The sequence below is a fragment of the Poecilia formosa genome, unplaced genomic scaffold (assembly GCF_000485575.1).
Source record: "Poecilia formosa unplaced genomic scaffold, Poecilia_formosa-5.1.2 Scaffold31, whole genome shotgun sequence".
Lineage (NCBI taxonomy): Eukaryota > Metazoa > Chordata > Actinopteri > Cyprinodontiformes > Poeciliidae > Poecilia > Poecilia formosa.
The window spans coordinates 2,139,107-2,282,210 of record NW_006799970.1 but is presented as its reverse complement, the minus strand read 5'-3'; the positions used below and the strand labels follow the sequence as shown (position 1 = coordinate 2,282,210).

The following is a 143,104-nucleotide window of genomic DNA, read 5'->3' as shown; positions in this document are numbered from 1 at the left end:
CGATTAATGATGCCAGGACAGCTAGACATACCCGATCCATGAGTCAGACAACTGGAAAATATTTATGCCTCCATATGAGGAGTAGGTAGCAGTAAAGAGAAGGAAATGTGCATAACCCTAATGACCTGCATCAACATCCTGCATCGCCTTCATGCGAGGAAAATGGACCAGAGGCAACATAACTGAGGCAATCTGTTTTCTTCAATAAAAACATTTGCATTAAGTGGAGACTTTGAAATAACTTAATGAAGAGCTGAGACACACAGACACACACACACAGAGAGAGAAAGAGAGAGAGAGACAGACAGACGCGGAGAGTCTGGTGCCTGTGAGTAAATCCCACCTCCTTCCTTTTTTCACTGTCTGTACTAATTAAAACCAACTTCACTGGACTTCTCACAGCAAATGAATGTGAATGTAACATTTTTTTTTATGTAGATGCTATTTATTTAATCTTTTTTCAATTACAACATCAATTGTTTTTCTGTTTAGATTATAATAATAATAATAATAATAATAATAATAATAATAATAATAATAAATAGGTGCATAGACCCAGTTTTCACATCCTCATTCTTCAGAATAGTAATACATTTGCATAAGTTTTTTCCTCAACAAATGATCTCCAGCACAGAGCAGACTGGTTTTATCTGGTGTGCTAGTTGTGTCCATAAAGAAAAAAAACAACAACTTTAATGTCAACAATAGCAGATGAAATGCAACAACTCTTATCAAACCTGACCTGAATGCTCATAAGGCAGCAGGCACTATTATTGTTAAACCTTTTCTTTAAAAAAAAAAAAAATCTGAATTAGCATTAAGATCTTCAGCAGATTGAGATACAGTAGTTCTACCCGATCCGACCAAACTGGACCTCCTTCACTTCCCACGTGCATCAGTCAGTCTTGACCTTTTTGCGGTTCACTGCGGTTCCTCCGCTGAATCGTTTCTGGTAAATAATGACCTGTGCAGACCGGGAACAACCCACCAGAGCTGCAGTTTCGTGGACGCTCAGACCCAGGTCTCTGTTAAAATCAATCAAATTCTTGTTGCTTTTTTCCACCTTCTGACACATTCGTTTCGAGAACAAAATGTTTACCTGCTGCCTCGAGCATCTCATATTCTAAGATGGACAAACAGAGAGAGATAATTGCCTAACTGCTTGATTAATGTACTTTTGATGAATCCAGTGGATTTTGATGGAAGGTGAAATAGTTAAACTTCTTTGGTTCAATTAGTTCTGTTTTCTGAAACACCTTTCCTTGATCCCAGCGGTGATGGGAACGGTTCAACCTGCTCATATTTCTGCAGTGATGTTCGTTTAGCATTTTATCCTTTTCTCACTTTTCTTAGCTTTTTTTTCTCTGTTTCACAAAATAGATACGATCGAGGAAAGTACATTCGCTGCTGTGGCATTCATGCCTACAACATTTCGGACCCACTAAAGAAGTGCTGCAAAGGAACTCTGCACAACTTGACGACTGGGGAAGAAAACGACCTGGAGTGCTGTGGATCCGAGCTGCTGAACGCAACGGTATGGTTCATTTACTCGATCAGAGTCATAAATCTGGAAAACACAAGCGTGTTATCCGCCTCCTCTGAGAAAACCTCTTAAATGTTGCCCAGAACCAGGAAGTTTGCTGCACCAGTGAAGAACAGTCCTTGTTCTACCCAGCAAAGGATGGATTTCGGTGCTGCGGTCACCACTACTACGACTCCGCTCTGTGGTCATGCTGCGCGGGGAAGCTCAGTCCAGTACACCATCAGACCACTCATACGAGACCCAACCCGAAAGGTACTGCGCTCTGCTGAGAACACGGAGCCTGAGAAAGACAGTTCATTTTGGAGTAAATTTAGAGATAAAATCTTTTTTTTTTTTTTTTTTTTTTTTTTGCAGAGTCCAAACTTCAACTGGTGAACAATCTGAACAAAACACAACTTTGCAATGAAGGTAAGGCAAAAGGCAACGCTAAAATGTGTCTTTACTGCCCTGATCATTAAGGGCATTGATTCAACATGTTGCTGGAAACATGGTGAGGTGATCATTTCACAGAATCATTAGAAACTCCTTTGAGATTAGATCTTTGGGGTTTCACAACATCCCAAGGTCATTGGAGTAGAATGAACCCACTGTTTTCTTTGAGGACACTGGGTCCACTGTGCCATTGTCCTCAATGGGTACAATGAAGTCATTGTAGCTGGACCATTACACCATGTCTTAAACATGGTGTAATAAGGTTATTCCCCCCTCACCATTACGTAGCCAGTCTTCTACACCAAATGACCTTCTGGATGTCTTGGTTGCAGATTAGCCTGTTTGACACCAGCAATGACATCACGCTCAAAATCACTTAAATGTATTCATTCTTCACTTTAAACTTCACCACAGCTAAATACATAATGTACTGAGTTGCTGCTATGTGATTGGCTGACTGCCTAATTGTGCTTGCTGGCAGCTGTACTTAACAATGTGGGCCCTAAGTGTGTTCTTAAGTTCAGGTTTGTAAGTTTTCCGTGCATGTGTGTGTGTGTCTCTGTGTGTAGTGTTCATCGGGGTTGTGGAGAGCGTGTCTCGGAGCAGCACCGTGTTCAGCAACGTGCTGAAAATCACGGGGAAGGAGGCCACAGTGGAATCAGATGTCTTCGTCCTGGAAACACCAGATCAGTGCAAGTTCTTCAAACTGACTGCCGGGAAGACCTACTTCTTCAACCGCGCCGACGTCTTCGCCGATTTCAACCACGAGTCCGTCCTGCAGTCGCTGCATTTCATTCTGTCCAAATGTTCTCAGTAGGTCACCACTGGCTGGTCCGGTCCTACGCATTTATCCAACACCTTATAGCTCTGACTTTTACTCTTAAGCTCATATTGCCATGTCAGAAAGTAAGTTTACTTTAACAGACTCACCGCAGAGTGCCTCTTTAGATTAATTACCATAGTCTGACAAAGGCTACAGTAGAACAAGTGAGGGTCGATCCAAAACAGCATTACGGTTTGGAGACAAAGAAGCTAGCTTAAACAGAGTAGGCATTCTGAGGGAACATTAAAATCTTGTTTTTATAAGCTGCCAGCTAATGTGTTTATATGGTGAAATATGGTTTTCCATATTAAATATATGCTATTTTACAGGGAGGGTGGGGGGCTGATGCACTGATTGGATTTGTACTGCACTGTTGTCCATTGAATGTTTAAATATTTAAAAGATTTCTTTTAACTCACTCAGTAAAGCTAAAGATATTTTTAATAAATTATGTCAAGGGTGGTGATTCTGGCCCAGGGCTGTCTTATTATTTCAGTCATCCGAAGAAAAACTGACTCACGTCAGTTTGCACCAAGTAATTTTATTGTTACTTTGGAAGCATCTCAAACAAATGTGACCGTCAGGGGAAGAGATGGTAGTGCCTTAAATGTGTTTCACTATTTAATTTCTTTCTGCTGCATCAATGTGAACAAGCAGCCAAAGCTGAAACAAAGAGAAGCTCAGTGTTTGTCTACTTTTATCATTATTAACGGGTTAACATTAGTTTTTGTGTTGCATGTTAACAAAACTAAATGTACTGTTGGTGCTTTTCATTTTGTAATAAATGCTAAATAATAAACACTTCATATCAACGCTGTTGTTCCATCCATCAGTCTAAACCTGTTCATCTGTGCAGAGACTTATATCCAGCAGTAATGGGTTGACAGGACCCTTGTTTTTTTACTTTCAATGTTTCTCTCATCAAAATAATGAAAGACTTGGACAACACAAGCATTCATCAATCGGTCACTTCTATTCAAAACATTCTAGTCTGGCACATAAAAAGTTTATGTTTAGCATTTTATTCCGTCTAGCAGGTGAGAAGCAGCAGTGAAGCTACATTTTATAGCATGAGTATAAAATCTATCAGGAATTTCACAGCGCCCTCTGGGGAGGTTGGGTTTGCCGATGCCAGACATGTCCGGCCTCAAACATGCCGCAGAGACAGCTTCTCTCGCGCAGTAACAACCTCCATCTTTAGCTGCACTGGCATCCGTTTTGAAAAGCCAGAAGGGTGATCGTGGCCGGAGATATCGGAGAGGAGTTTCATCGTGTCTGTGACCGATCTACCGGGGCCAGCTGGTCAAGCTCGACCCTTCCTTGTGCTGGTTGATTTAGCCGGAAGGACCACGAGGAGCTACGACCATGTAACTACTGCTCCTCTGCTGCCCACTGACACCCCAGTTTCATGACCAAGGACTCTCGCCGGACCCACCAGGGTTAGTGACGCCTTGTGTTCCCAGTCCCCCAGGAGCGGTACTTCATGGCGGCTTATCCCCTGCTGACCTTATGAGAGTCATAGCTACACCCACGTGACCAGATCTGCAAAAAGTTGGTGACCTCTCCGTGCTTTAGCATCCGCTGACCCCACTCTGACCCCACTCTGTCAGTGCACATGGCCTACCGCTTCATAGCTGAGTAGCTTTCGTTCCCAAACACTTCAGTTTTCTTATACAGCTGACAGTTGACTGTGGAATTGAAATGTGAAATTTCATGACTGGATTTGTTGCACATCCTGTCACAGCTGCACCCTGAAATTCACTGAGCTCCTGAGAGCGACTCATACTTCCACAAATATTTGTAAAAGGAGTCTGCATGTCTAGGTGCTTCATTTTATACACCTAGGGCCATGCAAGTGATTGCAACACCTGATTTCAATAATTTGGATGAGTGAGCAAATACGTTTGGCAAATCAGTACTTGCAGAGTCAGGTTACATCACAGCTAAACGTCTTCTGCAGCATCTCTCTTAGAAACTGACATTTCCACCCCATTATTTGTTGCAAAATGGCTCATATTGGACGGAGAGCGTCTCCAAAGAGCAGTTTTCAGGTCTTGCCACAGACTCTCAGCTGGATTTCGGCTTGGACTTTAAGCGGCAACTACATATACAAACAAAACCCTTCAAGGTGGGCCCTGAAAGATAAACTTTACCAGATCTGAAAGGACAGACACAGATATTCATAGGACTTGTGAAATTGTGAAGCGAAGTTATGAGCCAAAGGCTCAGGAAAGTGTTTGCTTCAATGTTAAATCTCCAGTTTAAATCTGAATGTGAGTCAGAAAACATCCTGTGTTATGGGAGCACTCGACTTTCATTAACGTCTTGCCCTTGGCTGGCTTTCTGTCTGGTTGTCACTGCCAGCTTCCTCTAACAAACGTCCATACAAAAGCAGGCTGCAGGATATCTCCCAGACTTTGCAGCGTTCTCATCAGTATCTCATGTGTGATATTCCATTAGATTGGTTTCCTGCTCTCCGTCTAACCGTCTCCCTCACGTCCTTTCCTTTCAGACCTCCACTGCTTCCCTGTGTTGAACATTTTCCCTGTGAGTGTTTGTGTCTGAAGTGCGGCTGTGGGTGAATTTTATGTGTAGTCTGCTTGTCGCTTGACCAATTCACAAATGACGCTCTGTGAGTCAAGCCTGAACAAATAACTGCTGTAGAGCAGACAAACCATCCTTCATTAATAATGTCAAGGTGGGTTCAGTTTACATGATTACTTCTCCTCAGATTTAATGTTTGCTATGTTTGGAGATTCCTAAAGGGATGAACAGAAACACTTTAAAAATCTTTTCATGTCCGTTTCTGCTGTTGAGGCATAATTTATTTATAAACATAACTTATTGCCATGTTGAGATTGTTCTAAGCTAACTATGCTACACGGTTAAGTCCAAAATCATTCATATTCCTGGCAGTTTTAGATCTAAAGTAATCTTTAAAGTTTGCTGGTGTTTCGTCCAACAGGAAGTGTTACTAATGTTTTGGAGTGAATGTTTTCGGAGGCTCATATTTCACAGCTTAACTTTATGTTTCTTTCTGCACGGAGCTTGAATGTTCTCCCTGTGCACGCCTGGGTTCTCTCCGTTCGCTGCCAATCCGAGTTACAGTCGAGTCGAATTCAAACACAGACTTCAAGAGGACACTACAGTCGTTCACTGCAAATCTATGCACTCGATCCACTGCAGAATAATTGCATCCAATGTAAACCCAAAGTAACACTCCAAGCAGGATCAGGTCTTAGACATTTAAGACTAACAGCGAAATGGGATGTTTTTATGCTGGACATACAAACACAAACAGAATGGAAATAGTTAGTACCCCCTCACATACTGGAAGGGAAAAAAACACAAACCAAAACCTGGGTGGACTAAGAAAAAGAGAAAAACAACTTTAAAAGACAGCAGGAAGCCGTGATAGTGCTGTTAAAAACAATACGCAAAAATGACTAAATGCTTATAATAAACACTTCAATCAAATCAATCTAAAATCACTGCATACCTGCGCTGCATAAAGCCAGCACTCAAGATCAAGGCTGAAGGATCTGGTGTAGCCCTACCCGACAAATATAACAAAAAACAATATTATAAAAACAAAAACATGCAATTCAGTCTAGTTAAAAAGTATGACTCCTGCCTGCAGCGTCAAATAGCCACATGCCCAGGCAACACCACCACCATCTGGAACGCCACTGATACTGTGGACCTGTATAGAAGGCCCCACATTAACACATGATAAATGAATAGCAGTTTCCCTCTAGACCTACCACAGTCGCCAAACAATGGAACGCGTGGGCCCAACACACACACACACACACACATGACCACAACCCTGCTAGTTTCATTTTTATGAAAAAGCTTTGGCCATAAGTAGTGTGTGACACCTTGTAGTGCCACCTGATGCAACAGGAACGATGGTGCCAAAGCAGTTCGCTGGTTCGATTCCCGCTCCACCTGCCTCTGTCATTGTGTCCTTGGGCAACACACTTCAGCAGCCTTGCCTGCTGGTGGAGTGTGCCCAGTGGCGCTGGTGCATGACAGCCTCACTTCTGTCAGAATGCTCCAGGGCAGCTGTGGCTACCATCCAGTAGCTCGCCACCATCAGCGTGTGAGTGTGTGCATGAATGGGTGAATGACTGAATGTAGCGTGAAGTGGTTTGGTGTCGTCTGGACTTGATAAGTTCAATCCATTTGAAGTAGTGCTTCACACATGAAGAGGTTCTCTTGACCGTCTTTGTCCGGTGTATTTTTAAAAGTCAGCATCGGTGACGCCAATAGCTTTTATTTTATTAGTAGTAAAGACGACAACTACAATAATGAACGGGTCAGTGATGTTCAAATATCATGTTCTCAAACAGAAAATGATAAGTTGTTGCTCCTGTGTAAAAAGTACTTGTTATTTATTGAGATCAGGGACTAAACTGATTAGTCTTCGTTCCAGACCTGTCACCCATCTATGATGCATCCTTTCACTTTCTATCGAATGGATTAAATGATCAATCGATGGAAAAACAACAGGGTACATCCTGACTGTTATTTTTCTGCTGGTTGGGCTCAAGAAAGCACTTAGAAAACAAACCAGAGTGGACCCCACAGGAACAGCAAAGGAAATTTGATTTGGAATCAGAGGGATTTGTAAATTGAGTGAACACCTCAAGCTCACTTTTATGCTCATAAAGTCAATCGTTTTGGCTTTGCTGGAGGGTTCACTATCCTGCCAAAAGGGTTCAAAGCCATCAGGAAGTATAATTTCTATGAATGCTCTTCCTTAAAGATGCGCATGTTGGTATCCCAAAATGCATTTTGGTGGCACCGGTTTCCCCACATACTGTATGTCTCATGTAGGGACTTGGTCATCCATTTGATGTAAACCTGACTCATCAGAGCAGAACGACTTCCACTGCCCTGTGCTGCAGTTTACCAAATGAGAGCAAATTGAGAAAAATGACTTGTCGCTCCATGGCAAACAATTAAATGCCACATTTCAATACACTAGATCAGATGTGTTGACAGATAATGCCCTGCTCAGTATTTTTTTTTTTTTTCTGATTTAGTTTTCAAGCTAAAATTAAACCAGTTCCATCTGGGATAAAGCTTTACTGCTGTCCTTTCTGTGATCTTAAGCAACCGAGAGGAAGCAGGGAGACAGGGCTTCCTGAACCCTGATTAATTTCTATTGCTGCTATTTCTCTATTTATTGAAGTGAATCATCCCAATATGTAATGGGACGCATGGGAGCTGTGATAAATACATATTTTCCTGAAATAGTCGTTTGGCACTTCCATAATTCTTGTTGACTCCTTTTGTTCTTAGTTGGTGGTGTGGTTTGTTTCCTTCCTCAGGCTTTCTTTTTCCCACAGTCCAAAGTCCTGCCTATTATGGTAGGCTTTATTTAACCTATATGTGTTTTCTAGCCACAAAATGCCACTTTATAGTATAAGCAAGTAACTTCAGTTGTTATAAAAGTGTTGTATATGTCAAATATGATATAAAAGAAATTTGACAATAATTTCAAGCCTTGAAATTCTCTGAACAGAAACAAAACTGAAGTTATCATCTTTGACCTAAAGAGGAACAATCTAGAGTTAATGCACGGATTCAGTTATTACAACAAGAAACCAGCAATCAGGACTGAAACCTGGGTGTAGTGATGGACTCTGACCTGAACCTTCAGAGCCACATAAAGACAGTTACAAGGTTGGCCTTCTATCACCTGAAGAACATTTCCAGTACTAAAGGATCGATGTCCCAACAACGCATGGACGAAACTCATCCATGTCTTTATCTTTTTTACTGCAACAGTGTCTTCACAGGTCTGGCTAAAAAATCAGCTGCTCACGTTCTCATTAAAACCAGGAAGATAGAGCGCATCATGCCAGTTTTAAAGTCCCTACAGTAAAGTCTAATTCAGAGAATAGACTTTAAAATACTGTTGTTAGTTTATAAATCACTTAACACAATGCATTAAAGATCTGCTGTTATTGTATCAACCTTCGACCCCTCAGTTCTTCTGGTTCTCGTTCTGCTCTGCATCCCCAGAACCAGAACCAAACATGGAGAAAGAACTTTCAGCTTCTATGCACCACAAATCTGGAACAAACTTCCAGAAAACTGCAAAACAGCCAAAACACTGAGTTCCTTTAAATCTAGACTAAAAACCCACCTGTGTTTAAGAATGTTGTTTTTTCTTAGACATTTATCTATTTTTAAGAAAAAGCACAGAGTAAGTAGTAGCATTATGTTTCCTTTGTGGCTTAATCTGGAGGAGAAACTGAAGCAAGTATCGAAGCTCAAAGCCAGTGTTAAAACGATTTCATAAAAAAATATTAACTGAATAAAGAAATAAAAGTAATATACCTCAGAGCACTTTAAACACATTGAACTTCCAGTCTCTTCTTTGATATGAGCTTTAGAAGTTACAGATCCCAGAACATTGACGTTGGAACAGGATATGAAATGATAAGAAGGCTGCTGATAAGAAGGGGGAGATATATTCAAAAGATAAACAAAGACGTAAATGCTTAAAGAGTACGTGAAGATGTTTCCCTTCCCCGGAAGGCCACAATCTATAATCCGGTCATTAACAAACTCAAAAAACAAACTCAAGAGGAAGGAGGTGGAAGCGACAATGTTCGCTACAAGCCGGTGCATTTGTTAGTTGACACAAGGGTCAAAGTAAAAATGACAAAGACACAGCAGTTGTGTTAAACAATGAGGTCATAGGAATGTCCTTGATTGGTTTTGATGCAGGATATTCCCTTTCCGAGAAATTAATCATCCTGTATGTTGGCCTGCGACCAGATCGTGTGGTTTTAAGTGTTGGAAAATACAGGCAGAAACTGGCAGAATAAAACAACAAGTCACAGCTGGTACCTGGGTATAATCCTCACATCTAACAAACTTTAAACATTCATGATTACATCACTTTATATTGTAATTCATGATGAGTTTTCTTTAATCCCTTCCTGGACAAGAGCACACAGAAATCAAACTAAGAGTAAATGATAGTCATTCTTCTTTGTGCTACTATTGTTGGGTGCTTAGGTTGCTCCCTTCCTTGTTATCTGACATGTGCTTGGCAGATAACAAGTAAAGTCTCTTTGGGGATTTCCTAATGACTCAAAGAAAACCAGATGAGGAAAGTTTGGCCCCAGGTGACTAACCTATCTCCTCATGCTTTTGAGAAAGTGTTGCTTTTACTTTTTAGTTTATGTCCATACATGCAGAAAGAGTGGAAAACCAAACATCACCAAAATAGTTGGCATCGCTGAGAGCAAGAAAAAAAAAGAAGAATGCTCACTGACTTTGTCGTCAATTTTATTTCCCATTTCATTCCCAAGCAACTCACGAAGGAACATTTCAACAAGCGGGCGGTCGTCGACCACATGTTGACCACATGTCGACCAAACCTGTGGAGGATTTAAAGCCGTGCACCATCATAGCACGAGTGCATTTGGCTCAAGGAAAAGAGAAGATCATACGACTGGCAAGAGAGAGAGAGCTGAATTACTGAGGACCATAGCTGTACATCTTCTCTTATCAAACCACAGAAGCTATGGAGCAACGGAGGGGCTTTAATGAAGCGCTGACAGCATCGTGGAAGACGCATCGAGACCTGAATTTGGAGTCTGGCTTCATGCAGTCCATGTCTTCTGAGTAAATACGCTGTGACTGCAACGACACTCTTGAACTGGTCCATAAAAGTGCTGATGCTAAACTTTTCTACACTTGTTGTGTGTTCGACAAAGCTGATAACACACCCTATCTTTGTAAATGAGTTCTGTGATGGCTTGTTGTGTAAATATAATAAGTGTATTGTAAGACTACATGTGGACAATGAAACACACCTCAAAATGTTAAGACTAGTTGGAAAAATTGGCTGAATTTACATTTTGCACTGTTGGATGTTAAGATGGCAAAAATGCAAAAAAGAAGAAACGGGAACATGATGCTAGTTTTTCCAGGAGCCAAGAGGGAAAACTGCCCCTTTGGGTATCTTTAAGTGATCAAGGCAAGTAAAAAATAATACTGAAAAGAAGCCAAAAGATCAAATCATTATGAGGAAATGCTGAACTTTATCACTGTATCCTAAAACAGGGAAGCTGTTGGGTTTAAATGACTTTATTAAAAGATTGTATTCTTCTTATTAAAAGACTTTATTAAAGTTCTACTCTCGCACATTTGTTACGAGAGTAGAAATAAGTGTATGTGTGCAGTGAATCAGTCATTTTATCATCCATGAAGTAAAAAAAAAAAGACCAGCTACTGTGTGAGCATCAACAAATAGACCATGTTATGACTAAGTCAAGGCTTTCCAGCTGTCTAGCTCTTCATTAGACTTCATTTGGACTCCAAAACCCAATCAGCTGTTAACTTTAAATCAACCTGTTGACTTGACATTAACTGGAGCTGATTCTTATCGTTCAGGATTAAATGACTTATTACAGCATTATTTCATCGGCTTTCATCAGTTTCTCAAAAACTCAGGAGTAATTGCAATAATGGCAAACAGCCAAGGGAAAGAAGGAAAGCAGACAGAAAGTTTTATGTTTTCTGTTCTTTGTGGAGTTTGACTTTTTATGGGAATATGGGAGAAGAAACATAGGAAGGCTGAAGGCTGAATATGAGAGAATGGACAGGAAAAAAACAGCTTGGCTGCTGGATTTGTCACATGTTTCAATACGTCAGTGTTTAGACAGCTGGATGCCAAGTTAGTCAAGTGATGCAATAGTGAGCAATAGAAGCGTTATTCATGCTTGTCCTCATTTTTTTTAAAGGTTTAAAGGAGGAAACATGAGAACAACTGAAAGTGTTTCCTCCTTACTTTGTTGGCTCTTCTACAGCGTATGTAGATACTCTGTAATTATGTTGTAATTTTAAGCTCTGGTGCTTTCATTGCTGCGTCCACAGAAATACGGGGAACTTTTCAATTGCAGCTCGTCATGCACTGGTATAAATTCATTCCAGATAAGATAAAGTTGAGAATGTGGCAGGAGCTGCTGTTATCGCTGACATCTGGGCTAACCAGTCAAATTTTATCCATCTGTTAATTTGATTCCACAAACATTAAAACACTTGGAGCTTCATGGGCTTCTGCACGTAGCATCCAGGCAAAGGGTGTAACTTTTTGTTGAAAGCTGGGGCACTAATCTAACATGATTCAAGATCAAATGAAGTTATTGTCAAACCCTCTCGCATTCCTGGCTCAACGCTCAAACAGGTGGGTTAGGGGTTAGGGTTAGAGTTAGGGGTTAGGGTTAGCAGGTGTCACGGTTGGAAATGATGGAGGAATCGTCCAGTCGGACCGTCAGCTCCCCACAGCTGGAGAACGGATGAACAGCGACCAGACTCCCACAGAGGTCACGCTTTCCTCAGCGTGAGACAGGTTTTCTGTTCCAACAGTAATAAACTCAAACACGGCGTCAGAGCAAAGTTTAAGGCTTTCCCCACAGTTGTCCTTGCCAAAAGAGGAACTCCCGTTTTCTCTGAGCCAGTCAAATTTCGGTCAGCTGGGAAGGACTCCATCCCACACACACTGAAACACTTAGAGCTACATGAGTTTCTGCACGTAGTTTGCAGGCGAGGGTGTAACTTTGTGTTGAAAGTTGGTGGAGAAAAGCAGTATTTAGAGGGTTTGGCAGATGCACCCACATTTTTGCAAATGGAAGGCCTTGTGTTGTGCTTACAAAGGTCAAAACTTAAATGTGAATGCCACACAGTTTTATTCAATAAATCATACGTCCTGATGAGCCTCCGCTGATTAATAGTACAACAACCTTTTAGCATGTGTTAGACATACTTAGAGTCATAAAGATGTTAAAACATAAGTCATCTAATCAATCTATATAATGTCTTTCACTTGGTGATGGAATTACTAAAGATTGAGCTTTTCATTGATGGAATGGGTCTGTATATTTGCTCTATGCTTGCCTACAGTGGAAAACAGTCAAATTTAGTCATATTTTCTGTGAAGAATACAACAATACAGTTGAGTTTCATTGCCTGATTTTATGAAGTGCTCACAAACATCAATAACATGTGCTTCCATAACAATCAAAATTTGATATATTAAAGAATTGGAACAGTCAGAATAAATTACCACTGTGTGACCCAAATGCTTCCTTGTCAGTGCAGACTTTATATTTTTCATGTCATTCTGATTCCACAGCTGTGCCTGGATTGGCCGACATGAACCTGTTGTGTTACTCATAGCAGATGAGACACAATGTGTCTTTAACATAGCAAACACAATTCCTTCACTGTGAAATAATACGATAAGACAAGTACTAGTTCATTTTCATATATTTTCATGTCGATTCTGCAGCTGTCCCTGCTTCCGTACTCTCCAGAAAAGCACATAATGTGCAGGATTCTATTCTTCCCTTACAAGAGCTGAATATTTTTCATTTTAATTTTCATTTCAGAATTTTGTGACTCTCCAAATTTGGTCTGTCTTCTGTTAGTTATCAAAACAGAGCAAGCCGTGCATCACGTTCCTCTGTGTTATATCCTGGAGAAGGTGCAAAACAAAGCTGCTTAATCAGTTTAAAACTCATTTGGACATTTTACATTGCAATAAAAAGGTTCATGGCTATAGCCCGTTCTTTTTTATTCATTCATTTATCTCATCAATCATGTCTAATACGGCAGGATTAAATCAAAGGCAACTGGATCTTTGATCAGTTTTACCCAAAGACATTTCAACACCTGTCCAGGAGTGTTTGTCACTTCTGGACGCTGGCAGGTGAACAACTTGGAGCTGGAAGATGAGATGATGTTTTGTAAGCACAGGGAGGCCTTTATAGTATCACCAGTCCAATATAAGTTACCAACCTGCTTGACCCTCACCTGGCTCATTTGGGTCTGTTTGGAGTGGATTGTGAGCTTAGTGAATCATTATGAGACTGCTAAAGTAATTTCTATGGAATGAGTTTCAAAACAGGGTTATATATGCTTGATAGACTCCAGATATGGCCTGTCTTCTGTTAGTTATCAGAAGAAAGACCAAAGCTGAAACCACATCCTTCCCACTTGGTTAAGTGTTTGTCATCCCCTTTTGACAAATCATCCATCAGTGCTATTTCTGGACATCTTTGTCCAGTACCTTGACAATCTTGTTGCCAAAGGTGTGTTATTTGCTGTTGAGGTGCAAACGTATGGTTTGATATACTCCTGCTTTGCTGGCTCTGTTGTACCATGCATCAGTAGAGTTGCTTGGTTTTGCTGATGTTCATGTCAGTGCAGAAAAACAAAAGAGAAAAAACAAAGTCTCAGTTGTAGCACGCCATCCAGGTCACAGATCTTGGTTGAGTAGATTAAACAGCAAAGCTGCTCAGGTCTGGTTTCCTCCCACTTAAGGAAGTGGTCCAGGACTGGGACACTGTCCTGCAGAACCGGGGTCTGGTCTAGTTAAGGAGAGGATGGAGAAAAAGAAAACTTTGGTTAGTTGTAAGATATGCCTTAGATTATGTTTAATTATGAAACCAAGTAATACACGGGAAATAAGTCAGGAAATGTTCAGCTTTAAATTACTTTATTAAACAATAAATTAGGTTTTAAAAGTCTAACTAATTTGCTAAAAAAAATGTTGTTTTTTTTAATTAAGAAAATTAAATTCTACATTTGGACAGTCTGGAACTTGCTCAAAAGAATTCAGACACTTAAAAAAAAAAACTTTTTTTTAGAAAAAAAAATTCTAATTTCAAAAAATGTAGGACTTTTAAAACTTTTTTGACAGAACTTTATGTAAATGTTTTTTCAAGCTAATTTTCCACTTCTTTGTGAGGATTTGAGTTTTCTGTGTGTTTATTTGAGGTTTCTGTGTTCAGTTCAGTCTCTGTGTCATCCTGTCCACCTCTTGATTGCTCCCAGCTGTGTCTCGTTCCCCTCATTACCCTCTCTGTATTTAAGCCCACCATTCTCTCTTGAAAGTTGTATCTGTGGTCAGTCTCAAGCCAGGTGCTACCAGTGTGAGGCTCCTTGCCTCTGCTCACCTGTGCTGCCTGGATTTGGTTTTTGTTTCATTCATTAAATCATCATACTAACCTGCTGCCTCACCTTTCTGCTTCTGGGTCCAAACTAACAAAACCACAAATCATGACATTCTCAAAAACTTTTTTTCATTAAAAATTCAGATTTTCTCACAAAATTACATGCAAAAAAAATATATATATATATTCTGACGATTTTTGAGGTTTTAGAGCAAATTTTTGATTTCTCAAACTTAACTCTTTTTTTGTTCTCTAAAAAAAAAAATTTTCCACACAGAAGTTTATCATGTCAGTCACAAACTCAGTCATGAGACTGATGTCATCTCCATGTGGTTGGCAAAGGGAAATCCAGTTTGTGGACTTAAAACGACCGTAGGGCTTCTTGGACTTCCTGTGGTCACTGTCTCACTAAACATTTCATTACAGGTAGTCTCTTGAAGCTCTCCACCTGAGCAAGCATGTGGTGACAGTGAAAAGAAAACTAAATTTTAATAGGAAGAAAGCTCCATTAGAAACAGACTCGGAGTGAGCACCTATCTTTCATAGCTAAATGGAGACAAGAAACAGCCAAAGAGGTTTTTCTTATTTCACATCAATGTTGTTTTCCAATAATCAGAATCACTTCCAGATGAACTCCAAACAGAAACAAAGTCAAAGTTAAAGACTTTGTTTATCTTTTCTCTTAATAAAGAAAAGATGTGTTTACAGTTTCTCTTAAACCAGTAAAGTTGCATCAGCAGAGAACCTCTCCCCACTGTAACCAGAAGCGATACCAGAAGGAAACCCACATATTTTGGCTGTTGAAAACATTTTTACAGGGAATTAAACAACTTCTTTTGATTAATGATGGGCTTGGCTCTAGATCAGCCAATGTGGGTCCTCGAGGGCCGGCATCCTGGATGTTTTAGTTCTCTCCCTGGTTTAACGCACCTACATCAAATGATGGCTCACTAGAGGCCTAAGAAGAACATTGACAAGCTGAGAAGGTTGTTTCTACCACCAGGGAGAGAACTAACACATGCAGGATGCCGGCCCTCGAGGACCCACATTGGACACCCCTGCTCTAGATTAACCTTTACATAGAAATATTACTGAAGGCGGAAAACCACTTAAAAGATGCCTTTACTGACATGGTAGAATAGAAGAAAATTGACAACTAGTGCAGTGCTTTGATTTTCTTGAAACTATAAATAATTGTGGGATTTTTGATGCGCTTAATAAATGAGATAAATAAAATAACTTTGAGGGATTTGGATTGTTAATATACAACATAGATTACCCGTTAATTAATACATCTATTGGTGAACAATGCTGTTGTTGAATATGGCTGCGGGGCTGCAGGGTACGAGATCTCAGCTCACTGCTTCCCCCTACTGGACGATTTGTGTATTAAGTGGAAATACTAAGCAATCGATATAAATCTTGTACTGAGCGGTGTGGTGTGGGAAGGAGGATTTATCACTATTGGGTGTACAGCCAAAAAAAAAAAAAAAAACAGCAGTTACTGTACTTCCTCCATTTATCACAAAAACAGCAGCTTTCAAAGAGCCAATGCTTGGAAGTGTTGCCAGCTGTTCCTACACTGGCGACGCTGACATTAAACAGGTGGACTGCTGAATGTTTCTCTGCTACATTCTGCAATCCACACACACACACACACACACACACACACACACACACACATATACTTTCAGACGCTGCCTTCAAATTAGACAATTATCTTAGCCTTCCTGAGAAGAAAAAGAAATGCAAAAAAGTTCTCGCATAAATGTCGACATTAGCGATGAAATATCAAGCAAACATGACATGTAGACACATACACAATTTATGAGACATGTTATTCTTATCTTAATTACAGTCTTTTCAGCAACCAATAAAGTTAATATAAAAGCTCAATTACTGTAAAAGATCTGCTTCTGCGGCAGCCTTTCTCCTTAGTTGCCACAGTGCACACACTTTCATCACAACCAAACCATTTAGCACACTGATGCATACAACAAGCTGCTTACAATTAATCCCACATTTTGGAACCAATAAAGAAACGTTAGAGAACAACCCAGTGTTTCTAAATAATGCATTCTTTTTTTATACGTTGAATTATTTATTTATCAGTCTTCCTGGTTTGTGTGTGTGTTATGGATGTATGATTCTGTGCAGCACAAATGTGTTTTGACCAAACGTCTGGACAAAAAGATGCTGTGACTCGGTGATCTCAAGCAACAGTTATAAATCTTGTAGAGTCGTTTTTCATGATTCTGCAGTCCAACAGTGAAATATTATTGCATTATAGTGTTCCAGTGGGCTGATATCCAGTTTCCTCCTTCCTTCCTGAGTTTAAGTTTCCTTGATGTCATCTCACATCCTCTTTTTTGAGCACTCACTTCAATAACCTTTGATCCTTCTCTTAAGAGCTTCTATGCCAGCAGCTCCTCTTTCCTTTGCGTTGCTGATCCATTAAAACTCGCTTCTCACTTGGTAATCAGCTAACCAACCCACCACTTCTTGAACATTTATACCTGATGTCTGGTCAGGTGTGCATCAGGTGATCTCATCAAGATTTAAGAAAGAAAACCTAAATATTTAGTATGATCAGACTTATCATCACTTTTCTAATCCTCCTGAGAATTATTTCACTTCAACTAGAAAATAATTTTACTGTAATCAATGATCTTCCTCTTGTTCTTTCCTTACTGTTCTCTTTTAGCTTATCTTGGCTGCTGATCAAAAACAAAAATTCAGTAGAACTGAATTGATATTGATATGTCTGGTTGTGGCTCTTCTGCTTCAATACCTCCAAGGCTGCCCTTAGCTGTTGTGTTGCTAGTTATTTTGTTTTACTACTAAATTTCTACTTTCCACTTTCCACCCACTGGGGAAAGGGGGCTTGTGCCAATCTCCAGGGGTTGTTGGGAGAGAGGCAGGGTACTCTGTCAACAGGGTACAGATCCATCAGAGGGCTCACAGGACCAGAAACCATCATTTTTAACAAGTACAGACTTGTTGAAAATGGCTAGGTGAATGTGTAAAGTTCATGCAGAAAGACCCCAGGCTGTGATTTGAACCCATGACCTTCTTGTTGCAAAGCAACTTCTCCAACAGCTCTTGAATTGCTAATGTTTCAATTTTCACAAACTCAATTTAGAGTTTTTAAATGTTTCATGAGTGATAAATCTTCAGATCTGAGGTTTACTTTTCAAATTTGATTAGTTCATTGAATAAACTACAAATGTTGCATAGCACTTTAACTGAAATGCACTGGTTTCAGGTTGAAGAAAAGCTTACCCATTGATGAACTTTGTAAAAGTCTGGAGGATCTCATTATTTATATTTGTAAAGCGTCCAGTAAAGGCTGGGTGGAGGTTGGCACTGACTAATTGGGCATGTAGACAAACGTGAAACTGAGCCAAGGAATTTACTGAGTTAAACAACCACAGGCTAAAGAATACATTTTTAAGTATCCCCATTGGGCCTGGAGTCACAAACTATCCAGCCGGTGAACTTTCTGTTCACACTTTAAATGGTGCCTGCCTGTTCTCGAGTGGCTCACATACCAGAGGCCGTCCTTTCCTGTTTGGTGCCCTGGGCAAACCACCTTGCCGACACCCACCTCTTCCTCCGATGAGGAAGTCATTATAACATGACTTAAAGCTCAAATAAGTGGACTTTACATAATATTGTCCACTTAATTGCTCTTCAAGCTGAGCCTCTGTATGTACGGTTGTTTGCCATGTGTCTCTCTGTTGCATTATGATGGATTAGAGACCAGTCCACACTGCGCCATTGACACCACCGACCCATGATCCTGAAGGATTATGGGACAAAGAGAAAGCACGACATCACCAGGTGACTCCGAACCCATCCAAGCACAGAACAGATACTTAGAACAGATGAAATGTGCCAAAACTTTCTCCAGCTGAACAGAAACAAAACTGAAGGTATCATCTTTGACCTAAAGAGGAATGATCTAGAGTCAACGCACAGCTTCAGCTTTTGCAACAAGAAACCAGTGATCAGACCCAAAATCTGGGTGTAGTGATGGACTCTGACCTGAACCTTTACAGCCACATAAAGACAGTTACAAAGTCAGCCTTCTATCACCTGAAGAACATTTCCCAAGTTGCAATGCATGGATGAAGCTCATCCATGCATTGAACGCTGCTGCTCACCAGGAAGATGGAGCGCATCACCCAGTTTTAAAGTCCTTACACTAAAGTCTATCTCAGAAAATAGACTTTAAAATACTGTTGAGAGCTTAGAAATCACTGAACACAGTCCATTAAAGCAGTGGTCCCCAACCTTTTTACCACCACGGACTGGTCAAGGCTTTGCAATTTTACTGCGGCCCAGGGGGCGGGAGGGTAGTGCAGTAAAAATCCCCCCTGCCACCCACCCCGATTGTCGCTTGGGATACTCGTAACTGATCCTCCTGTACTGTGAGGTGCGTCACGAGTGATCCGGTCGAGATGTGCCACAAAAACGAACCTTTATTTTCATGAAAATTGTAACTCTCTAACGGCAAATCAATGGGAACCCTGAGCTTATTTGTCTGCAATGAGACGGTCCCACCTGGGAGTGATGAGACAATAACACCTGAGGTGTGTTGCTTAAATGCACAGGGTGCTTGGTCTCTACGTGGCGAAGCAGTTTGAAATCTTTGTTGCCTCATTATCAAACAGGTCTCTGCATATTATACAGAGCGGGCTTGGAATGTGGGAATCACCTACCAGGTTAAATCCATTCTCCTGTCTCTTCTCTGGGCCTTCTCCCCTTTGCAAAGAAACTTTCCAAGGCCATCTGTTTCTCACTCATTTTGCTGCTTGTGGGCTCAATGTTGGTGCGCAAGACTAACCGAGAGAATCCAGTTAAATAATTTTCCAAACAAAAGATTTTTCAGAATCAAATAATACATAAAACGGACATATTTAATTATTTCTTGTGCGGCCCGGTACCAATTGGTCCACGTACCGGTCCACGGCCCAGGGGTTGGGGACGACTTCATTAAAGATCTGCTACTGTTGTTGTATCAACAAATGCAAGAGCCCATAGGCAAATTTTCAAAAGCCTTTAATAAAATGTTGAATTCCCCAGGTGTGACCAGATTGGAGAGCTTCAGGTCCTGCTCCAGCATTTTCCAGGTGGAGGGATCAGAAAAGGAGAATGCTTTTTGTTGTTTTTTTTTTTTTTTGGTTTTTTGCCAAGCTCAGAACTACTAGAGGAACACTGAATGTAATAAAGCCCTTAAGAGGGGCCGTTTAGGACAAAATCTATGTTTTGTCTCTCACACACTACGAAAGACTCACGCACACTCAAAAAATACTCAAATTGTGCATACACACTACTAAAATGTCACACACGCCCACAAATTTTCTCCTACACACATACACAAAATCCTAAAATTGCACGTACACACTACTAAAATGTCACACGCACATACACATTTTATCTCACATGCATACACAAAATCCCAAAATTGCACATACACACCAACATGTCGCACACGCACACAAATTTTATCTTTGTCGCACACATACACTGTACTAACATCTCGCACACGCATACACAAAATACTACAATTGCACACATACACTACTAAAATATCACATGCAAACAATTTTTTTGTCTTAGTCACAAGACTAAGATTGCACATATAAACTAATAAAATATAGACTCATTATTTTGTATGTCAGAGACTCAGTTTTGTATGTGTGAGAGGGATTAAATGTTTTGTATATATGGAGACTGTGGTACTTTTTTGCATTAAATGTAACATGACGTGATGCAGTCAGCAGGAGAATGGATTTGTATATCAAAGTGTACCAGTGTGAGAATCTGCAAGTGTTTAAAGAATATGAAGTGCAATTGTGAGTGAGGTCTGTGCTAGTAGTGATGAAGAAACAACTCTTGCTGTGGCTGTTATGTTGGCATCTAGGGTGATGCCAACATATTTTTAAGATGCTACAAAATCCATGGGCACACCTTGTCTGGTAGTGATAGCAGGGAGAAATGCGGTCACTTTATTCCTGTTGGAAAACAAAATGCCCTTTGTCTTACTTGCATCCAGTAGCTGTAATAGTTGAGACTGAAAGCTGTTAAAAGAGGACTGCAAGCATCCAAAGGTAAGAGCAACTGATTTTGGCCAACAGTCAATTACTGAATTGTCGCCATACAATGCAATTTTAAACTTTTTCAAGTCATCTGTGGGATATTTTTCTTGGAACTGAACAAAAGCTATGGGTTTGCCAAGTTTCACTGGTTTAGGAATTCACAAAAATATGCCACATCAATATATTCCTCATTCACTTTTGTGGGTGTAAAACTCCAAGGGATGGTGATCGACACACCCAACCGCACAGACACGAGGCAAAGATATGCACATGAACATGTTTTGATGTGGAAAGAATTTTAAAAATTGTCACAAATAAAAGCTCACATGCTTAGGCAGCTGCTTATGTTTTAATGGAGTTGGAATGGAAAACAAGACAGAGAGCCAGAGTGGCTCCTGGTTCCCAGAGATTGTGGGAAAAGTGGCCCACCAAGGAATGTTTCTCACCACTCCTGTTCGTGTTTTTTCCCATATTTTTCCCCAAACTTGTTGGTTCACACCCAGATTCCTGGTCTGCAGAAACCAATCTACTCCAATGCTGAACTCTACAAAAACATTGATCCATTGATTATCACAAAAAGCAGCTTGATTGTTCATCTTTGTCCTTTTAAGCAGATAGTTTTGTGGGGCTGGTAGAGTTCCTTCCAGAGGTTTATGCCACTCAGAAGCACACGGACCGAAGCGTGTGTGAGGCACTCTTCAGTGAGGATAGCTCGTCTCCATCCTCACTTGTCCTTGTGCAGGCTGTTTTTACAGCAGAGAGCTCCCTTCTCCACAGCAGTAAAAGAGTAGTAGTCCAGCAAAAAGGAAAAACAAGTAACTAAACAACAGGTGAATGCTACATTTCACAAATAACTCATGAAATGAACTTTTAAAGTCTTACCAGATAAACGTTACTGTTTTTGCATAAGCGGTTAGCGTCAATACAGCCTCCCGTTTGATTTTATCCATCATTTGCGGAACGCCCTCGGTAAATGAAAAGGAGGAGCTTCGAGCTTGGGATGAAGCAGCGGAGCATTTTCCTTTTTTTAAAGTGAGATTTCTGTGTCTCCCAGTGGTCATTTTTATAAGTTCTTTCCTCACATAAAAACAAAAGCTGCTCAGATCAATATATATTAAAAAAAATCAACATCAACATGAGCATTTAACATGATGCATGATCCATGGCTTCAGTCTTGTTGGACAGCCATAGCAGATACACGTATTTGGGTAGTACACAGTAGATGAAGCATTTAGACCTAAACAGAAGGTTGGGAAGATCAATAAAGGATAAAAAGGTTACAACTCTGTTAAAAAGCTGTGAAAAGGGTTTAGGGGAGGTTTGTAGGTTTATCAGATGTTCAAATAAAGGGAGAGGCTGTTTGCTACCATGCAATGTAACGTCTGGGTGCCTTAGTTCTACATTGGCCATTCTTGATGTTGTAAATTAGCCATGTTGGAACTTCTTAGAAAATACTGTCAGCAGTCCAGTCTAACAGGATTCAAGGATTTAAACATAGTTTCCCCTAAAATAAAAAAATAAATAAAAAAAGTGGAGATGGTGAGAGCCATCAGAAGATACTCAGGCTATCACAGACATGCCCAGAAGAAATGAAAGTTCAAGTTGCTGATTGTCCATCAAACTAGAGAAGGAGATGGTATTAGACAGCGAGAACACAAGATTGTGTCTCTCTGTTAAGTGACAGGTAATGTATATGTGAGCACATTTATTGGTACATCTTGTGAAAATGTTTTAAAATCCTTAAAAACAGTTTTATTGGAGTAGCATGTGCTTAGGCCAAAAAGTGTGTAAGAGTGGCAGTGTATTTTTGAGATTTCTGTACCTCATACTATCCTGCTCTGGCAAGATAGTCCCAGTTTTTTTTAAACATTCATTACTAGCCTGACTCGAGATAATGGTTAATTTAGTTGAGAAGTCATTTTTTTGTGATAGCCTCACTTATGTGTATGTGTACCTCACTGGTATCATAGGTTTATTTGTCTTTCCTAGAGTGAAGAGTGACAAACAGCATTGCACCTCGTGTTACCTTTATTATGATGAAGTCATGAATTCCTAATTAAAAGGTTCTGGATTTTAATCCAATGTTAGTTTTGCAACTTCAAGGACATATACACAAACACACACACGTGGCTATCTTTGTGGAGACTTTAAATTGACTTCCATTCATTCTACAGCTCAAACCTTACCCCTATCCTAACCCTAACCATTATGTACCTAACCCTATGCCTACCCAAAACTCAGTTCACACCTTAGTCTTAAATCTAACCCCTGACCCAAAAACAGCGTTTCCCCTTGTGGGGATCAGGCTTCGGTCCCCACAAGGGGCAGTGGGTCCCAACAACGTAGTGTCAGGAAAATGATCCCCACAAGGTATTAAACAAACGCACTCACACATGCACACCCATACACACACACACACACATAGATAGATAGATAGATAGATAGATAGATAGATAGATAGATAGATAGATAGATATGTACAGCATATATGGATATCTAAATATCTATATATAGATATAGAGTTAAAGATATAGACAGACATAAAGTAAAACATTATGGATGAGAAAAGGAAGGAAACAGTCTCTGAATAAACCTTAGAAACCTGTGTCTTGTCTTTTACTGCCCTCTGATGGACTGTGAAAATCTCTGCTTGACTGGTAAAAAAAAACAAAGGAGTGCAGTTGTGTAAACAAAGTGTCCCAATTTTGTGACTCCTGAAAACCAGGTTTACATCAAAACAACATTTTTACAATGATGGTTTGGAGACTAGAGCGCTCAACTGGTACTAAAGAAACCTCTTTTCATATTATCTGAATATGTTCAAGCAGAATTTTAAACAAAGGTTGAGTTAGGAAGTCGATGGACCAGTGGTAATTGAGGAAACATCAGTGGCATATATGTGCAGCAACTTGATATGCAGCATAAATTATGGAGCCTATTGCAGCACCAGCTGGGTATTTAAAAAAAATTAACATGAGCTGACAACAGGGATAAAATTCACAAGAGGATGAGTTCAGTGTAATGTTTGCAACAGAAAAAAATGCAAAGAAAATATGCAGAAAACTATATCCCACTTATTCCCAACAAGAGCTTATTGCATCAAAATTGTATAGCTAAACAACCTCCTGCTGTTCCTGATAAGAAAAAGGATTCAAGCTCTCTCCAGATCTACCATCTACCCTCTTAAAGTTGTTGCTAACAATAGAAGAGTTCGTATCTAATCTGACTGAACACATTCTGGCTTAGTCATAAAACTGATGTGATGACACACGTCTAAACAAAACTTACAGCTTTTTCTGCGTATTTAAGCTAAAAAGCAGGGAACACGATGATAAAATGCCCATGCTACTTGTCAAAAGCTCAATTTCACTTGTTTCTTCTGATTTTCACTCACTTTGGATATTATAACACCATCTTCTATCCTTTCTTTTACGGGTTATTCAAACATGACTGTAAATCTGTGTTCCTCATTTCCGGTCCTGAGGGACCGCTGCTGTAATAGGATGTAGCTACTTTTTGCTACTTTAGTGAAATTTTAGTTGTGTCCCTCCTCCAACATACCTGAATCAAATGGCTTGATTCCCTCCTGGATTTGCAATAAAGTTCCTCAGAGTATCGCTAATGACCTCATTATTTGACTTAGGTGTGTTGAAGCAGAGACACATCTAAAGGTTTGAAGAACACTGGCCTTTCAGGGCTGGAATTGAAGACCCACGGTCTAAGCTTTTAGTTGTGTGATGCAAACTAAAAGTTGACTATTTTATTGTTGTTCAGGAAATCAAGATAATAATCCATGTTATGTTGATTTCCTGATCAATACAGTCTCAGTAACTTATTGTATAAGCTCAGTTAAAGCATCTCACTTTAACTAATCTTCATTGTGGTTCTCCTCTGAAACATATACCATTTTAATGCAACATTGGCAAATATGTTATCCTTTAAATTATGTCTTAAAGTTCGTGTTTATATTAACTATTTCAAAATAGTTCATGAAAAGTAAAACTGGACTGAAATATCCTTTCTTGCACAATCATCTCCAAATATTTCAGAGGACAGAGCCAGTCTTTCTTCATATTTTGACCACAAAAACAAAACATTTTGCAATTCATAATATTCTATCTGTTTATTGCTTTTCTTGCACCATAAGGGTACATGCTCTGGATGACATATACTACTTATATTGTTGACTGATAATATTTTACTACACAAGTAAAGTTACAAAAAATCAATAATTTCTTGAAAGCATTTGGTTTTTGTTCTGGGAAAATGTCCCTATGCTAGATTTCTTTTAGTATCTTTGCGCACATTGCTTACCTAGAGTGGCAAAGAGTGTAGTGTGGCTTATTAAGTGTTAAATTATAATTAAGATTTAAAAATAAAAAATCAGTATTAAAAGAATACAGCAGTGGGTTATGTAGTTGTAATTCTGGTCAGTTCTGGAGATGTAGAACACCAGGGGAACAGCGGCGGAAGGATACAATTTTTTGTTTTAAAGGAGCCGAAGCACAACGCCGGCGTCGCTGGATTGAGGTTTCCGGGCAACACTAGAGTGCAGGCTATCCATATTTCCGAGACTGTAGACATTTATATTCCATCTGTTTTGATTGTCTTATCAAGGTGACATTCTCTGCGGTAATTTAAAGTAAGAGTCGCAAATCAAACATTTGTCTCCTTCGCAGAGCTTAAAAACTCAACGGAACAATGGTGAGTATCAAGCTAACACTTAGCATGTTAGCAAGGCTTCGCTGGCGTCTCGATGCTAAGGCTTAAGTGGTCGCTGTTGAATTAATTCGTGTTTTAACGTGAATGTTTCGTTTAAGTATTTGCAAAGACCAAAACTCTACTTGACACATAGTTTGTATCGTAATTTTGCAGGACGGCGGGGAAGCCTAGCAAACATATTTACCTAGTGGCGCTTCCTATTATTGGCAGTTCACTTAAATTTATAATCAGCAGCTCAAGTTAGAGAGCTCCCTTTAATTTTCTGTTATCCACAGTGGAGCGCAGGTTTCAGAAATTGTTACGGAAACGATTTAAAATGCGACACCAAGCAAACATCCAGGTGGTTGTAGTCTGCATGCATAAAGGTTGGCAGCATGTTTATTTTTTTTTAACCCGTCAGTGGGCGTGGTTGCAGCGTCTTTGAGTGGTTTTGCAGTGTAATAATAGTCGAAATCCGTAGACTCGTATTGTTTATTTAACAAGAACGCCTTCGGCGTTCGGGTTAGATGGCATGCTAACAACCATTTTGTCATTTCACGTTAGCTATTAATGCAGCTCTTCCTGCAAAGCGCATCAGCAGGATGGTTTAAATGCAGCTTGACATGCGCAACAAGCAGATGGGGGTTTTATGATATCTGATGACTGCAATTACATAACAATACGCCTTGCAGGTAGTAGCTGACTGCACGCGATTAGCTACAGTTGTGTCCACATTTCAGTCTTCCAGCTATGGCAGCACCACCATGTCACCATTCTTCTCGGTTACGTATTGCGCCACAACGTTGAACCGCATTCTGCTTCTGCTGAATGATCCTCTTTGCCACCCCTCCTCTCGCGTCGCCGCCCCCCCCGCATTGAACCAAAACATGCTTGGTGCAGCAGCCGCAGTGCATCCTCCAAATCGGGAACTAACTAGTTTTGAACGGCCCAGTTAAGGAACACAAATGACTCCCTGCCTCTTTCCCGTCCCTGTGTGTTTCACTGTTGGACTTCTCTCATACTGTTGCCAAGAAAGAAAGAAAAGAAGAAAAAAAACAAAACAACGTGCAACATGTCAATTTTGTGCGCTATCATCCTGTGTCACATACTGGCATATCATGCTACAGTCTTAACCAAACTACAGTTTGTGTTTTCACTATGGGGATTTATACTTGTCGGCTTATAATTTGACAGTTTTACCATCATTTCACAGCTGCTGTGCTGACTACATTTCTTACAGCAAATGTGTGTGTGTGTGTGTGTCTGTATATACACACACACACACACTTCTATTCTCGACAGTGTGGATAGTCTTGCTCTCCTTCGCTTACCCTCCCACCCCCCATTTCATCTAACATGGTGACTCATTGATTTTGATTCGAAGAACACATGGCGTTACCAACACCTCAGGCTCTAGAAATGTTGGCTTTAATCTTTTTTAGTTTTGAAAAAGGACAACAACAAAAAAGAAATCTGCAAAGTTGCGCTATCTACATTTTGGAGGGACAGGCACAAAATGCAAACCATCTATCCGAGTTGAGTTTTGTGCCAACATACAGTTATGAGCCCATCTTCATCACCTAATACAGTTTATTCAGCCTCGCAGACTTCCTCAGGCTGCATAAATATTCAAAGCAGCATTCAAAGCACGGCCAAACGATCCGTCCTTGAGGTTGTTGGGTCTCTGCGGCCTGAACTTAATATTTGCCCGGTAAAGAATATTACAAAGAGATGGTTAGCTGCTGTGATATTCAGTGTGCTACATAGGCGACCCTGTTCGTGTCTCACTAATTATAGCAGGCATGTGTATTTCGGGCTGTGGAGAATTTATACCCGTCCCTCATCACACTTTCTCAGCCTGAAGTGAGCACATCGCCTGACTTAGATAGGCCTCTTCAGAGTTTACAAGCAGGGGAGAATGATGTCTTGGATAAGTGTTAGTTCTGGTGCGAGAATAAGTACAGCACATGGAGAGATTACTTTCACACCGTTTGGAAATGCATTGTCTGACCTTCCAGAGCAGAGTCGCTTTTGCTTTTCAAATCACTTGTTGAAAGATCATTTGTATACAAAAATGCACAAAGTTTCAGATTTGGCAGGGTGGACCTTTAAAAAAAAAAGTAAACTCTTTAAAATATGATAGATTTTGCTGTAGAAAATTTATTTTAGGTTATAAGTAGTGGTTCAGCTGTTGCAGAATAGATCTTTTGCACACTTTGAGCTTTTTTTATTCTATTTTTTACTGAGTGTATAGGTAGGGATATGATCCTTAAAGAGGCATTTTATTCAGTCTTTTTTCTTGTCGTCTTTATCACCTTGTCTAAATTTGTGTCCTTGAACATCTGTGCAAGCAAACGCATTTAATTTGCATTAAATTTGAATCTTGTAACTTGCACGTTCAATACATTCTACACTGAGCAGAAATGTGAAAAGTGCTTCTTTTCTAGTAGGTCTGCCTGTGCTTCACTCCTGTTTTGTGCTTTTGTTTACAGGCTGATCAGCTGACAGAGGAGCAGATTGCTGGTGAGCGCATACCTCAGCCATGTTTGGCCTGCTTTATCTTTAGAAGCACCTTAATTCGTCACTAAATGTGAAAAACCAGCAAAGGTTGCATTTTAGAAATGGGTTCATTCTGTCACTACAAGTATGGTTAAGATCTTGTGAATGTAATAACCAGCGGATGTTGTTCTGAAGATTATGTGGGCGAACCTTTAAGCTTTTGGGTTTTGAAAGACAAAACTTTTTGAGGAAATATATGCTTATTAGAACATTATTTTTACTTTTTACTTTTACAGTTTTTTTTTTCCAATAGTGCATGTTCTGAAGAAGGTCATATTCTATTATTGGCCATGATTAGTAAAGTTTTCAAAAAGTTCTAGTTCTTCTTTGTATTGCATGTCTTTGCAGATGTGTTGTTAATGCTCCACATAGTTTAATTATTGACCATTATTAAGACTTTGTGTTAAATAAAGTCTGAAGCCAACTGGGGGCCACTGTTTCTGTTAATGTGCAGAGTTCAAAGAGGCATTCTCACTGTTTGACAAGGATGGCGACGGTACGATCACCACCAAGGAGCTCGGCACGGTGATGCGCTCTCTGGGACAGAATCCCACCGAAGCTGAACTGCAAGATATGATCAATGAGGTGGATGCTGACGGTAAAGAAACCAAATAAAATTTCTCAACCATATCGGTCCTATAAAACAAAGATCCGTGTGCAGTCATAAGACTCGACACTCGTGTCTGATTTGTCTTTATGTTCTAGACATGAAAGTGTTCAGTAGTCACTGCAGATGTTTGTCCACCCCAGCCTTGAGACAATTCCACGTATTTTATACTATTGCTAATATTAAACAGTTATTTTGTTCTTGGTTGTGATGGTGTTCAGTAACAGTTGCCCTGTTAGCCAAATTAATGCTAACTTGTTTCTCTTTAACATTGTAGGAAATGGAACGATTGACTTTCCCGAGTTCCTGACTATGATGGCCAGAAAAATGAAAGATACAGATAGTGAGGAGGAAATCAGGGAAGCCTTTAGGGTATTTGACAAGGTACAGCATTAAATTAATCAGCAGTCCCAAGCAAAACTGGACAATGTTTTTATCTTGATACTGTAACAACGACAAGAAAAGCACATTCAAAACTATTCCTAATTGGAAAAATGTCTGAGTTTTGTGTTGTCCTAAAATAAGACATTTTACCCAAATTATTCTACATGATGATTTTTTTTTTGTATTGAAGTGTAATTTATTTGTTAAACACATTAAAAAGATATTTGTTTTTAGTCGTAGTTAAACTTTCTAGAGACGTTTTAAGCAAAGATGCAGGAGAAATATTTTAACATCTTGGTTTTAAATTGTCTTTGGGTAAAGTAACTAATAATGAATATTAAACTGGGCTCCGTTTTTACTTTTTTGAACTAGCCTACGGAAACAAAGAAACTAGGAGACCACTGATAAATCATGTTCCTTATTTTTGGATGATCGGTCAGTTCTTGTCCATTGACATTTTCTGCCCCCACAAAGGTCTGAAAAACGGCCACTGTCCTCTTTTGCTCCACTGTGAGACGAATCCACCCACCAGATCACGTCTGCTGTCAACAACGGTCGCCCCGCTGTCACTGGCTATGTCTAGCAACTTCTCAGACCAAAATATTTATGAAAGCAGGTCAACATTTTTCTGGATATCGGTGATCGGCCTGAAAACCTGGTCATTTCCTCGTCTGTCAGGGTTTTGTATTAAACACCGAATTACCAGTTTGTTGGATAATTGATAAAAAGGACTGGTATTTTTCCTAAAATGGAAGTCCTTCACCAGGCTAGTCTATTTTCCCATGGAAGAGCCAAACCACAGAGAAGAAATTATGAATATTACAAGACATCATATGTGTGTCCTACCTTCCCAAAATAAGATTTTGTCTTATTTGCAGGACGGTAACGGCTACATCAGCGCGGCGGAGCTACGGCACGTCATGACCAACCTGGGTGAAAAGCTCACAGACGAGGAAGTGGATGAGATGATCCGCGAGGCTGATATCGATGGTGATGGCCAGGTCAACTATGAGGGTGAGTTGTCTTTACTACCAACCCATAAAATAAAACCCTTTTTTTTTTTAAAGAAATATTTCTAAACATGTATATCTAAAAAAATGTCGCACTGTCTTCTTCCATCCAGAGTTTGTCCAGATGATGACCGCCAAGTGAAGAGAGCGCTGAAATTTCTCTCAATGTTGCTCGTCCCACTAAGATTACCGTCGTCTAAGAAACTTAAAAAGCAGGAACAGTTATCAAATGTCGAACAACCACCCCCTTCAAAAACCACTCGCCTGTAGGAATTTTCTCAATGTGTGCTTCAAAACAACCAAATAATACTTCGAAGGTATCTGTTTAAAAAAAAAAGAAAAGCAAACAAACAAACAAACAAACAAAAAAAAAACACCAACAGAATAATCCCTAAAGAAGTTAAAGGACCAAGCTTTAAGAGGGCCAAAGTCCTCCAACTTCAGACCAAGAATCTGCTGAGTCACCCAGCTGGTGATTAATTTAGAGGAAAGAGCAACACAGAACTGGTAGAAGGATAGAACTTAAGGCTATAATCTGTACAGGGACGTTGGCTTTTTAATTCTTTCCAGATAGTCTTCAACAAGGGAAAACTGTCTTGCACCTGTGTTAACTCTTTAAAAGAAAAAAACACCAAAAAAAACAAACAAAAAAAAACAACCACCATGAATCGAGTACTCTTCTTGCATGCACCCTTTTTGTGGCCGTCTCTTGTGACAACAAGGAGGCTCTGAACCCATCAGAGGTAGTGGTCAGTTTGTGTACACACTGGAGGTATATACATGAACATATAGCTATATATCTGTACAATTTGTCTCACTATTGATTATTGCAAGAGCAGTTAGTTGAGATGTAGGGTGTTTGTGCTCAGCTGGAGGCGAGCGGCTCGGGAGTTCAGGAACGGAAGAAGAACTTGAGACGTAAAGGTTTTCTTTTTTTTTTTTTTCCTGGTGGGATATGATGTTGTGGTGTTTTGAGCCGTAGGCTTTACGCCGCCTGCGGCACAGATCGGAAACAGGCGCGCTCTTTGCTGTTTCAGAATGACTATCGTAGGGGGAAGAAAACGACAAAAAAATAAACACTGTAATAACTGCAGTTGATACATTTGTTCCGCAAATGGATATGAAAAAAAATATATATATATATATTGATGTGATGCTTTTTAAATGTTACGTTAATGTATTGACAACAAACTTTGGTTACGAAATATATCTATATATTAGTGTATCGTAAAGTTTGCATTGCCTATTGTTCTAGTACAAAGATCTGTGACATGTTTCCTCTTCGGATTTAAAATGTGCCATAATACTCTTTAAATGCATCTCAACCTTGCAAGGCTCGTAGTTCATCAGAATATTATAAATCAACCTATAACAATGTAAAACCTTTCCATGCAGTCGCACTTTGGTATCAACCATGTGGATGTTTAAAAAAAAAAAGAAAAAAAAATGTTCTAAAAGAAGCAAAACAAACCAAATGTCACTGTTGCTGCTGCTGCTATAATAATGCGTATGTTTCACTCATTTATTGTATTTGTGTCAACTCTTCAATTTGTAGTCCAGTGAGCAAACTCCAGTCTGCTTGTTGTTCTAATGCACCGAAATTCATATATTGTTCTCACAAATAATCCTTACGGTTGGGCTGCTGTATCTAATTTGGACTGTTGGATGGGGCAGGAAAATGCTTCCGTAGCGAAGACGTGCAGGATTTGGTTTAAAGCGTTTTCAAAGCGGGTGGATTCAGAGCGATTTGGTTAGAATAAATGATTGAAAAGGATTTTTGCGCGGGGCGAGTTTTAAATGCAGCTTTGAGATGCTTTTTGAGACACGTTTGGAATAAAAATGTTTTAATGGACTAAAAGCTGAAGGTATCTCACAAATGTAAAAAATGTGATATATTTTCCATAAACCAATAAATTAAGCTTTACTTCATCCACACGTGTTTGGTAACCTTAATTTAAAATGATTTGCATGGGTTCAATGTACTCTATGCTTATTGACACAATTTTTGAATTGTGCAAAGAGCCTTAAAATAAATCTGGCTCTTATTTCAGCTGAGTAATCGGATCCTTAAAGCTAAAAATGTTTTAAAAGATTGAGGTTTGATTAGGAGTCATAGTCATGTTTAACAAGTCAATTGGCCAACATGAGATGATTAAAGTGATGCAAAACTTGCCGGCACTTGAATTGCCTTGTTGCTGAAAATGTGCTATCTAAATAAAATTCTCTTACCTTGAGATTTCACTATTTTTATTACTTTGTGTGGGCCGTAAAAATAGAATACAAAGTGTCAATTGAACCACAATGGCTTCAGTTCATAAATTTAAATGGGTCTTTAGAGACATGAAAAGGAAGTAGGAAGGGATTAAACTGCACAAAATGACCCTGACAGGAAATTGGCTCCTTGCTTAAATTTGCCCATATTTACAGCTGATGCAATAAATCAAAAACTTGTAATAATTTGAGCTGTTAATGGAGCTGGATGAGGATCAAAGAGGGATGATATAGAAAGTAAAAATGAAAAATTTCCAAAGCTCAAATGTAAGACAAAAAAAAAAAACTTGCACCTTTACCAGGTTGTATAAAGTTGGCCTGTTTGCAGCTCTGAGATGCGTCTCTGGCTGTTCTGTAGCAGAGCTCTAATCCAGACAGCCTCAGACTGGGTCAGGGCAGGCCGGGTCGCTGCAGCCCTTCACTAGAGAAACTCGGGCTCAGGCTATTTTTAGTGGCTCAAGAGATTGCTACGGGAGCGTGTAGTAATCCAGGTCAGCAGGGGTCACGACCTCTCACACACGGTCCTAAGGCTGCTGTGTCGGTGAGCCAATGGCCGGTGGTTTTTATCTGGAGCAGCTGCTTCTGATTGGATGGGAGCCCGCATGCTAATTTAGTGCTTAATCCGATAAGTTGAATGATTTATTAAATTGGATCCAGCCTTGCGAGACAACAGCATTACCAGCAGGTGTGATCATCCGGCTCCAGTAATGGCAGACTGGAGCGAGGAACAATGCCAGCACTAACGACTTAAGCAATCGAAATAAAAGCAAGGCTTTAAATACCTTTGACTGCGACAAGAGTAGAAACGTATACTTGATTTGTAAAAAACAACAAAAAAACCTGCTGCTTTAGGAAAAAAATTAAAGATTTGAACATCCTCTTCTTGGATCCCACTTCATGTTTAATCCCTTCAGATTAAATTCAACATAACCGTAATTTTAACCTTTAGCACTTTCAACAGCACAAAACAACAAAAGTACAAACTCACATATTGGTTTAATTTGTTGTTTTCCGTTCCTCCAGAGGCTGACGGATGTTAAAGCGGACACATTAAAGTTTTTTTTTTCCAGAAAACGTTTTGGGGTTTTATGAGACGTTTTCGAACAAGCCCTCATGTCTGTGGCTAACCGCTGATATTTTTAATGATTTCCCATTGTCTAAGCCCTCTGGGTTTTTCCCCCCTCAGAGACAATATGCCATGACTTTCTGAGAACAAGAACCTCTCTGAATCAACATCAGGAAACTAGCTGCGATCGGGTACCAGCCCTACTTCTGCTGATGACATGATTGTTTTTGAACGGAGCCGACCACAGTTTTCTGGTTTTAAAGTAAAACTGCAGGCACTTGTCATAACAGGGCAACTTTTTATTTTATTTTATTTTTTTAAGTTTGTTCAATTGTTTTCAGTGTGTGACAGATCTGAAACTACAGACTGAGCAGGACACTTTCACTACACAGCCACACTTTCGTAACATGTCAATAACTTTAACATTGTTTTGCAGTTGGTTAGCACTGTTGCCTTGGAGGAAGAAGGGCAAGAGTTTGAATCCCAGCTTTTTCTCCATGATGTCTGCATGTTCTCCACTTGCATGCATGGGTTTGACCCCAGGTACTGCAGCTTCCTCCCACGTCCAAAACTAATTTTTAAATTGCTGTGAGGAGTAAGAGTAGTTCTTTGTCCAGTGTGTCTCTGTCTAAAACTCATCATTAGTGACACGTTTACCTTTTTTTTTCTCCTTCTGTAGAATTACAAAATAGTCTAGATTAATCTTACTCTTAGAATGTAAAATAACTCAAACCATACAGTTTTCAGAAATGGGAGTTATTGTCTCCTACACACTCTAGTTTTTAAACTCTACATGTAAGCATTATGCAGCTTTATTGTGGTCCACTATTGAAGACACTTTCTTTAAAGTGTTTTTGACAGATGACATGAACATCTTTTGCAATTTTAAAGCTAAAAAAAAAAAGTTTGGAGACAATGAGGTATGAACATGCGTCACAGAAAACAGCCAAATACATTAGGATGCTGCAAGTAATATTGCTTTAATTCAGTGATTATACCTCTACCCATCTTAAAACTGCTTTTCCCACTGTTTTATTTTTGCAATTTTATTTTTACTTTCACCTCTAAAGAAGTTTAATTGTTTCTGGAAGACAAACATTTTAAAAATGATAAGCAGTTAACAGGATATGACTGATTTGATGGAAATCAATAACCAAGCACCGACTCATTGATGAGCCGTGAAGGTGATGAAGTGAAGAAATTAGAAATATCACAGGAGGGTTAACACAAGATGGCGCTGTTTTACCGCGTTTAACTGAATTGAAACTTCCCTGCTTCGGTTGAATGCAAAAATAAATGCATTTAAAACAGGAAGTTGATCAGACACCAAAAAGTAAAAATAGTCACACACAGACACAAACAAAACATTTCTAAAGCTTGCAATAATTTATGAAACAGATAAGCACTCGGCTGGATGTGTGTTAGAGACTGAGTGTTTAAATGCGCCGCACCCTCTACACACATTTTTGTGTACATTTGCAATGTAACTTAATCGCCCCCCTTTGTTTTAGAAAAACAAAACAATTTTTCTTCTTATTCCTGCAGAAAGGCTTTGCGTAATAATATGGAAATTACAACATTTAGGGTCAACTCCAAGATCAGATTTTGATTTTAGGAATTACAGGCTTGTTTTTATTAGTCTTACTTCTTTCAAGGGCTTAATGTATAAGTAAAAAAAAAAAAACACTTTTGCTTTCACACTTTTTATCTGTTGAGTTTCCAAATGTAAATTAGAACATCTACTTAAACTCAGAATATTTGGGCTTGAAAAGTAAGTCATGCTTCTCAGTTAGAAACCTACTGATGAAAGACATGCACATGAGATTTTTCTGTCGCGTCGTCTTTCTCCAGTTTTACAGCCAGTCCAGTTCCAGTGTTTTAATGGCAAGTTCTCCCCCTTTCTCCCATCACAGCAGTCGGTTTACGCTCCTCATGGGAGTTGCGAGAGAAGCAGCCGTTCATGTTCTGGAAGGAAACCAGAACATGTGAAGAAAACCCATTCTAGAAGGTTTTCTTCTAGAATACCATCTGCACCATTCAACAGAATGTAGTTCATGCACGACAGAATGACAATATTACAACTAACTATAACAAATACATTTAAAAATTATGATTTGGTTTGTGAGTTTGACAATTGCTTGTAAAAAAAAAAAAAAAATTCTTCTTGTAAAAATTTTCACATCCTTTAAACTGAAGCTGCAACTGAAAACTTTAATGTCTTTCCTTGGGTTTTTTGGTAATAGACCAACACAAAAAAAGTGCATAAATGTTTTGTTGTGTATTTTTCACAAATAAAATTGTGAAGTCTGACATGCGTATGTCTAAACACCCCCCTTTTATTCTGATACTCCTAGAGCAACAACTTGAATTCAGAAATCGCCTAAGAAGTAAAGAGAGACCAGTTGTGTTTAATCTTAGCATAAATCCAGCTGTTCTGTGAGGATTTTATAGATTTGTTAGAGAAAACCAGTTTATGTTGTAGGTCACCAAATTGAAATTAGTTGTAGACTGCTGAGAAAATCGTTACTTACCCTGAAAAGGTTTGTTCTGTGAACTTCAATAAATAAAATAACAGAATTGTTTTGGGAGAAAGATTACCAGAAGGACACTTCTCGGATTACAAACCACAATGCGGTCGTTACAGGTAACAGGGCTGGCGCCAGGGTCATACATGCTGAATTTCCTGAAAACATGATAAAACAGGTTGAACTGATGAAACAAAGCTGTGATTCACAAATCCTCCTGCAGACTGTTCTGATCTATTAAACATTTCCAACAGAATCTTGTCTTTCTTATAAATAACTACTGTGTCAATTTTATTTTCTTTGTCATACCAGACAACAAAATTATTTCTATCATACAGTTTCTTTTAAACTCTTTAGTACAAAGGTACAGCGTACATCACAAACTTCAATCTCAGAATAACAACCATTTGCTATCCTGTAGTGTTACCTCATAAACAATATAAAATTTACATAAACATGATCACATAAAGTCAGAAATATGGCTTGCCAGATTTGACTCGGGTAACGTTTTAAAGTTTTAAATCGTCTAAAGTGCCTTCCAACAACATTCAGAAACGTTTTATCTTCACATCTTACAGTAGCTTAAGCTTACATAAAAACTAATCATCACTTTCTATACCAGTGTAAGGTGCACTTGATTCAGCTAAAAAGCACCGCCGTTTTCCCGATTGGTGCCAAATAGTCTGGTTTTATAACAAACAGCAATAAACCACCAAATAACTCTATATTCTACTACTAAGTTAAGAACCGTGTGCACTTTACTAACCTAAAACTGGAATGAAACAAAGCTGTATTTTACAAATCCTCCTGAAGCCGGATGTCACGTTAAGCTAACAGGTTCTGGAGCGATTACACAGTCTTACACTGCCTCCTACTGGTAGCTTCCTGCTACTACAATGAAAATAATTCCATTACATCCCGAATTCTGATACTCGAGAGATTCTTGAGGTTTAAAAACACCTCATCTACCAATAGAAAAATAAATGAGAGAAAATTAGCCATTATTAATTGTATTTTTGTGCATGTCACAAAGTTGCTTAGACGAGATCTAAAGGCATATGAATATATAGTGACACTTTATTTGACGGGATGTGCATCAGACTGACATGATACTGCCATGATCATGAAGGAGTCTTTATGAATATCTATGACTGTTGTCATGAAGTGTCATTCGGTAAATAATGACACTTTTAATGCAAAGTTGCTCTAAAAATTGCCTTCAAAGTCCATTAAAAGTGGCAACACAGGTGTCGTGTCATGTTTATATCAGTGTCATGTCAGTCTTTTGCACACCCCGTCAAATAAAGTGTTACCAAATATATTTGGGAGGAACCAAAAGAAGAAGAAGAAGAAAAGACAGTCCTCATGTGATTATGTGCATGACACTGGTATCACAGACGTGTGTAAGCAATTAAATGACACTGTTTAAGTCTCAGTTCACCAAAATGAAATTAGTTGGACATTGCTGAGAAAGTTGCTACTTAGCCTGAAGTGGTTTCTTCTCCTAACATCTTGCAATCATTAAAACAATAGAATGCATTTGGTAGAAAGAATGGCCAAAAGGACACTTCTCGTATTACAAATAACAAAAGCCATTCTTATCGTTTTACTTTGCTACATCATCATACATGAATTCAATTTGCATTCAAAGTACTTGAAATGAGGATCTGAAATTATTTTTCCAGTTTCTCTATGTGTGAAATGACAAAACAATTTCGCATTCTGTTCCACTTTCTTATTCTCGATCTTTCAGTATTTTTTTATTTTAATGCTCCAATGTGCCTGTAATTTCCTTTGTCTGGTTTGTGTGCTTGTGCAAAAAAAAACAATCCAGTTTAGCCTTTCAGACGATTTAGATTAGACCACGCAATCCAAAAATACCCCCAAAAATGTTACATTGAACCAGGGTTTAATTAAATATCAGAACTTTTTGCAGCTCTAATGGTTGACAAGGCCTTGGCGTGTGTCATGTTGGGTGAGCCACAAAAATCAGATGATGGGACAACCAGCATTTCCACAGCTCCTTTGGAAATGTAGCCCTTTATCTTTGGAAAAAGCAACTTAGTTATGAGTAAAATATAGTAGAGGAGAAAAGAAAGCTTGAGTTGCTTTTACGAAAACAGAAGCAAAGAAAATCTTCTTAAATATAACAATTAAGACACTGCACTAACGGAGAAAAGAAGAAGAGAGCGCGTCGTGGCCGTCCTCATCATCTCCTCCACCGCAGGAAGTCTGAGTCAGGCGGCCGCGTCTGCCGCCATGACTCAGGACGAATGATGAGTTTCATTTGAATGTTTTCCTTTTAATAAATAAAATCATAATTCGATAAACTGCCTTTTGTATTTCTTCAGATTTTCTTCGTCTGACAATAAGATGTGTTTAAATATCTGAAATGTTTGAGCCAAATAAAATTAAAAGATCCTAAAACAAAACAAAAAAAAGGGAAGACATCTGTAAATGGGAAAATACTTCACTCATGTCTAACATCGTCATGGCAACATGGTTTATAAATGGCATGTTTTGTTTTTTTTCTACACCATTTTCTGCTTCCTGTCTGCAGGTGACACTTCGGAGTATTTCCAGTAGTGGCTTAGTGCAAACATTTGACGTTATCTGTTGCCCACATGCGCCTGCTTTAGTAACTTTATCTGGAATATAAACTTGTAAAACTTGCAACGATACAAACCCTGAGATCCAAACAGATCCCCACATCCAAACTGCTTCCAGTTTCAAAGCAGTATCACCAAACATCATCCCTGAGCTTTGCTCAGACCCTCAAAAACATGGGATGAGCAGGTGAACTTCCTGCACTTCCCACGCTGCTGGAAACGGTCTCTGCTGTATCTTCACAATCTGGTTTCCTCTAATAGCAACAGATCAGACAGAGAACAAGCCACAGACTGACATTTCTCTCCAGGCTCACAGCCATATCCCTTTCATAGTGTGGTTTATGATGTGGTTCCCATATATTTCTGTTTTGGGGGGTCAGCGAAAGTAATATGGGATTCGCTTTAGTTTCTTTGTTTTCCCTTCCTGGAACTCACAGTTCACAGATCGTCGTGCCTATAATGGCTTCAGTATGTTTGAAACGATATGCATCCTTTCTGTTTGTTGTCTGACCACATTTACCGACTAAACATTTTATCGCACGTTCTCACAAAGGTCACTTTCTCAATGCTTCTCAAGCGGCAGGGATGCGCTGTCATTGGCCAACAGTTTTCCCGGCAATATCAACCGCAAAAAAGTTACTACAAGAACTCGCTGGTTAAAATGTTTTATTTTTTTTTTTTTAAACCTTATTTTGGTTGGTTAAAAGCACTATTTTTTTTTATCTTGTATCTCATGGAAATGAGTTAATAACCACCTAGAAGTATAACTTGCACAAATATTAAGTTCAAATACAGTTCTTTGCAGAAATATTGAAATGCCTTGATATTTGTCACACGCCCACAAACTTCAAAATGTTTTTGTTGTTTTTTTGTGGCCGATCAAACACATAAGAAATTGTGATTTTTATTTATTTTTTTCTCTTTTCAACCTCCGACATCGCACGATGAAATCTGGTGAAACCAGCTGCCTTCATCTGATTTTGACCGTCATCATCATCCGTCTTCCTTTGTTTAGTTTAATCTCAGTATGAATCCGCCCATTCTGTGAAGCCCTCTGAGGTCTGTTAGGGAGAGCACTGGCGAACAGACGGCGTCATGAAAACCGAGAAACACGGCAGGCAGACACATCCAAGATAAAGTTGTGGAGAAGTTGAAAGTGGAGGATTAATCAGAGGAGCAGCCAAGAGGCACACAGCAACAGAAGCTGCAAAGATTCACAGCTGGAGTGGATGAACGTGTGGACAACCTAATATTTACTTATATTGACTCTATTGATCTGGGCAAAGTCACGAGAACCCCAGTTTCAAATGTGCAACAATTTCTGAAGAAGAAGAAGAAGAAGAAGCTCTGAGCAGATGAGACCAAATTTTCTTCTTTTTTTTTTTTTGGCCTCCATGCTAAGTGCCATAGTAAACTACCTCTACGCCCCACACTGTGCACACCACTTGTCACGGCAAGTTCTTGATCTCCGACTCCTTTTTCTTATCAATACTGAACTTATATTTGCAACTTGCGACTGAAACGTGATGCTAGTTCAATCTTGTATTTCCATGAAACTCTAAAATGTCTTTTCGAGACTCTTCCCCCAAGAATTAGGCCGCTGTGCGATATGGCTCTCCAAATTTGATCAGAAAGACGTTATTGGTCTCACTCATCATTCACCGAGGCATCTCGGTCGTTTTTTATTTTATTTTTTTTTTTAGTCTCTAATATCGCATTAAGAAGATGCAGAGAAGCCGGTGGTCAGACTTAATAGAAAAATGGATGGAGCTAAATGCAGGAAAGACCTGGAAGGAAACCTTTTAGAAGCTGAGAGTTACTTAAAAGCTGGGTTGCAGGCTCTCCTTCCTGCAGAACCCAAACTTACAACCAGAGCTACAAAGGAATGGTTTGTAATGGTTTTACAGTCATGCTTTGCTTTGTGTTGGTCAACCGTACGAAATCCCACCGCAGCACATTATTGTTCGTGGCTGCTATGTGACAAATGTGAAACATTTCGACGATGAAAAATACTTTTTCACCGAGAGACGACTATTACAGTTCGCTCAATTCTGTAAATACTGTTAGCTGTGTTTGGCATGTTTGTTCTGGCTTTGCTTGCTGGATGTGTCGAGTGTGTGTGTGCGTGTGTGTGTGTGTGAGTGAGAGAGAGAGAGAGAGAGAAAAGGAAGTAGAAAGAGAGAGAAATCTTTTTGTCAGCTGAGGCCTGTTTGGACAAAACGAAAACAAAAGAAGCTTCTGAAAAAAAAACAACTGCATAACTCAGAACAAGAAAAGAAAAAGAAAAAAAAAAACATTTTCAGGATCTATTATGGCTTGAATGACATCAGACGAGGTGAAACAACACAGCTCCGGCTCATTACTGGTAGTTTAGATACCTGCACATTGTCTGCTGGATTCCTCCGGGATTACAAAGGCCTTTCTTGTGTCTTGTGTTGATTTCCACCGCACCATTATTGTGTTTGTGGGTGTGTTTCCACGTGTATGTTCCTGCAGAGGACTTTCCAATGCTGAGATTTGCTATGCTTTATGAATTTTACACCGAATTTCTCAAGTGGGTAAGACGTTTCTGCACTTAGCCATCAATGGACAAGCGTCTACCGTTACCGTCATAAATGCTCTTTGTTTCTCTTTTTATTCCAATAGAAAGTAATTCTGGATCTGTAGTTTTGTTGTTTTTTTATTGTTTGTTTTATTTTTTCTTGCAACTGCACACACTCTAGTCTCAATACTTCTGTTTCCTGACATTGGTTTTATTTATTGGCTGAGCTGATTTCATTAGTTTTCCTGTTCTTGATGTCTTCTAGACAAACAGGTTTTTAGACCGCCTCGTATTCTCATCATTTTGTGTTTTTAGTAAACGCACATTTACTGAAAGATTTAAAATCAGCCAATATAATCATTTAAAGTTGACTCACAAATATTTCCTATGGGAAAATTGCACCATAACAAAATATTTCAATTTTTAGGTCGACTTACAAATGTTCCCCTTGGGAAATTGTAGCATAAAATAAAATATTAAAACTGAAATGAAATAAATAACTTGTGCTTGTTTAAGACGCAGCTTTGGCTACAGCTGAGCTATTTAAGGTCTGTCACTTTTCCAGCCCATTAAATTTTATTTTCTGTCATCCAGTCTTAACAAAAAAAAAACAACAGAAAAACTGTTTTGCCTGGCTAGACGTAAAAACATCAACAAAGAGAGTGGGAGAAAAAAAACACACAAAAAAAGCAATTTTCCAAGAATATTACACATGACTGAAAAGAAATGCATTGTAATTAAATCATTTAGTGTTTAACATTCCTATGCATTATTTGCATTTGATCCTATATACAACCCAGTGGAAACACAAGCAGAAGAAACAACACAGGACGTGCTGGTGGGGGAAACATGCTTATTTGGTTGCATAATAGACAAACTTCTCGGACCACAAGGGCTTTGACCTAGCAAGCAAGCAGTCGTGCAAAACAAACATACATCAAATGCAGACTTTCAGTAAATCCAATTCAATTCTCCACGGATCAATATTCCCCTCAAATTCTCTGCTTCCAATTAAAAACAAAAGACTTGGCGTGTTGCGTAACCCTGGTCCGGACACACAGATGCCACAGCCCAACCGAGTAACTTATGACTTTTAAAGTAATACACGATGCAGAGACTCTTTCCGAAAAATTACCCCCTTTTTGCGTCGTTACATCTTTCCTCCCTCCCCTCCGGTTCTCACTGCTCAGGTTCACAGATGATTTAAGCAACGGATTAAAAGAAGGGGGTTTTGGGGGGGGTGTGGACAGGAGCCCAGTTTGTTCTGACACTAACATAAAAGAGAAAATGATGCACACCAGGCCGAGCGTTTCCATCATGTGACGAGACAGATTAAACTCACGCCGGGTCAGTTTTTCAATCCACTTAAAAGTAACTGTGCGGTTGGTGGCAACTGTATCTAAAAAGCAAGAAATCCGAAAGGCGGAATGGAATCCAAACACCATCCGTCTTGAATGAGATGTTTTATCGGCCTTAGTGTAGTAGGAAAAAAAAAAAAAAGATCAAATGAATCAATACGTTTTTTTTGGATCAAAGACTCCTATGTTTGCTGAAGCCGTTGAAGCTTTTAGCTTATTTACTCAGGTCAAGGTTTGGGAGAAAAAAAGAAAGAAAACCCTGCTTTTTATCTTTTTCACTCATATTATGTTTCACTTTCACAAAAGTACAGAATGTTAGAAAACACCAGGGCCGGTGGGATTTCAGGTTTTGTGGTTGTTAAGTAATTTTCATGCTTTCAGCTGTTCAGTCTTTGCCAAAGGCCAATTCAAACACTGTAGAATATGAAGACATCCATTAAACGTACTTTCCTTACACACCACATTACCATCTCTATATCGATCCATCCTCCTTTTGTTTTTACTCAAAGGCTGATTTACTTTGTAGTACTTTAATCTCTAAAAAATATCTAATTAATAGTTGCCCAGGTTGACAAGTTTTTTTTTTTTCTTCCTGCTTTTCCAATAGTTTTGGTAGAAACATTTTTAATAAGGCTCTTAAACTCAGAGTATGAATTTGGAAGCTTTTTGTTTAAAACATCTTGTTACAAACACACAACATGATTTTGTTTTTGTTTTGTTTTTTTTCCCCAATTAAATCCCTTAAAAATATCAAACGTTTTGACAAAAAAAAAAGTAGTTTACCACCAACATGGTGTTTACCAAAGCATAATTAGCCAAATTTACATCAAATTTACAAAACTTCCGCAATACTTTCCGATGCCACAATGTTTTAGTCAAGATATGATCTGTTCTTCAATGAAGAATGAAAATTTTTAGACATTTCCATAGCTTTGAGCAAGGAACCAGTAAAAAAAAAAAAAGCACAGTTACAAAGGACCTGCCAAATGGACGGGCAGCTGGCCGACTGGTTTGTTGGCTGAAATACTTCTACATCTGTTTCACATTTAGAAAAGCAGATAAAAGCCCACTGGTTCTAGCAAAGTTTATATATATATGAGATATTTTCTCATCCTTTGTTTTTCCCTGCCCTACATATCTAAACCTCAAAAATAATTTATCATATTCCATAACTTAGCCTGTTCAGTGCAGAGTAAGGTCGTTTCCCAGGTTTGTTAAACAGTGCAGTAACTTTGCCATGAATTTCTCTTTGCTGGTGTGGTGATCCTGGGTGCTCGGGTGGTTTTCCTGCTGCTTCTCGCTCCTTCCACCAGGGGCCGCCTGGTGGATGATCTCTGGTGGGCGTGACCAGGGACGCTGGGATCCTCACACCTGTCGGAGATTTTCTCATCTCCGAAGAGGTTTAAGAGTGGAGTCAACCAACACATCGATGCCAGATTGTTAACCAGTAATGGTACTGTAGGCCACCACTAGAGCAGTTTGTGATTCCTCTGAGAACCCTCCAGTGACACCTGTTGTGTTTACTCGTTTCCAGACAACCTCCTCGAGACGTCCTGGGTCACCCCCCGAGGCTTTGAGTTCCTGGCTGCACCTGATCCTCTTACCCCTCGCCGGTTGGTCCGCAGCAGATTGCCCCACCCGAAACGACCCAGGAAATACCAGTATCCACCCCCGCTTACCTACCGCCTGACTGTAAGATCGGTCCCGCTCATTCAGAACCCGGACATCCACAGACCTTTACTCATCACTCATCCTCTCTTCCAGCCCGTTCCTGCTGCCCAGTTCCTTGAACCCTGCTGAAGCTCTATTGTTTTGTTGTTTTTTCATTAAACATCTTTTACTGATACTTGGTTCTCTTGTTTCTGCATGTGGGTCAAAAAGTTACCTCCCATTATGACAGCTGGAGTTTTTCCCTGTTCCTGTTTCTCATAGACATGTCACCTCAGTTTCACCGATGCGGCTTAAAAGCTTTTCACGATGTAAGAGTTTTATACCAGTCGATGTTGACAATTATCGATGTCGATAATTACCGATTAGTTTTTGATTCCAAACTGGTGGTGCGACGTTTCCTGGTTATTTATCTACAGTTTTCACTCCACGCCTTTGTTTGTTTGTAAGCAGTTTCTAGGGACAATGGCCAAACTTGAAACTGCTGCTGTGCAGGTTGCTCAACAGGTTGTTGCTAGGCAACCAAAGAGCGAGCGAGCTAGTTGATACCACAAACCTAGCTTAGCTGGTTGTGAGAGGTTGAGCAGCTAAAGCCTTTTCTTCTGCCTGCGTCTGCGTCTCCCAGAATGCTGTGCGGTTCTGGATAGGAGTTCTGTGAATATTCGTCCCGTCTACTGATGCTGATGACGTTTTTTGGCCACAAAACAAACACCGCTGCCTTTCACGTGTACAAATATTGAATTGTTTTGCTATGCAGCAAGCCTGCCGTACATCACTGTAAAATGTTCAACGTGTCGCAGTCTCCTCTCCTCATTTGGTGTGCTCACAAACAGGCCGACTGCTGTGAGGAGTTTGTGTGCACATGCCAATATTTGTTTTGAGCTTCTGTGTCTGCTGTTTATTTAAAAGTGCCACCTCGGTTTGTTTTAGGGGCGCTGAATCTGTCAGCACTCTGTGTGGCATCCTCATCTGAGAAACCCCTGCAGTAGTTAAAGGTAAATTGGAATAATGCCTGCCAGACAGGGAGAAACAAATAGCGTAACTCTCCAACATAAATCATTCTAACTCTCAATGCGGTTTGAAACGTCGAGAGTTTTTTTTTTTTTTTTGCCCAGTCCCCCTAGTGGCAGCACGTTGCTATTTCACGGCTTTGTCTGTGGAGCAAAAGCAAACAAGGATTAGCTGATTGAATTACATTTGTAGTCAATAATTTGCAAAGTTTCTTTCCTGGTCTGAGATGTTGGAGGGGAGATGTTGGATCAAATGTAAACCAGGTGAGGTAAGACTCATTAAGAACATCTTTTTTTTTTTTTTTTAGTAACTAGAGGAGACACTGTGTGAGGGATTTACCCCTCACACAGGGATTTACCTCCCTAACAGGTGCTGGTTTTTGTACTTCTATATTCTAATTTATCTGGTAAATGTATTTTTTGTTTGTTTGGAGGAAGTAACTGTCTTTATTTAATATTTTGTGTTAATCATTCTCTCTTCTCTTTGAGGTCACCTGGTCATGTGTTGCCATGGAAGCGCACCTTTGAAAAGTTTTAAACATTAGCCCATGAAATTTAGATAAAAATGTATATATTTCAAACATGTTAAAAATGTCAGAACGAATAATATTCATATACAAAAAAAAAAAAAAAAAAAACAACTTTAGGGAGAAGCCAGTGCTTATCACCATGGCCATTTGCATCTAATTTTTGTTCCATGTCCCAATTTCTACACTTTCAAATGTGTGTAGAAAGTGCTATTAAAATTATTCACAGTTTTAAAGCGGCGATGGTGCTATTTATTTTGCAAGCAGTGCCATATTACAGTACAACTGTTCCGTTTTTTTGTGATTAAAAATGATGTGTCAAATGTGACTTTAAAAAGGTTACATGAATTTATATATTTGGTATATTTTTGGTGTTATATTCTCTGTCGGTGTTATTTTTTATTTTATTTTATTGTATTTTTTGGGGGGTCTTTCTATTGATTCATTTTGTTTATGTTAGTGATTATTAAAAAAAAACGCGTACGTGTGCACAGCTTGTTTGTTTACACTTTTTGTGTGTATAATTTGAGAAATTGCGATTTAGTTTGATTGCTGATGGTTTACATTTGCTCTACAAATATTTACACTGGCCAAATTTAAATACACATATCATCATCATCTTCATCGTCATCATCACCATCATCATCATCATCATCATCATCATCGTAACACAGCCGCCGTCCTTGCGGAACTGTTCTTCTGAACATCACCTTCATCTCTGACACACGTGTCGCACAGTGGGAGGGATTTTTGAATCGATCCGAAACAGACTGGGTGGAGCGCCGCAGCACAAACTTAAAGAGGAGGAGGGAAAAAAAGCTTTGAGTCGATCAGTCGTGTTTCTGTGTCCGGAAAGTCCGTGCGGATCAGTCGGCAGAGCTTAAACTCAAAGTCTGCATCGAAGAATTTGCTGTCATTTTTCTCAGAGTAAAAAAAAAGAGAAAAGAAAAAGACGGAACAGCCAGAGCTGCAAAATGAGAAAGTTAGAGGAAGGAAAAAGTTGAAACTTCTTTATACATTTATTATTATTATTATTATTATTATTATTATTATTATTATTATTATTATTATTATTACTATTGTACTGCTGCTTCAGTGAGAGGTAAGTAACTATATCATTCATTGCAAATATGCTTGTGAATCATATTTTGACGTTGTGACAAAGAGCAAGACTTTTCTATTAGCACGATGCCACTTTGTGATATTTTAGGGTTTTCTGCCTGATCTAAAAGCACTTTTATATGTTCTGCAGGACCTGCGTGCAGTGAGGGGCGATGGGGCTGTGAGGGTGTTAACACGAGGCAGCATCGCGCCCTTTACTCCGCACCCTCACTGTTTTGCCAAATGACTGTCTCCAGAAAAAAGGATTTACGCTCGGATTGTTTTCAGTGAACCCTCCTCGTGCTGGGAGACCCCGCTCTGGCGAACATGAACAGCAGCTCAAAGTGCCACGGCCAGCACTCGATTGTTGGCCAAGGCAACAAACCAATAACCATCACTTTCTTTTCGCTCGGAGTGGTGGGAAACCTGCTGGCCCTCTTCATCCTCTTAGTGCATCAGAAGGAGAACCGCTCCCGGTCCTCGGTCTTCTGCATCCTGGTGACCGGCCTGGTCCTCACTGATCTGCTGGGAACCTGCCTCCTCAGCCCGCCGGTGTTCATCTGCTACGCCCACAACATGTCCTTGATCGGCCTCGGCGGGGAGAAGCTGTGCAACCTTTTCGGCTTTGTGGTGAACTTTTTCGGACTGGCGTCCACCCTCATCCTGTGCGCTATGGCCCTGGAGCGCTGTATGGCCATCAGCCACCCGTATTTTTACTCGGTGCACATCCGCCCCACTTTTGCCAAAGTCGCCCTCTTCTTCGTGTACCTCTTCTCCTTGAGTTGCTGCCTCTTGCCGTTCAGCGGGTACGGTAAGTTCCGGCAGTACTGCCCAGGGACGTGGTGCTTCATGGATATGGGGGACGCCCCTGGCACCTGGGAAGAGCGTGGGAAATTGATCCTGGCCTTCTCGCTGTCCTACTCCTCGCTCAATGCGCTGCTGATCTTCGTCGTGTTCGTCTGCAACGGCTCCGTGATAGTCAGCCTGTGCAAGATGCACCGCAGCCACCTGGTGCGCCGTGGCTCCGTGGTGTCGGTGGCCCGGAAGAAAAAGCGGAGCTTGGCCTGGTTCGGACGCGGGGAGGAGGAGATGGACCACGTGGTGATGCTGGCGCTTATCACGATCATCTTTATGGTGTGCTCCCTGCCTCTAACCGTGAGTATATCATGCGCCCCGCTTCCATCCAGGGCCGGGTTTTAGCGGGATGCGGGCCCCTGGGTTAGAGCAGGTTTTGGTCCCCCAATGCAAAAGAGCAAATCGGAGGAGAGAGGGAAAACCTCAACAGTTGTTTTTTTCTTTTCTTTTACTGCTTAGTGGAAAACATGTTATGTATTACGATTGCTATTTTATTTGAACGTCTTCCAGCATCTCTGCTGCAAATGAAAACTCTAAAGGCACATTTCAGCTACGTCTATATTTTATTGTTTTATTTCAGACAATAAAACTTACACTGGCAAAGATTTTAATATTTCTTGCAACGTAATGCCATTGCTATAGATGAACAACCTGTGTTAATCTACTAATGCAGATTAGCTACTGCACATTAGCTGCAGTGGCTAATCTAACACAGAGGTGGTTAATTTAAACACTTGCTGCTCTTTTTGTAGTTTAAATGAACCAAAACACATCGAATCCCACGTCACATCTACATGTTAAGGTTGCCAAAGTCAAATAACTGACCTACTTACCACTCTCTTGCTACTTTTATTATGAATTAAAACTTTTTGCTAACCTTGTTATCTCGTTGTCGTAGTGTTGACAATTAGTAGTGAAGCACTGCGTCCCTTTTTCTTTCATATGTCACATATATGTAGCGCATTATGTTGACAACAGTTAAAGCCAGTGGTGGTCATCGTCGGTGATCTTCCACGCATGGCGTCATTCTGCAATTTGCCTTTATTATAGCAGCTGAGCAACTTATGTGTGAGAAACAAGGTTTCTCTTAGTTATTAAGGCCTGTGAGGAGCAGCAGACCCGTCTTTGAGGACCAGAGGCAGAATCGGTTATTGCTAAAGAAGCTGGTCGTTCACAGAGTCCAGTATCCAAGGATATGAGTGGAAGATAAAAAGCATTGTACGATGATCTGCACCAGCAACACACAGGATTCTCAAGCAAAATGTTTTCAAGAATTCATGGCAGCGGAGTCGTCACTCCCAGACAAACCCTAGACATGGGCTGCAGGTGTTTTACCTGGGCTGGGAAGAAAAAGAACCGATCTGTTGCTCAGTGGGCCCAGGTCTTCTTTTCAAATTAATGCTGAGTTTGTCCCAGAGCAGTCGCTCACAGCTGACGTAGCCCCACGAGGCTAGAGGTCACAGAAATTGCTGGAAATGTCAACTTTTTCTCCAAGGTTGTGTACTGCTGCTTCTAAATATTGGATTCTCTGAAGAAGGATGGCTCTGCTTTTGGAGAACAGACTCCTGGGCTCGTGGATCAGTTTGACTAAATATATAGCGAAATGTAGGAATTTGATAATTGCTCTTCCGTTTTTGCCAGTTATTAATATTCCTAATAATATGTGATAAAATCTAGCTTATTAGGATGGCCTGCTATATTACATGGTTCCAGCTCTCAATAGAAGTCCCACTAACTCACATGGTTCTTTGGGAACATTAACCATCCACCGGTGAATTAAAGCCCACAAATGTCACATCTAAATATAGCACAGGGTTGAGTTACGTCAGAGGAGAGGATGAAGCGCCATTGTTTTCAAAAATTCATTTACACGACAATCTGGCAAATTACGGCACCTCACAGTGATATAAGTTTCTGCGTAAACCTATAAGATTCCATGTTTCATGTATGAAATCTGTTCATTTCACAGATGAAATCTTAGGCCCCTCCAAGCTGCTGCTGGTCCGGGTTTCGAACGTTGAGGCATCATTTGTCACAATTGGAAAACTAGAAAGTTATTTACAGAAAAGTGACACAATAGCTTGTAAATCCCAGAGCTCCACACTGCTGTCAGAACAAGTCAAGGAAATGTTTAATCGTAACATAAAACAAGTGGCTTATGCTTCCTGTTCTTTTGCTCTTGTAAGTGGTAACGTCAGAGCAGGTATGTGTATATATTCCCATCTGTCATTGTCTACTCTCGTTCTTATATCATCACACTTATGTAAAAGAAGCTTTCTTGGGCATGGCAGCTGTTTTGGAATGTGCTTGTAGGCAGAGTTTAAGCCTCTTTAACGGCCGTGTTGTGTTTAGGTGTGTCTGAGACGTGCGAGTTTGTTTTGAGGAGTAAGCCTCACATTTTGCTCCTAGTCTAGGGGAGTGGACCTAACCTGAAAACCCTAGAGGACTGGTCCTGCCTCTCTCCACTGGGGCAGAAGGTTGCCCTCCTTTTTTGTCGGAATCTGAGGTCAAATCAGTTCCGCAAAACATTTGCTAGAAACACTAAATAATGAGCTCAATGCGTGTCACAAAACGCGTGTTTCATTGTAAAACAATGTTTGCTTTTCTTGTCTGGTCTTGGTGATAAAGTGGTTTACGGAAAGCAGTAAAAAAAAGGGTTCTTGTTTTTTGCCATATGCTAGTTTGTGGTCTGTTCCTGGATGCTTGACTCAGCTCTGGTTCATGATAGTATTTGACCTAAATCATTGCCGAAAACCCCAGAGGGGGAAATGAGCCTTGATGACAAAGTTTTCTTCTCATCCGTCTGAGTAAGATTCAGGAAAGCCCAACTTTGGTGCCTGCAAGCATTTTAGTAATGCAGTGAGGCGTTCGAGTCAAAAGAGATTTGGATCTGGAAATGTCCTGAGTGTTTTTGTGCCTGATGTCAATTTGAATTTCAGCAAAAATAAAATACCAAATATCGATATCACACATAACTCTGCCTCCCTGACAATGACAGATATTTTTGTTCCAGAGTGGGGTTAACTTGGTGAAGCTGCAATTATGCATCTGCTCTTATTTTCTGCTCTACCTTTGCTCTCACTTCTATATGTTTCAATTGATCAAACAATAGTCATTTTTGATTCGTTGTTAACTCTTGGGGAGATTCACCGTTTTTTCTTTTTCCCAAATGCTAATATTGGCTCTCGTTGTGGCTTGTTGGAGTAAAAACCAACACTTTCTAAACGTCTAATCCTTCCCAGATGGATTTAGAGCTCTGTTTGAATGACTTTGGATCAAAATCATTTGTTGCCCTTTGAGATCTTTTAACCTGCTTCATGTTCTGTTTGTGCAACTCCTTGAGTCCCCGGGTTAATGAGTAAGTAGGATCCTATTTGCTCACACTTCACACTCAAGTGTTGCATCTATAGCTAAACTTAGCTTTCCTAAAGACTCTGGTTAGTCATTGTTTGCTCAGGATCTAAAGAGGGTAAAAAATGACATAAGTTTGGAAATGATTCTGCATTTCTATAACTTTTTTTTTTTTATTTTCCCCAGTTTGATATTAAAATGTTCTGACAATTATTTTTTAGTATGTATTTGACTTTACAGCCACACCCTTAAATAACTCTGGACTCTATGCTAGAGTGTTTTCTTTAATGAGTCATTGATATTTCAACTCCTTATACAGTTCAGTGTGTTTCCTGTTGTACAGAAAAAAAACAAAGATTGACTTCCTGCTTCATTTCCTGCTTTTTACAGTGATTTTCTGTCACTGTCCTTTGAGTGCAAGTGTTATATGTCATTGATATACCATTGATTTCATTTTTGGCCACTCTGATTTTAACAACACTTTCACTGTTGTTACTTTCCTGTTCTCGTCACGCTCCGATCTTGACCAGGACTCACTTTTAAGAGATTTTAGGTCTGGATCAGCAGCTGCTCTCTGCCCAGTGAAAGGTGTTTGAGCTCAGCAGGCCGGATGGGCCACATAACACAATGCCGTCTCAGTCTGGATGTGAAATCGGATGGTGAAAACAAAAATGCTTAGAGTCTCCGGCGAAAACCTGGATTTGACTAACAAAACAATGTGCAAATCCTTTAGTGCAGATTTGCTTGCTGCTGATAGGTTGTGATTGTTGACAGTCGTCTTTTCCAAACACTGTGACATGACGCGCTTTCCACAAAATCACAGACAGCTTTCAGGACTTGTTGGGGAAGGCAAGTCCTTGTTTCAGGAAATCAAGTGCAGAGTTGCGTTTCCAGCACACGTTTTGTAATGTTTTACATAATTTAGCTCTCTCGTGCCAAGCGTGGACACACGTCTAGAGGTCTCTGTGCCTGTTTGTGCGTGTAAATCATTTCCAGTTGCACTCGTCACTCTGCAAAGCCTGATTCTACACGTACAAGCAACAGTAACCTTTTCCAGACAGACCTGAGCTGGTGATTAACACCCGCTGGTTTGGCTCATAGCGCAACAGATGCTGGAACGGGAAGGGGAGAGAGAAGCAAAATGTCTGATTCAGTCTAGTGGGATGTTTTCACCGTGTTGCTCACACTAAATTTATTACAGCAAGTTTTTGTCTTGACATGTACCGGAAGGCTAAACGCTGCGTCCTTGTGTGTTGCTCTTAGTGAACACAGCAAGAGCAAACCACAAAACCATGAAACGACAGTGTGTTTCCGGCTTATCCTTGCATGTGTAAAGCACGTTCTCCGAGGGCAGATATCGAGCTGTGCCAGCGTTGTCACCATTCTGATGCAGAGCGGTGAAGGAAAAAAAGCAGGGAGAAGAGAGTAAATGGTGTCTTTTTTCACCATAACGTTGGCAGGGAAGAATAATAATGACATGATCAGAGAGAAGATTGATCATATGCAGTTTTTCTATTGGCTCTCTACCGTGAACGGTGTTTTCAGATCTCGTATTTAGACTTCAGGTTTCAGCAGATCCTCGTTTACTTTGTGGAAACTAGGAGACGCCTTGTCGAGCAGTTGGGGAAGATTTATTTCAAAGTCAAACTTCACATCCAGGGACGTTGCGTTCAAGGACGTGGTAAAACGGAGCTGTGGCGATAGTGGTTGGCATAAAGCTGCTGTGTGTCTGAGATCGGTTCAACTTCTCAGGCTTGTCTCCGTATATTACCCACCACCTCTGTTAGATTTATAGCCTATTGTGCCATTACAGTAGTTGGCTCTGCTAAAGTGTCATTGAGCAGTAAAAGTGTGAGGTGATGAATTTTATTACTTCAGAGGATCTGTGAAAAATGCACTTAATTTGTTTGTTCCCAGAAGAAGCCTTTGATTTATTTATTTTTTTGTACTCAAGTCACTGACGTATTTAAAAATGCATTACCAGATATATATGTATGTGTGGTCACCGCTTGTTACATTTTTCAAATGCTTTAATAAAAGTCGATATCGATAAGCAGTAGATCACTGAAGAGGGTCTTTAAAGCAAGATCGCTCTGACCAATTTAGACGTTACAAAGTTCTCAGCTTTTGTGTTTTATATGAAATTAAAGCAAACATCAGAAGTTACAAGCTTGTTGATTAAACAAAAGAAACAAATATTCCCTCTACTTGGTTTCCATTGCTTCCAATAAATGTTACCATGAGAACCATAAATCTCCCATAAATCAGTAATCGATACCAGGATCGATGAAAGAATGGCTCCAGATCTTTCTTTTTTTAGCACCATTAAATGAAAAAACATGTCAAATGTAGCATTGATCGCCTTATTTCTTTAACTAATTCACAAAAAGTTTCCATTAGTGTATATGTATATTTAACTTACTCAGACATACTGCATTGACCGCTGCGTATGTAAGATAAAACGTCAGGAAGGCTCGTATTGATCCATAAACTAAATAACTACTCCACTCCGCTGGAAAGGGAAAGTATTATACTGATAAGAATAGCTTTAATACCTCCATTGTTCTGCACTGCTATTTCAGAATGAGCATTCACAGACGGCGCAACTTCTGAAGTGCATTACTTCAGCTATTTATAGGTTTTACTTGGATATGGAAATGATCTGGCAGAGTCCAGACATGGCATCTGCGGATCCTTCTGACCCTGAAAAGGCGTCTGTGGTGAACCCTGGAAGAGATTTATGAGAACTGGAAATGGACAAATCGATAGAGATTCTGAGGAAGCCTTTCCTATTCGTAACCTAGCCTCTTTTTTTTTTTTTTTTTTTTTTTCAACTCACGTAAAAGTAGTTAGTTTGTTATTCCTTGTTCAGAAAGGAAACGATGTGCAGCTTCCTGCTACAGCTCCTTTCACCATTGTTATGATCTTTATACTCCAGATGTTAATGATGTATGTTTGAGTTTTACCTTCTAAATAAAGACAAAAAAAAAAGGCCTTCCAGTGATTTGGGGTAAAAAATGAAGAAAGCAAACCAAAAGTACTCTGGGGAAATGTCCGCTGAGAACAAGATGAGAAAAACCTGGAGAGCAAAGCTGCCTAAGAAAAGAAAAAGCCAGAGATCCAAAACCCTTTCTGCAATTAACAACCTACTTGCTAGAGGTTCTGCTTCTAGAGCCAACTTTACGTTGTTTATACAAATTAGCGTTTGTTTCCTTGTTAACTAGAGCACATATATTCCTTATTACAAAAGGCCACGAGCCACAAAAAGTCCCGTAGCAGTGACTGACGACCCCTCCCAAAAAAAAAACGCAAGTGGGAATAAGTAGTCACTGGATGACGGCGCCCGCAGCCAGTTGGATCCGGATCTAGCGAAAGAAACTTCTCCAAATCCCCAAAAGGTCAAAGATGATTCAAGACTGAAAGGTTGATTCTTGCCAAAAAGAGTGAAAATGACTCAGGTTTTTTTTTTTATTGCCACAGAAGTGGAACAAAAATAAAAATGACTGTGATGTTATCAAGTGGTAATGCAGAGAACTTACTAGTCTCAGCGGTGAAGGTGCTGGGGGATCTACCATGTCTTTGTGTTGAAAAATGTTAGAAGTTGGCAGGAAATTTGACAACATGACTTGGTGCCACATGTAATTGGAAGACATTATTGACATTACTGTAACTCCAACTATAGAGTCTTCAAAAAGGCAAACACAAAAAATATATATAACTTAAATAAGAAGAAATTTCTTTCACTTCAGTTAAATACTAATTATGTAATCGACATTTAGATCTTAATACAAACTGTTCACATTCAGAAGTAATATAAAATAAACATTAGCTAAAATGGACAATGATGAGGATTTTAATGTTTAGCTAATTATTCCTAAGGTACAAAATTCAAGTGTTATTGTATGACATGTTCTTGTGTTTTTCCATTTTGTGTAATAATGCCTGGTTGTTATTTATTCAAGCGAATGCAGTATTTGCAAGGAATACTCTGATTGGATGACCAAGGCCTGTCTGGTTGGCTGGTGGTGTGTTTTTTTCTTTTAGTACAGACACAGAGTCGAGCGCAACCCGTAAACTAGAGATGGGCGGATCGATGCAAAATACCGACGATATCGATACCGTATCGGTTTCAGAACGATACAAAGATTATTTCTTGTTGACAAAGAAATATGTGCTCACAACAATCTCCCTGCTCAGGCTGGTGGGAAAAACATTACATCATCTGCAGAAAGTTCCTCTTATAGTCGCACTTTCAGAGTTTTGATTATGTGGTTTTGTGGTGTGGCTGAACATTAGTCCAGTATTATCCCACAGTGAGGCAGCAAGTTGGATGACTTGGTATTTTTGTGTTTTTATGAACCTCTTTAAGCACTTTGAGCCTTTTTGTTGCTGACGTGCTATAAATAAGCTTGATTGATTGATTGATTGATTGATTGATTGAGCCATCATTGAGGAATCATATAAATGCCAGTACAAATTGTCCACTTTGATTGAAAGCTACATAAATTCAGAGGTTTCCAATCAGGCGCTGAGACGGCACCATTTATGTATTTTTTTTTTATGTCACTTATTTGTCCCGTTGTCTTTTAATGCTGCCCATGATGCACATTTTGAACATTTCTAAATTAACTTACCCAGTTTTATGCTCCTTTGGACGGGAGTGTGATGTTTTTTTTTAATGACTGTATATCATTAATCTTGACATTTTGCTCTTACTGTAAAGTATTTTACTCTCATTTTTCATTCTGTTTTACACAAATTCAATCTTGTGCAGTTCTAATTTCTTTGATTGCCACTTTCTATCCTATCCTATAGAATCTCGTCTTTACAGTACTACGACGGGTCGTGATTTCCTTTAATGGCCCCATAGGACCTGCGGTGTATTGGTAGGACCGGAGCATCCGCATTGATGCAAAGCTAATTTTAGCTCTCAGAAGAGGAATCACAATGGAAATCGAATCCAGTGGTGGGGGATATCCCTCGACCTTTGCATGGGCCGTAGGTATCAGATGTCTCTGCGCGCCGTGGGAGTGGTGTGGCATAGTTGTAGAAAGACACACGCTGCGACTGCTTTGTGTTCCCGTCTGGTTTTATGCTCCAGGTGCTGCAGAGACTTTAGCGCTCTGTCAAGGCTTCCCAGGAAAGATGATGCTCTGCAATCAGCAGCTCGCTTTGTGAAGGGGAACAATAAGAGTTGTTTTTTTTCTTTTTAATGGAGAGAGACACAATCCTAAATGTTTGTGTGTGCGTGTGTGTGTGTGTGTGTGTGTGTGTGTGTGTGTGTTCCCGTTCACGCTCACGTTTATCGTATGTTTTGGTTGTCGTCAGGTTACCGTCCTGCCAGTTTTATTGTTCACAATCTATTTAGTTTGCTGCCCCTCCTCCACTTGTTGCTGACTGAAACAAGGGTACAGTGCGTTTTTCTTGCATGCAACAGAGACAAACGAGGTGAAGCGGACGGCGTTCAGATGATTACGACTCGTATTTTTTGCTAGCAGCTACCAAGATCCTCCAGGCTGCACCTTTAAAGTCCTGACATGCTTTGCAACTCATTAACCTTTTTTTTTAATGTTGCCTCTTGTGCAAAATGCAAATCACAGCAAATCCAAAACATACATAAAAATAAATGAAGCTCAAACTTTGGAACATGCTGAGTTTGATCACACTCCTCCCTGAGTTCACAACTTTGGGTCATTTTCCAGGTTTTGAGTAATTTCTAGTGAAAACATTGATTACAGTGGAGAGAGCAGGAGGTCAATCATTTCCCATGTTTTTCAGTAGTATTCACAGTCTCATGAATAATCTCTTTTTTCCCCCTAAAACAGAAGTTTTCCACATATTTTACTCTTGTTGCATCATAAAAGCCTTTAAAAAAATATCAAAGATCGCAGGAAAGAAAATATAAAACAAACGTTTATTTTCCAGAACAAGCCACAAACCTGTTTAATGATCGTGCTAAATCTTCATCTTCTGATGTTTCTGCTGACACGATGATTCCAAAAAGAAACTTTGCAAAGTGGTGGTTTGAGCCAGGCTATTATTGTCTGGTAATAATAAACATTTGAGAAGAAAATTTAGATATTTCAACAACCGAGGCAGAGTTTGAAAACTCCAATTGTTCTTGCACACGGCTTAAGTTTTACTTTGTGCAAAATCTGATCTGCATTTCGTAAAAAAACAAGCATTGGCTAAGATTTAATGTGGTCCCATTAAACTCGTGTAGTATATGCATCATTCTGTGAATATAATGGCCATGCTGTCCACTATACATGTTTTTTGATTATCCCAATAAAAAGAAAGTAAATAAAAAACACATTTTCCCAAGAAATACAGTCAGGCATTTCATAAAACAGCTGCTCAGTGTATCAAATTCTGTAATCACTCCGATGATGTATTTTTTTGATACGTTATGACGTTATTACAGATCCTGTGGAAACTTCTGTCAAGGTGTTACATGAGGACATCATAATATTTCTGTTTTGGTGCTTATTTTCACTAAGAATATTGTGAGGAAAAGTAGTTACCGCGTTTTAAAACGGGTAAAACAAATCTCCCATTTAAATAGTTGCTTTCAGTTTTATCTCAGATTATTTAGTAGGAACTGCCTGCTGCTCTTCTGTACAATATTGGTAAGGTTTTGGTGTAACGTGTAACGGCGTTTCTGCACAGCTCCTTGAATCAAAGCTTGCCGATCAGATTTAGCTCTGCACTTCAACTAGGTCATTTCAGGACCTTGGTGCTTCATATTCAGCCGTTTTGCTTCAGATTTTTTTCTTGTTTAAACTGCAGTTGCACTGATAGCTGGACGTAAGTCAGATTTTTTATTTTTTATTTTTTTTAAGATTTGGGTAAACAGAGGGATTCATGTCTGACTGTAACCTGCTGACAGACCTGTGCTAGGCAAGGCAAGGCAAGTTTATTTAAACATCACCATTCATACACAAAGCGAAGCGCCGTACAAAGGAAAGACGGAAAGAAGTAAGAGCATAAAAGTGTTGCATGAAAGAAAACAATAGATGTTAAAATCCAGATATTAAACTAATAATTAGTTGGATTCTTTGATCAAAAGCTGGTGTAAACAAGATGAATTAAGGGGACTAACAGTTTCTGCACACAACAAACCAACATTTTCAAAGTGTATGAAACATGTTCACCTCGGAGATGTTTGGTCCGAGCAGCTGGATGACGTGTAATTGTTTTCAGGGTGGCGGTTAAGGGGTTAAATGAACTGCAGTTGGCTCTGTTGCATAAGGAAGGATGCTTGTTTTGTTTGGGTGCTTTTCAAAGCTCATCTGAACTCTCGTGTGATCGTCCTGGTGTGAAAACACGCCTATGTCAACTCTGCCTTTCAGTTTTACAAAAAGCGGCTAATGCGCCGACAGCTTCACGACTGACTGGGAAATCCCCTTAATAGCCCCTTCCAATTACAGTTCTGTTTTTTTTTTTGAAGTCCTCTTTTAAATTTTAAAATTGCGTTATTGTCCTGCATTTATTTCTTTTTGGTCTGTTGTGAAGCACTTTGTGCAGCATGAGTTGTTGGAGATGGGGCGTGTAAACTTTCCCTGGAGCTTCTTCTCCCATGTGTAGATAATTACAAATAAGCACATTATCACTCCCCTGGGCAATTGCAGTGAATTATTTCTCTTAATGAAAATGCAGGGCATCAATTGAAATATAAATGCTCTTAAAACGGGTGTGTGCGTGTCATAAAGGTTGTTGTAAATGGCCCATCCAGTTTTATACTACCCTGATCCTCGCAGGGTTGTAGCTCATCACTAAAAACCACAAACACATTCTCAGACTTAAGGGCAATTTAGAGAAACCCATTAAGTTAACAAGCTTTTTTATTTATTTATTTTTTAACTGTGGGAGGAAGTCAGAGTTGAGATAACTCACGCCTGCTCGTGGGAAACAAAGGGAGAATCCTGCAAAAACACAGCACCATTCGCAGCAAGACAACAGCTGCACACTGTGTCAGGGTGCAGCTCTGAACAGTTGCAGCACATGTATGTTTTTTTGTTTTTTTTGCAGCCATGTACTGCTTTCACCTGCAAGTTATTTGCAGCCGTCTATGTTTGGAGTTTCGGTTTGCCGTGATGTGTGCCAGATCTTGTTCATCCTGTCATTCAGCAGCTTCCTCGCTTGCACACCATTACATTAATTGCGCTCCACACCCAAGGATAGTGTCTCAATCCAAGGGCTGCGACCCTTTTGTTGTGTCACTCTGCAGTGAGGGGAAGGAGATCACATTGCACACTCAAAATGCACCGGAGCAATTTAAAGAGCAGAACATTTGAACACCTATGTGTGTCAATATTATCGTATTGCATAGTTGGAGATTTTAAATCGTCTACACGTTGTTCAATTAAATGTTAAAATAATGCTGTAAAAAGCTTTTCTTCGCCTCGATGACACGAAATCACACAATAGATTAGGAACAACCTTAAGAACAAACAGGATAAAAAAAAAATGAGGGGGGAAACCACTAAACGTCAAGTAATCCATCTCTCTGAACATGATGATTTTAAAAAGAACCTCAATATTAGACAAACATTTTCAATACACGGCAAAAAATACAAGATCTTTCCAAGTGTTCTTGATATGGTTTATTGTGCAAAATATCTCAGCACACTTGAAATAAGAAAAAAAACTAACTTCTCAGCAAGATATATGAAGATATATAATATATATTCAAGTCAAAATTGATGGAAACGTTCTGGTTCCACTTGCAGATTATGACAAAAAAAATGTATTTTTATAAGTGGAGTAATCTGCCAGCTGGTCTAGTTCTTTTTTAAAATAAAAATTGAGGAGTTATTAATTTAAAACAAGCAAAGATTACTTGTAAGTTAGTTTTGCCTTCTTTTAATTTACCAGAAAATAGACCAAAAAACAAAATTAGTAAGATTTTGTGTTTTTGCAGTCAAATCTCTCCACATCAATATTTCCTTGAAAAATGAAATATTAATAGAGGATCTGAAACGGTTTTTAAACTGCTGAATGAAAATGTAAGCTTAATCCAGTTAGCCGTCAGCGGTAATTGTTACACCTTTGGAAATTACATGACAGCTGGATGTGTGATGTCGTGCTTGTTTTGTGCTCCTCCTTAGCAGCAGCAGAAGATTTACGAGCTCATATAAGTTGGCTGAGAGACGGCAGTGAAATACAATCCCTCACGACAAACACAGCATATATGAGGCAGAGCGTGGTGATCGTCTGTGCAGGTGCTGGAGAGCAAATAAAAAGGAAATCAGATGACTCTCTAAAGAAATGAAACCAAGATATTAAAAAAAATAATAAATCGAAAAAATCATGTATGTCTTTAGAAAAAGATCATTTTGTCACTAAGATGGAAAAAAGTGCTGCATCTTCTTTGGTTCTTTACCACTAATGACGCAACAGTTCAAAAAAAAAAAAAAAAAAGAAAAAAAGGAAGAAGGATGTTTGCACTCCAGCAATAAATATCGCCCCTTGTTCTTCAAGTTCAGAGGGCTGAGTTAGGGAAGAACTTAAGGCGTCTTATCTGAATGGTGTCGTTGTTCAATATTTATTTATTCTTTTGGGGGCGGAGAACTTCGCAATTTTTCCAAAACGTTTGCGCTCGGCACATGGAGCGCGTTCTTCCTTCACAGAGCCTGAGCGACATGCAGACAACAGGGATTTAACAGCATCCACAAGATGATTGTTACCAGAAAAGGGCTACGTCGCGTTCTGGGATTTTAAGGAGCAGTGCACACAAAATGTTTACTAAAAGCAATGAGAAGAAGTTTCCACTGACTTTTCGTTGCTCTGAGCGACCTTTGACCTCTGCTAAAACTATGTCAGATGCAATAGCTGGTCTCTTGATACGTTGTTAGGAATCACCTTCGAGGATTTGTCCCACCGGGCTTTTAGTTGTGGTCTTGATACAATGGTGTGAATTATTGACAAAGATATGCATTTAATCTGCATGGGGGCCAGTAAACAAGACACGTATCCAGAGGAAATATCGGTGGCAAACACCTCAAAGATCACAGGTACCACAGTAGACAGAGTAAACCTACATTAAATCTGTGATTCAATCCCCAAAACGCATCTGGAAGCTACATGTATCTTTCTTAAACTATGAAAAATAACATGTTTATTTGACAAATGCCCACACTAAATATGTTAAAGGGAAAAATCATTGCAGGTTCTGATTGGACTGTAAAGAGTTAAAATGTTAAAGCACATATATCGCGTCTTGCTGTTTTAAGCGCGTATGCTGAGTCATCAAATTCATTTCCCTCATTTCTTCTGTTGCCTCATAAATGAGCCTTAAAGCAGTCAGAGTGCATTTTCTCTGAACGTTGCTGTTCAGTGACGGCCTGTACTTGTGTAGCGCTTTATGAGGCGTAGAGGATCCAAAACGCTACATTCAGTCATTCACCCATTCACACACACGCACACACACACACACACACACACACACACACGCACACATACACAAACACACACACACACACACACACGTTCATACGCAGATTAGTATCAGAGAGATTTTGATTAAAATATGGTTGGAATTTCACAGAACAAAATCTGTGCCGCGTTTTGTGGAAAAATCTGTTAAAATTAATCCCTTTACTTGTTGAAAAGGGGCGCTGAGACCTCCATTTTTCAGTCTCCAGTTTGTTTTATACATTTTTTTTTAATTTTCCTCTGGAAGACACAACATTTCTTGTGATTTTTTTAAAAGTATTCGTAAACAGCCGTTATCCAGGTTGATAATTGTTTGCTTTGTCATCTTTTATTGGCCTTCTTCGCTCATTTTCAGTTCGGTTCACCATCAGTTTCAGCATTTCTTATTTATGTGTTTCATGACAAAAGATTCTCAGCGGTGAACTGACTTCCTTAATTTTAGGAGATAGCCATCGTCTGATACTCACCAATCTTATGCCCAGATCTCCTGCGGAGGTCTAAAAATAACCGCCGTCTTCTTCTGATTTCCCGTGAGAAAAGTTTGACTGGCAGACCGGCCTACCAGGTCATGTCTGCAGTTATCAGTAAGTCGCTCCACTGTTGCCAACCCGCAGACTTTCTCGCTATCTTTAGCGATATTGCAAACAAAACAAATCGGTGTCAGCCAAACTCGGAATCGGCGTTTCAGGATTTTTCAATGATTGCAATCGGCCAGAAAACTGCAATCGGTGCACGTCTTTAAAGGCAGTGTAAACACAAAAACAGTCATGAGAGACACTGGGGAATGTTATCAGGAGCTCTTTAAAAGATTTACAAGAAAGTCTGAGAAGGGAACAAAAGGACCTTTACCTGTTTACTCATTTGTCGTCACCAACCTTCACGTGCTGATGAACAGAGAAGCTTTAGAATAACGTGAAAATGTGCCAAGAGTCTCGTTTTAAACTGCAACTAAAAATAAAAGAAGACGGCAACATTTTTCCCTTTGCTTTGTTCCATAACTTTATGTATCAATACTCTGTTAGATGAGAGCAACATTGATGCGGTTTGTGTGTCTACTTGTTGCTTTTGAGCACAGATGTGTTGCTATTAGAGTAATCCATCTTTGTTATTGTGTGCTGTTTGCTTCTGATGCTGTTTGGTGCTGCTCCCCAGCTGATACCCTCCCCCACCTCCCGGTCACTGAGCCTGCGACACAAATCTGTGGATCAGAACGCCGAGAAAAACTCAATTAGATTCTAACCTGAAATCAAACTTCATGTCGAATTAGGCTAGGTGTAATCTCCTTTAAGACACCAAACAAAACAAAGCTATTGGAGCGTCGTCACCGGTCTCGAGACAAAACCGTTTTGAAGCCGAAAGTTTGACATTTGTTTATTTGACTGCACTTGTGACGAGTTGGTGCATCTGCAGGAGAGTCCGCAGAAGCTACATGCACAGATTTGTTGTTTGTTCTCGGACGTCTCTGCTTGTTTTTGAAGGCAGTGTTGGATCAGAGTGGCCACAACGCTGTGCGTCGGATCACTTTTCAAGTCTATTTCAGCACTTTTTGACTCCCACTCGCCATGAGTCAGAGAATCATTTAACAAATTTGTTTTTATAATGACAAGAATAATTGCGTAGAAAGTTTGAAATACAAAAACAGAGCCAAAACATTAGACTAATAAAAACCCTGCACTAGTTTTAGTAGAAGTGTCCACTTCTGCAACCAGATTCCTGCTACTTTCCACTTCGATATTTTACTTTTCCAACACATTCAGTTAAGTTGTATGAAGACATCCCGAACCAGAAGCTAATAAATATTGAGAATATTCAAACACGGGTCAAGAGGCATTTAATATGCACTGTCCTGAGCTTGGTGAACACCGTTGATGTAGAGATTATAGAGCTTTTCTGATCGTATCGCCCCTCTTGCATGCTGAGCACAAAAATTAGCACAAATGTTATCACGTCCTCACCAGCCGCCTGCTGTCGTCATCTGGGATGGAAATGATGGATAAATGCACCAAAATAGGAGCTGCTTCAAGCGCATGTTATTTATTGCCAGTGAAAACAAAGGACACAGTTTGTAATGTTCAAATATGTGCAGCTTCTGGCAGAGAAGAAGACAAAGTGCACACATGGCAGACTTCCAGGTGGCTTTCCGTGGGAATGTGCATCTCAACCAGAAAAGTAATCATTTTTTGAGTCATTTCCAGCAGTAATATTAAACAAACAGACCGTCCGGCTTTAAAGACCCGTTCTTTGTGCTGGTCAGATAGTCTCGGTTTGTGTTCGCCAAGAAGATTTTTGTCACGTCTGCCACTGATCTTTAAGTTTTGCCCCTGCATGCGGACATTTCAGCATGATCCGGGAGGAACACCAGCGCTCTTTTGCAAGACATTTCACAACTCGTTCAACTCATTTTTCTAGCTACTTATTGGCACACACCTCCATCAAGAGCTGGGCATTCGCTCTTCGACATTAGCTTCCCCTTTTTTTTCTTTTTGTGCAGCTTCTTGTTTTTGTTTTAATTTCGTCAGCAGTTTCTTTTTCAGCTGCCCAGGTGGAAAGTCGCTAATGGACATTTAAATGGTGTCATTCTCTTGATGGGACTTGTCTGAAGATAACCACAGGCTGTCTTTAAAGCATTTTCTCTCCTCTCTTTGCATGCTGCACTCATACATGCAATGTGATGGGTGCAAATAAACAGATAAAGCTATCGTGACAGGACAAAAAAAAAAAAAGCGATTCAGAAGGGTGGCGAAAACACCCACTCGTTCCTCGTCTCTGCGTTTTTTCCCTCGGCACCTTTAAGCATCTCAAACTGTCTTTGTGGTTGTGAAAATTCCCCTCCAGAGTCATCTTTTTAATGTCAAAGTATTATGGCTGCACCAACTGGTGGAAGACATGCTGCAAAAAAAAAAAAAAAGGGGAAAAAAAAGCGCCTGACCTGCATGTTTTTGGATAGTTGCTTTTCAAGTAAGAATAACATGCAGGATGCCTAATGAAGTTATTTTGCTTACAGATTTTGCTAAATTAAAAGGAGATAGAGGTGGTTGTAATTGTGCAAAAGTTATAGCTCTTTAGAGGATATGGAAGATCTATTATCAATATTTAAAAATATAAAAAGTATATGTATAAAATGCATATACATACATGCACAGTACAGAAAAGAAAGCAAATATTTGCCCATATGACTCAGCTCACACACAAGTCACTGCTGAACTTCCACTGGTGGCTGGTTGCTGTATCGCATGAGGTAGAGCTACAAGCAGCCAGAGCAAATGATGAGGCTGATTATTTAATTTCTCCACATTGACAGCTTGGGTTTAAATTTCGTTGGTACGAACGTGTTGTTTTAAACTTATAACACTTATTTCCCCCCACACTACTGTGTGTGAGTGGCTGCAGTCTAAGTTGATGTTCTGGAGAAATTTAGCCTTTGCTTTACTGTCAAGTGACTTTTTTTTTTTTTTTTAAAGATTCACGTTTTCTCAAAGTTCAAAGATGAACGCATGCATGGAAGCACTTCAGGTTGGGTGATGATAAACTGGAGGCATGGCTGGTCTGTAAGCGTACGGCAGCCTCTGTTTCAACGTGCAACATGTTTCTGCTGCCCGTTAGCACGCACACGCTAACGTTGGCGTCGGATTTGTTTGCCACCACTGGATTCACAACAGGCTTAATTTTTGGCAGAGAAACTGCACCATAAATCTACTTAGTGAGGCTTTATCTACCCATTTATCACCTTTGTAGCAGTTTGCTCATTAATCTCACTATAAAGCACATTAAACATGTCTGTGGAGATATGGAACTTCTTCAGACGCTGAGTATTTCTGTCCAACGTCTCTGGCGGGTCGCGGGTCTGCATCCTGCCTCCTCTCATGCCGCGTGTAATGATGCGGCACTGCAACCGAATCAGGGAGAGTGTAAGAGAGAGAGAGAGAGGTAGGAAGAGTCCACCAGGACTGGTGGATGGAGAATAATGGGTCGCAGAATGTTGACATCCATTACGGGGTCTGTTTCCTGAAGCATGCGTATTATCTGCCCCAAATAGCGTCTTGAGTGTCTCTGACAGGATGTGCTCATTTACACCAGTCAAAATGGTTTAGGAAGGTACGGAAATGTTTGCCTTAATAACCAGTTTGGCTTGAAGAGTGGATTCTGCAAACAGATTAGCAATAAAGCGACGACGAATTTCCTGGTTTTCATTCTCTGTATTAAAAAAAAAAAAAAAAAAAAAAACCCTAAACCTGCTTTGTGGTCATTAATACACAGCAGCACCTCGCAAAAGCATCCAAAAGCATGTTGCTCCTTCAACATTTCTTTTGTATTCTGTTGTGCTGTGACCAACAATCAATGCATTTGATTTTTTATTTTTCTGACAAAAAAAGAATAAGACACATATCCGCAAAGATGTGAATACGTGCGAAGTAACGCCTTTTTTTTTGTTGCTTGTTTACAAAAAACTCAGAAAAGTACAACATGCTTTTGCATTCTGCCCCATTTGCCCTAACAAGTATATAGATAAAGTGAGGGCTCAGCGATTTGTTTGAGATCACTGACAATGATCAGTTTCTCTGATTTGACCATTTATAGGTAAATGTTTGAGTAAAATGAACATTGTTCTTTTATTCTACAAACTACTGACATCATGTCTCTGAAATTCTAAGCAAAAGTTTAATATTTACTTGCAGAAAATGAGAAATGGTAAAAATAATAAAAGCGATGCAGCGCTTTCAGACCTCAAATAATGCAGAGAAAACAAGTTTATATTCATTTAAATAAAACAGCACCAATGTTTTCACTCAGGAAGAGTTCAGAAATTAATATTTGGTGGAATAACCAAGAGGTTTTCAATGAACTCAAAATAATACGCGGATAAAGTCATAATATGAAAATTAAATGGTAATTTTGTGAGAAATCTGATGCGGAAATAAAATTTCATTTTTTCCAGAGCTAAAAAGCTCATTTTTTCCAGAGCTAAATGTGAGACAATGTTGGGAGAAAAATGAATACTTTTGCATCGTACTGTAACTCTATCATCTTCCTTTAACTCAGAAAAAAGCTTGCAGAAGGTTTGCAACTATGAACTGTTTACACAGTATGAGCACATTTGCTTTTGCAGGCCTAATACATCCTTAAGCATAACAGGAACATTTAAAGTGCACCTGCATGGTCCCCCGTTTCTTTTCTGCTTCTGCTCTCTAAGCGCCCAGTGATGCATTATTATGCTCCTGTTTAAGGAGATCCTGACATGTCATCAGTCTCGGCCCCACAACCCGCGGTGCTTGGAAAAGAGAGAGCGGCTGGTGATTTGCTCCCGCTCTCCGTGGCGGCTCAGAGTCCGCCGAGAGGACCATAAGAGGCAGGGTGGCACGCAGGAGCCAGAGCCAGGGTGGTAAACGCAGAGCGAGACGCTCACCGCCGAGACGAGGCGCGTGTGTGTTTGAAATGTTTTTGGCAAGGCTGCGTGATGAATTAGGTGGGATGATAACTTTGTGTGGAAATAACAAATCGCTGAACCAGAGCAGCTTCTTGATCAGAAGCCAAGGCTGTAAAGGGATTGCTCGCTATTGTTCCCTAAGACGTCTAAGATATTTCATTTCTCTGATGTTATCAGAGGAGTTTTGCGTCATGCCTTCGTCAGTAAAGGATTTATATAAAACATGTCTTTTGAACCTTTTTACTCTGCTGCTGTAGAAGTATCTCATCACTTCCTCTTCACTGCAAAAAAACCCCACAAAATCTTACCTGGTACTTTTGGTCTGGCTTCTGGTTTTTAGTGCACCTAAAATAAGACAAAACTAATTTACCTTCCAGCAAGATGTAGGAGCTTGTTTTATAAAAAGGTCTAGTTCCACTGGCAGATTATCTCATTTATAACAATACATTTTTTTCTCTTATCAGTTTTTGGCAATATTAAGGAATTATTGACTTAATCTCAAAAAGTTAGTTCTGTCTCATTTCAAGTATATTCAAGACGTTTGATGCTAGAGACTAGACAAAAGATATTTTGTGAGATTTTGTGTTTTTGCAGTGTTGTTCCTCAAAGCAGGGGTTTTATTTTGGAAATAGTTGTACACAGACAAATATCTCTCAGTCACCCTTGAAGGGAGAGTCTGTAAATCTGGTACAGACTAGTTCTCTGAAAATTTGACTTTTACGTAATTTACCCACCTTTAGGTGGCAGATCAGTTATTCAGCCACACTGTCACAATGAGTAATGATTTTTAATCTCCTTGGATTGTTAATGTGACAAACCACAGAGTGACATAATAACTAGCTGATTGGTTAAATCAACGACTTTATTGCTGTGATAACTTTATTTAATGTTTTATTTTTTTCCTTACCTGTTTTCTGTCTAGAAGGTGATTTGCAGAATAATTTTATTTCTGAGGAATGAAACGCCTCTTGCCTACTGGTGCATTGATTATCTTTTAAAGGAACCGGTTATTTAAATTTCAATCGTTTCAAAGTGCCATAAGTAAAACATCTACTTCCACTTCTCGGTTCCCTCCAATGACTCATGAATTAAAGTGAACTTTTGGAGCCAATAGCAATGAGGAAGTGGGATTTAAACCGTCTCACAACTACGGACACGAAGAGCTTGATGAATGTGGTGAGCAACGGTGTGCAAAACCAATTGTTGCAACTTCTCTGCAACCACAAACCAAACTACGTTTTATGTTAAAGAACAAAACAAATGTGGGCAGCGGAGGGGGTGGGGGGATGATGCACTTTTTTTTTTTCTTTTTACAGCTTTTAGTTTGTATTTCTACCTGTTTGAAGCATCTAAAGGGGATATCGCTTTGCCCGTCTGGTACGTTCCAGGAGGCTGATTGTGAAGGCACTCATGTACCTTCTGCTTTCCAATTTAAAAAATACACACCACTCAGTTTGTAATTGTACATCAAAATAACGGAAAAGCTAAATTGTTTCTTTGTTGAGTTCTTTATCAGAATTGACTTTGGCCCTCAGGATAAATGATATTAAGCACTGAAAAAAACAAACTACTTTGTTGAATGTCTCAATTTAAACATGCTGGACTTATGCTTTCTTGCGTTCAGTCTTTTATCTCACACTTTTAATTTGCTGCATAAATGTTCTTGAAGCTGCAGCAGCTACTTTAATGCACATGCACCTTTAATCGATAACATGCGGCCCAGTTTGACAGAACTTTTATGAATCTGAAACTTGCAAATGGAAGAGCGCGCAAAAGCATTCGCAAAGAGCTGATTTGATTACGATGTAACTTCCTGGACGGCTAAAGCTCATAAAATTCATAGTGGCGAACGCAAGAGGCTTCAGGTAAAACTGGGAGACGCTAACTTGGCTCAGTTTATCGTGGTTTTCCTGGCACTTAATTTAAAATGGATTCTTGTTGTGTGGTGCACAACTCGACACCCATACTTCATCTCTCAAGGGTGTTAGGTAATAGCTCTGATGCAATATTGGTTTTGCAACTACAAAAAGTTCCAGAGTGATATGTACTAAAAGCAAATCAACAACATCTGGACATTTGGTTTGTTCCACCCTGTATAGCGAACGCTGTTGCTTTTAATCTGAGGTTGCGGCCAAGAAGACTAAATTAACCAAAGCTTTGATTCCAGATGGAGTTTTAGATTAATACAAAAGAAATTACGTCTGAACTGAACCAAGTTCTGCTTGTTCTAAAGTCATTTTTGAGGTTTTAAAAATACTGCGTGAGCAAACCCGCGCACTAAAAAAGGCTTCAGGCTCCATTCCTCCTGCATTTCTACCCACACAGCTGAAATCCGGCCTGATCTCCTGCAGGTGTCTCCACGGGTCAATGCAAACCATCCCCTCTGTGTGAAACTGATGCGCGGGGCGGCGAACGCAGTCAGGTCTGCGTCTCGTCCCTCCGGTAGGTTCATTTGTCCTCCGTCTGGTCTCGCTCACTTTGGCCCCTCGCGCATTGTGCTGAGCTTATTAGATTTCAGTCCAGGCCCTAGCAACAAACAAAACATTTACGCCAAGGCGCAGGGGCCTCTCAATCAGCACAGGTCATTAATTAGGCTACTGTTTGTTGGATATTTCATGAAGAAAATGGGAAATTGTTGATAGAGGAGAGAAGCAAGGTGGTGAGCTTCCTGGGCCAGCTGCTGCGTCTCTCTCTCTCTCTCTCTCTCTCTCTGCCTCTCTCTCCCCACGGTGATTCAGCAGCCAGCTGCTGCCTCTTCTGTCTGGGCCGCCTGCTTACAGTCTGTCAAACTTCAAATGTCGGGGCACAAAAGAAAACCTCGTAGTTAAGCCTTGCGCGCTCATGGTTGTTCACATTCGGGCCACTTTGTTTTTGCGAAACAGAAATCTCACAATGTTTATTTATTAGAGCTGATAGCGCTTTGTGGCTTCCGAGTTAGAGAAACCACAGCGTGAAGCCGGCACTGTATCTTGCTACAGTGCAGGAAATGCTGCACTGTATTTGTTACAGACGCATTGGCTTCTGCAAACAGTATTGTTGCATTTGTTTAAATTGAAACGTCAAGAAAACTTCAAAACAGTCAACAGCCCCTAGATGCATCGCAAGAGTTTCCACGCCGTGTCGAACGCTCGACACGGCTGACACGAGTTTGAGTCGCGTCCCGTTGACCTTTTGGTCGCATGTCTTCCCCCTCTCTCACAACTCTTTTTCCTTTACTGTCAAGTAAAGGCCATTAAAGCCAAAAAAAGTTATTAAAAAGCAAAAACAAAAAAACTTCACCAAAGCTTTCTCTCTGACCCGTCTGCTGTGCTTCTACTTGGTTCTCTACGATGCTCTTTGTTCACAGAACAGCTGTTTTTGCTTCGACTACATTACATACATAAAGCCTTTACTAATTACATCATTTATCTACATTATTTGTCGATCTAGATTGGTCTCTGGATCAATATTTACAGAAATAGAAAGGTGTCACCATCTTCTGCGAAACACCATACAAACAGACAAAATGTTTTGTCTGTCAGGAAACAACTAACACAGTTGTGGTAAAACAAACCAGTCTGTGGATGCTTCATCACATCCCCAGGCCTGGTACTGCAGTGGCTGCAGTGTGTGGAAATGCGACAACCTTTGTTGTAGCTAAATAGTCTGAGAAGCCGGCGGTAGTCTTCATTGTGAGGCAGGCGTTCAAGGAGAGTTTTCAGTAAAGAAGTTTGTTTATCAGAAGCCATTTCCTCAAGTTGCCCTTTTGGACGTTGGAGAAAAATACGACTGTCAGTTTCAGTTGTCCTCCCACTGATGGAAACGCTCTTTAAAAATCAACAACACAGTGGGGAGAAAAAAGCAACACGAGGAAACAAATCAGTGCATTAGCTGGTTTTAAACAAGAGTTGTTTGCAGGATCTTCTGCTTCATCCATTACTGATGGAAAAACCTGTAAGGAGTCGTTACGTCTTTTGCACGAATCATCTTGATTCTTAGACGTTTGCGTATTTCTGATAGTTTTCCAGCTTGATTTCCAGAAGAGGCCAAAGCAGCAGGTCATCAAAAATAGAAGAAGAAGATAGATGTTTTATATTTATTTTTTATTTTTTTATTTTGACCCATGAAAAGTAAATTCTGTGTCTAATCGCAACCTTCTCTCCTCCTCAGATTGCCGGCTTTATGAATGCCGTTAAGCCGTTCTCCGGAGACGAAGAAAACTTCAGAGCGTTCCGCTTTTACTCTTTAAACCCCATCATGGATCCTTGGGTCTTCATCATTTTCCGCAAGTCGGTGTTTCGTCACCTCTGCTCGCTGCTGTCCTGCCGGTTCGGCAAAGGAGCCATGAAGTCGACGGATCACTGCGCCTTGTCTTTCCCACTCGACCACTCCATACCCCGCAACCCGTGAACACAGGAGCGGCACTTACTGACAAAACTGACTCTCTGCCACAACCCAGAGCAGACTCGTGAGCTGGGAAGGACGAAGCAGTCCAGGCAGAGAGAGTGAGAGAGAGAGAGAGACTGTCTGGTCTGAAAAGACGATTTAACAAACCTCTGGAGTGAGAGGGATCTTGAATGTACAGCTTGTAGTCAAAGACAGATGATTCTCTGAACGCGTCTGTCGCCGTCGTTCCACCTCAACGCCGCAAAAGGAGTCGTGCCAAAAACCGAAGCCCGGCTGCTTCGATCAGAGCGATCTGATAAACTGTTGTGGATATTTAACATGCATTACTGTGTGCTACCACTTTCCTCACAACTATTTTCTGAACACACACACACACACACACACACACACACAGTGAAACTGTTGCTCTCTACTGTTCACTTGAAGCGTTTGACCTCATACTGTAGCCATGGTCAGGGATGGGTGACTTCAGATCAGCACGTCTAATTAAAATGAGTTGTGTGTAGAAACTGGTGGGGACTTAACACAGAACGAATCAGAATGTGTGCAACAAACTCGAGTCATAATACAAAAACCGCAGCCTGAAGTTGCTTTCATATCAAATTCTGCTCAGTTCGGTTTGTTTTCGATGCGCCGTCTCACTGCACATCAACTCCTATCCAGAAATACACGATTAAATGAATCCAGCCATTTAGGTAGCTTCAAATTACACGTACTAGTAGTATCACCCTAGTTAGGCTGGAGAGCAGCCACATTCAGTTTGTTAAAGATTTTCTGTTTAAAGGAATCACAACAAGTAGTTTAGAGCAAAACCACTTTAATTCATGTGTGCTTCTTGTTCAGTGTTGTTATCAGTATAGGCTTGTGGAGTCAAGTGTTAATCTTATATTTCTACAGGTTCAGGTGGGACTTGTGCCGTTTACAGACATGCAATCAGTAGACCTACTTCTTCCAAGTTTTGATCATGGGTTGTTGCTGATCTAAATGTTTGTTGAATGTCTGTGGTCCATGTAATGCATCTTAAAAGCTCTATAAATCCTGTGTAATCATGGCTGTGTTCATCTCAGAAGGTTGTGAAAGAAATCTCTACCGTTTCAGAACTTCAGTTGTTTTTAAATGACTAACAATGACTAAAATAGTTATTTAATGTAATTTTTTATTTTTTTTTTTCCATTAGAATTTCTGTGAGTGATTCAACTTTGTGTCATTTTCATGGATATATGACCTGGGTGACATCGGAAGATGCTCTTCCAACTAAATCTTCAGGAAATCAAGCTGGTCCAGTTATGCAAAGCCATATTCACGGCAATATAAGTTAATCAAATATGATCATGTTCAAGTCCAATAACATGCTAAGCAAACAATTATCAAACAATGTCAGTAAATCTTGCTCTGACTCCTACTAAAACATCGTCCACCTCAGGAAACACAGTACACTCCTCATGTACCTGAGGTAGACGCCGGCCCCCAGCTGATCCCGTCCTGGTTTTAGTCACGTTAGTATTTTGACTTCCTGTTTTAACTATTTGCATCAGCAGGTGTGGAAGACGAGTCGACGCCTGGTAGGCATTTCCTGACATTCGGAGATCAGTACATGTTTGCCTCACTTTGTCTGGTCCTTTTGATTTTACAGAGTTTCTACAGTACAGCAACAAAACCTCTCAGGCTAAATTAGTCAAACGTCCTCTTAAAGACAAGTCTGCGAGCTTGTAGAATTTCTCTGGTGAATGTTAGATTTTAAAGCCTTATGTCTAATTTTAGACTAGATTTTGACTGATGGAGCAACAAAGTCCTGAATCCCAAACTGACAAGTTTACTTCAAGTATTGGTTAATTCTCTGAAGAAAAAAAAAAGGGAAAAATTGTTGATATTTTTTAGTAAACACTGATCCACCTGCAGGAAATGAATGTAGTAAGAAAATTTAAAGAAAATCTGGTGTATTATGTTTGGTCCTGGGTTTAAACTATGGGTGTTCACTTGATGGCTTGACCGGACCTTAAGCTAACTGTACTAAGTTTTCCTTGGGTGTAAGTGTGTGCTTGCATAGATCCACAGTTGTGCCTCGAGCTTCTTAAGCAGGGACATTAAATAAATTATGCTTGTGCGTTTGATTTTCTAGTTTTACTAAATGTAAGATTCAAACCAAACCAAACAAACATCGTAATGTTCCTTTAATGTCATCTACAGTCCTTTAACAACATTCAAGTTTTTGTTTTTTTTAGACCCACAGTGGAGTAGAAAGATGCCCCAAGATGACATTTTGTCAGTGTAGTATAACCCGTGTAGTCATTGTATTAAATGCACATGATTTCACTTTTCCTTCTCTCTGTTGCTGATTTCAAAGCTACCAGGAGTGATTTGTGTCGAAAGCTTTCCGCTTTTGGAGACGTCTGCTGCTTCAACGTGCACTGTGAGAGTAAACTGTTAGATTTATGATGACTAGTTTTTATTTAAGGTCAGTCACTGTGCTCTTGTTATAAGATCTATTTTTTATGGAATGCAACAGGCATGGTGAAGTGGTTTCATATATATATATATACATATATATTTTTTTTTACATTTTGCTGTATACAGTCACCTTTGGCTTATATGCATAACCAGTGCAATTTGTACACGTTTCCTCCTGCACATATTTCTCTGTGAAGTGTAAGTAGTTATTTGAGCTGTAAAAATAGAGTAATGCAATAAAATATTTCCACCATGAATAAAAATGTGAGGTCTTCTTCAGCAAGAGGTATTAAAGCATACAAATTAAGAGTCGGTGGCATTTTCAGCGGAAATCATTTACGTTCAGAACGCGATGCTGAGTTTGTCTACTGGGAATGTCGCGGTGTTGCCAGAAGCACTTTTATGTTTACAGATTAACAAGGGCTGTAAAGCAATATACCATTTCAATCCAAGTACAACAACTTTACGCTTATTTGACAAGAGCAGCGATGTCTCAGGGATTCTTAGAAAACAGCAAATGCCTCATATGTTGGCATCAGCCAACTTTTCCAAAACTCCACGGAGCCAAAAGAATAAAAATGTTGACAGCATCTCCTCTACATGCATTGTTACAATGAAGCCCATGAAGCTGTAAGGCTGTAGCACCACCTAGTGGTAATCCAAAGCTAAAACTGAAGATAGTGATTGGGTCTCATTCATAACACTGTCCTCTGCAGAATGCGTTCATACTTATGTACTTTCTACATCATAACCACAAACTGCAAAGCATTTTGTTCAATCTGTATGTAAAAGACTAAAGTATCACATAATTATAAAATAGCTGCAAAAAAACCTGTACAATATTTCAAAATCCACCCCTGCGTTTTGAAATACCCGAGAACATATTCCCAGGTATTTCATGACATGGTGATGGCATCACCTTTCATTTTTCAGCAGGGTCAGGATGCTGAAACGGTACAACAATTTTCAGATTTTTGTAAAGTAAAAAATAAAGTTCAGATTTTTTTTCTTTCACTTCACAAAGTTCAACCAAGTTTATGGTTGAATTTCAAATTGAATTGAAGGGGTATGAATATTTGTGCAAGGTACGGTGTGTTGCTTTCTAGAGACAAAGCTGGTAAAATACAAAAATTAAAAAGTTGGCAAATTTCCACAAATTTATTTGGCAAACAAACATCACATCAAGGGCTTGAAGCAGAAATACTTCAGCTACATGAGGAAGAGGATGTGGCTCCTGATCTGTGTTTAAACTAGCCGAGTGAAATGACCAAGAGAAACTTATTTGCTTTATTTAACTCTGCAGACCATTTTCTATGACTAAATCGTCATCCGACAGATTAAACTTGGAGCAGCACCGAAAGCTTGACGCTCAAATGCAGCACATGTGCCAGACGTTTAAAACCCTGCTACCATGACAACATATCCTGATAATTAAATCAACACAGCTGAATCTCTACGAGTATCCTCCTGGGTTAAACAGCTTGATGACGACGGCTTCGTAAGGCTGCAGTTTGAGAGAGTACAGATACGTCGAGCCCATGCGGTTCATTCCTGTGCTGGCCACAAACACGCCCTTCTTAGGCAGGCCGGGAGCCCGGGCCGGATCCAGGGAGAGCGGCTCGGCCCACACGTTGAGCAGAACGAGGAACCGCACGCAACCCCAGGAGCGCAGGAAGGCCAGGACGGGACGAGGAGAAACGGAGGAGTTGGAAAGCGAACTCGAGGAAAAGTTGGAGGTGGCGTTGAAGGGGAGGAGCGTCAAGCTGCCGTAGAGGAGAGCTTCTTCACTGGACTTGGTGTGGCTGAGAGTGGAGAAGAGAGCAACGTCCGAGTGCTTTGACTCTTTGTCCTAAAAGGTGCAGGGAGCAGAAATAAAATGCATAAAAAAAAATAAAATAAAAAAAAAATTAAAAAAAACAGGAGACGGCAAATAGTGAGAATAATCCTTAAGAAATCTGGTCACACATTTATCTCATTACTCTGTGGGCTCATTTCTTTAAATCTGATAAGATTTTACCCAGGTGTGGTCGATCTCTTCCCCGTATCTGAAAGCAGGTGATCCTGGCAGAGTCATCAGCAGCACCAGGAATAGCCTCTTCAGCTCAACAGGCACTTCACCTCCAACCTGCAGATGTTACAAAATATTACTGGAATACATACAACACCACAATGAGTTAGGAGGAATCTAAGTTTTCCAAACGTAACTTACAACCAGATTTAAGGGGTTGAATGTTTGATCATCTCACATGTAAAGATTGTCTGCAATCTTTACATGTCAAAGAGTCAATTTTTCCATCACCCCAGCTAAAGAAACCCGATTTAAAGATGAATATGTTAAATCCCCTTCTAAAAAAAATAAAAAGATTAATAATAATTATAATAATAATAATAATCTACTATAAGAAATGTTATTTTCAAAGACCCACAATTTTATTTCTGTTTTCAGGTTTTAAAAAGAAGAAAAACTTTTGCCGAGGACGAATGCATTTATTACCACTGAATTCTGATTCTTTAAAAAAAATAAAACAAAATGCATTTCTAACCTAATAAGAAAAATATATATAAAATAATACTTGTACTTTTAGAATCAGTCTGTTGTGGAAATGTAAAAAATAAATAAAATAAACATGGCAACTAAATTTCTTTCCAGATTTCAGTTTTAAAGTCTTGTGCGAGTGCAAATAAATTTACAGTTTTAAAGGGGAGGGGAAAAACATTTTGCATTTTTGCAGGACCCAATATAAAGTTGTGATAACATTTCATTTCAAGCATTCAGGCTTGAAAGGAAAGGAAATACCAAAGTTGCAAGTAAATAACTCAAATCTTCCAGCATCCTTAAATACGGCAATTTTATCTTTCCATATTAAACAATTTGCCCTTCAGTGAATAAGATACATTTCAGTTCTTGCCTTAAAAAGAGGCCAAGTGCCATCTAGGGGCTCCTCCTATTTAATATCTACATAATAAGACTATAAACACATAAGATTAGTTACCATATGCAGATGATGCACAGCTCTATGTTACAATGTCATCAGACCAACACAAAGCTATTTAAGAACAATTCAGTGCCTGTCACCCAGTTCTAAAGTCTTTTCACTGGTTTCCAGTAGCCTGAACATGCAAAAAAAAATAAAAAAATCACACATCCAAGTACATTTTAAAAGTTTTATAAAATCCCTACTGTACACTTGAGATTTTTAAAAACACACACACACACACACACGTTCCTAAAGCAAGAGTTAACCCTAGACCTTGAAAGACGTTGTTCAGCAACTATTTGACTCTGTAATTCTCCAGAGTTTTAGTAGGAAGATATTTATTTCATCCAGGTAATGTGGAGGGGAATAATCTAATCCAATCTGCCTTTTTGGACAGTAGCTTTCCAAACCTGGAGATGGAAACCACTGACCTAGACAAACCAAGTTAGATTAAATAAGCTTGCATAAAAATAATCTTACTGTCCAGCTGGTCCACACGTCTTCCTGTCGTGTTTGCAGCCACGTCTCTACAGCTCCAGCTACTTCCTCAGCAGAGAGAGGCTGCTCCGACTTTGGTAAGATGGACCTTATGACCACATTTACCAACGTGAGGTTCTGAGACGAGGCATTCAGCGGGCGCAGAACATCTGAGGTCTGTTCTACCAACAAAATCCTGCAGTAAAACATGGACTTGCATATTTATTTGCGCATCTTACAATGCAAAAAGAAAAAAAGGAAGAAAACTTGGACAGTAAGTTGCACCTTTCCTCCTGATGAGTGTTAAATTCCTCAACAACTCTCCTCCACTCCTGCAGAGTCTGATATGTTTAACACAAAAAATATGAACTCATGAGAACAGCGCTTTTACCAAGATTAAAGACATCAGTAACGCATTTACCTCCACCGAATATGCTGGATCAGAGTCACAGATGACAAATCCGGCCACACCTTGCTCCAACCAGAACCTTAATGCATCCTGGGGAAAATGAAATGCCTGTTAATGAGCACGTTGGTGCGACAAGCTACTGGGTCGTTTTCACTCGTACAGTATCTGAACGGTTCGACGGTTTGTTTCCGGGCATCTCCTCCTGTCCCAGCAGATTCACGTCACATATGTTCAACACCACCCTTAGATCTGAAAGACCAAAATTCCCAAACGTGATGTTTATGCAGGAAAACTCCAATAAAAATTTAACTTAAAGTCATTTTGCTTACCTGCTTTGTTGCTCTCTGCAAGCAGATGTTGGATCTGAGCCTTTGTCTCCAGGGCCTCACTGAGGTAAGCTGGAGTTGCCTTTTTATCAAACACACCCTGCAGGATTAGAGCGCCAACTCCCAAAGACCTGAGGTAGGGAAGGCGCTCACACACCGCTTCAGAGAAAACATTAAAGTTTAACCAGATGGTAACTGATTTCTTTAAACACAACAACTTTTCTGTCTAAATACACCCTTACAATCTGAATGATGGGCCAGCATCAGCAGTCTTTGTGAATTGTTGGTAGATAAACAGCCTCAGGGAAAACAAAAACATGCCATGCGTTATCTTTTCCATCATGTAGGATACAGTCACCTCATGCACTGTCTGTAACATTTGATATTTTAAATGTTATGTACCAAACCAAAGCTAAAATGCTGAAGCAGAGGAAGGAAGCTCCACATTTAGCAGTATCTTGAAGTAATCATCTTCTGTGTGTAGACTTTATCGGCCTGTATCGTGTCACCGAAGGAACTTTGACCCACTTTTGTAAACAACAACGCTTTGGTTCTGTAAGATGTCTGAACTGTGACGTTTTGAACAGTTCTGACATGGACCAATTAACATTTCACTAATTTAGGATGTGATTCTTTACTGAACAGTTCTTTTTTTGGACAGTTTGCTTTAGATTGTTTTTGTTGTCCAATCTGACAGCACAGCTCTGCTGGGATTTACTAGAATTTTTTTTTTTACAATTACATAAAACATAATTATGCTGGGTTTTAGGTGTCAAATGCCAAATTAGACACAACTTGATAATTTTAACAGAGCTTAAAATAGATTACAAAATGTAGGTAGGGAGCAATTGATATTAGGCTTAATTGGGCAAGATAGCAATTTTCTTAGTTTTGTAGATTATCGATTCTGCTAATGCCAAACAGGATTTTGAAACGGATCAAATAAGTTTATGTACAATCCATCCTCTATGTTGGTTTGCCATTACATCTCAAAGACACGTTGGTGCTAAATTTCAACACGATGTCATGGCACAAGTGCTTCAGATAAAACAACTGATTTGTGTCAAATACTGGATCAATAGGAATTTGTCTGCAGTAAGACTGGATGTGATTGTGTGGCATTTCCCCAACAATGGACTGAATAATTCACAGCTCACAGTAGGTATGTAGCATTTGTAGACCTAAACAAACAATATCACTTTAAAATGCAGTAAAATAACCCAAACTATGGATCAACTTATAGCCCTAAATTTAGATTGAAACCTGTGAAAATGTGTGACCCAAACAGAAAATTACTCACAAAAACAGGCAGACATTTTTAAAAAAAGAGAGAAGAAAAGATTGCCACACGACTTTCAGCAAATATTCTTTGATGAATGTCCCACTCTGTGGTTAGAATATGCATTTGTTTAATACAAACAAGTATCAAACCAGCTGATTATGGGGATGGGTAATTATAAACAGGTCCTTTGGCTGATTTTTATTCATTTACTCAAATTTTGAGATTAATATTGATTTAGAGAAAGAAAGGCGACTCAAATGTTTAAGGGAACTATGCAGTTAGTGACAGATTCACAACTGTCAAAACGGAGCCAAACCAGCCACAGCAGATGTGGTGAGAGAAAAACTACTTGTAAAAATACAGCAAACTCTCCACAACTATGCTCAACAGTTCATGAGGCTTTTGTTTATATCCCCAAACATCTCCAGGTTTGATATTGTTCCAGAAGTAGTAGATTGGAATATACATTTGTATTTTTTGATTAAACAATTTTATGAAAATGGTGCTACATAAAACTGCACAAATAAGGAATAAAAACCTTTTTTTTCTTTGGCCATCTAGTAAATTAGGATTTACAAAAAGCTTAACATTTTTTTCTACTCTACTGGGTAATTTTTTTCATAATTTAACACGTTTCAAAATCACACATTTGTCGTCACATTTCCGCTTGTTCTTACCGTTGATGCCCCCTGACCTCTCGTCCTGCACGTGCGGGCTCGGTTCGGGCTGGATCTGGTAGAACAGACTCTTCTGCCACCATTTCAGCGTCGCCGGAAACGGTTTCGGGTTTATGACAACGATGGCGACAGCCAGCATAGTCATCCATGCCAGCCAGAACAGCACCACCAGGTAGCAGCGTACCGCCCTCCAGCCCGGACCCCCGGCGGCGGCCTCCAGCTGCTGCCTGTTCATTGGCTGCCACTGGTGCACCGGCTCCGGGGAGAGCAGAGGGGCTGTTTCCGAGGCGCCTTCGCCGCCCGGCGGCCCGGCGTCCGGCACGCTGCCGTAACCGGCTCCTGCTCCCGCGTTCAGAGGCATGTGGACCCGGCTGCAGGTCAGTAACACACACCAGGATAAAAATGACTGGATGTGATTAAAGGTCAGAGACAGAGCTTCCTGTCCTCTGGTCACATTAACCCGATGACGCGCGTCTGATCTGCTCCTAACTTTTACACAGGTGATTTAATCAGTTCATTATTTTGGCTTGTTGCTGGTCACGTGACTCAGACCAGACCTGCTGCCCCATTATGGCAACACTGTGAACGTTTCCACGTAGGTTTCCTCCAATATTTTGTTTTCAAGACATGTATATCACTTTTTAGGTCAAGTATTCAAATACAAAAATCAAATACTTAAATACAGACGATAACAATTATACAATTAATGTATATATGGTAAAAAAATCTCCATATTTAAAAAAAACTATGGTGTTATATAAATAATATAAGCTCGCTAAAAGTGCTAGTAATTAAAATATAAATAATAATATTACAAAGCTTTGTTGTAGGTTCTATCTTTTCCTCTATCTCTTTTATTCTGTCTCTATCTCTCTAGCCTCTTTTAACTGTGCACATGCTGCAGCTTACACAACCATGTTTATGTGGCAGTCATACATAAACAGACTGAAACTGGTTAGACAAGCCTTGGAGGGAACAGATTGCAGAGAATAAAAAGCTAAACTCGCGCTACAATCTTTGCCTCTCTTGGTTCCATCCATAAGGTGAGTTAAGTGAATGTAACGCTGCATCTGTTCCATTTGTGTGACACGTATGGCTGACCATTTTTCAGCATTAAAGTCTACTTTTATTTATATATAATCAAATCTCATTATTTCTCAAAGTAATTTACACTCAAGGGTTCTGGTCGGGTCCTGAAACTGGTAAACGGACCTAGTGGAGCACAAAGACAGAAATGATAAATATAGATAGTAAATAAAAGTTGAATAGCATGGTTTTAAAATCATCCAGACTCTCTGAGAACTGTCAGAAATGTGTTACAGCCGTGTTGGGGCCCACACAGTTATGGGAAAGATGCTTACTTTAGAGTTGTCTACCTGACTGTCACTGCCAGTCTGTGGTGATATTGCACTTTTGCACAGTATTCTAGTTCTTGAGATGTATCTGTAATTATAATCGACTGTTGCTTAAAAACGTGCATAAGAGCATCTCCCTTCTGGCCTCTTTGCTCTGCACGACGACGTTCCTGTCTTAGGAAGTTTCAAAACGTTTCACCTCCCCAGGACAGTCCTGTGTTGTTAATATGTATGCTTTTCATCTTTGTATGTTTTTATTCATTCTCCATCTTTTTGTTAAGCATTGCACAGGATTAATAATTGTTACTTTAGTCTAAATACAGTATAGTAACTTGTTTTTAAAACAGACAAAAATAAGTTACCTTTGGTTATTTTTCATGAATGTGTACTGGAAATTATTCATTGACAATCTCTATTCTATTTGAACTTGATTTCTGCTAAAATTAACCAACTTTACTGGGAAAACTGACTGGTAGTTTAGAAATATTTGCCAGTAACACAAATGGTATAAATCAGAAAATACTACAAAGTAGTATAATAGGATTTCTTTCTTAATAAGAAAAATACACATATTGGATCTGCAGGCATTTCCCAAGAGCATTAGCTGGACTTATTCAGTCTTAGTCTTTAAAAACAGCATCTCAGTTCAGCAGAAGGGACATTTAATCTCAAATGTCACACTTGCAAGACTCGGAAATATTAACATTTTTGGTGAGCTGCAACATCAACAAGGTCTGTATTGTCTTATGCTGGAAAACTCAACCAATACTCACTTTTTTTCCTCCAAAAAGCTCCAGGTTTTCCTTCACCTTCCTCCTTTCTGTTGTCCACCAGCGTTCCTGCTATAGCAAAATGTCGGAGTCTAATTATTTTATGATCTGGCTTGTCAGGATTTTGTATGGCAAGAGGACGGCCTGTCGAATACAAACTCTGCTCAGTTAATTAATAGAGAGGTGCGAATCGTCCCCACGCCGCTACAAGACATTCTGAAAACCCCATGACTGCTGAACCTGACAGCTCCCTGAAGTCCATCATAGGCTGTAGGTGGCTTTAAATGGACACGCTATGTTTTCTAGTGGTGAAATTAGGAAAAAAGCAGAATTTAAAAGAACTTGTTTCCACCATTTGGCTTTCAGCTTTCACATTGTAGTCCAGGCAGTTTCATATGTAGTTAATGTTTAGTGGTTGGCCTCACCGTGGGCAACGACTGGTTTGGGACGTCTAATGATTGAACAGTTCTTCTTCAAGGAGGAATAGTTATACGCCATTACTTTCAGGGATTTTTAAAGCAATGCTTGGCTGCACAAGTTTGCTTTTATTGTGGATGTTTGTAATCTGGGTTATTTATTGAAAAAATAATATATACAGTGGTATGAAAAAGTGTTTGTTCTCTTCCTATTTCCTATTTTCTTTGCATTTTACACTTACACTTATTTAAGTGTTTCAGAACATGAAACCAATTTAAATATCAGTCAAAGACAAAGTCCAACAACATGAATGTTACATTAACTAGTTACTCTAAACCCTTAAGTGTAAGTGCGTGTTTGTGGATGGATCCTGTGTGAAAACATTCTGTCTTGTAATGGACTGGCAGCCTGTCCGGGATTTGCCCCGCCTCTCGCCCATTGGTTAAAGATTGGGAAAAAATTATCACCAACTCAGTATAAGCTTATAAAAATGCAAGCCTAACTAAATTATTCACAGCTTAGGTTTGACAAACATCATTGAAGGGAGTAACGAGGCAGCATATCTATACCCCATCATATATGGTAGCACTTGTTTTGCTGAAAGTCCGACGTCAGGTTGCTGTCTGTTACGGACTTGTTTACACAAAACAAAAAGAACATGTGACCTGCAAAAGCCCTAATTCCTGGAAAGATCCCACAAATGTGACGCTGCCTTTCTCCTCTTGTGTCTCCACCTCTGACTTTCTGCAGTCATGGTTAATGTGTCTTTAACATTTTCTCTCCATTCATTTACCTCTGTTTCTGAAGACTTCAAGATTTCCAGACATCAGACGAGTAACGTAATCCACAGAAAACGTCTGTTTCTTTTCCTGTGTGGTTTGAAAATGAGCAGTGACTCATCATTTGTCATTTCGATCCGCATATGAAGAGTTTCTTATCACTCAGAGATGTGGCGTAATGGGAAGTAGCACATATACAGAGCATTTGGAAAGTATTCCCAGTGTTATTGCCTTATTCCAAATTGTAATATTACATTTCATAACATTCAAGGTTACTGTACCCCTAAAGTAAAAACAACAACTAACATCAAATGGTGAATCATATGGAACAGTTGGGCTTTAAATCTGTATTTGGCAGCAAGTCTTTAACAATTATGTTGCTGTCATTTACTTACATTCAGTGTTTCGGTGATGTTCTGTTTGGTGCCAACCATACCCTATAAACTGATGGCCCAAAAAAGTCACACAAAAGATGTGAATGAGGAAAAGTGTGGAAAATTGCTCTCGGGCCGCTGAAGTTTATTTGTAGTTACCCAGATTATAATTGATGACAGTATGAAGTCGAGATAATTCTGGTGCTGAATCGCAGATTACATCATAAAACCCTGCGATTTTGAGGTGCGCCTAGTTTTGATTGCCGCCGTACTTATTAAGTTGAGTGTGAGTCTGAAAATCAGAAAACCTTTGTTACCATAACGAACTGTGAACACAGAAAAACACAGTATCAAAAACCAACACAGTGATCCATATATTCTTTTAATTGACCGGAAAATAAAAACATGAGGACAAATTCAGGGTGTACATCACAGGAAGCATTGTCCTCTTGGTTAAATGCTCAACTAAAATGTAAAACTTGAAGCCGGTGTTGACTCTGTGGTTATGACATTAGCTTGAATCCTCCTCAGATCCCCCAATGTCCTGCAAAGTTGCAATTCAATGAGTTAGTCCAGTTGGAACGTCTAAATGTTATCAATCATTTCTAAATTGTAAATTGTTCCAATCCTGTAAAAAATTCCCAATATCACTCGTTGATTTTAATCGTTTCTCTAATGCTTGTCAAGGGCGAAAATTCTCACTTTAAATTTTTGGAATTTCATCCCATCTGCTACTCAATATTTTTCATTTTTGACTGAACAAAAAGACAAACATATTGAAAAGCAGTAATTGTGTTCAGCAGTGATGGCTGAATGAAATGCATGAATGTCTCACCATAGGTTCCTGCGTCCTGAGATTCATGATGTGTTTCTGATAAGCTCCTATGATGCAGTCTCTCCTGCGAACACAGAGATGGTTCAGTCCACACATTCCTGCTTTGATCTATTAAAGCTGACGGTGATTATTAATCATAAGTTATTTAACTCACTTGCTGGTGATGCCTCCCCCCGGTGGGAGCCCCGGTATCTCCTCTGCAGCCAGGAACTTGATCACATACAGAAGGTCGGGATCTTCATCTTTGGATCGCATCATCTGAATGATTTCTGCGGAGGCAACAATTTGAGATGAAAAATGCACAGAAGATGAAAGCAGCCTGATAAAACTTAGTGGGAACTTAGTTGGAACTTCTGCAAAGCCATCCAATCACCTCCCACTTTCATGTCAATGTGCTGCTCCAGGTTTGCCTCGCGCTGCAGTGCCTCCTGCGACACCTGGGGGGCGCCGGGGAAGCACACGATGATGATGCTGATGTTATCCAAGCTGCCCTGCAGAAGGAAGCAGAGGATTGTTAATTCAGGCAAGTCCAAAATTATTCATACACCAAGAGGATGTAGAGTTAAATTAGCTTCCTTTCAGCAAAAACGCTCGTCCCTGAGAGGAAATGAGACAAGAGATAATGATGGTAAAAGGTGTTGGCATCGGTTTTGAAAAGTTAAAATTTTGAAGAATTAAATAAACAACATAAAATAAAAATAATCATAATAGCTTTAGTCATTGAACAAGCATTTTAACACATAAACAAGACAAATTTTTTCTATATTTGGTCTTGCTTTACTACGTTCCTGTGGGGTTTTTTGTTGTTTCAAATAACTGTACAAGTCATTTCTAGGTTTTCTATTCACATTAAGATCTTAATAGCTATATTAAATAGCACTTAAATTGTAACTGAAAAGGGTGAAAAACTAGTTGGCACCTTAATAATAATAATAACAATAATAATAATAATAAGAAGAATATAAGTTATTATTATTATTATTATTATTATCATTATTATTATTATTATTATTAACAGTGGTAAACCTAAAAAAACATTAAATAAAATATGTCAATAATCTTCTAGCTTTGCTACTCATTTAATAAAATATATCCAGTGTTATATTTTAATTACATTCATTTTATCATGTGTTACTTTAACTAAGGGCTGTGTGATAGCTCCAATATTAATCAATCTAATGTGGCAAAAGAATGGATCAATAACTATTTGTAAGCAGGTGGTCAGATCTGAGTAATTTCGGCTATTTATAGTCATTTGTTGCATTTGCAGTTTTTTTTATAATTGGTGATGTTAATAGGCTACGTACGGCATGTAGCTTTTGTAAAATGCATCTTACATCATGACTGTGTTATAACTGCAGAGCTGTGAGGTCAGTCTGCTGGAACAGGAAGTGTTGCAGATGCACTGAAGCCTTTTCAGGTGAAATAAATAGCAGCACACAGAGGGAAGGATTAAAATTCAGAGGGGGAGTGTCTTCCACTGTTCTGCTGAGCTCTCGTCAACGCGCTCACACTCAGTGTTAATCCCGACCATGTGCAGCTTTTCTTGCTCCAACCTAATGTTTAAGGATCTCTTAGTGCGTCTATATATAAGTCAGGTAAAGCGCTCAGCGGTATTTTTGATCAGCCAGGAGTAGAATCCACTTACGTAACAATCAGGTGCGTCACTGAGAGCCTGCTTAGCTCACCTTTTTGTCAGTGTGAGGCTACTGATTCATAAATCTGCTTGCTGTAGCGTCTAGTGAGACTATAAACAACCGAGTTGAATCTAGTGGAGTCTGGAGAAGTTTTGGCTGTAAGTTCACTTCAGAGCAAAATAATAAAACACACACTTGATTCTAGACTTGCCTGTTGAAATTATATGTATTATGGTATTGGACTAACAACAATAATATAGGACAATAAAGACTTTTATTAGTTTTGGTAGTTGCTAAATGATTGCAACAATCTAATAAAAGGGAATGAATGGACAAATGAGTGAAATAATCAAGTCTGCTGTCGTGTGGTTAAATTGGATATTAGAGTTGCGATCTTGAATACTTATTATTTTGCCATTTATTGCTTTGTTGTTATTATTAGCATCAGGACACAGAAAAAAAAACTAGAATGATGTGTGTTTTTAGGTGGGAAAAAGTAAACCATGTTCCTTTCCTTTTATGTAAAACGTACAAAAACAAATGTCAAAATCATTGGCCCTGTAAAATAATCCACAAATAATGAGCCTAATTGGCCCAAACCCAAAAGTCATCACCACACTCTGATGCAAATAAATGTTTACATTTATCAAACTGCTAAGCATTTTATTTAGAGTTTCTCTCTGATAGTGATTTCAGCTTTTCTTTCATATATGTCCTGTTAATTCATAATAACACATGAAAGAAATAAATGTGCTACAGGATATTTGATACAAGAAGCCAACAGGAAATAAATAATTTGCTAAATTATTCATATTTATTTCTAGATATGTGATTCCTAAACTAGTTGATTTTTCTTCCTTTTATCTACTCCTTTAGAAGCTCCTACTGAAATTTCAAATCTACGTCTTAATCACAGATTAAAGATTAATACTGACACCTCTTGGTCCTTGTGTAATTTACGTTGGTCTTACGTCTCACCTTATAGAGGCAGAGGTCAATGACCTGGGTACAGATGTCTCTCAGGTCATCGCACACCTGGAGACGGTTGCGTATGAATGCGCACAGTTCCTCGTTACCGATGGCGTCCCACACGCCGTCGCATGCCAGCACGAGGAACTCGTCTTCGGGTGTCCTTTCCAGTTCATACACTTCCGGTTCCGGTGACACCAGTTGCTCCGTTTGTGGTCTCCAGTCCACTTCCTTGAAGTCAAAGTCTCCCAGTGCTCTGGAAACGGCCAGTGAGCCGTTAATCCTCTGCAGGGTAACCGAGCCGCCGGCGTTCTGGATCCTCTCCTTTTCCCTGGGATTAAACGGCTTGTGGTCCTCTGTGTAGAAGACCACCTGGCCATTGTGGCAGAGGAAGGTGCGCGAGTCCCCGCAGTTGATGAAGTAAATGTAACGTGGAGAAATCATGACAGCCGCTGCGGTAGAGCCGCTTCTGTCCCAGCTATCCTTGCGAGCCATTTTGTGCATGTGGCGATCGATGCCCAGGAATCCCTCACGGATTCCCTCCTTCACCTGGTCAGGGTCCTCGTTTGCTTTGATCCCACCTGTTGAAAACAATATTTGGGCATAAAGATAAATGTATGCACTGCATGTGGGAGTAATGATTAAGTCTAGGGTTCAACAAGACTTTATAATGTGCATTAGTCTACTTTTCGACTGGTTGCTTGGGACCCACTTGTAGGTTTTAAAATATTGTACTGTGAATCTAATGGTGGGTTTTGGTATAAAACAAAGAGTTGATGGAGAAGCACTTGAGGCTCTCCAAGGGCATCTCTCTGTAAGAGATGCCCAAAAGGCATCTCTGTAAGCCCATAAGGCTTACAGAGATGATCTTCTCTGTAAGCCTTTTGGGTTAAGATTTATTCATTCATGGAATCCCCAAAACATGTTTTCAAATTCTTCCAAGATGTCTCAACTCTGTTTTAAACCCTTGCAAATGCCTGTTTTGTTGTTTCTAGTCCGTAAAAACATCCAGTCCCAGTAAACTGTAAGTTTTGCATCAATATTCAACCGTATTGAAGGTATTATCAGCATTAGTTGTGTACCTGTTGTCAGGATGTGATCCAGCAGGTTTCTGGAGCAGTACTGGGCCACTGTGATGCCTGCATGTCCATCAAAAACAGCGAAGTACGCCCAGTCCTCCAGGTCTCCCTTCAGCTGGGGCAAACAGGTGTGGGCATCTTCCATTTGAGCCCTCCAGCCCTGCATGCTGGCCACAGCGTAGTTCAACCCCAAACTAGAACCCCCTTCTGCAACATGTTTCTCCAAGTTGGGGCGGTCCAGATAGGGGCTTGGCATTGCGTCTTCGTCTTCTAAATTGTCCTCCTCCTCACAGCCTCTTTCCCTGGATCCGGCCTTGAAGAAGAACGTTACCATTTTCTCCGTCTCTTTAACCAGCTGCCGGAGAAAGGAGGGCACCTCCACATTGCTGGCACGCCTGGCCGTCCTCATCACGCAGCGGAGCCTTTGCTCAAGCTTCCTGCTCGACCTGCCGGCGGCCCGTCTCCTCCTGGTGCTCCTCTGCCGGCCGTGTGTTTTCCTCAACAGGTCCAGGGCAACACTTTAGCTGTGCCAGCCCTACCAGATAAACAAATTGCTTTTAATGCAAAAAAATGTAAAAAACAAACAAAAAATGAGGGTTTTTAATTTAAAAACAAGAGTCCCGTTTGCTCATCCTTAAGCCGACTTGTACAATTTCCAGCGTCTGAGGTCCTTCGGCCCGTCTTAATCTCACTCCTCTCTCCGCCTTGTTCTAACAGTCACTCCTCTATCACTTAATCTGTTTAGTTATCCATCTTCTCTGCCCCACCCACTCATCTCCCTTTCTTTCCTATGAAACTCTGCTGGATAATCACCTGGCCAGTGAGGCACAACAGATGACCAGCGTGTGCACACACACCCCCTGGATTATTAAGAGTACATTTTACGCAATGCAAAGGAATCCCATTATCAGACTCAGCAAAGGGATTGCATGAGTGATTTGTTTTATCTTATTTTGTATTTTACTCACTAAGCACCTTGCTGCTCTGCTTGGGGACATTCTGTTACTGTAAACACGATTCATCTGAAGACGTTTAGGACATTATTGGACATGTGAAGGTTTTATGGTTTAGCGGATGCAGTAGGATTGCTTCTACTGTGAACATTAACATCTGAACTCCACAGCAAAAGAACATATAAAAATATAACATGTTCAACATGAAGATGTTTTTGATTTATGATGTCTCTTGTGCAATATAAATGATTTGCTGCAGATCTGAAACACAAATGTCTTCCGTTTACCCACTGGCTCTAGTTTAAATACAGACTCTAGGCTTTATATTAGTTTTGATTTCCTGAGGCGCATGGCTCCCGAGGGACTTTGGCCTGCTCTGCTTTTTAGAAACTAAATCAGATCCAGGTTTCTTGGCTGCTCAAAGTTTTAGCTTCCTTAACAGACTTCTGCAGAACTGAGATCTTGACTTTGCCGCATCCACTCCTTGACCTTTTTTTGCTCTTTCTTTAGCCATGTACTTGTTGCTCAGCTGATATGTTTGTGGAGGTCATTGTCATGCTATTGTCACAACCCATCTTTAGTGTTCTGGTTGAGTGACGAAGGATGTTCTTTAAGGTCAGATACGACCTGGTTCTTTGGCTTCTTAATGCAGTGAAGTTATCGTTTATCCCAAGCAGAAAAACTGCCCCACAGCATCTTATCTCCACTCCCATGCTAGACCATAAAGAATGTTTTCTTTGGGTCATAATTAGCATTTCTCTTCCTCTGAACACAGTGGGTCAAGCTGATTCCAAAGATCTTGATTTTGGTCACATTTGACCGCCACGATTTCTCAAGACCTTTTCAGAATATTGTAGAGATTATCTTGGGAATTGAAGAGAGGTTTGCAGAAAAGCCCTGATCTGGTCATTAACAAACTAGTGTCATGTACTGTAAGCTGATCCCTCCCCGTTTTCATGATTAGCTTGACCCTATGAGGCAACATGTTAACAGGATAGTTGATGACCATCCTGTATTTCTTTCTTATTGAATTACTCTCCCCACGTTTTTGCTGATGGTCTTGTTGTCTATTCCAGCTTTGGTTGGTCTCTGATGTTCTTTTAACTATTGTTTGGTTTTTCCTGTGGTAGGGATGATGCTGTCAAGGAAGAAATTAACATATGAATTGATCTTATGGATGGATGGATGGATGGATGGATGGATGGATGGATGGATGGATGGATGGAGAGGAAATCATTGCTATGTCGTGTTAACAGTAGACGTGTAGCAGTAATAATGACCCTACTAATTTTGTTTAAAAAATCTGAACAAGTTTGTTTTGTTTTGTTTTTTTCGTACTGACAAATGTACTTAAATTAAAGGTTGGATGTTTCTGAATTGTCATTGTGACGACTGCAGACTTTTCACACATCTTTATCAGGGCCGTCAAGAAATGTGGAAGGTTCTATGATTAAATGTAATTTTAAAAAAATAAAACGTACATTACAGTCAAATGCTATAAATTGTCATATTCGAAAACACCTGAATCCAGGAAAATTATATTAACAGACAGTTCTTCATGATATAAATATCACAAACTTTGATATTGTGACAAGAATACATTTGCATTCTAATTTGCAAATCCTTATGGAAGAGTATATTGTAAATTTTTGTTATTATTGTAAATATTTATTTAATTTATTATAAGTTAAAAAGAAAAGAAAATCTGTGAGATTTAACTGACTTATCTCCTTTCTTCTTTTTCTTTTGTGTATTTTCAGCTCCCGACCTGGTTAAGTGGTGCTAAAGACTTTATGTGACCCTGTTCTCATCCAGTTATAAATACAACTAAACCTTTTATTAACTTACCCTGATCTCTGGCTGCAGGTCGTCGCTTTATTTGTGTTCGTTTTCCTCGAGTAAACACGCACACGGTGATCGCATTTGCACTTTCCCACTGTGACCTCAGTCAGATGCTAAATGACTTCTCTAGTTTTCTCTAGTTTGGTGTTTGATTGCCGTGTCTGGTAATGACCATTAATATAAAATAAAACAGCCAAAAATATTTATTCGTGAAGAAAACGTAACATAAAATGGTCACTTATATAAAATATAAACAAAGTATACTAAAGTTTGTGGTTGTCTATGAATACTTCTTTCTTTTAAGTTTTAAAATTCCATTTCACATTTTCCACTTTAACATAAATATAAAATAGAAACAAAAGAATTATGAACATTTTTCCTGTTATGCGTTTTGCCCTCCCAACTCTCGTACGTTTCTATCAGGATCAGGTTTATTCTGGCTCTTCACTGCCCCCTACTTAACATCTTTTTCATAGCTATGCTTTAATTTCTTTAATCATTGCATATGACAATCTTTAAGATGAATATGTAACTCACTAAAGCAAACTTTCCTTGCAGGCTTATTTTTGCATTATGATGAAGCCTGCATCATCATCTGCGCGTGTGCTGCATTATTAATGACTTAGCCCTCCCTGCCTCCTCCCTGTCTCCTGCTCCTAAAGCTGGAGCCACGTGATTAGAAACAGATAGACATGGACTGGCTGTGAATGAAAAGATGACAACAGGCGCTCACGCTCCTCTCCCTTTCCTGTAGCGTACGCTCCTACGGCTGCAGTCGCAGCGACGCAAAATGAGATGACGAGCGGAGGCGGCAGAGGGGAGGATGTTGGAGTGGAGTGAGGCAGGGCGGGGTTGCTGAGTAACAGAGGCAGGAGAGGAAAGAAGCTGCTTTCACAGGAGACGGATGAAGAGGGTGAATCCACGCAACGTGAGTGCCGGCAGTGGATGAGGGAGGGGGGCTTCCAGACTGGATGGGCCCAGCGATGCCTTGATGGAGTATGGGCCAGGTTTTAGGATTCTCCCACTGCCGTAAGTCTTGTTTGTGTTTGTTTCTGTGCATGCTCGCACAGCGGCGATCTCGTAGATGTGCATAACCCGCCTCAGCATCTTTTTCTCACATCATCGTATGCCTTAGCTCATCCCGTCTCCCTGTCTATCCTGCTTTTACCTTGAATAAACGGTAAATGGATCGCTGCACTGCAGAGGCACACTCTTATTGTTTTCATGTCTCAGTTTGCAGGTTGTGTGCAGAAAGCCTTTGCATGGAGTCATGTTCAGATCGTAAATCATTCCTTCCTGAATGCTTCTGTTGTGCTTTGAATTTGTGCCCCCCAATCTAATCTAAAGCTAAGTTACAGTAGTCGAGTGTTTTCCTATGCTCACACTATTCTGCTGCACAGAATATGCTGCATTCAGTGCAATGGCTGCCTGCTTGATTTATACATGCTGGCAATCTAATGCAGTGAAAGCCTTTTACTTCTGCCAGAACCACTCAATATTCAATGACCTACAGTATGCACTTAGGAGTGATGAACACACTGTGTTCCCTTAGTCTGATATTTTCTACCAGCATTAATATTTGTTAGCCTTAGCAGCATCTTTTCACATGAAATGCAGGCAAGGAAAGAATTACAGTGCCCTTACATTTGGTTCTTGTGTGGTGCTGCAGTGTTTATGGGGTTTGTGTGTTCCTGCTCATCTGCAGTACATCTGTGCTGAGCTATATAATGGAACAGTTTATCTTTCTGGATTTGTTTTTATATCTCAAGACAAGTTTATTTGTGAAGCACATTTCAGTAACAAGGCGGTTCAAACTGCTTCACACCAGAAAAAAAATAAAAATCTTTACAGCAACCAATAACGGAACAGCAATTGGTTACATTACAGTTTGTTAAATGCTAAAATAAAATAAAAAAATCATCAAGCAACTATATGTAAAATGTTGTGATTACAGTGGCAGCTCTACTTTAGCCATGATTTAAAAGAACTCAGTGTTTCAGATGTTTTGTAGTTTTCTGCAAGTTTGTTCCAGGTAAAACTGAATGCTGCTTCTCCATGTTTGGTGTTGATACGACAACAAGCCGTTCAGTGATTTATAAACTAGCAACAGTATTTTAAAGTCTATTCTCTGAGCTACAGGGAGTCAGTGTAGGGACTGTGGAACTGGGATGATGTTGCTATATCGTCCTAGTTTTAGTAAAAAGCAGGATTTTGCTGGAATTGTTCTTTAAGTGATAGAAGGCTGACTTTGTAACCATTTTTATATGTCTTTGGATGTTCGGGTCTGAGTCCACCGCTGCTCCCAGATTTTGGGTCTGATCTCTAGTTTCTAGCTGTAATAAGTGAAGGTGCTTGTTGATGTAACATGTAACTACTTTCTTCTAGAGGAATATGGCTCTGTGGTATCCACCCCAGACTCAACACCTCCATGCACCGATGGTAAGAAGCTCTCGCCTCTCCTCTGTACCTCGTGTAGTTTTTATTTACATGTTGGAATAACAATGTCGCAATTACTTTGATAGCAACATCAAAACAAGTTTCATCTGAAAACCTCATGTGTTTCTACCTTTCAACTGTCAGAAAAAAAAACAAAAACAGAAATGTCTCTTGCTGATCAAATAAACTGCTTAGTGTTAGGACTATTTGAAGACGTCTTCATCATCGTCTTTGTAAATCAATGACTGCCCGTCTTGATTTGTATCCAGGCGGCAACGAGGAGTCAGAGATGTGCGATCTGCAGACAGCCAGAGAGTGGTCCGATGATGACGACGAAGAAGTGGAGACAGGAGATCCAGACGACGACGAAGGACAAGCTTCCTCCCCGTCCATCTGGGGGACTCCTCGCCAGCACTCCTTCGAGCTGACCTTCTCTTACATCGCCATCGCAGAGGCCGAAGCGGTTGGGAGCTCACGCCACCACCGTGAGCGACGCAGGGGTGTCCCCCGGCTGGGACGCGCTCCTTTGATTCGAACTGACACGTTGGAAATGCTGTTAGACTCCCCTGATGAGGACTGGGAGCCACAGGGGTTTCTCAATCAAGATGAAGAAGAGCCAACATCGGAGACTCGAGCGCGGGAGTCGGAGGAACCAGGGACAGCAAGTCCTGTGGGAAGAAGGGAAGGGGAGCAAAGGGAAACTCTTACAGTGCAGCCCGCTCCTGGACCTCTGGACTCAGAAAGCGAAAGGACAGATGCGGGAGACGGACGAGAAGAGAGCGCAGGTCAGAGTGGTCAGCGAACCTCTGAGATCCAGCAACGCAGTTTCTCACAGATAGATTATTTCCCCAATTCGTCTTTCAACCTTTTAAAAATTATTAGATGAAATATTTTTTTTTTGCTTTTGTTGTTGTTTTGAGAAACTCGTTTTGCTTCACAAATGCTGCACATGTTTACTCCTGCCGCTGTCAGCGTTCAGCTCATCCCTGCTGTCTGCAGCCATTAGTATCAAACGTTCGCGAACCCCGAGCTAATTATAAAGTCTGACACTCAGTGACCTTTTTCTTCAAGGGGTTCTTCATTTCATGTGGCACAGATGAGCAGAGAAAGACATCAAGCCATATGTCAGAAAGCCCTCACATAAATTAAATGCTTGTTATTTTTTACATACCAACACACTCACTGGCCACTTTATTAGGCACACCTCACTCCTACGACGTTGGACCCCCTGTTTGCCCTAAGAACCACCTTAATGTTTTATAGATTCAAAAATGTGTTGGATACCTCAGAGATTTTGGTCCACACTGACATTAATTTCTGTGCTGCAAATCTCTTGCTCCATCCCATCCCAGAGATGCTCGTTTGCATTGAAATCAGTTGAGTGTTTAGAGTAATGTGAAGACGTGTACTTAATAAAATGACCAGTGAGTAGATATGGTAAGGCATTACATCATCAGACTTGTGAGATTTTCTCGTTACTGGAGCTGATGTCACACAGCAGAAAAGATGATTCTGCAGAGTTTAGGAGACCCAAAGAAAGAGCTGCATTTTTGCAACGGTGCCTGTAATTTATTTACTTTATCACCATGGTGACATCAGCTTCTGTTTCCCGGCAGCAGAGGATTCACCAACCTCGGAGCCCGAGTCTCCCGTCACCTTGGAAACCATTTCAGTCAAGCTGCTCACCTCTGTGCGACCCACAGACCCAGCGCACTCGTCTGCGGCTTCCGTAGGCCGCAAGTCTCAGGAACAGCTGCTCAGAGATCACTGGTTTTCAGCACCGGACCTGGCAGAGGATCTGACCGTATGCATCCACATAGCAGGTGCAGGATTTCATCGCTACGTTTTACTAACATATTTTTTGTTTTCTGTTTTCATTTCTGCCTCCTCAGATCTTCTGTGTTTTACGCTATTTTTGCTCAGATTCTTCCTCACAGCTCACAAGTCAATGCTTTAATCAGAGATGCGCTCAGATTTCCCTCTCAGCATGTACCTTCAGGGGCAGGCGGGCAAGAGATCCTGACTGTCCACTGTCTCCATAGTAACCAACTCTCTGGAGGTTTCGGGAATGATGGGCTAATTGCAGGGGAAACATTCCAGGCTTTAGCTGACTTTTTCAGGCAGACATACCGCTATCGGTGTGTGTCGTGTGTCTCACAGAAACTAGGGCGCGCGTGTGTGTGTGTGTGTGTGTGTGTGTGTGTGTGTGTGTGTGTGCAGTTTCTTTGTATGCAGATTCGTTGGCGCTAGTAGGAAGTTCTTGAGTGAGTGAGGCAGAGAAGGGGGATCATTAGAGATAAGATTCAGTCATCGTGCTTGATGGGTTTTCAAGTGGACTATTGCAGTGGTCAGACAAGGGCTGTGTCTCATTTAGGTGAGGGAGGGATTTAAAGCCTGCTGATAATTTTGTGGTCAGACAGATAACAGACCTAGTGTAGTGTAGTCTTAAATAAATAGGTCACATGCAGAGTGTCCACATGAGAATTGTCCTTCTTTTTATTCTGTTACTTCAGGTACCAAATGTCACATCTGAATAAATGTTTGCAACCATTAAAATTTGACACTGCTGAGTGGGGAAAAAACAAACTTTAATAATAATAAAAAAAAAGTTTCCCTAGTTTAGAACTTTTAATTTGATCATAAAGTGTTTTTAATTCTGGTTTGCTAAATATACCATGTATATAAATTTAATTAATGGTTGAGTTGAGTATTATATTTAGATTTAGAGCTAATTCCTTATACAACTGCCTTACTTGAATGGGCCTCTGTGTAATACCAGGAAATCAGGATGCCATAAATTGTTAATTAAAAGCTCCTGCTGTTAGTTATCAATATACATGTAATATGCATTCCTAATTACTTCTTTCAGGTCTCTATTCTCAGCAATTAAACAAAGTTTAAGTAAAATGTATTTATTTTACATTTTTTACAGAAAAAAGTCCCAAAGCAATGTACATGAAATGATTCATTCTAAAATTGAGAATAAAAGTAAGAAAATAAAAAAAATCTCAAAATATTAAAAAAAATCATCTTGTTAGAAATGTAAGTTGAAAAAATCAAGCATCACTACTATTTGCAGCAATCCAAATAGATTATGAGACTTTCAAGAACATATTTTGTTTTTTTCAAGATTTCTTTTTTTTTTTAATGCAAATATGTTGGAAGTCTTTTCAGTTTCTCTTGGATGGAAAGAGAAGCAGACTTTGGCTTTAAAAAAAAAAAAACAGAATTAACTCTTCTCTGGTAAATGACAACCAAATGGCCATTATTATTTCTTCTCATTGGACTTTGCTTTAAAAGCTGGTTGATTTCAAAACAGTGAAAAGAATTAGCTCCATGTTCTCTGGCAGGGAGGCTTGAATAGTGGAGGGCGATTCTGTGGACCAGCAGATTATTTTGGGCTGTTAGGCCTTTGCAGTGCTGAGTGAGCATTGGACGGCCAAAAACAGCTCAGGGGGGAGAAGGGAGTTGGTTCAGTGGGGGAGACAGAAAGGGAGAGGGAGAGACTGGAACAGTGACCAAACATGGCCAGCAAAGGTGAGACATTTTAAAGAAATTCACAATTTTTTATGCTTGTGTAGCTAAAAAGCATGCTTTGAAGTGTTAAGCCAAAATAAGGAGAACAAAATACATTAAGTTAGGAAAGGCAGTTGAAAGAAGCAGAGACCTCTCCTCTGTCTTAGATCCGTTTACATTTTGTTTGAAACAGAGTAGAAGACAAGCTACAGGTGTGTTTGACTTTAGGCTGATGAGCTGCTCAGGGTAACTAGCTGGAATCGCTATCAGTGGCTTCAATTCAAAGAAGTGTTTGCCATTCAAATGAGTTAAAACGGTGCTGCTACGGTATCAGACAGCTGTCTGCTGGCTGGCTTGATTTTACCGCTTCAGGCTGGACAGCTGGGACATGCACAGACATTTCAGTGGACTAGCAAACAGGCGGGCATGACCTGACCGAGAATAAATGAATGGATGGTTGCTTTGAGTAGACATTGCCTTGAAGTTCATTTTATTTTCACCCAAAGTTAAAAATAAACCCCTTTACTTATGTTCACATTGTTATATTGAGTATTTATTTATTGATTGCTGCCTGGTTGCAATTATTTTCTCTAAATTTGCTTCCTTCAGGCAAGCAGATACAAATGTATATTTACAGTCATATTAAAGAAATTAAAATATGAGGCTTGTTTTATCAGATTAAACATTCCTTTTTAAATAATAACCTTTAAGTAGATTTTAAACAGAAGTTTCATTAAGCTCATATTTCTGTGTGAAGTGTTATTTTTAATTGGTCCGATGTGATGTTCTAAATCACTTGTCATGTTTTCATTTGCTATATATATGTATATATAATTCCTTACATGTCCCTGTTAATCTACTCATACATGTTCTTAAGTTACAAACCTTAGGAACGTTTGTTTTTAAGGATCTACACTGCCATCAAAAAGCATCTTCCTCTATTACAGATCTCTTCTGATTTCTGTTACGGTTCAGCCCAAACCAAAATTTCCTCTGTTTTTGGTGAGTCGTTCGGAGGTGGATTTGCCCACTGGTGTCGCAGATGATTGTCAATCTGCATAATCCAGGTGAACCTGAGCTCTTAGGTCACAAATTGATTGCAGGACATTCTTCTACAGGATTCTCTGGTTCCATCGATTACTCAAGATGTTTTTAGCCAGTGAGATACGAACCTTTGAGTAATTTTTGGTCAGTGTTGTTTTTGTTATTGGGACTTTCCCATCCTGCCTCCTTCTTAATTATGGAGCATAAATGTTGCAGAAGCAAGCGAGGCCTACGGAGCTTTAAATATTGTTCGGGGATTTTTGTGACCTCATGCTTTTTCCATTTTTTGTAGGCTGGCTAGTCCAAGGAAGTTTTCACCACTGTTTCATGTTTTCTACGTTTGTGGGTAATGGCTGCCAGCGTGGTTCACTGGAGTCCTAAAACCTTAAAAATAGTCAGTTACTTTGTCTCGTATTCATAAGACTGGGGCATGGTGTAGTGATTTCTACATTTTTTGGCCTACTTCATGGTGTTTGGCAGGTGCTATTTCAGTTTTTGCCAGATTCAGCAGTGAGCCACTGGAAAAATGAAATAAAAAAATTGTGGTTGATCGCCGTTGTGTCATGCGGTTAATTTTTAACATAACATCCAAATGGTCCAGAAAGCACTTATCCCTTTATTGCATGAAAACATATGTAGAAAAGTTCATTCTGTATGTAGTAAAGTTGTTTAATCTGATGTTAAATATTATCACGTTTGAGTAAAAAAGCAAAAGCTTATAGAAGAAATCTGTGAGGGAGACGCAAACTCAAGGAAGAGTACTTTTGAAAATGGGTGAATATAAGATGAAAACAAGCGTCCTTTCATCTCTCACCTACAAACAAATCATTTACCCATGTAATTGCTCACATTATTGTCTAGATATTATAGCATAGGCCTGGTGCAACAGATTCTCTCAGGAGATGTTATTAATTGTGGTCATATAACCACATTTCCTTAAAGTAGACTAGGAGTAAATTGTAGAAAATTGCTGTAATGTATGATCTGTCAATGTAGGTACGAAACATCTCGTATTGTCACGATGAACCATCCCGGAGCAAGTGGCTCCACTTCTTCTCTGAGAAAGTCGGGCACAAAATGACCAAAACTGCCAAAGTGGGAAGTTATGAAAGCAAAAAGAGATAAGGAGCCAATAAAAAGTGATGGTTGGTTGACTCTGTTATTTGCTTCTGTATTTTTTAATTATTGTTTCTTTTTGTTCTACTTATGGAAACCTTGATTACCGCAGAGATGCTTCTTTTTAATTGTGCTGCTTCTTCACTAGTACTGGAATATGATACTAGAGATAAATTAGTGCTGATTGTCGGTGTGTTGAGCATCACCCAGAATGACAGCCAGCAGGACTATTGCAGGGAAGCTGTGGGAATGAATTGTGTACTGAGGTGTTACAAATAACCCACCCACTGACAATGCTCTCTCTTCAAAGAGGCTTCCATGAGTACTTAGCTTTTCATCACGTCTGCGTGACAGACACCCAGAAGTCTGTGTTTACACAACGCACTGTTGTTGCTGTTATAATTGGTTGTGTGTGTATGTGCATATGGAAAATCCCTGAGTATGTACATTTAAACAGGATGTTTAGTAAGTTGGTTAATATCCATGAGTGCATAATCCCTAAACTGCAAGAAACTTTCTGTTTGAATTATTTAGTTCAGAGGTTGGACAAAGAAAACCCCTCCCCTACGGGACAGGAAAAGCAGCTAAAGTTCAATGAAAAACTGCAGCAGGCTTTCAGAAAGCCTGAGGAATCATTGATCAAGGTCACTCTTAATTGTTAAATTAAAATCTGCTTTACTGGAAGCAAATGTTAAAGAAGCGAGGCCTGGCTCAACGGCTTCTGCAAAGAACATGGATATAATTGTCTCTAGCAGTGTGAGCGGACCAGGGGGTTCAAATCTCAAACAAGACCCCACTTTGTTATATTTAGCCTCCAAGACTAAAACAAGGCGAAATTGGTTTAATGTGAAGTAAACAGAGACCAAAACGTTAAAGTTAAAACTGTATGTATTAGAGATGTCTGATCCAACTGTTCCTGGCAGACAATGAAACCATCAGGGTGCAGATTATCGGCCTGACATGTGACAACAGGTGCTGGGAATTTAAATTCCCTTCAACTGCTGGCTTTTTTTTTTTTTTTTGTTCCTCTGAAGGCTAAATTCAGCCAAGGCTTGAGCCTGGAGCTGCTGGGTGCTTTCTCAGGCTTGATGACGAAAATACCTTTTTTTTTTCTAAATGTTTTTCCCTCCTTATTCTTTCTTCTCAGTAATATCTATTCCCTCCTTATTCTTTCTTCTCAGTAATATCTATTTTCCTGCTCATCTGTCTAAAAGTACACCCATTTTAAAACAGAGAAATGAAAGACTAGATAATATTTAGTCAACGTTATAGACAACGTTGGATATTAGAGGTTCTTAGGTTTGGCAATTAATCGAGTACCTGTGTTCCGACCTCATAAATAATTTCAAAATGTAATTTCACTCAAATGTTTGGTCACATTTAGAGTCCTGAACCACTTTTGTCTGTCAACTATCATTTGTTTGACCTGTCTATCAGTAATGGACCTCATCTACTGGAAGGACACAGAGAGAAGTGGCATGGTGCTCACTGCCTTGGTGGTGGGCTTACTGTCCCTGTTCCAGCTCAGCATCATCTCTGTGGTCTCCACCGTCTCCCTGGCTGTCATGTGCTTCACCATCTCTGTGCGCATCTACTACCACTTTCTCCACATCCTCAGCTGGGGGGACGGAGAACATCCTTTCAAGTAAGACGGGTTTCCTTGGATCAAGGCATCAAAGAAACGTCCATGCAGTTTTAATACTCCGATTATTTCCCCGAGTCCTCCACTGGATCAAATATGTAGGCACAAAGGAAACACAGATTCCCTGGAGTTGGACACCTGCTTGTTTTAAATGTGTCGCTGTGTGTAAAACGATGTGCAGAAACTTATTAATGATTTTTATTATTATTATTGCATCTAAAACAGGCAGGATACTGCATGGTAAATATTTTGCTGTCTATATTACTACAACTGAGCTTTGTTAATGAATTAGTTTTACAATAATATTGAGTTGACTGAGGACTCTTTAGACCTATACTGCCTCCTTAACAATTAGCTCAACATATCAGTATTTTAATTATATTTGAGTTGATTTATTGGCTTAATGAGTGTATGTTTCTGCCAGGTCATACTTGGATCTGGACATCAGTTTAAGTGGAGAGCAGGCTGACATCTACATGCAGAAAGCCATTGTTCTGGCTCTGTCTGCTGTTGATGCCCTGAGGAGGCTGTTTTTTGTAGAAAATCTTTTTGAATCCTTCAAGGTAAGCTAAGCATGCCAATTTAACTACGTTCACTCTATTCGTCTACGTGGTTTTGTTTATCTGCCGTGAGCGATTTTAATGAACCGTGTTGTTTTGCTTTGCTTGGAACCTCCAGGACTCATTAACCCAAACATCTGCATGGCTTCATGCTCTGTCATTTGGCTCTTATTATCAGTCGTAGTCCATCATCACAGCTCCGTGGTTCCCTGGTCACAGCATTGTTACGCAAACTCAAAACAAAGACAGCAGCTGTCACTTTTTATGATATAATCGTTTCAGAAAACAATCCGGCACAATCAAATTAAACAGTATTAGAAGCACGTTGTCTGCACTGCCAGTGCTGAGTCATTATTTTTGTCCCAGCGTCATATATTTACTAGTAAAGTATGGTCTCATAATCTGACTGCCTCTTGTTTACAGCTACTTTAAGATGATAAGCTTTGATTATTATTTTTAGAATAATTTTGAATGACTAGAGTTAATTTACCGTAACAACTAATAAAAGGTGTAAATTATGAACTTGTTTTGATTCTGATGTTATTCATAAAGCCTAGTTGTGACTCATGTGTCCCCATCCCCTGTTTTTAGTATTTAGTTTCTGATTGGTATTGTTCTGTACGGGTCTCTTGTTTACTGAATCCATTTGTTTCAGCAAGGGAAGCATGTTGGCGTAACTTCCTTTCTAGTTACTACCTCGTATCTCACTGCCTATCACATTCTTGTCAGGACGATAGGACCGCGAGGTAGCTGAACTTGTAGCCAAACTTGATTGACAACTTCACTTCAGGACCAGCTAACTACCATTAAAGCATACACAACGCTGGAGCAGGAATAACGTAGTGTCCACCTCAAGGCTGAGTTTGTAATGCAACGATTTAATAAGAGAGGAGCAGTGTTGTCTGAGAGTGACAAGTTGGAAACCTCACTTACCGGCACCCTACTCAGGGATTTAAAAGTGCGTGCCATCGTTATAGATCACCATTTTTGACAAAACTATGCACAACGTCATCATTCTTATTTTTGCTGACAACTTTAGAAGGCAAATACTTTATTCTGTTGCAGCGAGCTGAGTGGTGACTGTAAAACTAAAATCTGATAACATTCTCCATGTAACCTGTTCATGTTTACACTTACAAAGACACCGCCATTTCACAAAAAGCACGGCATTAAAATGTGGGGTTTTTGCGTGAGAATAGTGTTTTTTTTTTATTCACACATACAGCTTAAAAAAATTTAATATTGTAGAAGAATTATATATATTTTTTGCCACATTTCAATAAACAAAAGATATTTATTATATAGATTTATTTCACAAAGGATGAAGTATTTCAAACTTTTATTTAATGTAATCTTTTAACTACTTTTTTCAGTTTCTGTCAAAAAAGTGTTTTCAGCTGTACATGCTTGTTGAGATGTTTTATCGTCCATACGTTTTCAAACAGAAATTTTAAGAGTGCTGACTCTAAAATGTGACAAAAATTGTCCCCCTTACATTCACCTTAACTGTGGTAGAAAGCGAACACCTCACTTTCTTATTTTAGTCATTAAATTTGGACAGAATAGAAATATTTATAGCAAATGACAATCCCTGGGAGCTGGTTGAGCCCCTTAATCCCTGAACCTCCTAGCCAACTGTGACCCTGCTGGTATGCTAAATGACACACACCAGTCAGCACACAGAGACCCCCGGGATAAGACCGAGTCTTTTTCCATGTGAGACGGGGGTGTCCCATATCCGACGAACTGGATCCTGTAAGCAAGACCGAGAAACTGTCGGCCATTAGATACTGTGAACATTATGGAAGATACTGAGACAGCCTAGACGGCAGAAAGATGGATGACGTTCTAAAACTGGAAGTCAAGAATGTTAGCTAAACCTATTTGCACGTCTTTGATGGAAGTTGAATAAAATGTCTTTGTTTATTTACCTTTTTAATTCTGTTTTATCTTTCTTAAATCTCTAGTTCCTGTTTCTGATGTACCTTGTCACATATCTGGGAGGCCTTTGCAACGGCCTTACCATCCTCATCATCAGTAAGAAACTGAAATCCTCACTGGAGACGTAAAACGTATCAATAAACCCTTCGGCTCACACACGAACTCTTTCTTCCTTTCCTCCCAGGTGTGATTGCTCTCTTTTCTTTGCCCCTTTTCTATGAAAGACGGCAGGTAACACATTTTTTTATACAACAACGTAAATATTAGTTTCAACACAACAGATTCGTATTTTTTTGTACAAACTGTGATGTTACAGGAGCAAGTGGATGGCTTTATTGGAAAAATTCAGGTCCAAATTGACAGCGTGAAGGACTTGTGAGTATGGCGCCATCTATTGACCCTCAGTGGCTACTAGCACAGCCACACAACTGTTTTCATATGGATGTTGTTCACAGTGAAGCTTAAATATACACTTGCTTTTCAAATTGGGGAGAGGGGGAAGGATTTCCCACGACACTAGTTGAACGTTTGATGTTTTGCTATATTTCATTGAATGTTCATAAATAAACCATTAAGGAGACTCGGTGATATTGTCCATACTTACACAAGAGCTAAAGTAGCATTATTGTGTTTTTTTTAAGCAGGCTGTAATTGCAGGAGCACTAACCCCTCCCCTCTCTCTCTCCCTCTCAGTCTGCGAAGACTCGCCCAAGGCGGCGGCCCTCCTCCTGATACGACTCCTGGTGGTGCCAAGCCTAAAACCCAGTAAAATCTGATGGACGACAACTTTAGGAGAAGCTACCAGAGTTGCAGATTGCCACTCAATGTCTTACTCAGCAGTCTGTCCCTTAGACCTCCAGCGGATGGCGCTGCAGACACTGGAAACCTGAAGAAAAGAGCAACGAAGTTCTGTGTACTAAGACTGTGTCTCGTTTCTAGAGGTTAGAGGACGGCTCTCAGATGCTCTTAAGGCGAAGTGAGAGCTAATGGATTCTCGGTGAAAACAATCTGGTAACATCATTTTTGGAAACATAATTTTAGCGTTACAAAGGAGATTCGATGAGCATCTCAGTTAGAGCTGTTGTACTAATGTGCTAAAGAAGGCGAGTGGGAATTTCTCACCCCGACTCGGTCAGTCAGGTGATTTAACGTATATGAGAGGACAAAAACAGGGATCATCATGGCAGCATAAAATGACCACATCTACTTCTTCTTCGTTCAGATACATTTTCATCCTCACAACTGTGTATCTGCATGAATGCCAGTGTATTGTTTTGAATGTGTGCGTCTGCTCTGACAAATTTACTGATTACTGAATCTGTCGGCCCCAATTAAAACAAATTTCTTCTTTATTTTTTTTCTAAAATGTTCTTTTTTGTTGTCACCCCGGCTGTCATTCACTTTCCTTTATGTGTCTGTGACTTCGGCTTTTGCTTTGCCCTTTGTAGGTGCAGCGAGAAAGCAGAGTGATAGATGAGATTTGCAATAATTTTTGCCTAATGCGATGCACCTGAGGTGGAAGCAATGTGCTCGTATGTTTTAGTTGCCGTGTGTCCGTTTAGTGAAAGGTTGAAGATTTTAAACAGTCCTCCCAGTGCTCTTATTGTGCTCTTCTCCAGCTGTTGATGAACTCTGAAAAACTGAGCAAGCGAGATGCAGCAGGTGCCTTTCTGACCGCAGGTGCATGACATCATCACAGTACTTACGGCGACCGCGTCTCTGACCGTCACCTCACACAGAATGCTGTTTTTGTGCAATTACCTTATTATATACACGTCTGTACGCCGGATCTTAAACGAAATTGTAACAAAATCAGTTTCAGGAATCTCAAAAGCATTCAGGATGCTCAGCTATATAAACCCAAACTTTCTTTCAAGCTAATTCTTCAAAGCGTAACGTTACTCCTATGCCTTACTGCAGGGGTGGCCAAGTCCAGTCCTCGAGAGCCACCATCCTGCAAGTTTCAGATGCATCCCTGCTTCAACACACCTGAATCAAATGACTGGCTCGTTATCAGGCCTCTGTAGAGCTGATCCCGGTCTGTTGGAGTAAGGATACTTCTAAAACTTGCAGGATGGTGGCTCTCGAGGACTGGACTTGGCCACCCCTGCCTTACTGTTACTCAGCTCATGCATCCGAAAGAGAAGCAAAGACGTGTTAGCAGATGTAAACTCCAGTACGAGTGAGGATTATTACGGCATTATTCCAAAACGTGCTCAATGTGTTACTCTGCAATGGCGTCTGGATGTTTGGTGCCTTGCAAAATCACATATATCCACTGGACCTATTCACATTTTTGCCATGTTGCAATCAGAAACTTCGATGTTTGATTGGGATTTTATGCAATAGACCAACACAGAACAGCTCAAGCTCAGTTTGATTGGATAGAGAATCTGTTTGCTACAGATTCTCCACTGGATTTATGTTTGAACGTTTTCTGGGCTACTTTTTGATCTGAACCATTGTATTGTGGCTCTGGCTGCATGTTTGGAGTCAGAAGGTGAACATCTGTCCCAGCAGCACAGTGCTTTGCAGTCTAACATGACTTTTACTGAGATTCTTCTGAATTCATCGCTGTTATCAACTCTCAGTAGTTTCCGCCTTAAGGGTGAGGGTAGCAAGGATGACGTTTCCCTTAACAGATTTTCCCACCAGAGCTGAGGTCCAAAGTTATCATGGCTGCTTCTGGTTAATTTTCTCCTTGTCTGACCTGTCAGTGAAAAGTGAACCGCCATGTTTTGGTGGCTTTGCAGTCATGCCATTCTCTTTACATTTTATTTAGTCGCTGAACTAAATAGTGCATCATAAGCTTATCTTGTAAGCTAAACCTGATTAAAGCTCCTCCTCACCTTCGTCCCTGACCCGCCTGCTTTGCTCCTTGGTCTTTATGATGCTGTTTGTTTTCTTTCACAAATTATAGACTGCTTTGCTTTGGTCTGTCACATAAAATCTCAACAAATTACATAAAAAAAAGTGTAGTGATAGTGTGATAAAATTCAGCCTCGACCGTATCCCCCCACTATATGCCCCTTTCGCTTTTTAGATGTTAGCATTAAACATGGAGAATAATCAAGAATTGGTTTTCCACTTTGCCTTAGCGTCTTTCCTAACATTTTTCTCTGGATGAATTAATATCAGCTCATGCGCATAAAATTAGTACAAGCCAAGTTTACTGACAATGGTTTTCCTGCAATTATGCCCATAAACATGTTTGTGTTTCTGGGATTAAAATGAGCATTTCTCTAATACGTCCTAGTTCAAGTCACTCGAACTATTCCTACAATTAAAACACTGTCTTCATTTTGTGCTCCGTTATTTGCGTTTCACCCACCGTCTCGACCCCTCTGGATACAGGGTTGCAAGTCCGAACCTGAAGTGACATTTAGTCCTTTTAAAAAAACCAATGATGATATGCATTGTAGTTGTACACCAATTATTTTGTATTCTGGATCACCAGACTTTTATCCTTTGAAGAATAAACACGTGAAACTCTCTTTTGTCTGACTTTTTCAGATGTTGCATAAGGGGAAATCCTCAGAGACCGTTAGATGTGTCACGAAATTGAACAAACCTGCACTTCAGTCAGACCCGTTTTAGCCGAAATACAACAATCTCTCATAACAGTGACAGATTAAAGTAGATTAAATTTGCTGGCGTGGCACTTTTCTTGGACCTCCCAGCTTTTTTTATGTGCAGATACAGAATTCCTGAGGATAAAAGGACCAGTGGCAAAGACCACCCAGAGCAGAACCACATATCCGACTGTGCATGCTGCATTTTGTACATGTTAGAAGAATCCCATAAATACAGATAATTTGATGTGCAAGCATCATTGTAAACACTGAGCCCTATCATATATTGCTCATCCTCACATTATCCTCCTCTTCATATGTGTTGACCAATCAATCTTGTGCTTCTCCGGTTCTAGTTGAACTTCTCGGATTACAAATTGAGACCGGTCAGTTTTAAAACCGGCTTCGTTTTCGTTTATTTAACAGTGAGAAGTCCCAATTATGCTACAAGTGATTTACTTAAACAGGTTCACACAACGCTCCTCTGTCTCTATAGTCTCACATGCATTTTTGGAGCGATGAATGGGAGGATGCAATGTTTGATTCAGAGTCCTATAACTTTTAATCTGAATGGTGAACTAAAAGACCAGCAGGGGTCTTTATGGTTATTTGCCACCAAAACACTGCAGTTTTGTGGCAAATAATCCGACAGAAGAGCTGTAAACCTTTTTTAAAAACTGAACAAAAGGTTACATTTGCACTCGGTATGAATAAAGACTTAACCATAAGTAGGCAAATCGGCCACCCGAAAATATAAAATGTGAATTTGAAAACTGCTAAAAGGGCTATGCACATATTGTATCCGCCAGGTGGCAGCAAAGGTCCAAACGTTTTACTTCTAAACTCAACCTCTCTGCCTGATGAGGTGAAACATGATCACCTGAGCGACATGACAGAAAAGGCCCAATCAGAGGGCCGGTCCGTTTAGATCGGTCTATGGGTTAGTCGATAGGCATTTCTTTTTATACAGTCTGAGATGCTTTAAAATAGGTCCGGGAGTCTGAGTCAGGATAAGGTGTCAGTTCATATGGCACGTTGAAAATTAACATCCAGGTGGTTTGTAGCGTGTCGCCGAAGACTAGTCTGGACATGTCCGCTCCAGATAAAAACGGTGACCTCACATCAGCTGTGTCGCTGGCTTGTAGTTTAACCACTTGAGACAAACTACCCAGATAAGTTAGGCAAACTTTTAAAGTGAAAACAAAAAAACATACAAAGGTAAGGTAGGTAGCAGAGCCTGCCTGTGGTATAAGCAAACTAAACTGCTACTTAGAGCCACCAAGATGACAGGGGGGCTCAAAGCCTAAATTTTTAGTGAGTTATGAGATATAATAATAAGACTCTGTGGGCATAAAATAGCTTCTGGAAACTGTTCCTTTATTAATTATATAAATAAAGCCAATATTACTCTCAAACAGTGATGTAGACACGTGTTAGAGGAACTCCAAGACAAGTTGTGCAAAAGTAAAAAAAAGAACAAAAGCAAAAACGGGTGGCTTGTGGTTAAAAGTGCTAACTGCAGGTGGGCTCCCAAATGAACTTGTGCTTGGGGCCCCCACCGCGCTGGGCCCGGCCCTGATGGGTGGGATTAGTCAAATTACGCGCCACATAAAGAGCACGCGACCCGCCCTGCTGCTGAGAGCTGCGGAGCGTGAGATTGTTGCGGTGATGGTTCGGCGTCCTGCCGTCTCAGTGGCTCATCTGACAGCGCGCTGGAAGGCTGCAGAGCTTTTGTTGACGCCCTGAGTCCCGATCAGAAGCGACTCCCGGCTCTGTTGTTGCGCGGACAGAAACTGGCTCCCATGCTGTGGGGGGTTTGTCTCGAGCTGTGGATGAGATCGCGGTGAATCGCCGGGACATTGAATGTCACCTGCAGACGCAATGGATTACGGACGGACTATGGCCCCTCCGGTGCCGCCGCACAAACCCCAACCCGCCCGGCCGGGACAGGGGCCGGGGCAGGAGCGGCTGCTGAAGTGCGTCCTCCTCGGGGACGGAGCGGTAGGGAAGACCAGCCTGGTGGTCAGCTACACGACCAATGGATACCCGACCAAATACGTCCCGACTGCTTTTGATAACTTTTCGGGTAAGAGAAAGCTTCATGTTCTTATTTTTGTCCTGGCTCGACTGAAACAGCAATATACGGTTGACGTAGAACCGAACTGACGAAACACTTTAAAATATTTAATTTTACACCTTTAAAGTAAAGTCAGCTTCATTGGCTCTTCTTGTTTGAGTGCACAGATTCTCTTCCAACCCCACCCAAAATTCTCCTGTTTCCTCATATTCTTCCTTGGCATGATGGATGTCTTTGCTGTTCCTGTTATCTGTCCTCCATTGGAGGTAAAAAAAAAAAAAAAAAAACTCAAGAGGCATCCTCCCTGATGTGGCCAGGTTTCCATTTGGCACGCCTCCATTTTCCAGGCTGACTGAACTAGCCCCTGCAGGCATTGTTTGTGCTTGGAAACATTTGTCCTAAACCTGAAATCAGTGTTGTCATGGAAACCAACCTTTTTTTTCTTCTCATCCTTTTGCTTTCTGACAATCACATCATCAAGGTGTGGGACCTGGAAAAGATTATTATTATTATTATTATTATTATTATTATTGTTACTGCAAATTGCAGAGAACACACCGTCTCTGCAGTGGAACATGGTGGTGGCAGCACCATGCTGTGGAGATGCTTTTCCAGTGCTGGGACAGACAGTCTGTGTCGATGAGATGTAGGGCAGTTGTGGAAGGAGGCCTACATGGAGAGGTTAATTTTCCAGCTGGGTAATGATGATCCTAAACATACAGCCTAGTCAAAGTCCACACTTAAATTCACTTGTAAAAAAAAAAAAAAAATCTTCCCAAAAGTTCTTAATTCATCCTGACTGAGCTTTACCTACATGCAAAAGAGGCTGTGGGAATTGATTCAGTCTTGATGTGCAAATCTGGTTGATGTGTACCCCAAAAATATTTGCTGCTGCAGATGCATTAAAGTAGTACTTAAGTTATATACACTGAAATTTATGTATATAAATTTAATGAGACAATGTAAAAAGTTCATCCACTTTTTTTTTTTTTTTTTACCAAAAATAATGAAGTTTCTGCAAAACAGCTATTCCGAGTACTTTTTTTCTTCTTCTTCTTCTTCCTCCCTCCAAACCCAGTTTATTCTCGGAGCAAGGAGATAAATTAACAACTTGGCTCTAACCAAGCCCATAAAAATCACTGAGTGAGAACACACACCGCCCTTAGACAAGTGCTGGCTCAAGCCCGCCTCAGAGAACAGAAAGTGTCTCTGGTTCAGGGGTTTTGAATTGCACAACTCTGCCTATTGTTGGCGGCCTTGACCCGGGAGCCCTCTTCTCTACACTGGAATGGGCACATCTGTTGCAAAGGCTCTGAGGCAGAGATTGTCTTTCGCCTTTTAACTGACAAGAGAGCGATTGTGTTGTCGGGGGGCCCTTAGCAGTGATGTCACTTCCCCAGCGCCCAGAATCAGCACACACGCACGCACGCCGCCTTGGAAAACTGACTTTCTGAGCAGTTACGCAACGCCACAGGTGGGAGAGACGCAGCGCAAGAGGCTGACGAGGGGGAGTTTTTTTTTTTTTTCTCCAGAAAATCAAGAGTATCATGTGTTGGATATTAGGAAATGATTACCCAGTGGGACTCCCTCCCTCGTTTTCCTTCTTTCATGTCTGCCAACTGTTTTCTCTTCACTTCTGTGAAAGCTGCGATAGCTGGATAGCTGCCCCGGTGCATTAAATGTTTCAGCAAAACCTTTTTTTTTTTGTTTTGATCAAGTGGCATGACCGACCACACATACTGCAGGCGTGCTGGAAACGTTTCCATGTGCCCGCTGCTTTGCTTTGTGTTCAGTCGGCTGAAAAGAACAAAAAGATCCTGTAATGAAACTGGCTGTGAGGTGACTCACCCACTTCTTTTTTTTTTTTTTTTTTTTCCCCAAATCTGAAAATTAGGCCTATTTAAAGAGAGAGTTACTGGATAAGCAAAATCTACTTTGTTGTTTTTTGTACTCACCCTAAGTTAGTGTACCGTAGAGAGGCTACTGCAAAGAACAAGGCTCACTGGGGTTGTTCGCTCTGTTGTGCAAATAATTTTCCCTACTTTTGGCTTCCGTTGGACTATCCCCATATAAATCTATTTGAAAATATGATCACATGCATGTGCTGTACTGTTTAGGAGTACAGTTCTTCTTCCCAAGTGCAATAATCATGTGTATGTTTGCATTACAGACCTCTAACTGTACGGGTTACCAGATATATTGCCAGAAAGGCTGATTACATTATAAATACAGCTGCTTTCATCAATCTTCCAATAAATATCACCAGATACTGTCAAGAAATTTGAACTCAATATTATTGACCCTAGAACAAACCCTTACTGCATTTAAGGTTGTAATTCTGTATGCATTGTGCGTCTTTAGCTTTACATTTTGACGTTTGTGTCTTTCTGTCTACAGCTGTGGTTCAGGTGGACGGGAGCCCAGTGAGACTACAGCTGTGTGACACTGCAGGACAGGTGAGAACTGTTCACCCACAGGTGCATTTGGCATCATCTTTCATAAGGCATAACCCCACAAGCGTTTAAGTGCTACCAATGAATAACATATTGGTTAGCTGTTTCCATTTGATGTATCTTTGTCTCCCTTGATTAAAACAAAAGAACGTTCTTATCATCTGAAACACTACAGTTTGTTTTGCAAATCATCGCTTAGTTGCTCCAACCACTTAAGCTATTAATATTAACTTTAGTTAAGGCACTTGACACCATGTCGTGAAGTAAGCAGCTCTTATTTTGAAGTATGAGAGGAAGCACTTCTTGTTTGAGTTGTTTCATTGACCCAGTTAGCTGACTTTTCATCATTCAGGCTGACGACACTTTCTTACGTTAGCACTGAAAAAAGTGCTCCACGTCCACGAAACTGTGCGACTTGGGAAAAGAAGTGAAACATCGACAGGGTAAGAGACAAAATTATAATGGTTAGTGCGTAATATCAGAATACAGCGACTGGCTAGCTGTCAGCATCTAATGGCAGACGTCTGTATGCGTTACACACCTCGCTATTTCAGTTCTATAAGAAATCTTCTAGACCGCACTTCATTACATCTCGTTCAAAATCAAAAGTAGTAAACTTCAAATGAAAGTTCACGATATCAGAATTTGAGGAAAACACCCGTTTCCCAAAGATACTCGAGTAAAAACGCGCCGTTTTAGAAATATTCCAAGCAAGAAAGGTTCAATGGGAATGATTGGCCTTAATGGGTATTGGCTGGAAATATAAGCATTATTTATTTTTTTTCATTTACAAAAAATAATAATTAGTCCTTTGTTTGGGCTCATAATACGTGGTTTCAGTGATTCCAGAACTGACCTTAACATGGGATGCAGGAGTGCACAGTATATGTAGGAGGCGTGGCCTTGCTATCAATAAGCTGTTCACTGTTTGCATGTGACTGGGGATTAGCATAGATATACTGAGAAGTTCTTCAAATATGGTTGTTTAAGTCAAGATTACGCTAAACTATATTTTCCCCTAACTATATTTAAAATTTCCGTTGAGGAACAATGTTGACATATTTAATCCCTTTCTCCCTTTAATTAGCTGCACATTGTACAAGTTTTTTTTTAAAGTAAATTTTATACAAGTTTCCTAGATTTCTGAGCCTTGGTCAAACATGGGTTTTAGAGATTCTTTAATGTCTAATGTGAAACCTACATTGAACCACAAATGGAGAATTTTTAGTCTCCAAAAGAGTACTGTGAAATGTTCATCCCATTTTGTTTTAATCTCGTAAACTAGGTGTGAATATTGGAATACATTTTTAATCTCCAAATTTCAAAGCTTCACCTCAAATCTTTGTGATATTTTGACTCTACATACAAGTGATCTGAAACTGATCAAACGGGTCAAAGCTTTAGCATGCAAACAGAGCATCTGGTCTGACAGTGCACGCTGCATTTAGTCTTAATGGATTAAGCTCAATCTGAGAGAGTTTTTGCCTTTTCCAGCTTTCACGTGTCAGGATTTGCCGTTTTAAATCATATTCACGTGTAGCAAAGATGTCATCTTGTTGGATTTCTACTAACACTCAAATTTAACTTTCGCCATTTTCTGTAAACAAGAGCAGTGTTTGTCATGTATTTATTGCAGTTGTCCGTTTCTCTAACGGACACAATAGGGAAACGATTTGCCAGGTAAATGTATTCATTATTTATGTGTTAATCCAGTATTATTCTCATGGCGGATGCTAGGGGGTTACTTTATAATCCAGCTCAGTAGTGCAGCACCCTGCTGTGGAAGCAGCATGTTTGACATTCAAAAAAAAAAAGCCACAAAGGCGCCCTCGGTTCTATCCCGCATCATAAAGGGTTTTGACTTTTGGAACAGCGCCTTTCGACAAACCCCAAATATGTGTAAAACCTCACGGCTCGGTGCAAGCTGTACTCCGTGTTACCACTTCACACCAATGCGGACAAGCTTGGGCAAACACTGCTAGATTAAAATCGTCCCGACAGTTGCTGAACTGATGCAATAGGGGAGAATGTGCCAGAAAGAACAGAGATGAAAGGGAGAGCCAGGGTGATGATCATAGCTGCTCCACACTCTGTGACGTAGATGTTTGTGCAGATTGACCCACATCTTTACCACGTCTTGCTTGTTTGCTGCTTCACTCTGTTCAGCTTTGAAATGCTGAGATTTTCAGATCGGAGAGAGTGCGTTTTTAGACTTTAGAGGTCCGAGCGTTAGTCCAGGGAAGGCGAGGGTTAAACCCCGAAGGAGGAAGCGGTTTTGCTTCAGGTTTCTGCCAACTTTAATCTGCCAGCTCAAGGCTGTGGGAGGGCCGTGTCTGTCAAAGCGGAGTGGCTCCAATGTGTTAATGTAAGAGATTTACTGCAGATGTGTTAAATGAATGGGTACGACTTGTCTGTACTGTAAATTACCACATTATAAACACTGTTCAGACAGTCTGTTTTAGCACAGCCATTGGCACAATTCCTTATCCTCTGTACTGTGTGTGGTCAGAATAGGGGCGACAAAAAACTTCAGTCATAGGTATTTTAATTCTCTCTGTAAACTTTTAACTAACCCTTTCAAATATATTTTTTATATAAAATCTTTAAAGAAAATTAGCACTTATAGTAACAAAAAAACCCTGAAATTCTGTGTGTTTGCAGATGAGAGGGTTTGATGCAGCGTCACTGTGGAATTAGTTACATTTTAACCATAAGCGCGTTTAAAAACGGAAATAGACTTTTAGTCCGACCACAATTGGCAGCTGCACAGCAAATGCTAGCTTTAGCCCCGGTAGCGGTTCCTGGTTAGCCTGTGGTGACCGCTCTTTAACACCGTTTGCAAATGTTATGTGCCTTTTCCTTCACTTTGTCACAGTAAGAACCCAAAATGCTGTCGGACAAATAATATAAAAAGTGGTGAATCTTTTTAGTTTCACAAATTAAGGTGTTATGAATATGTTAGGTTTAGTCGGTTTAGTCAGTCTATGTCTGACTGGTCCGTAAATTAGTTTTCTCAATCTAACGCCGTGGTTTTTATTTGTACAAATGGAGAGAATGTTTCATGAGTTTCTGTTTTTAATAAATCTCAGTTTTTTTAAAAAAAAGTTCCAAAACAGTACATATTCTTTCGAAAATTACTAAAGCAACTGCTAACGTTAGCTTCCTTAGCGGTTTACGATTAGCTAGTTATGCTAGCAAGAACTACTTCCTTTCTTTCTTCAAAATAAGAGCATACAAAAGCTTAGATTCATTTCACCAGACTAAAATGCATGTTTATTGCACATGTGGACTTCTTGCTCTGACGAGAAATATTTTTATTTCACGTTGAGATCTCGTCACGCCCCCAAACATTCCTCATTTCCTCTTTCTCTTGTGTCCAACAGGATGAGTTTGACAAACTCCGCCACTTCTGCTACAGTCGCACCGACGCCCTACTGCTCTGCTTCAGCGTGGTCAGCCCTGCTTCATTCCAAAACGTGTGGGAGAAGTGGGTCCCCGAAATCCGCCGCCGCTGCCCCCTCACCCCGATCCTCCTGGTAGGCACGCAGTGCGACCTGCGGCAGGACGTCAAGGTGCTGATCGAGCTGGCGCGGCGGAGAGAGAGGCCCGTGGCGGAAGAGGACGCCAGAGCGCTCGCAGAAAAAATGGGCGCCGTCACGTACGTGGAGTGCTCGGCGCTGACTCAGAAGAACCTGAAGGAGGTGTTCGACGCGGCGATCTCTGTGGGGCTGCGGCACTCCGACAGGAGGGCGCGCCGGGAGAGGAAGGTCCGCAGCACCGCCGATAAAATGAAGATGCTGTCCAAGTCGTGGTGGAAGAAGTACGTGTGCGTCCAGTAGGAAGGGCGAGTGATGGAGGATTTTTTTTTCTTTTTTTTTTTTTGTGGAACTGACACGAAACTGGATCTGCTGTGGTTTCTAGAGAGAGACTGTTGAATGTAAGGACGATCCGAATGGACGGAGCGGATGGTGCTGAGCTGAACTCTGTAGGTTGCAGATGGTTTCATTTCGCCGAGGAAAAAAAACCCCAAAAACTAAAAATAACCAGCAGTCAACCAAAAGCAACAGTGCCAACATCACATGGATTTTGTATACTGGACTTATTCAAAGAAATGTGACTTGGAGGGAAGCTAATGATAAGCTGGCGATGATAATTATGCTCCTCATTTTATTTTTATTTTTTTCTTTAATTTAGATCCTTTTTTGTGAGATTATTTGTGTTTTTATGCTTGTCCACCCTGTTTCAGACACCATGGCTTTTTACCGGATGATTTCCAAATGACCATAAAACAAGAAGTTAAATGGGTCAGTGTGAACTGTTTAGATAATGGAACCAAGTAAAAAAAAATAATGCAGTTATTTAGTCTGGTAAATCACAAACAAGTCAGTTTGTTGTTTTCCTTCAAATTTCCAGATGGCTAATATGTTTCCGATTACAATCAAACTTATTAATGCATTTTATAAAAAATGACAGATTTTTTAAAAATTCATTTTATACTACAAATTTAACAGTTATAATTTAAGATGTTGATGCAGACATAATGTCTTTTTTTAAGAGATCTGTAGTGTAAACTTTGTACGTTAATGCCTCAAGAAATCAAAATTACAAACTTATTTAAAATCTAACCAGTGACGGTTATCCAGGCAACATGGTGCAAAAGATGAGACTCATTTTAGATCTTTGAAAGCTTCAGTTCTGTAAACTGGCTGAAAAAGTTTATCAAGCTTTTTTTTTTTTTTAATGTATTTCGTTCCTGTTACTACACAACTGCAGAAATTTATAGGTAATTTGCACTTGCATACAATTCACAAAGATGACCGATATCCGGCCATGCCGTGGTCTGGAGACCAGTCGTTGGATGCAGTTTCAAGAACGGAGTCATGTTCGCTGCAAAGCGAGTCCAAGTTAGAAGATCACTGCGTGTTTTCATTGTAAGCTAAATCTCAGAAAGATCAGCGTGAAGCTGCTTCCTCTTTCGGAACCGAATAAATGAGGTAAAATGACCAAAGAGACTGATTCTTGGTTCGCTTCTTATTTTTCAGAAGCCCATCCAATCTGTTGTGTCTATTTATCTGTTCCCTCCAGGCAAAAAACGACAACTGAACGACCTCGGCACACAAAAACCTTACATCTTTGAGAATGTTGCATAGAAAATATTTGCCATGTGTGTAATGCCATCGTGATAAATCTGTGTGGATGTATACAGCAAGTGACTCATTCGCAGGCCGTACTGTACGACTCTACATGGAATGAGCTCCTGTCTGATACTAGAGAGGTTAAAGCTGGATGAGCGGAACTAAATAAAATGTGAAATATATCACCTTGTTAGGTTTTCTTTCTTTTTTGCTTCTCTATTGGAAGTGTCCTCGCAGGAGTTGATGGGTGGGCGTATTGCTCTCTGCTAAAGCAAATGTTTGAAGAAGGTTAAATGAATAGATGTTTATTCCGATGTTTTAAGGTTGCCGTGGCAACATGCGGTGCAGAACCTGCTCAAGGTCACGTTATGTTTGAAACGTGTGTGTAAAGGTAAGCTAATAAATTATGTAGAAATGAGACTAAAAACCTCGGTGGGTAAATATCGACATCTTGTCTCTGACAAACATGAGTAAGATGAACTGCGTGTGCTACTCAGAACAACACTAACGCGTGATTTTTAATTTTAAATTTTTTTTTTTTTTTTTTTTTGTTGCTGGAAAAGGCGAGCAAATACACACTTTTAATTTTTTTATAGATTAATGGTAACACTTCAGATACCACCAGCACACACCTGAAACATGTATTTATCCCAACGCTCTGCTGTAATCCCAAAACAGGAAGACATCCACTCAGTAGTGTTGTTGATTGTTTTGCCAGAAGAAATTCTTGATCTCGGCGGTGACATCCTGGTTAAATAAAAAGAAAATGACATGAGGTGTAAGAGCCTAGTTTTTCATTAAGCTGGGGCATTCTGTGCTGCTTTTATATTGTGTTCCTTGCATTTTACTGGATTACAGTCTCTCTCCTCCCCGTTGGACAACAAACAAACAAAATAACTTTAAATCCAGCTGGCGCCAACACTGGACCCATTTCAACAAACAGCCTCCCAGGCTTCAACTTTAACCTTAGAAGCCTCATTGCATTCCTGCCTGACCTGGATTTACTGTGTTTGTAAAGCCGTGTAGCACAAAGACATCTGGATTATTTTTGGTCTTGCCGATTTACATCTGTGCTGAGAATGTGGTTTATTTAAATCTAGTAACCCAGATAACTTTGAAATCACATCAAAAACAAAGTGATTGTCACCTGCGCTAAATTATGACAAAACTATTTAGCATACAGTACAGTTTTATTACGCAAGAGAAAAACAATGAGATTAGCTGCTGCCCTGGACAGAAAACACAACTCAAAGCAGCATTCATCCTCAATGATGTAAAATAGTAACAATAACATGTTCTTTCTTTGTGTTCGGGAGTAGCTTTGGGTCAAAGGTCATTGTACAATCTGAAAGTGCAAGTTGGCAGAGTTTTCCTGGACGTCAGCTGCTGGTCGGAGCGGAGCCTGCCAGGAACATGGGAACTGTGGCGGCAACGGGTCCTAATATTATCCTCCAGCGGTCGCCATGACAGCTCCTGTAGCCAGTGATCATCTCTGTTGTGTTTCTAATGTTTGATGGACGACCGAGTCCCATTTGTCTTTAACCGATGGATCAGAAGTGGAGTGGGACTCATTTTCAGGAAACAAGAGTTTCAATTCAATTTAGATAACGGCCTATCATTATTATTAAATTATGTAATTATAATCTTACATGCTAAGTCTAAAGTAACTCACTTTTCTGTAAAGCCTTTTTATTACATTACCACATTTTTTCTGAAATATATCCCATGGTTTCTTCGCAGTGTTGATTTAGTTCATGTTGAGAGCACATCTTTAACAATAATCCCTTCAACTCAACCTTTTCAACAATATCGGGATATATCTTTTATTCAATTAAGTGTCCAGAGAGATCCAGACCTTGCAAATGAAATAAAAGAGTGAATGACAGTATCAAATATGAAACGAATAACAAATAAATTATAAAAAAAATGTTGCATTTTCTCATAACGGCATAATGTCTTTTTCCTCTCCAGTTAAACGGTTCCATCACAACTTTGATTTCACAAATATGAGAACATGAGTTCAAGGGCAAATCTCCAAATCTTCTGTACAGCATCAACATTTTTAGACATCATGAACACGACATTTATCCAAAATAAAGGCTCAAAACAATAAGCTATTCTCTCAAAGTCAGGAAAGTTCATGGTCACTGGGGAGAACGGCGGGGTGAGAGAACACCTTTTAAGATTTGCACGATCTAATTTGGCATCATTTTGATATTTTTTGTTTTGGCATCGTTTGATTTCGTCTGGGGCGTCGCTTGAGCTCTGCTTGCTTTGATAGTATTTGAGTACAACTTATGTCCAAATCGACCTTTTCGCAGCAGTGGAAAGCTGTACTTTCAATCTCAGATAAGTGTTGGGAACTGATCTGTGACTCATTCCCGACAATAAGTCTTTGGTAGTTTGGTCAAGATTACGCATTTTAACAAAGACATTAAAAAGCTGCAAAAGTGGACACATCCATAATTCACAATCACTGGTCAATGAAAAACGATCTGAGGCACAGAAAGAATAATGCTGTTCACTATTGCTGCTAAAATCACAACAGTGCAGTGTGCAAGTGAAAAATATAAATTTACATTTGATCAAACTTATCTGACTTCAAAGATTCAACCTCAGGTATTTTGGTGGCATCAAGACCTGTAACTACGCCGATTCAGATGATTACGACTCCCTAAAATAGACCTTTTCTTCTTTTCATAGCTGTGTGTCTCCACCACAATATACAACAATTTTCAGAGAATGACAGTCGGCTCTTGCTCCTGTTTATAAGTCCAAATAATAGGTTAGACAACCAAAAGAGAGCTTTTGTCTGGCGGGCTGCAGATGAGTACCTTGTCCAGCTTCAAAGTGGATGAAACTAAGGTAGGAGGAGTGCCAAGTGGTTTAATTATTATAGTCTGGATGGCTCCACTTTCCAGCAATATTTTAGCAAGAAGCCCCCATTGTTGTGTCTTGACGAAGCTCCCATCTGTGAAGCATCCTGTGGTTTAACTTTACGGCTTCTGTGATCGACTGTAATTCCTGCCTGTCTGCTGGAAGGTTATTGTCTGCAAAAATAAAAAATAAAAAATCTCCATCAGTCAGCCATAGAGGCAAGTGATGGAGTTTGGGTCAAAGGTCATTGTTGTGTCAAATCTGACCCAAGGTCAAAAATGTCAAAAAGAAACATTGAGAAAAATGTTTCAGATTTACACATTATTCATTTGACTTCTTTCTGTTTGCTTTGTCCGAACACCTAAACTTATTCCAGAGACATAAAAGTTTGTTTTTTTACTCTGTCATACAAAGTAAAATACGTAAAACTAAGATGGCACCACAACNCGCAGCGCAAGAGGCTGACGAGGGGGAGTTTTTTTTTTTTCTCCAGAAAATCAAGAGTATCATGTGTTGGATATTAGGAAATGATTACCCAGTGGGACTCCCTCCCTCGTTTTCCTTCTTTCATGTCTGCCAACTGTTTTCTCTTCACTTCTGTGAAAGCTGCGATAGCTGGATAGCTGCCCCGGTGCATTAAATGTTTCAGCAAAACCTTTTTTTTTTTGTTTTGATCAAGTGGCATGACCGACCACACATACTGCAGGCGTGCTGGAAACGTTTCCATGTGCCCGCTGCTTTGCTTTGTGTTCAGTCGGCTGAAAAGAACAAAAAGATCCTGTAATGAAACTGGCTGTGAGGTGACTCACCCACTTCTTTTTTTTTTTTTTTTTTTCCCCAAATCTGAAAATTAGGCCTATTTAAAGAGAGAGTTACTGGATAAGCAAAATCTACTTTGTTGTTTTTTGTACTCACCCTAAGTTAGTGTACCGTAGAGAGGCTACTGCAAAGAACAAGGCTCACTGGGGTTGTTCGCTCTGTTGTGCAAATAATTTTCCCTACTTTTGGCTTCCGTTGGACTATCCCCATATAAATCTATTTGAAAATATGATCACATGCATGTGCTGTACTGTTTAGGATTACAGTTCTTCTTCCCAAGTGCAATAATCATGTGTATGTTTGCATTACAGACCTCTAACTGTACGGGTTACCAGATATATTGCCAGAAAGGCTGATTACATTATAAATACAGCTGCTTTCATCAATCTTCCAATAAATATCACCAGATACTGTCAAGAAATTTGAACTCAATATTATTGACCCTAGAACAAACCCTTACTGCATTTAAGGTTGTAATTCTGTATGCATTGTGCGTCTTTAGCTTTACATTTTGACGTTTGTGTCTTTCTGTCTACAGCTGTGGTTCAGGTGGACGGGAGCCCAGTGAGACTACAGCTGTGTGACACTGCAGGACAGGTGAGAACTGTTCACCCACAGGTGCATTTGGCATCATCTTTCATAAGGCATAACCCCACAAGCGTTTAAGTGCTACCAATGAATAGCATATTGGTTAGCTGTTTCCATTTGATGTATCTTTGTCTTCCTTGATTAAAACAAATGAAAGTTTTTATCATCTGAAACACTACAGTTTGTTTTGCAAATCATCGCTTAGTTGCTCCAACCACTTAAGCTATTAATATTAACTTTAGTTAAGGCACTTGACACCATGTCGTGAAGTAAGCAGCTCTTATTTTGAAGTATGAGAGGAAGCACTTCTTGTTTGAGTTGTTTCATTGACCCAGTTAGCTGACTTTTCATCATTCAGGCTGACGACACTTTCTTACGTTAGCACTGAAAAAAGTGCTTCACGCCCACGAAACTGTGCGACTTGGGAAAAGAAGTGAAACATCGACAGGGTAAGAGACAAAATTATAATGGTTAGTGCGTAATATCAGAATACAGCGACTGGCTAACTGTCACCATCTAATGGCAGAAGTTTGTATGCGTTACACACCTCGCTATTTCAGTTCTATAAGAAATCTTCTAGACCGCACTTCATTACATCTCGTTCAAAATCAAAAGTAGTAAACTTCAAATGAAAGTTCACGATATCAGAATTTGAGGAAAACACCCGTTTCCCAAAGATACTCGAGCCTATTGGAAGTAAAAACGCACTGTTTTGGAAATATTCCAAGCAAGAAATGTTCAATGGGAATGATTGGCCTTAATGGGTATTGGCTGGAAATATAAGCATTATTTATTTTTTTTCATTTACAAAAAATAATAATTAGTCCTTTGTTTGGGCTCATAATACGTGGTTTCAGTGATTCCAGAACTGACCTAAACATGGGATGCAGGAGTGCACAGTATATGTAGGAGGGCGTGGGCTTGCTATCAATAAGCTGTTCACTGTTTGCATGTGACTGGGGATTAGCATAGATATACTGAGAAGTTCTTCAAATATGGTTGTTTAAGTCAAGATTACGCTAAACTATATTTTCCCCTAACTATATTTAAAATTTCCGTTGAGGAACAATGTTGACATATTTAATCCCTTTCTCCCTTTAATTAGCTGCACATTGTACAAGTTTTTTTTTAAAGTAAATTTTATACAAGTTTCCTAGATTTCTGAGCCTTGGTCAAACATGGGTTTTAGAGATTCTTTAATGTCTAATGTGAAACCTACATTGAACCACAAATGGAGAATTTTTAGTCTCCAAAAGAGTACTGTGAAATGTTCATCCCATTTTGTTTTAATCTCGTAAACTAGGTGTGAATATTGGAATACATTTTTAATCTCCAAATTTCAAAGCTTCACCTCAAATCTTTGTGATATTTTGACTCTACATACAAGTGGTCTGAAACTGATCAAACGGGTCAAAGCTTTGGCATGTAAACAGAGCATCTGGTCTGACAGTGCACGCTGCATTTAGTCTTAATGGATTAAGCTCAATCTGAGAGAGTTTTTGCCTTTTCCAGCTTTCACGTGTCAGGATTTGCCGTTTTAAATCGGACATATTCACGTGTAGCAAAGATGTCATCTTGTTGGATTTCCACTAACACTCAAACTTAACTTTCGCCATTTTCTGCAAACAAGAGCAGTGTTTGTCATGTATTTATTGCAGTTGTCCGTTTCTCTAACGGACACAATAGGGAAACGATTTGCCAGGTAAATGTATTCATTATTTATGTGTTAATCCAGTATTATTCTCATGGCGGATGCTAGGGGGTTACTTTATAATCCAGCTCAGTAGTGCAGCACCCTGCTGTGGAAGCAGCATGTTTGACATTCAAAAAAAAAAAGCCACAAAGGCGCCCTCGGTTCTATCCCGCATCATAAAGGGTTTTGACTTTTGGAACAGCGCCTTTCGACAAACCCCAAATATGTGTAAAACCTCACGGCTCGGTGCAAGCTGTACTCCGTGTTACCACTTCACACCCATGCGAACAAGCTTGGGCAAACACGGCTAGATTAAAATCGTCCCGACAGTTGCTGAACTGATGCAATAGGGGAGAATGTGCCAGAAAGAACAGAGATGAAAGGGGGAGCCAGGGTGATGATCATAGCTGCTCCACACTCTGTGACGTAGATGTTTGTGCAGATTGACCCACATCTTTACCACGTCTTGCTTGTTTGCTGCTTCACTCTGTTCAGCTTTGAAATGCTGAGATTTTCAGATCGGAGAGAGTGCGTTTTTAGACTTTAGAGGTCCGAGCGTTAGTCCAGGGAAGGCGAGGGTTAAACCCCGAAGGAGGAAGCGGTTTTGCTTCAGGTTTCTGCCAACTTTAATCTGCCAGCTCAAGGCTGTGGGAGGGCCGTGTCTGTCAAAGCGGAGTGGCTCCAATGTGTTAATGTAAGAGATTTACTGCAGATGTGTTAAATGAATGGGTACGACTTGTCTGTACTGTAAATTACCACATTATAAACACTGTTCAGACAGTCTGTTTTAGCACAGCCATTGGCACAATTCCTTCTTTTCTGTACTGTGTGTGGTCAGAATAGGGGCGACAAAAAACTTCAGTCATAGGTATTTTAATTCTCTCTGTAAACTTTTAACTAACCCTTTCAAATATATTTTTTATATAAAATCTTTAAAGAAAATTAGCACTTATAGTAACAAAAAAACCCTGAAATTCTGTGTGTTTGCAGATGAGAGGGTTTGATGCAGCGTCACTGTGGAATTAGTTACATTTTAACCATAAGCGCGTTTAAAAACGGAAATAGACCTTTAGTCCGACCACAATTGGCAGCTGCACAGCAAATGCTAGCTTTAGCCCCGGTAGCGGTTCCTGGTTAGCCTGTGGTGACCGCTCTTTAACACCATTTGCAAATGTTATGTACCTTTTCCCTCACTTTGTCACAGTAAGAACCCAAAATGCTGTCGGACAAATAATATAAAAAGTGGTGAATCTTTTTAGTTTCACAAATTAAGGTGTTATGAATATGTCATCGGTTTAGTCAGTCTATGTCTGACTGGTCCGTAAATTAGTTTTCTCAATCTAACGCCGTGGTTTTTATTTGTACAAATGGAGAGAATGTTTCATGAGTTTCTGTTTTTAATAAATCTCAGTTTAAAAAAAAAAAAAAAGTTCCAAAACAGTACATATTCTTTCGAAAATTACTAAAGCAAATGCTAACGTTAGCTTCCTTAGCGGTTTACGATTAGCTAGTTATGCTAGCAAGAACTACTTCCTTTCTTTCTTCAAAATAAGAGCATACAAAAGCTTAGATTCATTTCACCAGACTAAAATGCATGTTTATTGCACATGTGGACTTCTTGCTCTGACGAGAAATATTTTTATTTCACGTTGAGATCTCGTCACGCCCCCAAACATTCCTCATTTCCTCTTTCTCTTGTGTCCAACAGGATGAGTTTGACAAACTCCGCCACTTCTGCTACAGTCGCACCGACGCCCTACTGCTCTGCTTCAGCGTGGTCAGCCCTGCTTCATTCCAAAACGTGTGGGAGAAGTGGGTCCCCGAAATCCGCCGCCGCTGCCCCCTCACCCCGATCCTCCTGGTAGGCACGCAGTGCGACCTGCGGCAGGACGTCAAGGTGCTGATCGAGCTGGCGCGGCGGAGAGAGAGGCCCGTGGCGGAAGAGGACGCCAGAGCGCTCGCAGAAAAAATGGGCGCCGTCACGTACGTGGAGTGCTCGGCGCTGACTCAGAAGAACCTGAAGGAGGTGTTCGACGCGGCGATCTCTGTGGGGCTGCGGCACTCCGACAGGAGGGCGCGCCGGGAGAGGAAGGTCCGCAGCACCGCCGATAAAATGAAGATGCTGTCCAAGTCGTGGTGGAAGAAGTACGTGTGCGTCCAGTAGGAAGGGCGAGTGATGGAGGATTTTTTTTTCTTTTTTTTTTTTTTGTGGAACTGACACGAAACTGGATCTGCTGTGGTTTCTAGAGAGAGACTGTTGAATGTAAGGACGATCCGAATGGACGGAGCGGACGGTGCTGAGCTGAACTCTGTAGGTTGCAGATGGTTTCATTTCACCGAGGAAAAAAAAAACCAAAAACTAAAAATAACCAGCAGTCAACCAAAAGTAACAGTGCCAACATCACATGGATTTTGTATACTGGACTTATTCAAAGAAATGTGACTTGGAGGGAAGCTAATGATAAGCTGGCGATGATAATTATGCTCCTCATTTTATTTTTATTTTTTTCTTTAATTTAGATCCTTTTTTGTGAGATTATTTGTGTTTTTATGCGTTGTCCACCCTGTTTCAGACACCATGGCTTTTTACCGGATGATTTCCAAATGACCATAAAACAAGAAGTTAAATGGGTCAATGTGAACTGTTTAGATAATGGAACCAAGTAAAAAAAAATAATGCAGTTATTTAGTCTGGTAAATCACAAACAAGTCAGTTTGTTTTCCTTCAAATTTCCAGATGGCTAATATGTTTCCGATTACAATCAAACTTATTAATGCATTTTATAAAAAATGACAGATTTTTTTTAATTCATTTTATACTACAAATTTAACAGTTATAATTTAAGATGTTGATGCAGACATAATGTCTTTTTTTTAAGAGATCTGTAGTGTAAACTTTGTACGTTAATGCCTCAAGAAATCAAAATTACAAACTTATTTAAAATCTAACCAGTGACGGTTATCCAGGCAACATGGTGCAAAAGATGAGACTCATTTTAGATCTTTGAAAGCTTCAGTTCTGTAAACTGGCTGAAAAAGTTTATCGAGCTTTTTTTTTAATTTTTTTTTTTTATGTATTTCGTTCCTGTTACTACACAACTGCAGAAATTTATAGGTAATTTGCACTTGCATACAATTCACAAAGATGACCGATATCCGGCCATGCGGTGGTCTGGAGACCAGTCGTTGGATGCAGTTTCAAGAACGGAGTCATGTTCGCTGCAAAGCGAGTCCAAGTTAGAAGATCACTGCGTGTTTTCATTGTAAGCTAAATCTCAGAAAGATCAGCGTGAAGCTGCTTCCTCTTTCGGAACCGAATAAATGAGGTAAAAATGACCAAAGAGACTGATTCTTGGTTCGCTTCTTATTTTTCAGAAGCCCATCCAATCTGTTGTGTCTATTTATCTGTTCCCTCCAGGCAAAAAACGACAACTGAACGACCTCGGCACACAAAAACCTTACATCTTTGAGAATGTTGCATAGAAAATATTTGCCATGTGTGTAATGCCATCGTGATAAATCTGTGTGGATGTATACAGCAAGTGACTCATTCGCAGGCCGTACTGTACGACTCTACATGGAATGAGCTCCTGTCTGATACTAGAGAGGTTAAAGCTGGATGAGCGGAACTAAATAAAATGTGAAATATATCACCTTGTTAGGTTTTCTTTCTTTTTTGCTTCTCTATTGGAAGTGTCCTCGCAGGAGTTGATGGGTGGGCGTATTGCTCTCTGCTAAAGCAAATGTTTGAAGAGGGTTAAATGAATAGATGTTTATTCCGATGTTTTAAGGTTGCCGTGGCAACATGCGGTGCAGAACCTGCTCAAGGTCACGTTATGTTTGAAACGTGTGTGTAAAGGTAAGCTAATAAATTATGTAGAAATGAGACTAAAAACCTCGGTGGGTAAATATCGACATCTTGTCTCTGACAAACATGAGTAAGATGAACTGCGTGTGCTACTCAGAACAACACTAACGCGTGATTTTTAATTTTAAATTTTTTTTTTTTTTTTTTTTTTGTTGCTGGAAAAGGCGAGCAAATACACACTTTTAATTTTTTTATAGATTAATGGTAACACTTCAGATACCACCAGCACACACCTGAAACATGTATTTATCCCAACGCTCTGCTGTAATCCCAAAACAGGAAGACATCCACTCAGTAGTGTTGTTGATTGTTTTGCCAGAAGAAATTCTTGATCTCGGCGGTGACATCCTGGTTAAATAAAAAGAAAATGACATGAGGTGTAAGAGCCTAGTTTTTCATTAAGCTGGGGCATTCTGTGCTGCTTTTATATTGTGTTCCTTGCATTTTACTGGATTACAGTCTCTCTCCTCCCCGTTGGACAACAAACAAACAAAACAACTTTAAATCCAGCTGGCGCCAACACTGGACCCATTTCAACAAACAGCCTCCCAGGCTTCAACTTTAACCTTAGAAGCCTCATTGCATTCCTGCCTGACCTGGATTTACTGTGTTTGTAAAGCCGTGTAGCACAAAGACATCTGGATTATTTTTGGTCTTGCCGATTTACATCTGTGCTGAGAATGTGGTTTATTTAAATCTAGTAACCCAGATAACTTTGAAATCACATCAAAAACAAAGTGATTGTCACCTGCGCTAAATTATGACAAAACTATTTAGCATACAGTACAGTTTTATTACGCAAGAGAAAAACAATGAGATTAGCTGCTGCCCTGGACAGAAAACACAACTCAAAGCAGCATTCATCCTCAATGATGTAAAATAGTAACAATAACATGTTCTTTCTTTGTGTTCGGGAGTAGCTTTGGGTCAAAGGCCATTGTACAGTCTGAAAGTGCAAGTTGGCAGAGTTTTCCTGGACGTCAGCTGCTGGTCGGAGCGGAGCCTGCCAGGAACATGGGAACTGTGGCGGCAACGGGTCCTAATATTATCCTCCAGCGGTCGCCATGACAGCTCCTGTAGCCAGTGATCATCTCTGTTGTGTTTCTAATGTTTGATGGACGACCGAGTCCCATTTGTCTTTAACCGATGGATCAGAAGTGGAGTGGGACTCATTTTCAGGAAACAAGAGTTTCAATTCAATTTAGATAACGGCCTATCATTATTATTAAATTATGTAATTATAATCTTACATGCTAAGTCTAAAGTAACTCACTTTTCTGTAAAGCCTTTTTATTACATTACCATATTTTTTCTGAAATATATCCCATGGTTTCTTCGCAGTGTTGATTTAGTCCATGATGAGAGCACATCTTTAACAATAATCCCTTCAACTCAACCTTTTCAACAATATCGGGATATATCTTTTATTCAATTAAGTGTCCAGAGAGATCCAGACCTTGCAAATGAAATAAAAGAGTGAATGACAGTATCAAATATGAAACGAATAACAAATAAATTATAAAAAAAATGTTGCATTTTCTCATAACGGCATAATGTCTTTTTCCTCTCCAGTTAAACGGTTCCATCACAACTTTGATTTCACAAATATGAGAACATGAGTTCAAGGGCAAATCTCCAAATCTTCTGTACAGCATCAACATTTTAGACATCATGAACACGACATTTATCCAAAATAAAGGCTCAAAACAATAAGCTATTCTCTCAAAGTCAGGAAAGTTCATGGTCACTGGGGAGAACGGCGGGGTGAGAGAACACCTTTTAAGATTTGCACGATCTAATTTGGCATCATTTTGATATTTTTTGTTTTGGCATCGTTTGATTTCGTCTGGGGCGTCGCTTGAGCTCTGCTTGCTTTGATAGTATTTGAGTACAACTTATGTCCAAATCGACCTTTTCGCAGCAGTGGAAAGCTGTACTTTCAATCTCAGATAAGTGTTGGGAACTGATCTGTGACTCATTCCCGACAATAAGTCTTTGGTAGTTTGGTCAAGATTACACATTTTAACAAAGACATTAAAAAGCTGCAAAAGTGGACACATCCATAATTCACAATCACTGGTCAATGAAAAACGATCTGAGGCACAGAAAGAATAATGCTGTTCACTATTGCTGCTAAAATCACAACAGTGCAGTGTGCAAGTGAAAAATATAAATTTACATTTGATCAAACTTATCTGACTTCAAAGATTCAACCTCAGGTATTTTGGTGGCATCAAGACCTGTAACTACGCCGATTCAGATGATTACGACTCCCTAAAATAGACCTTTTCTTCTTTTCATAGCTGTGTGTCTCCACCACAATATACAACAATTTTCAGAGAATGACAGTCGGCTCTTGCTCCTGTTTATAAGTCCAAATAATAGGTTAGACAACCAAAAGAGAGCTTTTGTCTGGCGGGCTGCAGATGAGTACCTTGTCCAGCTTCAAAGTGGATGAAACTAAGGTAGGAGGAGTGCCAAGTGGTTTAATTATTATAGTCTGGATGGCTCCACTTTCCAGCAATATTTTAGCAAGAAGCCCCCATTGTTGTGTCTTGACGAAGCTCCCATCTGTGAAGCATCCTGTGGTTTAACTTTACGGCTTCTGTGATCGACTGTAATTCCTGCCTGTCTGCTGGAAGGTTATTGTCTGCAAAAATAAAAAATAAAAAATCTCCATCAGTCAGCCATAGAGGCAAGTGATGGAGTTTGGGTCAAAGGTCATTGTTGTGTCAAATCTGACCCAAGGTCAAAAATGTCAAAAAGAAACATTGAGAAAAATGTTTCAGATTTACACATTATTCATTTGACTTCTTTCTGTTTGCTTTGTCCGAACACCTAAACTTATTCCAGAGACATAAAAGTTTGTTTTTTTACTCTGTCATACAAAGTAAAATACGTAAAACTAAGATGGCACCACAACGCAAAGCTGGAAGGACTGATTTCTTAAAAAAATATTATTAATGCCAGTCTAAGTTGACTTTGTTTTGGAGCTGCTGGGATCACTTATTAGCAAAAAAGGCATTCAAATCACCGCAGAGCTTTGATCTAATAGTTATATGTGTGTTTAGTCCAGAAACGGCCGCCTCAAGTTGTTTCCCTCTCATCGGTCTCTTAACCGTTGGGTTGATTCAAATGCAGGCAAATCACCATTCATAAGACTTGTAACTCTTCCTTCAGTGAGTAGCAAACATTAAAAACAGCCCAAGGTAAAATTTGCTTAACAGACGTTCAATGGGACTTAAACAGACAGCACTATCACAGAAAGTTGCTCCGTCTTTCCAAAGAATGCCACCAAGCCGGGTGAAGCCTCCATCAGCTGCAAAATCTCAAGTAGTCGTTGAACCTTGCGGGCCTACAAACACTCGGTTGCGTAACTTCTGGGAAACATTTAGGTAACAAGTGAACTTTGACTCCACATGAAAGCGCGCCGCTGCAGTCAGTTTTGACGTCTCGAAGCCGATGACGGCTCTTTCTGGTACACCTTGGGTAATTACCAGAGCAATGACTTGAGCTCAGCCCTGGGGGCCAGGATTACAGATGAACATTAAACATATTAAGCAGGCCTGCGGGTCGGGAAGGGATCCAACCGGCGGACCGTGGTCCACCTTGTACATTGTCTCACGGATTAAGCGCTGCCCGAGCTCTTGTAATGTGATGCAATACGTCTGAGGTCCTGATTAAAATACATCCACACAGACGGAGCAGAATTCATTATTCTCGACTCAAATCTGCCTCGCAGAAATATGTTTAAGACGTCAGTTTCTCTTTTATAACCCCGTGGTGGCGACTTACGTCACCGACTTGCTCTGGAGTGTTGAGGGGGACGAAAGGTCTCAAGGGCCGAGTTTCTGTGTGGTTATCAAACAGCTGCATGAGAAACAGGAGACGGGAGAGCAGTTCACGTTGGTCTGGGAGGAGGAGGTTGTGTGACATAATGTGAAATTACATCCCAGTAACACAGGCGTTACGTCAAGGCCAACAAAACAAGTGTAATCCATGTGAGGGAGAAGTCTTACACTTAATTCAGGCTTAAATTTAAGCGTGTCGTTGTGTAAAGTCAATTATGGATCTCCATCACAAGTATCAGACTCAAATAATATCCCAGACATGTTTTTATTCATGCTGTTAAAGTCGGATAATACCAGGAGAAAAACGAGGCCTGTTCTGTGTGCTAAATGGACACGACATTGTGGAGACACAGGAACAAGCTTCTGTAACATCAGATACAGAAGTGGCATGAATATTACATTTATTACAAAATTGAGACAGAGGTACATTTTCAAAGGCCAAATATCATTGCTGGAAAATGTAAAAAAAAAAAAATAATAATAATAATAATAATCTTGGTATCATAATTAAACCACAATCCACATTTAAATTGTTCTTTAAACTCAAAAAGCAGCACTAATACAGGTCCCCAAAAGGTCTTTGGAAGTGTGTTGCTTATACACTTCCACATACCGTATGAACAATAACACAGTGAGATGATAAACGCCCTTTAGCTGACTGCTATCAGATGTAGGCGCAGTGTTTGCGGTTAATTGTTTTCACATGTCACTGAACTTTGGAAGTGATTTCTTCCTCCCTGTAGATCGGATTTCATTGCCGTTTTCTGAAGAGTCAAAGATCACGGCTTTTCATTCACAGAGTTTACTCCTGTCACTTGCAAGGATTCGCAGCACTCTTCAAAATCTGTATTGGGTGCATTATTTTCTATTAAAATAAAATAATTAGAGCCTGTTGCACTTGTTTTTCCATCTGCGTTTTGGAACGCTTGTGTTGTCGGCATCAAAGTTTGACATTTGTGTTGCACGCAGAAATTGTCCATTGCCATAGAAATTCAACGACCGTACAGCAAGTACGGTCAATGAAATAAATAATTAAGATGAAAAAACTATACCCACAAAGTAAATTTAAATTCTACAAAGAATTTTGATTGAGTTTGTTTCCACAGCTTCCAGAGTTGGATAAAATTTCAGCCTATGTATTTATTTAAAAAAAACTAGAGTCTTTCCATGGACCAAAGTCACCAACATGTTGTTAGCTAACAGCTAACAGGGGGTCGCCTGTCTGGCATGTTACAGTATGGCAGTGCAAGTGGGATTATGTTTTAATAAGCTTATGCAAACACCCCCCGCTGTGCGGTCTCATTATGGGAAGCTAATTGAGTCTCTGTGTCCCGGGGTCATCGGGGCCTCTTTGAACCACTCTGCTATAAAGAGGCCCCGTCTCTGCCTCTTAAACATCTGTCCTGTGCTCTAAAAGAACATGTGTCTTTCTGCGTGAAGCAAATCTGTTTTCCCGACATCCCTAAAAAAAAAAAAAAAAAGAAAAAAAAAAAAGAAAGAAGAAAAGTTGATGTAAAAGTACCTGTTTGTATCATCAAAAAGAGATGGTAGGAGTTTAGTTTTCTCGATTTGCAAAGGGGAAAGATTGGCTCTCTAAAGAAAATCAGGTCTTCTGGTATTATGAACACCTCATTCCCAGTAAAGAAAAGCTTATTATTTCTTAACTATGCCAGTAAGATCTCGCTGTCGGGCACCAGTGTCAAACTTCAGTCCTCCAGGGCCGATGTCCTACAACATTTGGACGAGTCTCTGCTGGGATCAGATGCACATGTAAAAGTTGCAGGACGCTGGATCGTGAGGTGGCCAGAAACGGGCTGAACGAGAAACTTTTCAAACATCTCACAGCAAAAATTGAGAAGTGGGGCAAAATTTCCTGAGCTTGATGCCAGAGACCAATAAAGGCTCGTGGCATAGGGGTTCATCCTGTAACTGGTGGGTCGCCAGTTTGAAGACCCTTCTTTGTCTTTATCAGTCATGGTGACTTTGAGCGAGACACTTCACTTCACTTGCCTTGCCTGCTGGTGGTGGTCAGTGGGCCTGCTGGTTCGCCACTAACAGTGTGTGAATGTGTGTATGAATGAGTCAATGACTGAATGTAGTAGAAAATGTCTGAATTTTATGAAGCGCTGCTCAAATGCAGGCCGTTCATCATTCAAGTTACAAAAAGGGAGTAGAGTCTGTTTTTAGCGGTTGTAGGATTTCTCTTTTGTCGTTTGTCAAAGACCATGAGGCATTTCTTCCCCCCAGCACTAGACACATTAGTTTGTTTTGATTTTATTTACCCAGAATGCCTTGCGCTATAGTCCATTTCCTGTTTTCGAAGTGGTGCTACAAAAAACATTTTACCAAAGTCTTTTCATTTGGTCCACATTTATTGACATGATGATGTCTTCAAACAATTAGAAAGTATGATTGAGATGTTTTTATGTTTCATGTTTTCAAACACAAGATTTGGTCTTTTGTTAAAACTCCTGTGGTTTTAACAAAACACTGTAACCCACCTCTGACGATCTTTGAGCAACTCAAGCTGGCTGATTTAACAGATTCTTGAAGACGTCATCTACCAAACACATTGAGGCCCGGTTTTTCAAGCACTATTTATGTGGCAGCTTCAAACCAATCTCAGGTCCTTGTGATCTGTTCCCTGTCTGCAGCTTCGCTACACAACAAAAACATCTTTACCATTAAAGTCTGCGGTTAATAATCGACTTCAGTCACGTCGGATCGTCGGTCGATGCTGCAGTCGTTGGGGTTCACAGGCGCACATTGCAGATTTATGCTCTTTGTAGTTCAGACACCAGCCAGATGCTGCATGCCTCTTGATAAGGACAACATCTGCTGTTCCCGGAGCATTTCAAGTTGCCTGCCCTGCTCTTATGTTCTCTGCTTGATGCCAAATTGTATCTGGGGCATATGAGTTCCCCTACCAGCGGCAAGCGATACCACAGTCGAAACTGGAACGCAGACTTAAGAGTGTGATTCGATAAGGTTTTGATCTCCAAGAGAAACGGCTTTTGCCGGGGGTTTTTCTCGGTTGATCAAATTCCCTGTTTGGATCCAACTGAGCCGCTGATGTCAGTGACGGTGGCTTACGGCCGCGGCCCACTCAGCTGATGTTATCTGATTGGCCTCCAGATTCATGCATTGTTCTCTGAGTAGAGACGGCTCACTGGCGTTGTGTTCTCGTTCAGTCTGGGACATGGGTGAATATTTTCCCTCCCCCTTGTTCTTCTGTGTCTCTTGCTTTCACCCTTGCACCACGCTTCTGCTCATGTCATCCCTCATCAGTTCATTTGGCTGCCGTTTCTTCTCTGGGGTTTTGATCCCTCATGTGGAACGGATAAGCATGCAGGACGTGCGTTTATGAACTGGAAAGCTTATATATGATTTAGTGGTGTTTGGTGTTTTATTGTGGTTTGCTTCCCCTTTACATAGACTTCATGTTTACTGATTTATAAAGATTTGTGAAACCTTCGATAACTGAAAAGATTCCTTTTCACAATGAGCATTTCAAAATGTTCAAGTAGACCTGATTTGATCAAAAACAAAGGCTCAGTTTGATCCGTAAAAGGAACAAATTGCAACAAACCTATCCGCAAGCTTGGTAGTCATTGATTATTTCAAAGTTGGAAGCTGATTATTTACCTTCCTCTGTGACTCATTAGTAGCTTAACCAGCTCAACAGAACCTTTTGACCAAAGTGTTTCTTGTTTCCAAGTAAACATAGATAATGTGGATCTACACATGGAGGCCAGAGTGAGCTTTGTGGTCATAAATTTTAAAGAGCAGCAGTAAAAGTTCCCCTCAAAGGAAAACGGAGCAGATCAGTGAAGATTTTCGAGCAACAAAAGACGTCAAGCTGTGATTTAGGAACGACGACGTATGGAGAGCCGATGGTCAATAGTTGGGAAAGTAATTATTTAAGCTGCGTCTATTAATGAAATTCACCTTTTTTGCTTCTTTGAGTTGGTAAAGAATTAACACCACTTAGAAGTTTTTCCACACTTTATCACATAAAAAAACCACACAGCGAGGACAAAGTGGCGTCTAATCGTGAAGTGTATAAATAGGACGCCATTCTTCCAAATAGATGTGTGAAAAGTAGCACCTTCCTCTGCAATTAAAGGTTTTCTTTGAAGATTTATAGACAAATCTTTTTCACTGTTCTGTTTTTCACCGCAGCATCAGCTCTCTTGACGAATTTATTCTCCTTTCACTTCACAGTCATGCTCTACCCTATGTTTATCTATTGCATAAAATGGCAATAAAATATACTGAAGTTACTGGTCCCAAAGAGAAGAAACATTTTTGCAAGGTCTGCAAAAGTCTTTTAACAACATTACAAATGCTTTCTGGACAAATAAATGAATAAATAAATAGATAAATAAATAAATAAAAACAGTAAATGAGAATATATATTCATCTTCATTAGTTTCTGACACGCAATTCCTCTGCATCTACCAGCACACGTCTGAAAAAGCAAGCTGATTGCTTCCACGGCTTCCAGTGTTAGCTTGTTACCATGCCAACCATGACAAGCTAACCGCTGCGTAGTGCCAGGGACGTGTTTTTAGGATTTCAACCAATTTTTTCTTATCAAAAGAGGCAGTTATTGCAAACCAGAAATAATATCCTATAAAGTATTTTATTTATTTATTTTTTTCAAATTAGGATCCGGATTGTAGGTGTTGAAAAGTGTTATTTTGGGATCCGTTTCCAGGCTCGTTTCTCCGTCTTCCACCGTGTGACCGCTGACACACGGCGTTTATCTCAGACTGAAAGTTTGTCTTTCTGAGGCTGCAACCCATTACGCTGCAGCATCATTAGCGCTAAACTGTTTGCAGTGACTAAGTGGCCTATAAACGAGACTGTGATGTCTTTATTTTTGGCACCTGGTCAGCACACATGCTCTCCTGCTCCTCTGCCCGAGGAGCTTCATCCTGACTGGAACCAGAACCTCTCGTGGTCGGGGACACTCTGTTCTCTCCTCGGCTCTAATGTACTTACTGACACACACATGAAATCTGGACCCGGACCCCCAAAGGCTTTATTGCCGAACACTTGGAGCGAGCCAGCTGTTGGCAGGTCCAACACCAGTTATGCAAGCGCTCTTGACGCAACCAAAAAAAATAATTTTTTGTTTGTTTTGTTTTGTTTTTTCCACCTTGCATTGCTGTGCAAAGCTCCTTATCAGAAACTGAGATAACACCTGCAGAAAGTGCTCCGTGTCTCTGTACCGGTTTAATTTTACAGCTCGTTGGGAAACAGCAGGATTCAGCTTGCATGTTTGACGCACTTTCGGGGGTTTGTTGTTCTTTCTTTGGCACATTTTGTTAAAATGTTCTTTGGTTTCTCCTCCTTATTCCCGGCCAAGTCCTCTTTTGTGTCCTTTCACACCCACGCTCCAAGTCTGCTTCTCCAGAGGTTTCCCTTATCCCACGTATGAATATCTGCATTCATTTTCCCCATGCGACGTGGAAAAAAACAAAAAAAAAAACAATGCTTCATTCATCAGTCGCTGGCCAGTAGCATGACCGTTGTCTTTTTTTTCTTCTTTGTCCATCCCCCACCTTTTGGTTTCATAACACAATCATTCATGGGTTTTGAATTGTGTTCAAACCCATGAACACAATTCATGTGTTCATGGGTCATATTTCATAAGAATTGTGTAAAGCCTTTATCAAATCTCGAGATTATTTACCAATCCACCCTCCTTGACGGCCATCACCGCATTAACGCGCACGCACTGCGTGTTTTCCTGAGCCACCGGTGTAGCTGTCGTTTGTTTTTGGACAGTGAGCTCATGCTGAGTTTGTTCACTCAAGTCAAAATGCAGCTGTGCCCTCGGTGGCCAGTAATCACACAGAGACAACTCAACAAAAAAAAAAAACAAAACAAAAAAAATGTGCTGTTTGAGCGTTTGTGCTGCATCCACAGCAGGTAAGGAGCCCCCCCTCCTCCCCCTGAGTGCAGAAATAACCCTCAACAGCCACCTTGCCTCCACAAAAGGATATAAACGCTTCCATTTTTTACTGCCTAATTGCGGAAGCCATTACTGCCATCCACAAGACGGCGGCCGTAACTACGGAGCTAAACTACCCACAGCGACCTTGTGACCTCAGCCTCCTGGCAAGCTTTGAAACCTGAGAAAGCGGCCCTAAACTCTGACCTCTACCCTCCTACCTCCCATGGTAGGAGCAGCTCTCCCCTCGCCCTCCCCCCCTTCGGACAGGATGTGACCTAAGAGGGGGGCCCTGCAGGGGGGGCCTTGACCCCAGACATTGTCCAGACGGAGAGTCTGAATCCAGAATGTGACAACAAAACAGGAATTGTTTGGATAATTGTCAAGAGAGACAAGGGAGGAAAAAAAGTTGTTCTTTTTAAATGCCTAACTTAAAAAATATAAGAGATAAATAAGATTGAATACTAAAAGTGACTAAGAGCTGCACTAATCACCAGATGCTACATATATATATATATATATATTTTTTTGTCAAAGTGTGACACGGTTTCCTCCAAGCATGACACCCAGCATTCACACCAAAATGTACAAAATTGACCGTTCATACCTTTTGGCAAACTCCACACTGGTCATCATGAGCCTTTAAGGAGCGGCCGCTTCTGAATCCTTCACCAGGTTTCTGCCTCAACACAATCCTGTCTCAGAGATCAATGGACAATTCCTTTGATTTCATGCTTAGTGTTTGACCTTTAACCTTCTTCTATCAAAAGATGTGTTTCTTTCCATATCAAGTCCAATCGACTGAGTTTACCACAAGCGGACTCCATTTAAGCTGCAGAGACATTTCAGGGACGATCAGTGGAAGCTGATCAATTTGAGCTTCATCGGTCGTTTTGCGTGATTGGTGTTTGTGTGTAATTTATTGTAAAGAAATTAATTTTACATTTTGGAGTAAGGCCGTAACGTTCCAAAATGTGGAAAACTATAACACCTTCCAGATTCAGTCATTTTTAACGGGGATGCTGTCTCGGTTCATTTTCTCCTCACTTTTTAAATAAAGTAACTTTCATGCTGTCGCAGATTTCTTTTCTTTCCACGGTTCCTCTCTGCCCAATACTCATCCGTTCCCGTCCACAAGTCAACATTGTGAACCCATTCAGTCGCCTTATTCAGCAGCGTTCATAAGAGCAAACTTTCTTTGTGATGTCAACGTGGATCCGAGTCATCCATTCGCTTTTTGTTTCTCTGTTTGGCCAGAGCTTTTCCTGGAAGCGCTCCGCTGAAAGCTCGCCAAGCCAAACCGGCCAATCCGAGCTCCCCTATTGAGTTCGGAAAACGGCTTTGATGCTCTCCACTTAGGTGTTTTTTGTCTGTTTCCTTTTCATTCTGGACAGCTGATTCTTCTCTTTGTTGGCCTGCAGAGTGTCGGCCAAACAAAACATCAGGAAGAGCTCAGCTGCTGAAAGCAGGGAGAGCGTTTGGACATGTTTGGGAGAGGGTCATGACGTCTGGTGTGTGTCAACGGTAAAGCCGCTTTTGATTCGAGAAGATTGAGAACAAAAACCTGCTGCAGGGTTTTATTGACTCTAAGCACTCACCGTCCAGCGAAACGCTGCTTGGCTGAATGAAAAATATCCCTCTGGAATATCTGAGCCCACCAGATATATGGGACTCCGCAGATATGGCTTTGTTCGCATTGTTTCCTAACTATTAATAAAGGGAAAACGTCAAGTGGAATGATGGTTATATTTAAGCTTGCTTTAGCAAAGTCATTTTTAAACCACTTGCCACTTGTGTGTTCGATGATTTCTGAATCCCACCGTCACACAAAAAGGTCAACGTGAACAACGGGAAACAGTAAAATCTGTGATTTGTTCCTCTAGATCTTTTCAGTTTCAGCCAAAAACAGGAATTTTAATGTGAAAATCTTAAAAGGTGTTGGGGGGGGCGGGGGGGGATAATGAAGCACTAAAGCAGTTTTTGTTCTACAATGCAAAATCCAAAAATTGCATGTGAGCATTTAAGGTAACATGTTAGCTGTTTAGTATCCCTTATGTGGCCCAAAGCCTCTATATGTCAATCACAATGAATGGCTCTCTTGTATGCATGCAACGCAGAGTGGGTCAGTGTGCCCTGATGCAGCCGCTGATGCTGGGATGTCACTAATAACAAGCACAGATTTGACTGCAGGAAATTTTTCCAGGAACCAGAGTAGTTTTCCAGGTCCGTTCTCCGCCCTCCCCCATTTCCACTTCATTTGTCTGGGTAAAAAAAAGGATGGAGATATATTTTTATATTTATATGTAATATTGTTAAAACTGTTAAAATGTATAATGTAAATGTATTTGTTGTTTTCACATCTCTGTTTTTTTTTTGTTTTTTTTTGTTTTTTTTTAACCATTTCTATTCCGAGGAGCAAATGATAACAAATAAAACTCACGGAAAGAAGAGTGCAGACGTCGTTATTGCTTCATTGCACTAATTTAAAATAAAATCCTCTCAGTTTGATGCAGTGACATTCCACAGCTGCCAGGAAACACAAAGATAGATCAACATCTTTAGAGACTGACTTAGAAAATAATTGTGCTTCAGGAATAAAAGTCCATAATTGCAAACGAAACAAACCGGTGTCGTATTGGGAACTCTGCTGACTCAGGTCAGGTTTTTTTCTTGTGATTTTTCTGGCCTGTTTTCAGTGCCGAAGGTTCTGGTTTCTCCTATTTCAGCTGTGTTGTTGTCACCTCTTATCTCCTACATTTACAGTGAAATCAGAGATGATACATTGTCAGTATTTAAAATGTAACTTACTTTCCTCCTTAATTTTAAAATAGGCTTTGTTTGGAAATGGAGAATGTAAGTAACTCTCCGATTGTGGATTTTCTTCCCTTTGTATCTCAATTAAATTACAAGTCCAGCTTTAGGAAAACGACCCCGGTACTGTTGTGTGCCATCCTCATAGCAAATGTTTCCCGTGCTTTTGGACTCGTCGACATGGCTCTATATTTAACTTTTTAAGTTTTAGACACCCTAGTTGACTTACAGGTACTTGACAGAAGACTGAATAGATCACACGGGGGGAAATGGTCGCATTTATGAGGTTTGCAACAGCGAAGTCTTTGCTAAAACTTTCGGTATCTGGGAGGAAACCTGGAGACACAGGAAGAGAGCGGAGTGAAGAAGCTGCAATTTCTGGAAACTCCTCCAAAATTCAACTAGGCAGACAGAGAGAGAAAGAGAGAAAGAAAGAGGGAGGAAACGCATAACGAGGATGAAAATGGAAGGGGTTTAATAAAATAAATTCTTACTTTTGGTTTGACTGAGGAAGGAATCAAATTACATACGCCGCCACACTGATTTAATTCACCAAAAAGTTGTTTTAGCTGCTTTGTGACTTCTTCATCGGGGTCAGCTTTCATTACTGACGGGATTACGGTGGAGGAGGCAGACACAGAAAGAGATAGGCTGAATACCTCTTTGCAGCAGCTTCCTAATTGGTCTCATTACTGGCTGACTTCCTGAAAGCCGCTCTGACCTTGACCTCTGAGGAGTCTCACAGCTACAGCCGCCATCATCTGTTAACCAACGTGCGCCACTGCGCACGCGTTTAATCTTTTCTTCTGTAGAAAAAAAGAAGCAGAAGCAGTTGCTAAAGCCAATAAAGGTCAAGTTGATGTAAACCTGTAACTTCAGACTATTTTTCATGAAAGCATAAAAAAAAAATATGTGCTAACTTTATGATGATTTATTAGCATATTTTGGACATAGGTGCCAACATCAGGCTTCGCGTACATAGAGAAAAGGCCTCCCAGTTAGGAAGAAGCGCCCACATTTCCAAATTGCACATAAAGGCTGAGAGACCAAAGGCTTTCGGCACGCGGCTCAAAAACTAAATGTTTCCACAAAGTCAAAGTCAAAGCTATATTTAGGCATGGAAACGAGAAGGCAGAAGCAAAAGCAGGTCTAAACATCAACGCTTCGTCTTTGATAGACATTAAACAAAGAAGTATTGCTTTGTCTCATTATGACAAACAGGTTCTTCCCATGCCTTCGTCTTATTTTCCGTCTCATACACACACACTCAGTCACCCCGGTTGCGCTAACCATGAATTTGACTGAGCACACACCTCTTCTGTCTGATGCTCGTCTCTCATTATGGCGCAGTGCGACTCCTTACGCCAGTCTGATGTGGAAAATAAATGTTTGTCCGTTGACGGCGCTCGCCAGCTGCTGCAGGCATTTCACTAACTATGCAACCCAGGCGGTAAAAATGCGAAGCAGTCAGAGCCGGAAAATAAGAATATCCAGGTCTGAGACTGCAATTCAAAACAACATTAGCGCGTTGTTGTTTTTTCCCTATTCCATTCTAGTCAATGTTTTTTATACTAGACTTTATGATGTTGATGTTTTTCACCTTACAACAATTATACACCTATTTGTGTAGCTCTACCCCTCAAAGCCCCCATGAAGAGACAGTTGAAGAAGCACTAAAATTTTGTAAGGTGCTGTTGCCTGAACGCCTCCATCAGGCAACACCTCAGCTTTTCAAAACAAAACAAAAAATAAGTTTTTACATTTCAGACCATCTCCTGCCTGTCATTAGTATCACGTTTCCATCTAAGTCTGTTAAAATGATGTCGAAGTTCTGTTAACTCATGGAAAACCTGAGCACCAGTGGTGCCTGATATGTGTTTGAACGGCGCTGCCGTCGCAGCGTCCGTCTGGTTTTCCATCTGGAGAAGGACGAGTAACAATGTGTCTTTATCATCACGGCTTACTTTAAATTCTGAGCCCAAAGCAGCGTCCTGTCTTCGTGGTCGCGGTACGCGTTGTTCCAGCGGAGCGGACTCTTGGACGGTGCTTTTAAGAAAAACTAAAACAAATGGGATCTTCTTGTTGGTGGGACAAAAATGTAAGCGTGTGCAGGGGTCAGCTGGTGGGAGTGAGAAGCACGGTGACGGACGACACAGAGCATATCTGTGTCTGCGTCAAAGGGCCTTATTGACGAGACGCTGGAGTGTGGCTGCTGATGATAAACAAGAGGCCGCATTCTCTTAACTCAACAGGTCGCAGCATGGTAAGACGGCGTACTGTATGTCCGCCCGTATACATCGGTCTGCCCCCGTTACGTAACCCGCCCCGCGCTCTCCTGTGAACAATGGACTGACTGACAGAAACCCGTGCAAACAACAAGACAGAAACACTCGAAGACAAAAAGCTTTATATACAGAACAAATTTCCATCAGACTCCCCCCTCCTCCTTCACCCCCTGACTGTTTTAGCTAATTACTGCACTCGCAGCTGCCGCCGGACCCCGTCGACTCGTGAGTGGTCCAGAGACTAGAAACACCCTGGAACATAAATATAGAAAGATAAACAGAGCTGACAAGCTGCTGGATGAGATTGCTGCGTTAAAAAAAGCCGGTGGCCTATTTAAGAAACTGATGTGAGCGCCGTCTGGTTTCACCCCCCAAAATTAGAGAGGCAGCAGCCGCCACAACAGGCGAACCCAGACTTGGTGAATATAGAGACCGGGGCGTGCCAGGTCATGCTGCTGAGGGAGATAGAGGAGAACTTTACCTTTTTTTTTTTCAAAGCTGTCTCCACTGCTTTTGTGAAGAACATGGTTAACGTAAAGGTTTTTTTTCCCAGGTTGATGTCCACTCTATATGCACTCGATTTGTTTTTGTTTTTTTTAGAAAATTCACAATTTTTTAAAAAGAACTTTAGTGTGAACAAGCTCTAAATCTGTTACTGCTGTTGCCCCTGTAATTTCCAATTTGTGAGACAATATTTCAATTTCTATTTTTTGGGACATGTATAAATTCTTTTGAATTGCATTAGATGGACTCAGACTCAAACTGTTATAACAATATCTAAGGACACAGCTGATCAATCCATTTTACTGGGTGGGCTTGCAGCATCCCAAAGTGATTCAACCTACATCTCAAAGACAATAACTTTTTAATAAACACGCGCAGTGATTCAGCCACATTTTAGGATTTAAGCTGCTTCTGTTCAGGAAAGCTCAAGTTTTGGTCCAAAACCAAACAAAGCACCTTTCAGGTGGAGTAAAAAAAAATCAAGATATTTGATTTAAATCTTAATTTTTATTTTATTTTTTTTGCATTCATTAAATGTGTTAGATTATGCATTTTTATCATTGAAAGATCATTGCAAGAATTGTACTGTTTATCCCTCAGTGCAGAGATGCTTGTTCACACTTTTCATAACGTATTGAAATTCATTTCTGGTCAAGAGGACCAGAAATGAATTTCTGGTCCTCTTGACCAGAAAAACGCTGCTGGAGTTCAAGTAACTCCAGCAGCGGAGCTACTTGAAAACTGAGCTGCAGCAATGCTGCTGAGAACCGGAAAAGGAGGTCAGATCACACCAATTATCAAATCTCTGGATTGGGAACATGGGGATTTATGTTTTTTTTTTAAGTAATAACACCCTGCCAGCTTGCCTTACACAGGTATCTGTTATTCGATTTTATCCTGCAAGCCCTCCAGAGGCCCTCAGGCGTTTTGTGAAAGTTGTTCTGTTGGTACCGAGAGCTAAAGCTAGAACTCAAGGTCAAGAATCATATATTCAGGAGTGCATTGGAAATATTTTCACTTCATATTTACTAAGAAAATTAAATGAAAAACTCAGCTTGAACTTCATCAATTATTTAATTTTCATCTATATATTGGATATTCTTAATTAGTTTATCTGTTCATCAATTTTTGCTCAAATTTTGGTTCTTATGCATTTTTCATTTGACATTAATGCCTTCATTCGTAGTTATATTTTAAATCACGTTTGATGTGTTTTAGATTTCCTCTTAACTTCTTTTGCTTAACTGACTAATGGAGATGCTTCATGTGATTCATTAGCAGAAAAACGCTCTGATTCAGTGTCACGTCTGCTTGGTCAGTACAAAGGTACAAACGTTGACAACAGCAGATGAACAAGGGAGTCTGCTTCGCCATGGCAAAGTGACGTCTCTGCTTGTGAAAAGGGCTTTTGTGGGTCCGTGCCTGCGAGCGGATGGAAAGTGGGCAGGATGTGATGAGTGCTGCTT

The 143,104-nt window shown here is 40.1% G+C and overlaps 8 protein-coding genes across 11 annotated transcripts in view; 6 read left to right on the top strand and 2 right to left on the bottom strand.

Annotated features, from left to right (window-relative positions):
- LOC103136284 (uncharacterized) overlaps positions 1-3,610 on the top strand; it is a 17,916-nt gene extending 14,306 nt beyond the window's left edge. Inside the window, exons 11-14 of the mRNA XM_007549455.2 lie at positions 1,381-1,534; positions 1,627-1,795; positions 1,898-1,951; positions 2,545-3,610. Of these exons, the coding sequence (XP_007549517.1) occupies positions 1,381-1,534; positions 1,627-1,795; positions 1,898-1,951; positions 2,545-2,792 (625 nt within the window). The 3' untranslated portion in view covers positions 2,793-3,610. The remainder of the gene's footprint in view (positions 1-1,380; positions 1,535-1,626; positions 1,796-1,897; positions 1,952-2,544) is intronic.
- Positions 3,611-25,387: 21,777 nt separating this feature from the next.
- On the top strand, positions 25,388-31,227 carry calm3a (calmodulin 3a (phosphorylase kinase, delta)). Its single transcript, XM_007549454.2, has 6 exons — positions 25,388-25,593; positions 28,083-28,113; positions 28,604-28,747; positions 29,034-29,140; positions 30,019-30,154; positions 30,264-31,227. The coding sequence occupies exons 1-6, from the start codon at positions 25,591-25,593 to the stop codon at positions 30,290-30,292; spliced, it is 450 nt and encodes a 149-aa protein (XP_007549516.1). The 5' UTR covers positions 25,388-25,590; the 3' UTR covers positions 30,293-31,227.
- A 15,007-nt stretch (positions 31,228-46,234) lies between these two features.
- On the top strand, positions 46,235-73,982 carry ptgir (prostaglandin I2 receptor). The gene is made up of 3 exons (XM_007549453.2): positions 46,235-46,828; positions 46,979-47,982; positions 71,045-73,982. Exons 2-3 carry the CDS (start codon positions 47,155-47,157, stop codon positions 71,282-71,284), a joined length of 1,068 nt encoding a protein of 355 aa, XP_007549515.1. The 5' UTR covers positions 46,235-46,828; positions 46,979-47,154; the 3' UTR covers positions 71,285-73,982.
- Positions 73,983-74,864: 882 nt separating this feature from the next.
- On the bottom strand, positions 74,865-80,394 carry LOC103136278 (4F2 cell-surface antigen heavy chain). Its single transcript, XM_007549449.2, has 8 exons — positions 79,879-80,394; positions 77,923-78,078; positions 77,754-77,842; positions 77,606-77,683; positions 77,470-77,525; positions 77,188-77,380; positions 75,747-75,854; positions 74,865-75,578 (listed from the first exon to the last, which is right to left on the bottom strand). The coding sequence occupies exons 1-8, from the start codon at positions 80,237-80,239 to the stop codon at positions 75,183-75,185; spliced, it is 1,437 nt and encodes a 478-aa protein (XP_007549511.1). The 5' UTR covers positions 80,240-80,394; the 3' UTR covers positions 74,865-75,182.
- Positions 80,395-83,942: 3,548 nt separating this feature from the next.
- On the bottom strand, positions 83,943-90,229 carry ppm1na (protein phosphatase, Mg2+/Mn2+ dependent, 1Na (putative)). 3 transcript variants are annotated; one of them, XM_016670239.1, is made up of 7 exons: positions 88,446-90,228; positions 88,097-88,331; positions 87,024-87,595; positions 84,782-84,899; positions 84,563-84,677; positions 84,409-84,472; positions 83,943-84,117 (listed from the first exon to the last, which is right to left on the bottom strand). In XM_016670239.1, exons 1-7 carry the CDS (start codon positions 88,500-88,502, stop codon positions 84,085-84,087), a joined length of 1,194 nt encoding a protein of 397 aa, XP_016525725.1. In that variant the 5' UTR covers positions 88,503-90,228; the 3' UTR covers positions 83,943-84,084. The 3 variants fall into 3 exon arrangements, with proteins under 3 accessions (XP_016525725.1, XP_007549513.1, XP_007549512.1); XM_007549451.2 differs by having other exon boundaries at positions 88,097-90,225; XM_007549450.2 differs by lacking the exon at positions 83,943-84,117 and having other exon boundaries at positions 84,136-84,472; positions 88,097-90,229.
- A 1,342-nt stretch (positions 90,230-91,571) lies between these two features.
- On the top strand, positions 91,572-104,495 carry rtn2a (reticulon 2a). Of its 2 annotated transcripts, none has more exons than XM_007549447.2 (10): positions 91,572-91,917; positions 93,274-93,327; positions 93,594-94,109; positions 94,944-95,147; positions 100,438-100,645; positions 101,067-101,205; positions 103,170-103,239; positions 103,328-103,374; positions 103,460-103,518; positions 103,837-104,495. In XM_007549447.2, the coding sequence occupies exons 1-10, from the start codon at positions 91,887-91,889 to the stop codon at positions 103,910-103,912; spliced, it is 1,404 nt and encodes a 467-aa protein (XP_007549509.1). In that variant the 5' UTR covers positions 91,572-91,886; the 3' UTR covers positions 103,913-104,495. The 2 variants fall into 2 exon arrangements, with proteins under 2 accessions (XP_007549509.1, XP_007549507.1); XM_007549445.2 differs by having other exon boundaries at positions 94,941-95,147.
- Positions 104,496-108,336: 3,841 nt separating this feature from the next.
- Positions 108,337-116,562, top strand: rhoub (ras homolog family member Ub). Its single transcript, XM_007549443.2, has 3 exons — positions 108,337-108,801; positions 111,190-111,248; positions 114,629-116,562. The coding sequence occupies exons 1-3, from the start codon at positions 108,579-108,581 to the stop codon at positions 115,082-115,084; spliced, it is 738 nt and encodes a 245-aa protein (XP_007549505.1). The 5' UTR covers positions 108,337-108,578; the 3' UTR covers positions 115,085-116,562.
- Positions 116,563-120,343: 3,781 nt separating this feature from the next.
- Positions 120,344-126,007, top strand: LOC103136275 (rho-related GTP-binding protein RhoU-like). The gene is made up of 2 exons (XM_007549444.2): positions 120,344-120,673; positions 124,066-126,007. The coding sequence occupies exons 1-2, from the start codon at positions 120,560-120,562 to the stop codon at positions 124,519-124,521; spliced, it is 570 nt and encodes a 189-aa protein (XP_007549506.1). The 5' UTR covers positions 120,344-120,559; the 3' UTR covers positions 124,522-126,007.
- The last annotated feature ends 17,097 nt before the right edge of the window (positions 126,008-143,104 follow it).

Coding starts and splice junctions, on each gene's coding strand:
- ptgir (XM_007549453.2), top strand. CDS start 47,155: ATGAACAGCAGCTCAAAGTGCCACGGCCAGCACTCGATTGTTGGCCAA. Junction 47,983..71,044: donor TGTGCTCCCTGCCTCTAACC/GTGAGTATATCA, acceptor TCTCCTCCTCAG/ATTGCCGGCTTTATGAATGC.
- calm3a (XM_007549454.2), top strand. Junction 28,748..29,033: donor CAATGAGGTGGATGCTGACG/GTAAAGAAACCA, acceptor TTAACATTGTAG/GAAATGGAACGATTGACTTT. Junction 30,155..30,263: donor TGGCCAGGTCAACTATGAGG/GTGAGTTGTCTT, acceptor TCTTCCATCCAG/AGTTTGTCCAGATGATGACC.
- LOC103136275 (XM_007549444.2), top strand. CDS start 120,560: ATGCATTGTGCGTCTTTAGCTTTACATTTTGACGTTTGTGTCTTTCTG. Junction 120,674..124,065: donor TGTGTGACACTGCAGGACAG/GTGAGAACTGTT, acceptor TGTGTCCAACAG/GATGAGTTTGACAAACTCCG.
- LOC103136278 (XM_007549449.2), bottom strand. CDS start 80,239: ATGCCTCTGAACGCGGGAGCAGGAGCCGGTTACGGCAGCGTGCCGGAC. Junction 78,079..79,878: donor GAGGTCAGGGGGCATCAACG/GTAAGAACAAGC, acceptor TTTTCTCTGAAG/CGGTGTGTGAGCGCCTTCCC. Junction 77,526..77,605: donor ATCCAGCATATTCGGTGGAG/GTAAATGCGTTA, acceptor TAAACATATCAG/ACTCTGCAGGAGTGGAGGAG.
- rhoub (XM_007549443.2), top strand. CDS start 108,579: ATGTCACCTGCAGACGCAATGGATTACGGACGGACTATGGCCCCTCCG. Junction 108,802..111,189: donor TGCTTTTGATAACTTTTCGG/GTAAGAGAAAGC, acceptor TTCTGTCTACAG/CTGTGGTTCAGGTGGACGGG. Junction 111,249..114,628: donor TGTGTGACACTGCAGGACAG/GTGAGAACTGTT, acceptor TGTGTCCAACAG/GATGAGTTTGACAAACTCCG.
- ppm1na (XM_007549450.2), bottom strand. CDS start 88,502: ATGAGGACGGCCAGGCGTGCCAGCAATGTGGAGGTGCCCTCCTTTCTC. Junction 87,596..88,096: donor GGATCACATCCTGACAACAG/GTACACAACTAA, acceptor TGTTTTCAACAG/GTGGGATCAAAGCAAACGAG. Junction 84,473..84,562: donor GGGGGAGGCATCACCAGCAA/GTGAGTTAAATA, acceptor CTGTGTTCGCAG/GAGAGACTGCATCATAGGAG.
- rtn2a (XM_007549445.2), top strand. CDS start 91,887: ATGGGCCAGGTTTTAGGATTCTCCCACTGCC. Junction 94,110..94,940: donor CGGACGAGAAGAGAGCGCAG/GTCAGAGTGGTC, acceptor GTTTCCCGGCAG/CAGAGGATTCACCAACCTCG. Junction 95,148..100,437: donor CGTATGCATCCACATAGCAG/GTGCAGGATTTC, acceptor CCTGTCTATCAG/TAATGGACCTCATCTACTGG.